Raw genomic sequence first — 129,226 nt, 5'->3', positions numbered from 1 at the left:
GCCTGCTGCTGTGTTACGAGGACCTCAGTGCCTCTGGAGCTGCAGCAAGCATCCTGCCACTGGGAGATCCTAGATGCAAAGCTAGTTGAGGGGGTTCCATTGATAAGCTGGCTCTTCTTTTCCATTTTCCTCTTTCTGCCTACTTCCACCCCCCCCTTCCTATTTCTGAATGCAGTTATGTCTGATAGGCAGAAAGGTAGGCTAAACCCCTGAAAGACCAAATTCAGACCCAGAGCAGAACCAGTTATGTCTGTGACTCAAGTGGAAGATGGCTTTCTTTCTTGCACAAACTGGTCTTCTAATGTGTCAGTGAATGGGACTCGGGAACCCTTTGCAAGCCCTCTCATGGACTATGATGAAGAAGAATTTCTGCGGTATCTCTGGAAGGAATATCTGCATCCCAAGGAATATGAATGGGTACTCATTGTTGGCTATATTATCGTGTTTCTCGTGGCTCTCATAGGAAACATCCTAGGTAAGTAACATTTTGTCTAATTGCTTCTTGATGCAAGTTAGATATTTGCAGGGACTCGTCCAGGCAGTCGCCAGCAGTATAAACATACATGCCCACACATTATCAAACATCCCAGAAGCACAACTCTGGGAATTAAGAACACCATTTCTCTCTCTCTCTCTCTCTCTTTTTTTAGTAATTAAAGATCCATGAAAAATAGCATTTTCATTTATTCAGAAGCTGTTGGTGTGAGAAACACCTGTGTTTTCTTACAGGTGGGCAGTCAAGTTACTGGGTCATTTAATAAGACTTAAATGAATTTTGCACTACATTCACAAGTGTGTGTGTGTGTGTGTGTGTGTGTGTGTGTGTAGGTCGCTCTCTCTGTGTTATAAAGTTTTCACGGTAAGGCTGCAATGAGGCTATCCATCTCTTGGGGGTAAGATGAGCATTAAAATGGAATTAACTTTATCCATATGGGATAGTACAATTCAGGTGCTTCACAATGGAGCATTAGAAAGTGTATTTCTCCAACCAGACTTTGTAGAAATTCAGAAATCAGGAAGGAGTATCTTGAAGTTTACCATCCAGTGGTACATTATGTGGAAACGTTTTATTAATAGTAGCAGCTCTTTTAAGTATATGCATAACATATATTGAAGATAAAAAATAATCTCTTCTACCCAAAGGCATCTGAGTATTAGTATAATTGTAATTATTCCTGTTATTTTTATTGTTATCTGCTAAGCAAGGGTGCCCAGCTCTTCAACTTTCATTCAGTTCTGCATTGGCAAAACTCTTGACTATGAGCCTCTCTTGCAATTCCATTCATATCAGTACAGTTGTGAATAGCTTTTTTTTTCCTGCGGCTCATTCATGCTGTCAAAATTATCAATGGGATTTTGAATAGCCTTATGATGGTCAATACTGAGAATCACAAAAACACTTTTCATGCTCTAATATATATTTGCTTAGATATAAAACAGAAAGAGGGTGAGCAAAATTTAGCCTTGTGGGATAGATGTGATTTTTTTACTGGAATCTGGTGATTGTGAAGTGGCTCAACATATGTTTATAGATAAAAGATGTTTATCTTGACCTGCACATTCTGTGCCAAGAACTTGTCGTTAGTGCCTCAACTGAATGAAGTTCTTAGATCTTTGCCTCCAAAACATTCCTAATTATTCCAAACTTTTTTCATTTCAGTTCTCCCCAGGTTTTTTTTTCTTTTCATTTAGACCACGACTAAATGAACTAGGAAACAGAAATCTTTGGTGAACTTTATGCCCTGCTTGAAACAGGGAATATCTGAGTGTTAAAATGAATACACCTTGCAATGTTCCTTTGACTTTCCCCAGGAAAGAACACAAAAGATGGAGAAAACAAAGGAGAAATACTGGGAATAAGTTGAGAAGACACAGCTTTTGAGGAAAGCAGGAATGGAGGAAAGAATCCAGACACCAGTTACAGCTTAATAATATTGTACATAAAATGGGAGGTTGGTGTGGGGCAAAATAACTTAAATTTAGGAATATAGCTTGAGAAGTGAGAAGAAAAACAGCTTATTTTAGTAATAATTCTGTGCAGTAATTGAGGATAAAAAATGGACCTACGCAGGCACCATTCATTGTGGTACATCTGGTGGAAAGAAGCCAGTGCTTTCAAAAAACAGCTGGCAAAATGTTTCTCTAGGATGAAGAGATTTTATTTGAAAGTTACAAGTGCTTTGAAAACTATATGCAAAAAGGAGATGTCTGTGTTTCAATCATCGTAGCTATTTGTAGGACAAGAACCCCAAGTTTATTTTATTTCATATGGAGCAGCAACATTCAGCACAGTACATAAAATTTACAGAAACAACATATAAAAGGTGTATCAAAATACCAGAACAGTAAATTATTTTAAAAACACAAGAGTACAAGGGAAGAACTGTAATCCAAAGTATTTACCGTAGGAGTGATCCTTTGATCGGTCCTTAACCAATAGGTAAAGGTAAAGGTTCCCCTCCCATATATGTGCTAGTCATTCCTGACTGTAGGGGGTGGTGCACATCTCTGTTTCAAAGCCAAAGAGCCAGCGTCGTCTGAAGCCGTCTCCGTGGTAATGTGGCCAGCATGACTAAACACCAAAGGTATCCAGAACGCTGTTACCTTCCCACCAAAGGTGGTCCCTATTTTTTCTATTTGCATTTTTATATGCTTTCAAGCTGCTAGGTTGGCAGAAGCTGGGACAAGTAACGGGAGCTCACCCCGTTACACGGCACTAGGAATTCGAACCGCTGAACTGCCGACCTTTCGATCGACAAGCTCAGCATTTTAGCCACTGAGCCACTATGTCCTTGGGCTGCGGTGTGGCTCAGGCTGTAAGAAGCCTGTTATTAAAACACAGCTGCCTGCAATTACTGCAGGTTCTAGTCCCACCAGGTCCAAGGTTGACTTAGCCTTCCATCCTTTATAAGGTAGGTAAAATGAGGACCCAGATTGTTGGGGGGGCAATAAGTTGACTTTGTAAATATACAAATAGAATGAGACTATTGCCTTACACACTGTAAGCCGCCCTGAGTCTTCGGAGAAGGGTGGGATATAAATGTAAACAAAAAAAAAATAACCTTAACCTATAGGGAAGACTTAAGAAAAACCATGGATAAAGTAAAAACCAGGAACAATATTCTTCGTAAACTTTCTGACATCAGCTCTGGAGCATGTGCTACAGTTCTTAGAACCCCCAGTTCATAGCCTGCTAAGACCAGTTGAATTGCAAATGCAAACTATCCCACTAGGCTGTTTTGTCTCTGTTCTCCATAGACTTCACATCAAGCAGAAGGGAGAAGTTAGGGTAGTAGCAGGTCTATGTGGCATATATTTATTTATTTATTTATTAATTAGATTTCTAGACCGCCCTTCTCCCGAAGGACTCAGGGCGGTGTACAGCCTTATTAAAACACATAGGTACACAATAAATTTAAAATACATTTAAAATGAAATATTTAACCGGCCAATTTAAAACTAAAAACGGTCAAACGACCGATATAAAACCCTAAACTATAAAATCACCATTAAAAACCCATAACTTAAAAAACTAACCCAGTCCAGCGCAGATAAATAAGTACGTTTTGAGCTCGCGGCGAAAGGTTCGGAGGTCCGGAAGTTGACGAAGTCCTGGGGGGAGCTCGTTCCAGAGGCGGGAGCCCCACAGAAGGCCCTTCCCTGGGTGTCGCCAGACGACACTGTCGCGCCGGCGGCACCCTGAGAGTCCCTCCCTGTGAGAGCCCACGGGTCGGTGAGAGGTATTCGGTAGCAGCAGGCGGTCCCGTAAGTAACCCGGCCCTATGCCATGGGCGCTTTAAAGGCGTTCACCAACACCTTGAAGCGCACCGGAAGGCCACAGGTAGCCAGTGCAGCCTGCGCAGGATAGGTGTCACTCGGGAGCCACGAGGGCTCCCTCTATCACCAGCGCAGCTGCATTCTGGACCAACTGCAGCCTCCGGATGCCCTTCAAGGAGCCCCATGTAGAGAGCATTGCAGTAGTCAGGCGAGGCGTCACAAGGCGTGGTGACTGTGCACAAGGCATCCCGGTCTAGAAAGGCGCAACTGGCGCACCAGGCGAACCTGGTGGAAAGCTCTCCTGGAGGCGGCCGTCAAATGATCTTCAAAAGACAGCCGTGCATCCAGGAGAACGCCCAAATTACGCACCCTTCCATCGGGGCCAATGACTCGCTCCCGACAGTCAGCGCGGACTCAGCTGACTGTGCGGGATGCGGCATCCACAGCCACTCCGTCTTGGAGGATTGAGCTTGAGCCTGTTTCTCCCCATCCAGACCCGTCGGCTTCCAGACACGGGACAGCACTTGATAGCTTCATTGGGGTGGCCGGTGTGGAAAAGTACAGCTGGGTGTCATCAGCGTACAGCTGGTACCTCACACGAAGCCACTGATGATCTCACCCAGCGGCTTCATATAGATGTTGAACAGAAGGCGAGAGAATCGACCCCTGCGGCACCCACAAGTGAGGCGCGCGGGTCGACCTCTGCCCGTCAACACCGTCTGCGACCGGCCGGAGAGAAGGGAGGAGAACCACCGATAAACGGTGCCTCCCACTCCCAACCCCTCCAACCGGCGCAGCAGGATACCATGGTCGATGGTATCAAAAGCCGCTGAGAGGTCTAATAGGACCAGGGCAGAGGAATAACCCCTATCCCTGGCCCTCCAGAGATCATCCACCAACGCGACCAAAGCCGTCTCAGTGCTGTAACCGGGTCGGAAGCCGGACTGGAGCAGGTCCAGATAGACAGTTTCCTCCAGGTGCAGAAACTGATATGCCACCATACTCTCTACAACCTTCGCCGCGGCGGGTTGGAGACCGGACGATAATTACCTAAAACAGCGGGTCAGGAAGGCTTCTTGAGGAGGGCCTCACCACCGCCTCTTTCAAGGCGGCCGGAAAGACTCCCTCCAACAAGGAAGCACTCGTAATCCCCTGGAGCCAGCCTCGTGTCACCTCCTGAGTGGCCAGCACCAGCCAGGAGGGGCACGGGTCCAGTAAACACGTGGTGGCATTCAATCTACCCAGCGACCTGTCCATCTCCTCGGAGTCACAGGGTCAAACTCATCCCACAACATCACCAAGACCGCCCTCAGATACCCCGTCTGAATCGCCACAATTTTGGTCCAGACCGTCCCTAAGCTGAACGATTTTATCGTATAGATAACCGTTAAACTCCTCAGCACGTCCCCGCAACCGGTCATCCCGCTCCCCCTGGTGAAGGAGGGAGCGGGTCACCTGAAACAGGGCAGCTGGGCGGTTATCTGCTGACGCAATGAGGGAGGAGGCGTAGGAACGCCTCGCTTCCCTCAGTGCCACTAGGTAGGTCCTGGTATAGGATCTAACTAGTGTCCGATCAGCCTCTGAACGGCTGGACCTCCAGGAACTCTCTAGGCGTCTTCTCCGGCGTTTCATCCCCCTCAGCTCCTCGGAGAACCAAGGAGCCGGTTGGGATCTGCGCCGGGTCAGAGGCCGCAAAGGCACGACACGGTCTAAAGCCCCAGCCGCAGCCTGTTCCCAGGCTGCAGCTAGTTCCTCTGCCGTGCCGTGAGCCAGACCCTCAGGAAGTGGCCCAAGCTCCGTCCGAAACCTCTCTGGGTCCATCAGGCGCCTGGGACGGTACCACCGTAATGGTTCCGTCTCCCTGCGGTGTTGGGTAGCGGTCAGAAAGTCCAGGCGAAGAAGAGAGTGATCTGACCATGACAAAGGTTCAGTGACTATTTCCTTTAAGTCCAGATCTCTCAACCACTGACCAGAGACAAAAATCAGGTCCAGTGTGCCTCCCCCGATGTGAGTGGTACCTTCCAAAGACTTGGGAAGTAGGACTACTTTGAGTAAGATTATTTGCATCCATCTGGGAAGAAGACAGTCAAACCAAATATATTCCCAGGGTTGGATAGCCATATTTAGTGCCGTCCAGACTTGTCCTATCATTGCTATATTCTATATTGAAATCAGCTGGATGGTTAGTAATTTGTTCACTACATCTGCAGAATTTCGACAAATATCAAAAATGTAATATTGCAAGAGTTTTATTAAAAGCATTATCACACAGATATGGAAGGAGAAATATACCCTAGATTTAAGTGATGAGTTTTGATAGGTATTGTTGATTGTTTTCTGTTTTTATTTCATTCTTATTCTTATTTTGAGAAAGGGACAAAGAACCAGCATAGTTGAAATTAACTACACATTTTCATTTCCTTTCTTAATGATGTGGCTATTTATGTTGAGGTTAGGTTAAATTCTTAATGCTGTTGTACATATGATTTTATTAATTATCTAGACACAATAAAAATAGAACACCACCACCCCGTTCTTTGCCGTACTATTCAGAGATACACTGTTTGACAACATGAAAATTCTAATTTTTGCCATCATAATTGACACATTTTATAGCTTTTCTCCAAGAATTTCAATAATCCTCATCCAGACTGGAGATGTTTACCACAACTGTAGCATGACTTCAATGTTCTGATCAACCCAAAGACTGAAGTGAACAGGGGAAGTTACTTCCAAAATGCAATTTCTTAAGACAAGACCTAATGACCCAGAAATAATTCAGCATCTCTTACACCATTTTTCCTTCTTTGCTTTCAAGTTTTGTAATTCCTAGTACGTCTCCTTCCCTTCTGCAAATACTATTGAATGCTTGTGGCAGGATACAATTTAGTGATGTAATTTACTTGTGAGTTACAAAATCATTTCCATTAAATAGTAGTGTTTCTTGAGTCCAAAGGCGGAATTAAGAAACAATATTTAGCAGGTCTTGAAATGGCACTCCTGTTTATATATGATCTCAAGCCCCCAATGACAAAATAAAACCATACATAACGATCAGGCTCCTATATACTAATCCAGTACCAGATTCAAGTACGCTGCAATCCAACAAGAAAAATGCTGTATCTCTAAATCATAAACTGATTCTATTTTCACTCAGAATCTGTGGATTTCCCTGATAAATTTCTCTTCTACTCAACAGCTAAGCAGAACCATAACTGTTCTTATTTTTAGTAATACGAAAAGGAAACTGAAGGTGAGTTTCTTAAGACTGAGATGTTTAAATTGTTGTAGTTTCTAAAAGAGCAGCTGACCGGTGAGTAGTTATCCATCCCTTTGTGGTCCTTTAAGGGCAGAGTCAAATTCCTCCCCTCTGGCCAGCAGGTTCAGTTTGCTAAGCCTCTTCTTAGGAGCTGCAAAATATCCTTCAAATGGTCATACTGGACCCTGGAGCCTTGTAATGGATGGTAGGGAGAAGTCAAAACATTTTGCAATAGTTTCCCCTCCTTCGGCCAATAAATGGCAGTATCTTGGAGGGCTTTGCAAAACAGGTCAAAGCCTCGCATCTGCCTATGAATGGATTGCAATCCACACTCAGTTCTCAGTCTTGCTTGATAAATTTAAAGTTTATTCCGCAATCTAGTCAAACCTGTTAGTTTTCCAGTTCCTAAGGGTGTTCTTCTTATCCTTTCTGGTAGTAGTCTGAGTTACTGAACAGCTGCCGGGATGTGATTTAATCAGATGAGCAATTTAATCCTGGTTTTAAAACCGAACAGATTTTGCTGGTGTAGGTCAATGCTTGCATAAGAACATTAGAGCAAGGGTCTCTAACCTTGGCAACTTTAAGCCTGGAGGACTTCAACTCCCAGAATTCCCCAGCCAGCTTTTTCTGGGAGTTGAAGTCCTCCAGGCTTAAAGTTGCCAAGGTTGGAGACCCCTGCATTAGAGCATAACTGAGATTCCATCTACCCTCGTTCTTCTGCATTTAATCATGTAGCAATATCCACACACTTTCTAATACGTTCTGGCTCTTTATTTATCTGAATCCTAATGTGTTCTTTAATATATCATCCAAATGATTCTTTCCCCCCCCCTTTTGCCCTTTAAGAAATTACAATCCACTGGCCTTACATCTTCTCATTTTATATAAAGTACAGAGCAAAAAGTCGAAGTAGAGATGATCTGTTAGGCAGCTCCATTGTCTCAAATTCTACTAAAAAAGGATCAAGGCCACTCTGGAACACCTGCTCACCTCTCTCACTGTTTCTGCAGTTCACTCCTTCTCGGTCCTTTGTGGTCAAGGCAATATAAAGAATATGAACCCTCCAGAAATGATTGAATTTCAGTTCCCATTCAATATGCTGGATGTGAATTGTAAACATTGGGGAGGTCCAATAATGTAGGGGAAGAGTGATAGGGCAGGAAGTATAGGAGATTTTTCAGAAAATGTAGGAGTGATTTGGCAGAACTGAAACTTAGAAATCTACAGGCTTTACAATGCAGTAAAAGTAAAGCCACCCTTGGGCCAAGCTCAGTTTCTAGTGACATTGTGGATATATTCATGTGGATAACTGTGTGATAATTAGTAACTGTGGAGAAGTGGTTGGAGAGCTCCTGATTTGAGATACTTTCCCCCCCTATCTAGCCTGTCCTACAGTGCTGAGAATTCCCAGTGATCTCCTGTCTAAACAGTAACCAGATCCAACCCTTTTTGACATCAGCAAAGGTGGGCTATTTCTGCATTCAGATGACACCATTTTCCCTTTAGCTGCTGTCAGAGAGAAATTACATGAAGAAGTTCAGCTAGGGAAAATAAATAAACTTCCCTCCTCATGTTCTATGGAGGGATGGGGAACTATGGCCCTTTTATGACTTGTGGACTTCAACTGTCAGAATTCCTCAACCAGCCATGTTGGCCAGTGGTGGGATTCAACCAGTGTAACAATCGGTTCGATTCGCGCATGCGCACCAAACGGGCGGTCCGCACATGGCGCAGTATATTTGAAAACAGCACCTTCTACTGCAGCTCTGGTGAATAAAACAGCTGAGGTGTGGCAATCTATGCTGCCGCGCCAATCAGCTGGGCTTCAAACAAAGGAAATAAAGGTAGGTATCGCGCATGGGCGGGTGGGCCACCTGATCGTCGGAGTGAACCGGTTCGCTCTCAGTTTATCATCGGAGCTATCGGTATGCCCAAACCGGTCCAAACCGGCAGAATCCCAGCCCTGATGCTGGCTCAGGAGTTCTGGGAGTTGAAGTCTACAAATCATAAAGGGCCATAGTTCCCCATCTCTGCTCTATGGGCTCATTCTGAGCTGAAGGTCTTAGACTTAGTCTTGCCTCAAAATGCAACAGGCTGGATTATATACTAGGTATTTAAAGTCAAATATAACTTCTTTGATCCTAAGAAAAGGAATGCCAAGATAGACATCAGGCAGATTTTCTAGACTTGAATAGAGGGATTGTCTGTTTTGGTGAAAGTTCCTGCTATAAAAGGACCAGTTGAAAAGATGCCACATTTGATTATGATTAACCAAATTCTGAGGCCCTGATGATACCTTACTGAGTGTCACAGGAGTGAGAAGGTGAGAATTCAAAAACATGGTGACACCATAAATCATGTTTCCATGACTACAAACTGGATGAGGGAAAAAGCCAGGGGGTCTGCTGGGTTTCTAAAGAGATGCTACTTTTTGACTTCTGTCTCCCAATATGGCAAAGAAGTGGGAGGTGCTTTTCAGAAGAAAGCAGAACATGTTTCTGGTTGTTGTTCAGAGATACTGTATTTTTCAGACTATAAGACACACCGGTGTATGAGACGCACCAAGATTTCGAAGAGGTAAGTAAGGAAAAAAAGGTTTTTGCCCTCCCTGGCCCCCAGGAGTACTCTGCAAGCCTCCCAAACCCTCTGTGTGCCCCATTTTTCACCTGTTTTTGCAAAAAACAGGGTGCATGAAGGGTTTTGAGGCTCAGATGCTCCTGGGGGCTGAAGAGCAAAACACCCTGTTTTGCCTCCCAGCCCCAGGAGCACTCTGAAGGCCTCCCAAACCCTCTGCGTGCCCTGTTTTTCGCAAAAATAGGATGAGCGGGGCAGGGCTTCAGGAAGCCAAAAATGGCTGTATTCAGTGTAAACATTAATCAACATTTCCACCCTCTTTTAGGGGGGGAAGTGCACTTATACTCCAAAAAAATGCAGAGTAATAAGAAACCTCTGACACTTAGGAAAGAAATACACTACAGTTCACTATGAAATAGATAATTGAAATATTTCTAATTTCTGTCAACCAGAAGTAGGCAATCTTTCTGGGATTGGGAACATAGTTGGAATTCAGAGGGACTTAGAGCAAGTATTTTTCAACCTTGCCAACTTTAAGACATGTGGACTTCAATCCCAGAATTCCTCCAGTCAGCTCGGCTGGCTGGGGAATTCTGGGAGTTGAAGTCCACAGAGCTTAGGGTTGGCAAGGTTGAGAAACACCAACTTAAACACACTAAAATGGCTGCCATGGAAGTCTAGTTATTCAATGTAGAAAATAAAATGGATTTTATGTGAGAGACTATTCATTAAAAGCAACCAGGAAGGTGTGGGAAAACAAGGATCAACCAATAGATGTTCACTAAAAAAATTAGGGCTTTACTGTAGAATAACTAAAATAACATTTTCCCCTTTCCCAGACATTCACTGACATTCTCCATGTATAACACATTAATTTTCCATGGCGATGTATGGAACAAAGTTAGGAAAGTTTAATAAAAAAAGCAGGTTGCTGGGTGTAGAAGAAAGATCTGATGGAATCACTAATCTAAAGAGCTAGAGCATCAAAGCATATGAGACATCAAGAGTGTCATATATGCTTTAACAAGAGTGGCAAACTCTTTTTTCACCATGTATATGTTCACCATTCGAACTACAGTAGACTGTGATGTTTCCCTGTGTCATATATGTATAATGGTTATCTTCTGAGAGTTGAATGCAATAAAATTTCATTTTAATGTATACTGATTAGTGTACATTTAAAGTGACATTAAAGATGCTATGCTATGCTATGCTATGCTATGCTATGCTATGCTATGCTATGCTATGCTATGCTATGCTATTCTACTCCCTGACTGAAATCATAGAGCAAAGCCATTGTTACTCTCTTGAGAACATTACACTGCCCTCCAGCTATCTTCTCCTTTCATAAAGAGCCCTTGGGTCTGCAATGCACCATTATAAACCTGTTTGATTTTTCCTCTCTACTGTCTTTCTTTCCACTGTCTTGAACAAATAGAGTATTGAGGAAGACCGAATCATAGAATCATAGGGCTAGAAGGGACCTTTTGGAGGTTCGACAGTTCTACAGAGGAATTATTGAGTCTGTCATCTGCACCTCTATAACTGTCTGGTTTGGTTTTGCAACCCAACAAGACAGACACAGACTTCAGAGGATAATTAGAACTGCAGAAAAAACAATTGTTACCAACCTGCCTTCCATTGAGGACCTGTATACTGCACGAGTCAAAAAGAGGGCTGTGAAAATATTTGAAGACCCCTCGCATCCAGGACATAAACTGTTTCAACTCCTACCCTCACAACGACGCTATAGAGCACTGCACACCAGAACAACTAGACACAAGAACAGTTTTTTCCCAAACGCCATCACTCTGCTAAACAAATCATTCCCTCAACACTGTCAAACTATTAACTAAGTTTACATTACTATTACTATTAATCTTCTCATCATTCCCATCACCCATCTCCTCCCACTTATGACTGTACGACTGTAACTTGTTTCTGTATCCTTACGATTTATATTGACTGTTTCCTAATATGATTTTGTTGCTTATTTTCTACCCTATGATTATCATTAAGTGTTGTACCTTATGATTTTTGGTGAATGTATCTTTTCTTTTATGTACACTGAGAGCGTATGCACCAAAGACAAATTCCTGGTGTGTCCAATCACACTTAGCCAATAAAAAATTCTATTCTATTCTATTCTTCTAGTCCAACTCTCTTGCCCAAGGAGAGGGATCAAGAAGCCTGAAGGTCTGACAGGAACAATAGTGCCCTTGTTGCAGGAAAGTTAAAGAATTTTTAGCATTTTGCAATAGTTTCTAAATTTGTCAAAACTCCTGCAGAAACATAGTGATGCAAATGCTCCAAAAGGAAATAGGAAAAAATTGGAATTATTTCTGAAAAAGACAAAAGCAAGCTGCTATTTTTAATGTCTCCATTTTTGAAACATTGAAGCATTCAATTTTCTTAAAAGTCATTTCACTCTGAGTCCGGAAGACAATCCTAGTTACAGTCCAACTCACTTATTAGTGAATGTATTTCTTAGGCCAGTTTATGGCCATAAAACAATACTCAGGCTTTCAAGTTCTGAATATATTTTTTCCGTCAAGGTACATGAAAAAGCAGGTTTAGAGCACTTGATTACAATCCTATTTAAATGAGAACTGACCTTGTTGATTGAAAGGTCGGCAGTTCAGCGGTTTGAATCCCTAGTGCCGCATAATGGGGTGAGCGCCCATTACTTGTCCCAGCTTCTGCCAACCTAGCAGTTCAAAAGCACGTAAAAAATGCAAGTAGAAAAATAGGGACCATCTTTGGTGGGAAGGTAACAGCGTTTCGTGCACCTTTGGAGTTGAGTCATGCCAGCCACATGACCACGGAGACGTCTTCGGACAGCACTGGCTCTTCAGCTTTGAATGGAGATGAGCACCGTCCCCTAGAGTCGGGAACGACTAGCACATATGTGCGAGGGGAACCTTTTCCTATACCATGGGTAAGCAAATTTCTTTTAAATGCTAACCCTGATTCAGGTTTTGACAAAGATTCTTCCCACCCAAGAGCTACTGGAATTGAAACAAAACAAAACATGGTTGGTGTCTTAATTTTAAAAATATAAAATCTAGATTTTAACTCACGTTGTAGATAAAGCTCTTAGATTTGTGGATGCTGGTGAGATTATTTTTGACCAGTACTCTATCGTTATTGGAATAGCAACCTATATTATTTTCATTCTTTCCATTCTGTGCTCAAGTCCATTATGTCTCCTTTCTGATGTCATATCTCTGTAAATATTCGATCTGCGCATAGGTTGTCATCCTCCAAATAAGAGATTTAATTATATAGACTAATAGGAATGCAAGTGAAGGCTACCAACTAATGCACATTTATGTTCCTTTATCAAGTGCTGCTAGACTGCAGTGAATAAATAGCTTGAGCTTTGGTGTCTGGTGACTTTTTCACTAGATGGGCTGTCTTGGAAGTATCTTGCTTGTAGCTTAATTGAAACTTCCCCGTTGTAATACCATCTGTTAATTTAATTGCTAAGGTCAATTGCTGGTATTTATGGGAAAAGTTGTTAAAATAGAAGCCCTCTGAATTTATCGTCTTTGAGTTCTGGCAGGTCTTTAGTTTTCTGGGTTCCTTTAAAAGCCACAGTAGTGGTTAGCCAATGTGAAGCATCACATCTGAAGATCCATAGAAAAAGTCAATTCTACTACAGAAATCCAGGGCTGGAGTTCAGCAACAAAAGGGAGAAGAGGACAGGGTCTTCTAGAAAACAGCCTGCTTAGGAAATCTAGATTCTATCATTCAAGTATCAGGAGTTTTTTCATTGTATATATATATATATATATTTTTACATTTATATCCCGCCCTTCTCCGAAGACTCAGGGCGGCTTACAGTGTATAAGGCAATAGTCTCATTCTATTTGTATATTTACAGAGTCAACTTATTGCCCCCCCAACAATCTGGGTCCTCATTTTACCTACCTTATAAAGGATGGAAGGCTGAGTCAACCTTGGGCCGGGCTTGAACCTGCAGTAATTGCAGGCTACTGTGTTCTAATAACAGGCTCCTTACAGCCTGAGCTATTCCGGCTATTTATTTGTATAAATACAAATTATATTTATATTTCACCCCCAAAGGTTTCTTATTTTATTTGTGCTACAACCTGGTAAGGTATATTAGACTGAGAAAAAAAATGAGAATCACCCAATGAATTTCTGGAATCTTAAATTCCCAAGCCCCACCCTATCTGATGCACAATCTTCACTTAGGTGTTGCTATAGGTTGGTTGCACAGTCAGCCAGATGTTTAGACTGGATTTGGCATTTTTATCCAAGTATCAAGTCCTCCCCAAGGACCTGGCATACTATCAAGTCAACTGCAAAAGGCAGCTTTATTTGAAACAGCTTACGTTCTGCTACAAAACGTTTAATATTGTTAAACAACAACAGCTGCCTACCCCACTGCATCAATGTATCATAGCAGAACATAAGCTGTTTCAAGTAAAGCTGCCTTCTGCAATTGAATGCTGGTGATTTTGTCAATGCTGATGGTATTCAAATGATGCTCAGAATATTTGGGGATTGCACACCTAAGGTTCCTATTGCTATTGCTATTAAAATACCAAAAAGGATGAATTGTTTGATGATTATTAGAAGCATAACAATTTTCTCCCTGTCACTCAGATCTAATATTCTGCTAATTTTGTAATGTCATCCCATTGAATATATTCAATTTAGGTTGGAGAATCGGTCAAATACATTAGAGTTGGATGTCTATGAAGATTCTCAGCCATCCAGATCAGAGCTGTCTCAAAGGTGCTTTTTCAAAAGGCAACTGGACTTCGTGTTTCCTTGAAGACGTTTCACTTCTCATCCAAGAAATTTCTTCAGAAAATATTCTTTCAAGAACTGAAGAAGCTTCTTGGCTGAGAAGCAAAATATCTTCAAGAAAAAAACAAAGAAGGCCTAGTTGCCTTTTGAAAAAGCACTTTTAGGATTACAGTTGGATGCAGTTTGAAAGCTTTTGAATAACTCTTGTTCTGACGAACATGCCTGATTCAGTTGTGCTACTTCTAAACAGTGTGAGGTCAAATATGCAGCCTCCAGCTATATCCCAGAACATTGTTTGCAGTAAAACAGATTATTGATTCACTGTCAATATTAATTAGTGAAATTATCAACATTGACCTCTATAGTTACATTCATTCATACGTTATCAATGTATCAGCCAGCCTGTCAGCCATTCCTTCCTTTGTTCATTCAAATGTACTGTATATTCTCTACCAATGTATTGTTTGCAGAGATAGCTATCAAAAACTATTGGGGCTGGCTATTTTTCACTTGAAACAGTTCCTGCAAGCTTAAGTAAGAAAAGGCGTGTACTTATTTACAAGTCCTGCCTACTAATGCAGGAAGGAAATAGACCATGAGAAGATGATAAGAAAGAAAAAGCAGCCCATGAAACATTATTCTAACTCTATTGATACACTTCCAATTATTTTTCCCTCCAATTATTTTAGAATACATTCAATCTCTTTTCGGTTTTTCTCCTTCTCTCCCACAATTATATCTATCACCTTTGCCCTGGCTTTCTCTAAATAATTCAGAACATGGGCATGGTTACAACCCTATGACCAAATAGGGTAGGCTGCAAAAGTATAATTATTGTGTAATTCCCATTCAGCTTCCTATCAGGAATGTATTATTCACTCTCAGTGAATAAGTGTGTGTGTGTGTGTGTGTGTGTGTGTGTGTGTGTGTGTGTGTGCGTGTGTGTGAGATAGAGAGAGAGACAGAGAGACAGAGACAGGCAGACAGACAGACAGACAGACAGAGAAGGAGAGGGAGAAGGAGAGAGGAAAGAGAGAGAGATGAATATGGCTTATTTATATGCTTGTTTACATTGCTTGCATGTCTCCCATTCCCATAGGCTCTAGGTGAGTAATAATTTAAAGAAATAAAATATTTCGAAACCAGTTAATCTCCACGGTATGTCTTCACCACTCCTGTGTGTCTTCTCACAGGGAATGTGTAAAGAGTCTATCCATTAAGACAGCATGGTGCATGCCTCCTGCTCAGCAAACAGATGCGCCACTGGATCGGTCTGCTGTGTATATCTTGATGAAAGTTTGTGCTTGAATAATTATACATAATCTTCAGGAATGTGAACATCTAAGATGAACCTGACTTACAAGTCAACTTTCTTTTCCCCATTGTTCAGCCATTCCCACCAATTAATGATTTCACTCCTTTTGTGTGAGTGAAAATGTACTTCTGGACTGTGGAGAAAGAAAAAGCTAACCTCTCCTACTATGAAATTTTTTATTTATTTATTTATTTGTATCCTGCTTTTATAATTTTTACAAATAACTCAAGACGGCAAATAGATCCAACACACCTTCCTCCTCTTATTGTCCCCAAAAGGTGAGTTGGGCAGTGAGGGAATAACCAGCCTAAAGTCATCCAGTGCTGCTATTATTCAACTGTTAGCAGTGGTTTGTAATGGTTTGGTTAGTAAATGCACACTACATGGACAGACTTCATTATAGGTTCAACTAGGAAATTGTAAGCACGTTAGACCAACTCACTGGAGAATTCCTGGCAGCCAGGCAAATCATCTATCAATGGCACATAGAGATAAACAACACCTACATACCATTCAAAAGAGACAGTCAAAAAGCTTAAAGACTACAACATCTCCTGATCAGCAATCAACAGCCAATTTTGTTGTTAGTTGCGAAGTCGTGTCTGACCCATCGCGATCCCATGGACAATGTTCCTCCAGGGCTTCCTGTCCTCTACCATCCTCTGGAGTCCATTTAAGCTCACGCCTACTGCTTCAGTGACTCCAACCAGCCACCTCATTCTCTGTCATCCGCTTCTTCTTTTGCCCTCAATCTTTCCCAGCATTAGGCTCTTCTCCAATGAGTCCTTCCTTCTCATTAGGTGGCCAAAATATTTGAGTTTCATCTTCAGGATCTGGCCTTCTAAAGAGCAGTCAGGGTTGATCTCCTCTAGGACTGACCGGTTTGATTGCCTTGCAGTCCAAGGGACTTGCAGGTGTGTTCTCCAGCACCATAATTCAAAGGCCTAAATTTTTTGGTGCTCAGCCTTTCTTATGGTCCAACTTCCACAGCCATACATTGCAATTGGGAAAACCATAAGCAGCAATTAACACCAAAATTAATACTAGATCAATAAACAGCATCCCAATCAAGGAACCACCAATTCAAACTAAGAATAAACAACAACCTAATCAAAGAACTCCAAAAGCCATTCCTACCAACACCACCAATATATAAATAGAGAGCAAACTCTTCTAGAATGAATGATGTTGGGTAATGAAACATCTGCAAGAAAGCAACCAAGATCAGAGACCACCAAGGACCCCATACAGTGGTGAAATTCAATTTTTTTTACTACCGGTTCTGTGGGCGTGGCTTGGTGGGCATGACAGGGAAAGGATACTGGAAAATCCCCATTGCCTCCTCACCCCTGGGGGAAGGATATTGCAAAATCTCCTTTCACACCCCACTCTGGGACCAGCCAGAGGTGGTATTTGCCAGTTCTCTGAACTACTCAAAATTTCCACTACCGGTTCTCCAGAACCTGTCAGAACCTGCTGGATTTCACCCCTGACCCCATAGTAGTTGTTCAGCTGGTGATAGACCTAGAACTAATGGCATGTTTTTTTGGAGAGGATGCTTATGCAGAGAATGTATAAAATTCTGTCTTTTAGATAAGATGCATAGTGATATAAGACTGTTCACTTCTGTGTATGGAAATGTATGATCCATATTAAATCATTATTCTAGCCATTGTCTATCTACTGCAGGATGAAGGCCTCTTGTGCATGTTTCCAACCAATGTGGTCCTGAGCTTTCTATTGTCAGCCAGGCCCACAACACTTGCTGATGTCATCGATCCATCTTGTTTTAGGTCTCTCTTGTGGACATTTTTTATCAAGTGGGATTCATTCTGTAATTGCTTTAGTCCACCTATCTTCAGTTCTTCTTGCTATGTGACCAGCCCATTTCCATTTCAATTCTAGTTTCATTTGTTCTCTAATCCAAGTGCAGGTCTTTCTATCATGTCTTGTGATGTCAAGCAAACATTTCAGAGATGACTTTTATAACAGCTGCAACTCTAATTTTCCCATTCCCCATCCAAAGGTGACCACCTCATTCTTTAAAGGGGCCATTTAGTCTACACTCTCCATATATATAAAAGACAAACACAATATTCCATAGTTGGACTCTTGCAGTTGTTTCAGCTGCTATCCTAATATATGTGCCTAACTCAGCTCACCAAAGTTTTTAATTCTCTCCCGCTCTGTTCTTCATAACCGTCACTGATTAGTTATCCTAGCCATGAATAGTTTGCAATTCTGGGGAGAAACAAGAAAAGATCTAATCCTGCTGGATTTACAGCTGATACAATAATGCTCTGAAACAGACCAGCCAGGGTACTGCTGGGTTCCAAGAATGCAGTGAAGCGCTCAATACTTTTTTAAAAGTGAATTCTTATCATTCTCTCTTAGTGAAGCCTATAATAACCACTCTTTCCCAATTCAGCTGGATTTGCACTTGATTTTCCATGAAATTGATTTTCTATGCTTTACTTCAAGCAATTGAATCTCTTTGGAGAGGGTGGCAGGAAGGGACATTCTATTCTATTGGTTGGAGGCTTTGCATGAGCCCTCCCCAGTCTGGTCTATCCCAATCACTTTGCTTTCCTTTTCCCTCCCTCATCCCAGAGAGGATTTCCTGGACAGCCAATTGAGGTTTTTGAAAAACCAAACTGTAGTATGAAGTATGGGTAATTTCATGGGATCATTGTTACTTTAATTGTCTTGTCATTGTCCACCATGGCCCAAATATGGCCCCTCCTCTGTGAACAGAGTTAGGGTTGGATTAGGGATTGGATGAGCATTCGAGAAGATTGTTAAATGTCTTCTGAGTATGAATACAATGAAATGTGTCAAGAGTAAATGGGTTTGATGTGCTTGAATGGATGGATGGAATGGGGTGTCTGTCTGACTGGTTGATTGACTGTTTAATTATATTTCCAAAACTTCTCATGTGAAAGGGAAGGTGTTAATTTCTAAGTTTTTTAAAAAAAGAACAAGTAGAATCAAGTTGCATTTCTTCTTTTGATCCTTAATCTTCTGTTCCTCTATTCAGTGGAGTAATCTTTTTCTTTAAGTCCAATTATGTCCAGTTCTCAGAAACCACTAATGGGTTTCAAATTTTTTTACTACCGGTTCTGTGGGTGTGGCTTGGTGGGCGTGGCGTGGTTTGGTGGGCATGGCAGGGGAAGGATACTGTAAAATCTCCATTCTGATTCTACTCCAGGGGATGGTTACTGCAAAACCATCCATATTTTGCAGAAAATATGACTTCAGTAACAGAGTTGTTAATGCCTGGAATGCACTACCTGACTCTGTGGTCTCATTCCAAAATCCCCAAAGCTTTAACCAAAAACTATCTACCATTGACCTCACACCATTCCTAAGAGGTCTGTAAGGGGCGTGCATAAGAGCACCAGCGTGTCTACCGTTCCTGTCCTAATGTCCCCTCTGATTGTATCCAATTTCATATAGTTATTACATACTTATAATTATATATATGCTTATATATCATATAGTTATTTCATGCTTATGCTTATATATACTGTTGTGACAAATAAAATAAATAAATAAATAAATAAATCCCTATTTCCTCCAGATCAGCTGGGACTTGGGAGGCAGAGAATAGATGGGGGCGGGGCAAGTCAGAATTTTTACTAGCAGTTCTCTGAACTACTCAAAAATTCCACTATCAGTTCTCCAGAACTGGTCAGAACCTGCTGAAACCCACCTCTGGTCTGAACATGTCTTGGCAAAGCTTTTTAAGGTTGAGGGAAAGTGATTGGTTCAAGGTCACCCAGATGGCTTTGTGCCTAGGGAAAGACTAGAATTCACAGACTCCTGCTTTCTAGCTTTAGCCATAATCCCAATTAAATACTTACAAGATGATGATAAATGGACACTTAACTATAAGTAAGACAAATTGGAATTTTACCCTTTATTGCAATATGGGAATTGTCTATGATAAATGGAAATTTCAAAATAATATATGGAGTGAACTATACTCTTGCAGTGTCTACAGGAACAAAGAAGGTGCAACAATCTGGACATCAAATGTCCACTGAACACATACTATGTGCACCATATATAGGCAGTCTTCAATTTTCGATGGCATTTGGGCCTGGAATTTCCATTATTAAATGATAGGGTCCTGAAGTAAGACCGCATCGCTCAGTGATGACCATCCTTGCTGTCCCAGTTGCTTAAATATTGTATTCTCATTAGTAATCTGCAAAGTTTTCAGACATCTTGTCTTCTGACTGTCACCACTGGTGGAACAAGAATAACCCTCGTCAAGCCTTTCAGACCACGCCATCCACACCCATGTACAACCTGGAAGGCACTCAGAATCTACCTGTTTTCCTACCCTCTTTTCAAAGTCTTTGCAGAGACTTGCAAAGTCTCATCTTACCCATGAGGTTATCCACCTTGGAATAGTGAGAGACATACTGGGTGTCACCTCGGGGGGCCACCTCGGGTTCAGAGAGTTGGAGTTTTAATACACAAAGACTTCTCAAATACTTGGGACCTTCTGCACAAGCAAGGCTGATTGAACAGTTGCTTGGAGTAACAGAAACCAAGCACTGCTTCTACTGCACTCCACAGCAGTGCATATTTTGACTACGCACACCCAGATACACAGCTTGGTAGAGCAGGTATTTGGGCACCTGAGGGCAAGTTGGATCTCATCCAGCATTTGTCTCCAGTGATTATGGTGGATTATTGAATATTGCATGACATTTGTGAAGGCCATGAGAATGTCCTGCTGAAGAATTTCTCATTCGCTTTGGCATCTGCCATCCCAGGGGCTAGCAGAAAATTAGAATAGGAGCCTTGCCCTGAAAATCCCTAGATTGAGGATGACAACTAGCAGGAGGTCATTGTTATCCTCGCTTGTCTAGCAGATGTCATTTTGAATCATTTCCCGCATGACCAATATAGCTATGAAGGGGTCTGGTATCTGGTGCTCTGTTTTCAGACACCCACCTGTCCTAGATGCTGAAGGCATCTTCTGGGTGATGTGGACATATTTTGCTCACCCATCTTACAAAATTGTCCAATGGCCCTGCAAATTTGTGGTTGATTACTATTCCCTTTTCCTTTGTAAGAGCCGTGATGGTGCAGTGTTTAGAATGCAGTATTGCAGGCTAATTCTGCCCACCATCAGCAGTTCGATTCTGACCGGCTCAAGACTCACTCAGCCTTCCGTCCTTCTGAGGGCGGTAAAAATGAGGACCCAGATTGTTGAGGACAATGTGCTGACTCTGTGAACTCTTAAGAGAGCGATGTAAAGCACTGTGAAGTGGTATATAAGTCTAAGTACTATCACTATTGAGCATGTTTTTCCTCTTGGAGCATTGCAGGGCAGAAGGAGAAAGTTAGGGAAGATGTCCCCTGTCCCACTCCCCACCTTCCATGGCCCAGTTAAGCAGAGAAGGAGAATCGGTTGATCCACGAAGCAGAAGGGCATATGGACTATATCAAGGGTGAAATCTACTTACTTTTCTTACTGGCTCAGGAGTGCATGTGCAACTTCTGCACATGCGCAAAACCTTCTGAGCATGCGCAAAACTTTCTGCGCATGGGCAGAAGATAAAAAACACATTACTTCCTGGTTAAAACCAGAAAGTAATGACACCCGGGGGACGGGTGGATGGAGCTTCACTCCGTCATCGCTACCAGATCACCGAACTACTGGCTGCAATCGCTACCAGATCGCGCGACCTGGTACGATCCGGTAGCATTTCACCCCTGGACTATATATGAACTATTGCTACTTCCCTCCACCCCTTTTTGTTCCCTTGACAACTTTTCTTTTTTCACTCACAATCCCTTCCATACCCCTGGCTACCTGCCTATAGTCGGAGAAGGGAATTGATGATGAAAGAAATGTTCCTAGAACTGTTGTACAGAAGATGGGGATGCAGGAATTCAGCATCCCCCAAACAGAGGCTTTTGATCCTACCGAACCCTGGATTTTGTGCCCTGCCAAAATCATTGCAGATAAAACTGGCAGATCCTCAGCTGAACCGTTGGCATCATTACAAAGGGAGGCTTTGTGGGAATATTGTTTTATTGTTCTCTTCATTATAGTATTATATGCATACTTTTATTTATACTTTTACTTATATATACTTTTCTCTCTCATGATGGGTTATTGTTTATGTTGATGATTGTATGTACTGTTGTGACAAAAATAAATAAATAAATTTAAAAAATACATCCAAAAGAGTCCCCTGCACTGGCACCAAAGCAGAGAATCCTGCAAGGCGTGTGTGTTATCTGTCAAAAGAAGCAGGCATTAATTTCCCTTGATTACTATCAGTGCTCTGTAGAGATGATCTAGTTTAACTGCTGCTGTCAACTGTGCAATTATGGCTTCATATTGCTCTTTTTATTTATGTAAACAAATGTTGGAAACTCTATTGAGGATAAAAAAGATGAGAAATGTGCCATTTTGATCAGACTTACAATTTTCATAACAAACTGATCCAAAACATGCATATGTTGCTGAAAAAAAATGCAGTTGGAGCCATCTGCATGTAGTGCTGCCAGGATGGGGAAGGGTTATAGATAGCAAGCAAGCAAGCAGATGTTGTCAAAATTTGGCTAGCACCAAGACATAATTGAATTGTGGTGGCGCAGTGGTTAGAATACAGTATCGCAGGCTAATTCTGCTGACTACAAGGGGTTCAATCCTCAACAGCTCAAGGTTGACTTAGCCTTTCATCCTTCTGAAATAGGTAAAATGAGGATCCAGATTGTTGGGGGCAATATGCTGACTTTATAAACCTCTTAGAGAGGGTTCTAAAAGCACTGTGAAGTGGTATATAAGTCTAAGTGCTATTGCTATAATAGACGCCTAATTTCATGACAGGATTTGGTCTGACTAAACTCTGAACAGGAACAGCAGTCTTGTTTTGCAAAATGTGGGAAGTTTTTTTTTCACCGATTACTTCACCTAAAACAAAATGCTATATTTTTCATTTTCTTTTAAAGTGAAAGCGTTACCCCATAAGGCCATGAAGTGCGCAATGATGAGATTCACATAAGATTTCGGTACAACACTCAGAAATTTAAATATAATGTTTTTTATGCCCAGTGTTTGCTACAAGTTTATTGCCTCCTATTGCTTGCTTGTTAGCTTGCTTGCTTATGTGCCATTAAATCAGTGCTGACATGTAGCAGTTATCTAGACAGATCTTTGGGGGGAGGGCAGTGGTGGATTGCTTCCGGTTCACCCCGGATCAGGCGAACAGCTAGCGGCGGTAGTTGGAGGCTCCACCCACCCACCCGGATGTTTCTACACATGCGCAGAAGCTTCTGCGCATGTGCAGAAGCATCACGTGTGCGCACCTATGAGCCGGTAGCGACAGGATTTGAAACCCACTAGTGGGATGTGTGTGTGATCTGTCCAGTGGTTGGATTCAGCCAAATTCGCACCACTTTGGGAGAACCGGTTGTTAATTTTCTGAGCAGTTTGGCAAACTGGTTGTTGGAAGAAATCATTAGAGCAGAGAACTAATGAGAGCAGTTGTTAAATTACTTGAATCCCATCACTGGATCTGTCCCTAGTCTGGCAATTTAGATCTCCCAACAGTAGTGGAGAAACAAACCAAAAAGTCACTTATGCATGAGACAGAAGAGAAACAACAGGGAGAAAACATCTTTTACATGTGCAGTAAACTCATACTGCCACTTATACTGTGTTACCTTGCTAGTATCCAAATAGCAATGCTCACAGGCCACATATTTGGGACATTTTTCTCTATTTGAGGATGTGGGCCTGATTCTAGTGTCACCCTTGAAGTTAGGTTATATTACTTTATGTGTATCTGCAAATGGGACAAAATGTCTGAGAAAACCAGAAGTGTTCTGATTGAAAGCTCATCTTTCTCTATAGGAAAAGTATTCTATATACATTGGGGTTCTAGTTCTATTGCCAAGTATTGACTGACACACGCTGGCAGAAGGAATTCACTGCACTCATTTCACACTTTTTGGTGTGAACAGAGAAAAACCATGGTAAAGCTTCTGTGTTTTTAATTGATTGATGGATTGGATTTATTCTGCATGGTTTAGATTTATTCTGATTTACTCCACCCTTCCAGCAAGAGATTTCAAAGTTTGTCTGGGGAATTCTATTGCAGTTGTTTTCTATTTGACAAAAGCAGAATACAAATTGGGACATAAGGCATTCTTTCATAGCAGCTTATCCAATAAATGCCCAGGGACATTCTTGAAATGAGAACTAGACTGTTAGTGAAATCATAATATTATTAGGTTTTTATTCCACCTTTATTACTTGATAGATAACTCAAGGCAGTGAACGCTCCTTCCTCTTCCTGTTTTTCTTAGAACAACCATGTGAGGTGGGTTGGGCTAAGAAAGAAATTATTATACCAAACTGGCTTTTTTTCCTAAGTAGATGTTTATAGAAATTCTCAATCATCCAGGTCATAGTTGTTTCAACTGGACTGTTTTTTCCTTGATTTTCCTCCCCCTTCCCATCACAACTGATGAAGCTTCTTGGATGAGAAGCGAAATGTCTTCTTTTTCTTCCTCAAGGAAAAGCCAGTCCAGTTGACCTATTGCAAAAGCACCTTTGAGACTATCCTAAGTAGGTTGAATAATAAGTGTTGCGGTCAACTCTGACCTGCAACTTTGATGATTGGCTCAGAAGTAAATTCAGTTCAGTGCAATGGGACTGATTCCATTGTAAGGTTGGGCATCAAGGCAGCTACTACCGTGTTTCCCTGAAAATAAGACCCTGTCTTATATTTTTTTGAACCCTGAAATAAGCGTTTGGCCTTATTGCCATGCGCTCAAAAGCCCAATTGGGCTTATTATCAGGGGATGTCTTATTTTGGGGGAAACAGGGTACCAAAATAACTGCTTCAAGGATAAAGCGCAGCATCACTCCCAAACTTTAAAAAATTGACAGATAGGTCTATTCTTCCATTTTAAAAACAAACTACAGACAGGCATGTTCAATATGAATACAGGCAGTCCTCGACTTACGAACACAATGGAGCCCAAAATTTCTGTTGTTAAGTGAGTCATTTGTGGAATGGGTTTTGCCCCATTTTATGAATTTTCTTGCCACTGTTGTTAAGTGAATCACTGCAGTTGATAAGTTAGTAACCCAGTTATTAAGTGAATCCGGCTTCCCCCATTGACTTTGCTCATCAGAAGCTCACAAAAGGGGATCATGTGACCCCAGGACACAGCGACGGTCATTAATATGAACCAGTTGCCAAGCATCTGAATTTTGATCACATGATTATGGGGAGACTGCAAAGTTCCTAACTGTGAAAAACGGTCGTAAGTCACTTTTTTCAGTGCCGTTGTAACTTTGAACGGTCACTAAATGAATGGTTGTAAGTCAAGGACTACCTGTACCAGGATGTTGAACCGAGGTTTTGATAAGGATATGCTGAGAAGTACATGGCACACGAAATCGCTCACAGTAGCACATTGGGAGAGCTTAGAACAAACATCACTGAAGAAATTGCCTGAGATGGGTGGCAAACAAATTGGAAGGAAGGAAGGAAGGAAGGAAGATCATTCAAAGAGAAGAGTTGGCCTCTACAGAGTGGCCCCTACTTTGAAGGCCTTTTCCTTTTCCTAGGTCAAAGTTGTTACAGTGTCATTCTTTGATGCTTATTGTGATTCTATTGTGGTTTATATTTATTGTCATGGTTATTATGGCTCCTGATCTTTCTCTCCCTCTCATGCTGATTTGGGGTTTTCATGTAGTTTTTTATATTATTTTACTCTTTATAATAACTGTTAACTCTCTACCTAGAAAATTCCTGAGGTGGAGTTCTCCAAACTCATACATAAAGAGAGTGGCATTAAAGTGTGATCAAAGGGGAAACTAGTTTGATACATGAATAAAAGAGTTCAGCTGGGATTGAAACCCATGTTGTAATCTACCTTTATTCACAGAATTTCTCTGGGTGATTGTGGGTCGCTCTCTTCTTTCCTTTGATGTATGGCCCAGTATTATGGTGGTAGAGAAAATGGAAGGAAGGATGCTATGTACACCATCTTGAGCTTCTGAAGGAAACCTGGGCTATAAATCCAAATTAAGAAATAAACAGATTAATACATTAGTGAGCTGAAGTTATTTTTTTTCTAATTTTAATTTGTAGTCTCAGTACTGCATTAAACACTAGTAGACAAGGACAATTAAAAGGCCTTCAGCTCTGTTCACTTAAATTGAAGGGATTCCACTGAACGGACAAAATGCAACTGTGCCTATATAAACCTTCCCAATATGAAGAGTGCTCTCTCTCTCTCTCCCTCTCTTTCTCTTTCTCTCTCCCTCCCTCCCCTCCCTTCCTCTCCCCTCTTTCTCCCTCTCCCTTCCCCCTCTCTCTCCCCCCTCCCCCTCCCTCTCCTTCCCCCTCTCTCCCTCCCTCCTCTCCTTCCCCCTCTCCCTCTCCCCTCTCCTCTCTCTTCTTCTCTCCCTCCCCTCCTCTGTTACCCCCTCCCATCAATCTTTGGGGCATCCTCGGCTCTTACACAATTTTTCCCTATAATTGGTTTGCCCTGCACTATGTAGGAGAGGTTAAACAGTTGAGTTTCCAAGCAGGAGGAAGAAATAGCTTGGTCAGTCAATATTTGTGGACAGTGACAAATGACAACCCTTGCTGAAAATGATGTGTATCCCTCACCAATCCTCCTTCACTATTTTGGTCTGTCTGTCTGTCTGTCTGTCTCCCAATATCTTTTCCCCTTGGGCTGACGTCTTTGCGAAATCAGTTTGTGTTGCAGTGTGGAAAAATCATCACATGAGGACTGTTACCAATTACTTCATAGTCAACCTCTCCTTGGCCGATGTCCTGGTCACCCTCATTTGCCTTCCTGCAACACTGGTGGTGGATATCACCGAGACGTGGTTCCTTGGCAACAGCCTCTGCAAGGTGATCCCTTATTTGCAGGTATTGTTTGCCAGGGTTGTGGTGCACATTGAAAAACAAGCTAAGTTGGGGGTTTGATGCTACCAAACCTATAATTCAGAAGCTAGATTGTGATTAACATATTACTTCACAGCAAAAGAAATTAGACTAAGAGGGGCTTAATTATTTCATGGTCAGAATTATGCCATTTGTAATTGTACATTTGCTATAACATCTAAATAAAGTAGAAACCAAAGCATAAAACTGTACATAGAATAAGCAAAGCAGGAAATTAATTTCTCTCTGAAGCAATCTAGAATACTTGGAAAGAAGCAAAAGGTACTACTAACAATTAAAATGTTAGCTTCGTGAAGACACTACAAGTGTGCGATAGACTGGGCAATGCCATGTTTCCAGGTATCCACAGAATAATTTTATGAAAAGCGGACAGAAAAGTGGCATGAATGAGTGTTCCCATGACCTCTACAGATAACACTAAAATAGTTTTAGGTAGTACATTCAGATGACACTCAAATACAGGTAGTCCTTGACTTACACAGTTTGTTTAGTGGCAGTTCAAAGTTACAACGGCACTGAAAAAAGTGACTTATGATCGTTTTTCACAGTTATGACCTTTGCAGCCTCCCCATGATCATGTGATCAAAACTTAGATGTTTGGCAACTGGCTCATGTTTATGACAGTTGCAATGTCCCAGGGTCATGTGATCATCTTTTTCCAACCTTCTGGTCAGCAAAGTCAAAGAGGAAATCAGATTCACTTAACAACCGCGTCACTAACTTAACAACTGCACTGATGTGGCAAAAAAAAAAGGCATAAAATGGGACAAGACTAACTTAACAAATTTCTCACTTAACAGCAGAAATTCTAGGCTCAGTTGTGGTCATGAGTCAAGGACTCTCTGTATGAATGAATCTCTGTAGTCCAGGGGTGTCAAACTGAAGGGATGCTTCCTTGTGGGACCGCCCTGAAAACAATGAAGGACCAGCCTGTAGTGCCTCTGCCAGCAAAAACAGAGCTCAGGAGGGTCATATGCAGCCCTCCCTTGCTCTGTTTTCAGCCTCAATGGCCTCCTACAGCCCTCTGCCATTGAAAATGGAGATCCCCATTCACTGGCAGAAGGCTTCAGAAGGCTGTTGCAACTGAAAATGGAGCCTTGATGGATGACATTGAGCTGGCCATGCCCATCCTGGCCACGCCCCCTCCCAGCCCATGAGGTCAAATACAATCCTGATGTGGCCCTCAATGAAATCGAGTTTGACACCCCAGCTGTAGTCAGTTCCTGATGGTTTGGTTTTCAAATGAAAATATAGAAGTTGCTATTTGTTCTGTCTCCTTCCCCACTTCGGAGCAACGAGCTGGCCTTCAGCCAGTGGATTCACGGCTCTTATCAGTCCTGGTAGAGAAATCGCAGCTGCCTGCCAAAGTTCAAACAAATGACTCACAGAGTAAGACTTTCAGCTTTCTTTGAAACGGTTCAGCTAATTTTTGCTTCCCGTAGAATAAGACCAGTCCCAAAGCTCCTTATATATCCTGTGGGGTGGGGCTCCTGCCCCACCCTTCCCTTTGATGACGCCACCTCTCTAATCTTCTGAAGCGCAGGTTCAGGGGATTATTATTATTAGCTGGGTCTAAAGGCGTAGCCGGGGGAAGGGAGGAATCAGGGGATGACGGCCTCATTACGTCCTCCGACTAGTCTGGTTCTGGCTCCTGGAGCCGGGCCAAAGGCATCGGTGCTCCCAAGGTAAGCCTTACCGGCCCTTCCCCCTCACTCTCGGAGTCACTTTTGGGCATGGGGCCAGGTTCGGGGGCTGGAGTCACAACACTATTATGTAAGACTTTCTATATGGACGAGAATGATTGAGTGAGGTTCTCCACACAATAGAGACCATACAGTTGAGATTCTTTAGTCACATGGACACTCCTGAATCTATATGACTGCAACAGCATAGAAGCCAAATACAAAGACTTCTGTGACGTCAACAGGAATGCCAACCCTGGAGGCAAAATCTCATTCCTACAGTCCCACCTCACAAGAAACTGAGTTGCCTGCAGACATGTCTGCATAGGACAGCAATGGATGACCTGGTTTCGTAACGTGCACTGCAGAAAAAGTTTCAGTAATGGCTTGTAGTGGAACCTCCCAGGAGTGAAATTCAAAATTTTCCTCTACAGGTTCTGTGGGCATGGTTTGGTCGGTGTGGCTTGGTGGGTGTGGCAGGGAAAGGATATTGTAAAATCTCCATTCCTACCCCACTCCTGGGCCAGCCAGAGGTATTTGCTGGTTCTCCGAACTACTCAAAAATTTCACTACCAGTTCTCCAGAACCTGCTGGATTTCACCCCTGGAACACCTCCCCCCCATAACAAGTTAAATCAAAATTCTCCTTCCAACCACTTCTGAACTTCGTGTTTCATGTGGAGAAGAATGAAACTCTGATTTGGGGTTTTACCAATTAGACTGATAGATCTATATAGAAATGGCATGTTCATATTATTATGAAAAAGTGAAAAGCTGTGATTTGATGTTAATGCCTTATTTTACTGTAACAAAGAGAGTCGGAAGTCAATGCTTCTTTTTCTTAACTTTCCTCACTTCTCTTTCCCATCCCCCCATCACTTTTCTATTTACTTTGTATTTTATAACACTTTATAATTTAATAAAAATGTTGATTGATTTAAAAAAACACCTCCTTCCTCCCTGCACCTAGTATATTGGAAGCACACATATGGATTGTTACTTGCCTGATTTTCTTTTGTGCTGTAAAAAACTCCCCACATCTATCAGGGAGAGAAATTTTAGCCTAACTTTCTCATGATACATCAAAATATGGGAACTGTCTTTTTGTCTGCTTTTTTAAAAATCAGTCCTATTAGCAGTGCAAAGTCATAAAATCCTGCTTTCCTGCAAATAGGACTAGGGTTAAAGAGGTTAGTGGCAACCAAGCTTTTCTGATTGTAACCATGGTGGGAGAGACTATTTCTCTGATTATACTCCTTTTGTCACTCACTGTATCTTATTTTCTGGCCTTTCTCTTCTTCTTCCCTTTGTAGACCGTGTCAGTCTCTGTTTCTGTACTGACCCTTAGCTGCATTGCACTGGATCGATGGTATGCAATTTGTCATCCGCTGATGTTCAAAAGCACAGCCAAGCGGGCCAGGAACAGCATCCTTGTTATCTGGATGGTGTCCTGCCTTATCATGATTCCGCAGGCGATCGTTATGGAGTGTAGCAGCATGTTTCCCGGATTAGCTAACAAGACTGTCTTGTTCACTGTCTGCGATGAGCGTTGGGGAGGTGAGAGCTGGTGGCTTTGAGCTTGGGCTCACTGTGTCAGGAGACAGAAAAAAGATGGCTGGTTGTAATCAAGTGTGTTTCAGAAGACTAATTGACTTTGTTGGTTGGCAGATATTTTTGTACAGTATTTAGCCTTCAGTGCTAAGAGGTGCCTTTCTTTGACTTTAATCTCTAAAGTATTAACTACAATATATCAGCCATGACACTATGGTAATTCAGTCATGTTCTGCCATTCAGGAGAAGAGCTGTTGATCACCTGATGTATAACGACGTGTAGAAGAGCTTTTGTTTACGTGGCCATGGATCTGAGTAGCTAACAGGTTGCCTGAAGTTCAGAAATCAGGAGGATTAATTTGGGGTCCAAAGTCCTCTTTTTATAAGGGCCTCTGGGTCTCCCTGCACCTATTACTGAAGACCGAGAGCCATTTCTGACATTTTGTCTTGGCCAATGATTGATCATTTTAGCATGAAATAGTTTGCTTTAAGCATGCAGAGTCCCTTAACTTCCCTACCAAACCCAATACAGTCAATAGTTTGATTTAGTTCCACTTATTCTATAGCACTCCATACTCAATAAAAATAATTGTACCCTTTACCTTAGAAAATTGTCTGCCACTTCGATCAAAATCAAAATTAGTCCTTCCGTATGTCCTCCAGACTGAATTACTGGCTATACAGATTAACAATGGTAGGAAGAATCCATTCCTTCTCCCTCCCTCCCTCCCTTCCTTCATCCCTCTCCTAACCATCATTATTGCAAAATCTGGAACACCAACTAAGACCAGGGCTTCATTTCTGAAGGACTTCCAAGATTTCCTCCCAATGGTGGGATTCAAATAATTTAACAACAGGTTCTCTGCCCTAATGATTTCTTCCAGCCACCAATTCACCAAACTGCTCAGAAAGTTAACAACCGGTTCTCCCGAAGTGGTGCGAATTTGGCTGAATCTCACCACTGTTTCCTCCCCTGCAGGACCTTCTTTAAGTCACTGAAGTTGCCCACGGAAAACTTTAATAACGATTCTAACAGCAAAACAGCAGCACTGCTTCATTTCAAAGACAGTTCCCGTGACCTTCTGGAAATGCCAGAAGAAGTTTTGGTATGCGAAAAGTACGTGCTGAGCTTCTTTTCCTGGCCAATTATAGGACCTAATATGGACCTTAAAGGCAATCATCATCAGTACTTATTTAAAATAGTTATAAACTGCCCCCTCCCTCACTTCAGGAGGAATGCGGAATTTAACATTTCCACATACTAACACATAAATTAAAACATTACAATACATCGTAAGACAGTGGCTGTACTCAATCCAGTTCTTCAGTGTCCAGGAGAATATAAGGATATTTTAAAAATATATTTTACCTGCACAGTGAATAAGGTTTGCTCTTCCATTTTGTATGAAATTAAGTCCTATTTATGTTCACCTGAACCAGCTCTTGCAGCATATCAAGAAAGGAGAATGTTTGTAGCTCAGGGTTGTTATGACGAGTCCTCGGTGCTCCCTGAGCTCACTTGTTTTCTTGCGGACATGTCGTTACCCAAACTAGGTAACTTCATCAGTGCATTAACAACACTGATGATGTTACCTAGTTAGGGTAATGAAACGTCTGCAAGAAAACAAGCAAATTCAGAGAGCACCAAGGACCCCTCATTTTGGAGCATATAATAGCAAATCAAACGAGACATTATTTATGTGCTGTTTTATTTCCTTTGCAGCTGAATTTTTCCCCAAAATGTATCATACCTGTTTCTTCCTGATAACCTATCTGGCTCCATTGTGTCTTATGGTGTTGGCCTACTTACAGATATTTCAAAAGCTGTGGTGTCAACAGGTGGGTCCTTTTGCTACGAAATCCATTTTTCGGACTTATGCCAGCTAAGCCTTTTAACCTCAAAGGAATTATGTAATTGATTGAAAGGTATAGTGATCTAGATCAGAGGTCTCCAACCTTGGCCACTTTAAGACTTGTGGACTTCAACTCCCAATTCTGGGAGTTGAAGTCCACAAGTCTTAAAGTGACCAAGGCTAGAGACCCCTGATCTAGATTGAAATAAATTATCCTTGGCAATGCAATATTTGCACCATCAGCTATCTAGCAAAAATAAACACTAAGGTAAAGGTAAAGGTTCCCCTCGCACATACGTGCTAGTCGTTGCCGACTGTAGGGGGCGGTGCTCATCTCCGTTACAAAGCCGAAGAGCCAGAGTTGTCCGAAGACGTCTCCGTGGTCATGTGGCCAGCATGACTCAATGCCAAAGGCGCATGGAATGCTGTTACCTTCCCACCAAAGGTGGTCCCTATTTTTTCTACTTGTATTTTTACGTGCTTTCGAAATTGCTAGGTTGGCAGAAGCTGGGACAAGTAACGGGAGCTCACCCCGTTACACGGCAGCACTAGGGATTCGAACCGCTGAGCTGCCGACCTTTCAATCGACAAGCTCAACAATGCCCCTAACCAAGTGTTTATCAATTTAATGTCAAAATTAAAATACTGAGGTGTTATAACATCTTGCTAGGAATAGTTATTTCTCCCCTGTATTTCCATATTTCTTAAATTATGAAGGGATAAGGAAAGAAACTGAAACATTATTTAAAATAAAGTTCTGATGAATATTTCCTAAACAAATTTCCACTGTATTAAATGCATTTTTAAAAATATAATATTAAATAAGAGTCATTGCTACTTTCATTCACGGAAAATACATTATATTTGATTTTTGAATGTAATCACTGAAATGAGCATGCTCTTATTTGTTTGCTGGTTTGCTTGCTTGTTTAAAATACTGATATAGCTGCCCAACTTCCAACTCTGGGCAGCTTCCAAAAGAACTCAAAATATATTTACTATTAGTTATTATTATTAGTTATTCTAATACAGGACTGTCAAACTTGCAGCCTGTGGGCTGGATGTGTCATGCTCTGGCCTTGCCCATGCCCAGTTTAGTGAAGGAGGAAAAAGTCACGATACGTCATGTGATGACACCATGACGACACGAGCTTGACACCCCTGTTCTAATACACTCAGTGACATTTTGATAGCAGATATATCATATTTAACTATTAGGAAAATTAACAATCATTATGTGTTTCCCTCCATCCATGGGGTTACAGCACCTCAAGAAAATCTGTTACAGTGATAGCTTGGCACTCAACTGCTTTGAAACTCATCAAATTTGGTACTCAACATATTTTGATGTGAAAATTTTGTCCCACTACCCATCATTTGCTTGGTACTCAAAGCACAAGCTAGAAATTGATGGTGTCAGCTGCCTTGTAACTCACTACATTATTATTATTTTTATTTAATTTTGTCATAACAGTATACATAAACATTGTCATAAGTAAAAATATATCATGATATATATATATATATATATATATATATATATATATATATATATATATATATATATATATATATATATATATATATATATATATATATATATATATATAAAAGTAAAGAATATATAACAAAAGGGAGAGAGAGAAACAAAGAAAAAAACTAAATAAAAATACCAATAAAAAGAAGAAAGAAAGATTTGGTCCAATGTTTGATCTTATTATTAGCCCTCGAGCGCGTGGAATACTAATGATCAATTTTTTCGTTATAATTATCATCAGCCAATTTCTAGAGAGAGAACAAGCATATCTTATCAACCCAAAATTTTAAATCTGAGGTTATTCTATCTTTCCTATATAGAAGAGCAATCTTTTTTGATGTTTCCCATGTTGAATCTATAGCTCTTCCCATAGAGGTAAATTCCAAATTTGTGATATTTAATTCTAATGTGTATTCACATCCTATAATAAACTTTATAATTTACCCTATAATAAACTTTACCCAATAATAAACTTTATAACAGGGATGTCAAACTCGCGGTGACATGTCGTCACGTGACGTATCGCAACTTCCCTCCCTTCGCTAAACCAGTGGCGGGTGTGGCCAGCGTGTGGTGCATCCAGCCTGTGGGCCGCGATTTTGACACCCTGTTCTAATACACTCAGTGACATTTTGATAGCAGATATATCATATTTAACTATTAGGAAAATTAACAATCATTATGTGTTTCCCTCCATCCATGGGGTTACAGCACCTCAAGAAAATCTGTTACAGTGATAGCTTGGCACTCAACTGCTTTGTAACTCATCAAATTTGGTACTCAACATATTTTGATGTGAAAATTTTGTCCCACTACCCATCATTTGCTTGGTACTCAAAGCACAAGCTAGAAATTGATGGTGTCAGCTGCCTTGTAACTCACTACATTATTATTATTTTTATTTAATTTTGTCATAACAGTATACATAAACATTGTCATAAGTAAAAAAATATCATGATATATATATATATATATATATATATATATATATATATATATATATATATATATAAAAGTAAAGAATATATAACAAAAGGGAGAGAGAGAAACAAAGAAAAAAACTAAATAAAAATACCAATAAAAAGAAGAAAGAAAGATTTGGTCCAATGTTTGATCTTATTATTAGCCCTCGAGCGCGTGGAATACTAATGATCAATTTTTTCGTTATAATTATCATCAGCCAATTTCTAGAGAGAGAACAAGCATATCTTATCAACCCAAAATTTTAAATCTGAGGTTATTCTATCTTTCCTATATAGAAGAGCAATCTTTTTTGATGTTTCCCATGTTGAATCTATAGCTCTTCCCATAGAGGTAAATTCCAAATTTGTGATATTTAATTCTAATGTGTATTCACATCCTATAATAAACTTTATAATTTACCCTATAATAAACTTTACCCAATAATAAACTTTATAACAGGGATGTCAAACTCGCGGTGACATGTCGTCACGTGACGTATCGCAACTTCCCTCCCTTCGCTAAACCAGTGGCGGGTGTGGCCAGCGTGTGGTGCATCCAGCCTGTGGGCCGCGATTTTGACACCCCTGCTTTATAACTATTGTGGAAACAGACTGATCCTAACAAAAAGGATCTAGATTTAGACAACATTGTTTCCCCAAGGATACCTTCTATCTTCATCCTAGGAAGATGATCACGCTAAAGATGGTCACACTCTTTCTGAACATGTAGCTATGCTCATGAGTGGAAATGGATCTACTTTGCAACTTTCGCTGAGTAATCAGTGCAAAATTTCCTTTGGGTCATTAAGATTCCGATTATTGTGTGCTGTCAAGATTCCAGGAACGTCATCCATCGTTCAGAGGAAATGGAGGCCGCTGCAATCCACAGCACAGACGCGGGAACTGGAGCCACCAGTACACTTGAGGATTAGTGTGGTGGCAGCTGAAATCAAGCAGATTAAAACCAGGAGGAAAACAGCCCGGATGCTCATGGTGGTGCTCTTGGTTTTTGCCCTCTGCTATCTCCCCATCAGCATTCTCAACATCTTGAAAAGGTACTTCCATGTACAAAGTCTGGAGATATCAAAAATAAATAGCTTGGGTATCTGTCTGGGGTGTGAAAATGTATTCAACAATAATTGGGTGGCGATGATTTCTATTGAGAGCCCTCCATGTTTACAGGTAGTCCTTGATTTATGACCGCAGCTGGAACTGGAATTTCCATTGCTAAGTGAGTCCCACCCAGTTTTACAATCTTTTTTATTAGTAATTATTTTTTATCCAGTCTGTAGAGATTCTCAGTCATCCGGGTCATGGTTGTCCCAAAGGTGCTTTTTTCAGGAGGTAAGTGGATTTTCTGTTTTTTTCTTTGAAAACATTTTGCTTCTCATCCAGGAAGCTTCTTCAGCTCTGACACGATAGTGGGGAATGCAAGGATTTATATTCCTTGCAGACAGCTGGTAATCCTCACCCTTTTAGAGGGTTGTTAAAGTATTTGGAGGTTTATCTGTGTCCAAATCCCTCTGCTGCAGCTCCCTGTCACCAGTTGGTGCCACAATTGTTCAAGTGTTGGTTTTACAGAATTTTCAAAATTTTGAATATTTTTAATGATTAATGATGACAATGTATTTAGGTATTTACTGATTGATTTAGCTGTGTTGTGCCAGCTTGTTTGGAGAGACGAGCAACTAGATAAATTAGTAAAATGCATCTGGTTCTTGGTACGTGTGGACCTTAGTCCTGTCAAGGCACAACCAATCAACATGACAATAATATATATAAGAGACGATACATAGGGAGAACATCCTTTGCAACTTCATGTTAATATAATTACGACATGACTGCACTCATCTGGAATTCAGAATTTTGATCTATATACCATATAACTATTTTATGTGTTTATCAATACCAGAAATGTGATGCGTTTTCTAACATTTTTTCTTTCTTTTTGTAAGAGTTTTTGGGATGTTTAACAATGTTGAAGATCGAGAAACAGTGTATGCTTGGTTTACTTTCTCCCACTGGCTTGTGTACGCAAATAGTGCAGCAAACCCAATTATTTACAACTTTCTTAGTGGTAAGTTGATTACTTATGCCTTTAAGTAAAAAACAACAGAGCTGAACAGTTAATGTAATTATTGATTTTGCTGTATTTATGGTCTTCTAAAAGAGAAATATGCTTTTGTCTACTGTTGTATAGAGGGAGGAAACAAAGATTTAAAGAAAATACATCATTCAAGCAATCCAATAAACAGATCTAGTATTTGAGTACACATTGCTTATATATATATATATATATATATATATATATATATATATATATATATATATGTTTTCTGAGGTTTTCGCGGGTGTTTGTATGTAGGTCTTTGGTTATTCGGGTTTTCCCCCGCGTAAAATTGGAAGTGTCTTGGCGACGTTTCGACGAAGTCTCATTCGTCATCTTCAGGCTTCAGCTTCGTGCTTCTGGGAGCAAAGAAGCTGAAGCCTGAAGATGACGAATGAGACTTCCTCAAACGTCGCCAAGACACTTCCAATTTTACGCTGAGAAAACCCAAATAACAAAGATCTATATATATATATATATATATATATATATATATATATATGTATACATATATATATATGTATATATATATGTATATATATATACACACACATACATACACACACACACACACACACACACACTTCAATATCAAACAGATTTTTACTTTTAGTTTTCCATCAGTTGCAGTCACACAAAAAACAAACAATGGACAAATTTCAACACAGCAGAAAATCTGCCTAATATTGATTGATTGATTTGATTTGATTTGATTTCTAAAGCTGTCCATCTAAATCAGGGACTCTTGGCAGCTTATAATTCTGAAAATATAGTACAATAAAAACAATTTTAAGAATATAGTATGAGGTGTGTTCTCCTTGATACATAGGAGATAGTTATTTCATTCCTCATTAACTTCTTAACTAATGATCAAGTTCAATAACTTTTTTTATATATCTCTTTTTAAATTTGTTGGTACTTGAACTAAAAAGAAGGAATTGGCCTTCACCAACATGTTCCTCTGCAAAACAATCCCTCCTGCAATCCCTAATGTTAAAAGAGCCCAGTAGTTCTGGATTTAAACTGTGGGAGCTCTGGTTTGAATCCCCCCACTATCAGAGAGCTCATGGGTGATTTTTTTAAAAAAATAGTCTCACTCAGCTCAATCTAGATCACTTTGGGGATATATATATTCACAAAAACCATACTGGAGAAAAATAGAAAAATAAATGCAATCTGATAATAAAGGCTTCTGTACTTCCCATTGCGTACCAAGAATGATTAAATGTTGAAATCTTTTGCCCAGGATGCTTATGACAGGCTGAAAGGGTGATTTCCCTGCTGTTTGCTTTGGTTTGCTTAATACAATCCTATCCTATCCTATCCTATCCTATCCTATCCTATCCTATCCTATCCTATCCTATCCTATTCTATTCTATTCTATTCCATTCCATCCCATCCCATCCCATCCCATTCCATTCTTTGCACCTTTAAGACAGCACAGATGTTCAAGCCCTGAGCTCAGTTTAAAAAGATGGTTTTGCTACATGCTTCATCAATTCTGCACACAGGAACTCAAAATCGGAATCATAACTGGATACATAAATCATCTTAGAATACCTGTCAGCCTTCTCAGGTAGAGCGACAGGAAACATGACCAGATTAGCTAATTATTGTTAGGCTACATTAACAGAATCTTACAAGTCCGAAAATACAAATCTCCTATCATCTCCTTTACAGCCTGACAATCCAGAAAGGAGTCTCTGCTGAGCCTCTTTCTCCACCCATTATGCAGCTTTGGGCTACGCTCCCTCTTATCTGACTGTTTCTTAGGCAGCATCTCTTCTTCCCTGCCTTGCCTCCCAAGGCCATTCCCCATATACCATTACATCACCTGTCGCAAAGCTGCCATCTCGTTGCCTTCTCTGGATTATGCAAATCACATCAGACACTTTGAACGGAAAAGAAACAAATGTAGGAATTGTGTTATGCATGCCCTGTTTGGGAGGACGTGGTCTGGCTGCTTCTTCATGACGGTCTTGGTCTTTGATTCGACAGGAAAATTTCGGGAAGAATTTAAAGCTGCTTTTTCTTGCTGCTGCTTTGGTATTGGCCATCACCAAAATGCCCCACCCAGAGGAAGGACAAGCATGGAGAGCCGGAAGTCCTTGACGACTCAGACCAGCAATTTTGATCAGGCTGCAAAGCTCTCAGAACAAGTTGCCTTGACTGGTATAGTCTCACTGCCCACAAACAGCCCTGGATTTGTTGGGAGCTGATATCGATGGCTACTTTCTGTGATAAATCAATTGTCAATCGATCTGTGGATCCAGTTATCTTTTGGTCCAGGGACCAAAAACCTTGAAAACCGCAAAGTGAAATAACAGATTATAACAAAGATAAAATAGACTAATATACAAAATTGGATGATTTTTTTTAAAAAAAGAAAACAACTTTGTTTGGAAAAGTATGTGATTTTTCCTAGCATATATTATTTAACTTTAAGAAATGATTGTTGGGAGACACATTTGCACTCATTTTCATTGGTATGATCTGCTGATGGGCTTGGTTCCTATCCAAATAATGTTTCATTGTAAGATTTAAATTACAAATAATCAGAAGGTGTTGAACAATGAAATTATTATGAAATAATAAGACAATCAAACGGTATAGAAAGCATGTAGTGTTTTAATGCTTTTATCAGTGGCCATAGGAAGAGTATGTATTTTCCCTGTGTAATGAATGTATTTTGTGTGTATGCATGTAAGTTCTTTTGCTATCTTATTCTTCGACATGTCTTATGCCCCAGCAAGTTGGCTCCCATTCCACTCTGTTCTCAGAGAGTTAAACTGACAAACAGATTAAGAGCTAAATCCTTTATTTTTCTTTCCAACTTTTGCTTACAATTAAAAAAGGTCAGGTCATTTCTTCCATTCTCATTTTATACCAAATTTTTCAGTATGGTCTGATGTCCTGTTGGTTAATGGTGAACTTATTCTTCATGTCTAGAAGCTTGTGTAATCCAAACAGATGGATATGCTGGAAATAACAAGCACAGAAAATGCTACTTCTAAGAGTCATTCACTTTACTTTGGAAAGGGGGTCACTCAGAGCAGAAGAACTTTTGGCATCCTGGCCCAGACAACTGAAAGGACAGAAATGCCTCTTTAAATTGCAATTGGAAATTAATACCCAGTCCAGATTCCTTGTATGCTTTAGCTTCTATTTGCTTAGAATGCTGTCTAAATAAATAATTACTCTAATTGCCTAATACTGTATATTAATATTTCTTTTTTAATTTTTGATGAACATAAAGTCAGTGAATCTAAAGCTTTCAGGAAGGGGGTGGAGAGAATGGGGGGGATAAGTGAGGGAAGGGGAGGAGGAGGGGAGAGAGAGAGAGAGAGAAGTAGATAGATAGATATAGATTACAAATAGCTTACAATAGATATAGATGATAGCTAGCTAGCTAGCTACTACCTAGCTAGAGATAGATAGATAGATAGATAGATAGATTACAAATAGATTGCAATAGATATACATGATAGATAGATAGATAGATAGATAGATAGATAGATAGATAGATAGATAGATAGATAGATAGATAGATAGATAGATAATAGACAGATAATAGATAGAAGATAGAGATAGATGATGGATGTCTATGGGAATTTTCAGTCAGCTAGGTACATAGTTGTCCAAAAGTGTTTTTTTCAAGAGACAACTGGACTTTCCAGTTGGCTTTTGAAAAAGCATTTTCAGGACATAGAGGGTGGGGGGGAGAGAGATTTGTTAGATAACATATATCATTAACACAACAGACTTTCAAAGATCACCTATACTGTTCTACACTAGTAGATTAAACATATTTTTGTTTCTATATTTTTCCTAGCAACATCTATCTCACCACATTCCCAAACACTAGCAATTATAATAAGTTCAGTTTATGGAACTGTTTTGACCTGCTGCCCAAACATCATTTCCTTCACTTCCACTTAATTTATATAATAGCAATTCAATAAAAACGGTTTTTGCTCTTTCCAGAATTCCAACAACTAATCAACTACTGCGCTGAACTGCATTTGTATGCCTTGTTTTCCACCATATTTCACATTTCCTACAGCTTTATAAGTATCAATGTCCTTCCCTGCTCACCTTCTCCAGAGTTTGGACCAACTTTCAATGCCCTTGAACTTTTCCTGCTCATTTACGATTATGAGAATCACTGACTAATAAAATCTAGAGAGCTGTTGCTCCTCTGCTGTTGCAGAATGATGCTTATATGTGCCTTTCCTCCCACGTTTACAGATTTTTCTATGGTTATCAGTCTGGGAGCACAGTACACAACACAGCAAATTTCACATTTGTTTCAGTGATAAATGATGCCCTTGGACTTTTTGCAACAGAGCCAAGAGGATGCCTGCTTTCACCCTAGAGAAGATCTAATTCTCTTTTAATCATCAGAATAAAGTTAGTTTTTCTTCAGGACCATGAAATTTGAGCTTATTTCCCAGCCTCACTAAAGCTCAGTCAACCAGACCACAATGTTGGCTTAGCATGATGTGCAAGCCCAATTGAGGTGATTAGCTTTTGGATCAGTGTGCTGTCTGAACCCAGAAAATTGGGTTCAGTTTCATTTAACCGTATAGCATGTGTTCAGGAGTCATGTGCACCACGGGTGTGATGAATTATAAGGAAATTCAGGCACAGAAGGAAATTCAGGAATCAAACCAAAGGCGAATTGGCTATTTTCCTGGCTTTAATGAAAGAGTAGCTCGTTATTCAGCGAGCATATTTGATCAGCAGTTAACTTTATCGCAGCCTGGACCTCTCCCAACAGGTGTGAAAGAGAGAGAGAGAGAGAGAGGCTGTGCTAGCTCTCCAGCAGCGCAGAGCCGGCAGGTAGGGGGGAGGGCGGACGGGCGTCCCGCCGATTCTGATTGGATCAATCGCAAGCGTTTGCTAAGAGCGGAGCGCTGTCCGACGGAGCGTGGTATTGAAATGACTCCTTGTGTTTAAAGGGAGACTTTAAAGAGAGGATTAAAGGGCAACAGGTAGTTTGCTGTGCTCAGCCTACTTGGAACTTCCTCAGCCATGAACTCCATTCTGTTCGGCGCTGGTAAGTTTGCTTTAGTTCAACAGGAGTCTCTCCCTCTCTCTCTCCCTCTCCCCCTCCCAATCATCCACCTCAATTTATCTCTATCATCTATCTCTGTATTTATTCTCTCTCTCTCTCTTTATCTCTCTCTCTCTCGCTCCCCCCAATCATCCACCTCTATTTATCTCTATCTATCATCTATCTCTGTATTTAGTCTCTCTCTCTCTCTGTCTCTTCACCTACCTACCTACCATCTATCTATGTCATCTAGATGTCAACTATTTCACTTACATTTATCTCTATAATTAGGGTAACTCCCACTTATATTTGCTAGAATTGCAGCCTTGCTTGCCTGCTAAAGGGGTAAAAAGATGGGCAGCCAACACATTTATCAAATAAAAACATAAAAAAATAAATGAATAAAATGCTTGGCAGCATCAAAGATGTGCCCAACATGTGTCTCTATCACTTTCCCAATTGCACCGAAGATAACAATGGGTGATCTATCTATTAGCTCCAAAATAATTTCTTTACTGTCTCTTTCTCTCCATTTTCCACATCACATTTTAACATGATAAAAATAAAAAATGGCCTTAATTATTTTTAAAAAGAGCCAGTTTGTTTTAATGGTTAAAGCACCAGCCTTAGGTATGAAAGCCAGCTGGGTAATCTTGGGCCAGTCACTCTCAGCTCTGGGAAGGACAAACCTGCCAAGAAAACTGCAGGGACTAATCTAGGCAGTTGCCAGGAGTCAACGACGACTTGAAGACACCCAAAATAACTTTTTAAAGGCTAATGTATAAGCTTGTGTGAGCCTTCGAGTAGAACAGGATTTAAAATATAAATATCCAAATTATTCTATTGTTTTTCCCCCCAGGCCTCAAATCCGGTTTCCTTATTGTTGCAATTATTTCCTGTCTACCTATAGTTTTCATTTATGATCTGTATAAGAAAATAAGTAATTAGCTCAAAACTTCTTGCTCACACAATCAGTCAATTTATTTATTTATTTATTTATTTATTTATTCATATTTGTATACCGCCCTATCTCCCGAAGGACTCAGGGTGGTTCACAGGCAAATAAAAACATTTATGTACAAATTAAGATAACCATTAAAAAACTTATTCTAATGCCAAATTATTAAAAAATATAAATATAATATATATAATATATATATAAATATAAATACCCAAACCCAAAGGGCTGAAGGAGCACTTCTCGGAAGATTCTAGAATTTACCATATTTGGACTTACTATGGGTTTTTATGTTGTTGTTGTGTTTTGTTTTGTTTTTGAGAGAGAGAACCCCATGAGTTATATACATTTCAAAAGGATCATGGAAGTACAGTCAAGATGAGAAAGAAAAGCTATTGCAAAGATTGGCTTTTTGTGTTTGTTTTATTCCCCCCCCCCCATTCTTTTAAGAACCTTGTCATTGACTAGATTCAGATCCCCAGATTTTTGTCTCCAGTTAATATCATCTGCATGGAGGTGAAAAGCAGCAAAGAGCTCCTGAGGGAAATTCAGTGAAGGAGGGGCTCTACAGTCATAGTCAACATTTCATGTTGTGTTGGAGATAGAGACCAACACCCATTTCAACTGCAAGCCAGGCAGTGCAGACGCCAACAAAAATGTCAAAGTAAATGTGCCTGCATGAGGAGCTTCCTTGTGCCCAGGGCTACAGCTGCTGTGTAAAGCCTAGCTAATCCTTTAAATGCTTTCTGGCTTTAGACACTTCCCCAGTCATTTGTGCTTCTTGTTCTTAGAGGCTGTCTGATTGGAACAGCTTTCATCTATCCCTGGTAAGGTTAGAAACTGGTGTCGATGAACAAGTGCTAACTTCACACTTCAATACCATCTCCAGAATACTGTTTGATTGGTTGTGATATTTTCCTTTTGGAAGACTGCTTTTTGCTAGAGATGTCACCTATATTTGGTCAGTATATTTCAGTGAGCGTGCTAACCTACTCAAATCTATAAATATCCAGTAGACATGGAAGTGGAAGCCTTGTTTAAACAAATAATTGTTTGCTAAGTAAAACGCTTAAGAGCATGTAAGGCCACAAGAAGAATGATGGCTACTATGGGTAACATTTCTTTTTTGGCCAGTCGTGAAAAAAAGGAAGGAAGAATAGTGAATATAGGCATACAGAATGCATTAATATAAGACTGAAATGATACTTTGTGCCTTAGCTTCCTTTCCCTCCTGGTCAGCTACAGTTTTAAAACATAATTTTAAATAACTCCTGCAAAACTGATTAAGCCATGTCACTCAGCTCATTGTAACCTGCTGGTGAGTGTTACCAAACCCTGATTTAAATAAAAGAAAATAAAAATAAAACACTTTCCCCAACCAATTGTCTCCCAGATATCTTGGACTTTCATTCCTACAATACAATCATTTGTGGTAAGATGGGAGGCAAACAAATTTAATTAATAAATAATTAGTGGACAGTATGGCAATGCCCAGGGATTGGTATCTAGTTGGAAGAGTCTAATACAATATCATATCCCTATTTCATTATGCATTTGGGGAAGCCCTTCAGACAACTGTATGCTTTAAAAAAACATACCAAAACAAATATTAGCAAAATCTATTCAGATTAGATAAATTGGATATATCAGTGTTATCATATAATTTTGTTCTGTAACTTGGACCAGGTTTTGGTTAGAAAATCACATCTGTCGCACTAGCAACAATAGGAAATATATAACCCATGAATGCAATTCAAAAGTCCAAAGATGAACTTCTTGCATTTCCATCTACTCTATTTCTAACCCTGACTCCACACCTAAGGGGGCAAATAGTTCCCTAATGCAGATAGTTCACTGCTGCAGCTGCAGCTGCAGCTTCTTTAAAGGTAGATGATGGCCCTTACTTAATGATTTGCAAATGGGCATTTGCATTGTTACTCAAGAATCTCTTTGAAAATGGGTTTTCTTTAAATCAGATATGCACAGTACTGAGCTGTAAATGAAAGGGTGTCCTAGGAAAATTTCCCATAATTGTATTTTCCCTAGGCTTTTTTTATTGGGATTTCTATCAGTTTAATGCATCTTTGATAATAATCCACGAGGACAGCATCAACCTGGGAAAGTCCCAATAACTGTGCCGGAAACCAAGCACAAGAGATGTTAACTAAAATCAAAAGCAGGATGGAAAACAAGTTGCTAAATGTGGGAGTGAGTTCAGTATCTTTAAGACAATAATGAGCATTTAATCTCCAATCCATGGGGATATCTGGAATAGAGAAGATGGATGGAGATAGAGATAGAGATGGAGATGGAGATAGAGAAATAGAGGATGAGAGAGATAATGAGAGATAGATAAAAGAAAGAAAGAAAGAAAGAAAGAAAGAAAGAAAGAAAGAAAGAAAGAAGCAAGAGAGAGAGATGAGAGAGATAATGAGAGACAAATGGAAAGGAAGGCAGGAAGGAAGGAAGGAAGGAAGGAAGGAAGGAAGGAAGAAAGGAAGGAAGGAAGGAAGGAAGAAAGAAAGAAAGAAAGAAAGAAAGAAAGAAGCAAGCAAGAGAGAGAGATGAGAGAGATAATGAGAGACAAATGGAAAGAAAGGAAGAAAGGGAGGAAGAAAGGAAGGAAGGAAGGAAAGAAAGAAAGAAAGAAAGAAGAGAGAGGGAGGTGGGGAAACAGACAGACAGGAGAGAGAGATACAGTTTTTTCTCCCTCTCATCTATTCCATTCTGTGCATATCAATTTAACTGCAGTTCTTCCCATTCCCAGTCAACATGTCCCTATTTGTGTTAGTTAAGGATGGTGAAAATTATAAACTATTCCTTTGGGAAAGGCACTGACTGGGCCCAGGAGGTCAGTGGCCCCACATATTATATCTCTGTTTTATGTTATATCAGGAGCCTCTGATATTTTTTTAATTTGGTGTTGTCTTGTGCCTTTTTAAAAAAAGTTTTTTATTAATAATTCAAGTTTTAAAAACAAAAACAGTGGACATTGCTCAACAGCTCTGGTTTACATATATCCTACTTCATTACATGTCAAGTATACAATGTGTTACTTCCTAAACAGCTATACACATATCCAATATAAACCTATATTTCACTAACAAAATCAATATACATTGACATATGCATTTCCAGATATTCGCTACCCCTTCTTTTTGGCATTCTTCCTCTTGTCTAACCAATCATAAAATTTGCTCCAGACTTCATAATACACTGATTCACTTTTATCTTTGAGTTCTAAGGTGAGTCTATCCATCTCTGCACAGTTATTTTACATATTACTTCTTCTTCTGAGTATATTTCTTTACACTTCCATTTTTGAGCAAAGGCTAATCTTGCAGCGGTTAGTATATGTAGTGTTAAATAGGTTACAGTTTTATTATATTTACTGTCTATCATTCCCAGTAAGAAAAATTCTGGCTTAACTTCTATTTTGTCTATCCTGTCTGGAACCCACACCTCATTTTGGACATTAATACAATTGAGCGTGTCCAGAAATATTGCACAAGAAGAGTTCTCCACTCCTCTGATCACAACAAAATACCTTATGCCACCAGACTTGAAATCCTGGGTTTAGAAAATTTAGAACTCTGTCGCCTTTGACATGACCTGAGTATAACTCATAAAATCATCTGCTACAATGTCCTTCCTGTTGAAGACTACTTCAACTTCAATCACAACAATACACGAGCACACAATAGATTTAAACTTAATGTGAACTGCTCCCATCTTGATTGTAGAAAATATGACTTCAATTACAGAGTTGTTAATGCCTGGAATGCACTACCTGACTCTGTGGTCTCTTCCCAAAATCCCCAAAGCTTTAACCAAAGAATATCTACTATTGACCTCACCCCATTCCTATGAGGTCTGTAAGGGGCGTGCATAAGAGCACCAGCGTGCCTACTGTTCCTATCCTAATGTTCCCTTTGACTGTATCCAATTCGTATGGTTATTTCATGCTTATACTTATATATACTGTTGTGTTTGACAAATAAATAAATAAATAAAAATAAAAAATTTTGATCATTAAAATCTCTTCTAGCCAGCTCTTTATTTGCTGCCAAAAGCTTTTGGTTTTGGGCACTCCCACCACAAATCCGCCTCACACTTCCAATAAATTGGAGAATGTTTTTTGCTAATTCTTGCCAATCTTGTGGGTGGGAAGTGCCACCTGTAAAACATTTTAAACAGGTTTTTCTTTATATGAGGCCGGCAGTGTAATTTTAATATTTTTTCCCCACAGACTCTGCCAATTATCAAAATCGATACTATACCCAAAACATTTTCTCCAGGTTATCATAGTCTCCATTACTTGTTCTTCAAGCATGTCTTGTTCTAATAAGTAATGGTACAAATTTTTTATGGCCTTTCCCTCCATACTTAGTAAAATTTTATCCAATTCTGATGATTCTAATTTTATACCCCACTCTTTTTTGTCCTTCAGAAATTTAGATTGTATTTGTAGGTATGCCCACCACTCTAATTCGATTCCTTCTTCCTTTAAACTATTCCTTGATTTCAATTCCCCTTTCACGTTTAATAGTTCTTTATATGTAACAAGCCCCTCCTGCTTTAAGAAGATTTGGGTGTGGGCATTTCTACTATCGATATCCAATTAAGTACCTCTGTGTAATTGCTTCTTTTGGTCTTGGTTATTTTTGTAACCTTGGTTACAAGGTTATTTTTTTTCCCTTATTCATATGTTTTGTAAGTCGCCCACAGTTATCTGGTGAAGATAAGTGGCCATGTACATTTGATTGATAAATAAATGAATATATCAGAATAAACAGCTAACATACTGAATAAGTGCAAATGAACTACCCTTTAATAAATAGTGTATTAATAAAATTAATTATTTTATTAATTATTAATTATAAAATTAATAAAGTTTATATTGCCTGATTTGCAGTGCTGGTTCTGTATTCCCTGAATGCATGTACCTACCAGGCACAGATGTCAAAGTGTCAACAATTGAAAGAGGGATGTGTGGCTGCAGGAAATGGATGTGAAAGTGTCTGGAATTTACTTGAAGAAGTTTGTTACATTTCAGGTAACTTGTACAAAGCCATATATTGCAGAAAGAGTATTTCATATGACATCTGTAAACTTTTAGAAATACATCAAACCTCCATTGGATTGTTTTCATCTTTTCCCATTTTCCCACAAAGATGGGGTATGAGTAGGGCATCACATGAGTAGGGCATCACCTTCCGCCGCGAACTTAAAACCTACTTATTTCATCTAGCTGGACTCGCTTAAATTTTATATTATTAAATTGATTTATGGGTTTTAAATTTTTTAGTAAATTTTAGGGGGAATATTTTTATCTATAAGTAGCCAAATTAAATAGGTTTTTAAGGGTTGTTTTTAGTTTTGTATTGTTGTTTTCTTTCTGTATTTTATTTGTGGCTGTACACCGCCCTGAGTCCTTTGGGAGAAGGGCGGTCTATAAATAAAATTATTATTATTATTATTATTATTATTATTATTATTATTATTATTATTATTATTATTATTATTATTATTATTATTATTATTATTATTATTGTATTCCCAGTCACTGCAACAAAAAGGGTAGCTTGTATACTTACCTTATTTTTTTCACAGTCCTGTTTCCATTGACATATATGGGAAGCTCTTATAGATGGAGAATTGCACTCTTAAGTCACATCATAATTCTTGCATAATCATTCAGTTGTTGGGTTCTTAATGAACTGAGCTTAATCTGATATCACCAAGAATAAAATCAAGCTCAGAAACATTAAAAACCCTCCCAAATTCAATTCTGGATACGTTCTCCAGCCTTGTATACACATTTGACCACTGGGGTGTTTATTATCATATAGGCTTGTTTAGAGTCATAGCCTCAGCATTGTAAGCTGCCCAGAGTCATTCCGGATAGTGAGATGAGCAGCATGTAAATTTATTTAGTAATAAAGAAGTGTGTGTGTGTGTGTGTGTGTGTGTGTGTGTGTGTGTAGATCAGGGGTCAGCAACCCGTGGCTCTGGAGCTGCATGTGCCTCTTTCATCCATCCGCTGTGGCTTCCTGTCGCCAGTCAGCTCCACAATTGATAGGACTTTCAGTTAGGACAGGTAGAGAAAAAGGACGCTGCGTTAGGAGGAGACTCTGTGGTGGGGGAACCGGACTTCTGGAATTCAGCTCCAGAATTGAATGGGGGGGGGCTTCCAGTTAGGACCTTTATGGCTCTTTGAGTGTTTAAGGTTGCTGACCCCTGGTATAGATTGTACTGTACTGTAAGTATTGTAAGCTGCTCAGAGTTACTCTGTGGTAGATGGGTGGCCAATATATTTAATAAACTAATAAATATGTGTGTGTACAAAGAGTGGCCAGTAAATTTAATAAACAACTAAATAAACATGTATATATACACATATACATACACATTTATTTCTTTGTTAAATTTATTGGCCGCCCATCTTACCATAGGATAACTCTGGACAGCTTACAATCATAAATCTATACACATACTTACTTATATGCATACAAACATATTTCTATGTTATATGTATATATATATATGACTTAGGAAATTAGGGAATTAGTCATAGTGCCCATTTAGAGAAACTTGCATTTCTAAATGGCAATAGCATTGACTATACAGAAAAAAGAAACTAATTAATACTGCTCTTAACAAACCCCATGAGGGGAAAAAATCCTCTAGTTCAAATTATAACTGATAGTATCCCAGGCATTTGGTTTTTTTTAGTAAAAAAAAAAAGTTGAATCAATCAGTAGTGATTCCCTCATCATGTACTATGTTTAGATCAAAAATTGAAGGGAAAAACTTTTCCACCCAAAAGTGCCAATACTTCCACTATTCTGTAGTAATGGAAACAGTGAGGTAAAGTCGGATTTGGGCAAGATTATATCTCTGGCATTTTAGCTGAGCAACTGAGTCAATTTTGACCAAGCCTCATGATACCTGTAAAAGAAAGGTACACCATTTAACACAACTCCTAACCAGCTGAAGAGTAGATTGAAGTCTTGTTATTTTGCTAATTAAATGTTGAATACCATCCAATGTGCTGCTTCTGAACTGTGATCTCTCTGTCTCTGAGCAACCGAAAAATGTTGCACAACACTAACACACACCCCCCCCTTGGATGGACTTCTACAGATTTTTGTCTTGATTAATAAAACTTGATAAAAACTATGGTAGGTTAATTGTTTACATCTTTCAGGGATAGTTCATGTCATGAGAAGATTTTTAATGGCAGGGCACACACACACACATACACGCATTGATTTTCATCCAAAATTTTAAATAGTAAAAGAATCTTGAAAATTGTAGAAGTTTTTTTTGCTTTGTTTACATTTATATCCCGCCCTTCTCTGAAGACTCAGGGCAGCTTACAGTGTGTAAGGCAATAGTCTCATTCTATTTGTATATTTACAAAGTCAACTTATTGCCCCCACCAACAATCTGGGTCCTCATTTTACCTACCTTATAAAGGATGGAAGGCTGAGTCAACCTTGGACCTGGTGGGACTAGAACCTGCAGTAATTGCAAGCAGCTGTGTTTTAATAACAGGCTTCTTACAGCCTGAGCCACACCGCGGCCCTAAAAGTAAAATGTTAACTCTTGAGTGTGTGACAGGTTTTTCTTAGAAAAATGAAGTGCTGATTTTTCACTTTTTAAAAAAAATTAACAATATTGTATTTTTGAAATCTAGGCAACAGCTGTGCAATAACAGATTCTACCAACTGTAATAAAATAACTCAGTTTTTAGTTGACCAGTTCCCAGAATTTAAAGACTGCATCTGCATAAAAGATAACTGCAGCATCAGAATGTGGTTGGGGGAAAAATGTTCCGGTGATAAAGGTAACCGTTGGCTTTTTGTTATCAGATAAAATAGTAACACTGTATAATGGTTTTGTGCTAGGGAAAAAAAAAACATGTCTCACTTTAAGGAGCTCATCAATTAAAACCGTGTTGGCGAACCTATGGCACACGTGTTCGTGTGTTCACCTGTTCTCTTGTAATTTTAGTATGACAATAAAAAGGCTTTCGGAGTGTGTGTGAGGCCCTTGTGAGGAATAAAGGACAGGCAATAGACAGCTGAGGTGTTGGTGAAATAGTATCATCTAATGGTACTCAGGAGTTGTGCCTTCTCTGTCCTGATGCCTATTTTTTGGAACAGCATTTCCCTGAAGAGATTGCAAAGGAGATTATAAAACAATAAGATTTATGATCTTCTTTATCATCCTTTTTTGCCTTGCCTTTCTTTTTCTATTTTCTTTCTTACTTATTCACCCTTGTTCCTTATTTTATTTTTCTTTTTGAGTATTTGTATTGGTTTGAACTTGTTAAAAATTTCTTCAATAACTGTTATATTTAAAAAAGAGAGAGAAAGAGAAAGAGCAGCACTTCTCCTGTCGGCCTTCCAGAAAGCCTTAAAAACTGGTGATTCCTCTAGGTGTTGGATGATTGGATGAGCCCGTTTTGGAAATGGTTTTAAGATGGGAACAGTCTGGCATATGACCTTGATTGTGTTATCTAACTGCCTTTCTCTGTTTTTATTTTGTTTCTTTAAAACCTATGTTAACTGGCCAGACTCCCACTTTGCAAGTGGGATAGTCATATAAACTGCAAACCAAACAAGCAGACAACTTTTGGCTCCAGGGTCCAACCGAAATGAAAGGCCTATGATTGCAATTTCCTGAATCCTTATCTAGCTCCTGTTACCAAATCTGGCAACAACACTTTCTACCATTGTCTTATTTTTAAGTCGGGAACACTCCAAAAGGTGGCATAGGGCATCCTTGCATGTCTTTCCAACTCTGGAGGAAATATCTAAAAGTCTTCTGGCCCAGCCTACCTACATGATACGCTCTCACCAGTGGTGGGTTTCAAAATTTTTTTACTATTGGTTCTGTGGATGTGGCTTGGTGGGCATGGCAGGGGAAAGATACTGTAAAATCTCCATTCCCTCCCCACTCCAGGGGAAGGTTACTGCAAAATCCCCATTTCCTCTCAATCATCTGGGACTCGGGAGGCAGAGAATAGATGGGGGGCAGGCCCAGTCAGAATTTTTATTACCGGTTCTCTGAACTACTCAAAATTCCTGCTACCGGTTCTCCAGAACTGGTCAGAACCTGCTGAAACCCACCTCTGCCTTTCACCTCCCTTCCATCATTGTGCCACCTGCTGTCACCCAAACAGATGCAACCCCCATTATTAAAAGATTGCCTCCTCCTGTCCTAAGAACTTCCTCCTCCTCCTCCATTGTCCCTGATGCAGCATCACAGGAATGCTCTGTCAGTGCTGCCATCCTGCTTCGCCCCATCGATATGCAGATGTCAAAACTGCCATGCACACCAGGGGAGAGGGAGCTAATAAGGGGTGGGGGTGGGGAACAAGAAACAGGAAGATAAGAAACCGTAACCAAATGCCTGCCCGAGACATGAGCTAATCAACCCCAAGGTCACAACCAAGGGAATGGAATGCAGACCATCACCGAGCCCGCCAAAACCTTGGGACTTTTACCAAAACAATTGGTTTAAATCTAATTGGACACCTGGGAGATAACTGGGTAGGGAGGACCTGGGAATGGGGAAAGTAACTAGGCAGCTTTTTCACTCAAACCTCAGATCTGGTTTTTTCTATCCTGTAATCACTTGGCTTTAGTAAAGTTATTCCTTTCACTACAAGTGCAGCCGAAGGCTCTTTCTTTCTAAACCACTGAGTTGGGACAGATCTGACATCATCCCTGACAGTCTGACACTTTTTTTTTTTGCAGAAACAGCTAACAAAAAAGAAAGAAAGAAAGAAACTCAGCCAATTAAGGCTGAAATACACTCAGTCCCAAGAGCCTCACGTGGCCATGATAGTTCTTGGATGGAATTGTCCCCAGAGACTTTCAAAACTGTTGCTAGTCTGTAGAGCTGAGCATCCTTCCTAAATGATTCCAAAGAATGGCTTGGTGCTCAGAGCAGTCACTTCTCTGCCATCCATTAAAGGATACTTTTTTAAAAAATTATTATTCTTAGTCTGTGTGAGCCTGGGGGAAAAAAAACCATTGCTTTAAAAAATATACACATTGAAGTTAAGCCATCTGGAAAACAAAATGGTTAATTGTTGCATCAAGGATGAGTAATTGTGACAGTGGTGGGCTTCAACCGGTGTTTCATTTTGCGCATGCGCTTTGAATTTTAGAATAGCTGAGGCACGGCAATCCGCTCTGCCGCGCCTATCAGCTGCTAAAAATGAATGAATATAGGTAGGTATAGCACAGAGGCGGGTGGGAGGGCCTAATTGACAGTCGCAGTGAACTGGTTCACTATCAACTCACTATCGCCACTACCGGATCGCCTGAACCGGGGAGAACCGGTAGCAACCCACCACTGAATTGCGAGAATAAAGCGTATTGAGAGTTAATTAAATGAAAAGGAAAAGAACCCGAAATGAACTCTCTCTCTTCACAGGGAACTTAGAATCTTCCTCCAGCACAGATATTCAATTCACACCTCCGGATCAGATAAAATCTCCAGGGATGGTCCACTCAAACCAACTTGGAAATGACTGCTTGGTTGCCAAGGACCTCTGTCGAAGAGACCACACCTGTTTTACACAATACAAAACATTCCAGAGAGTGTGCAGAGCCGAGGTAGCAAAATGCAGCCTAGAAATGGTGGTAGAGCAGTGCTTTGCCGCGTGGAAGTTGCTCAAGAAAACAGTGATGGGCAGTTGTACGTGTTCACAGCCTGTGCAAAAAAGATGCGTTAGAATATGGAAAAATATATTTAACAACACATGCTTGCAGTCCACCCGGGAATATCAAGATTCTGCCAGTGGGAAGCAAACCTATGCAGTTGAGGAAACTCAAAGCCACAATCCAGGTAAATGCTTTATCGTTTAGACAACAGCCACTTATAAGGAAGTTCCAGACTTGAATCTCTCTCTTGCATTGTCTTTTCTCTACTCCCTACACAACACTTACAGTTTCACTGTCTCTTAGATTATTATGCACTGCACTCTGTCTTACATTTCTGGTGGCTGTACCATCAGTTTAAGACAAATGATGACAAATGGCTTGAGAGTCAAGAAGGCTTAACCTGAAGGCAACTGATGTATAGTAAACCATGGTTCAGACAACGACGAGTTAGTGGCTTTCAATACTCTCCAAATTTTCACAGGTCACAACATTCAGAATCTGTGATAATCATATCCTAGCTGGTAGGGCAAAAAGGAGAAATCATTGCTAAAGCTTTAATTCATAGTGAAATCAGACACATTTCTTTTAATATCCCCTAGTTGCTCTTAGAGAGGCTCTGGAGGCTGGGGACAGCAAAAAAGTCACTTCCTGTCCAACCGGAACTGGCAAACGGGCAGTTTCTGGCCTCTCAAGGGTCCTTTGGGGGGGAGAAAGGCCATTTTCGCCCTCCCCAGACTCATAGAGAGGCTCTGGAGCCTGGTGAGAGAGAAAAACGGGCCTTCCCCAACCCACAGGCCCTCCGGAGGCAGGAAGCAGCCTGTTTTCCTACTTCTAGTGGGCCCAGAAGGCCCGAAAATCAGGCTGGAGCTGAGCTCGTGTGCCCACTGATATGGCTACGTGTGCCATAGGTTTGCCATCACAGCCCTAGCAGAAAAGCAAGTTTGGGCAATAACATATTATAGTATAGCACAGAAGGGTTCTGGCTGGGAAGTAAAAGGGATAGAAACCTCATGTAACCTGATTATTCTATTAAAATCATATTAAAATTACCTCCCATGTTGTTAAAACATATTCCAAAAGGGATAATATGTAATAAAAATGATAGTCAAAGGAAGCAGAACTGCCAAACTGGAAATGGACAAAATGACACTTGGTAATGGATTTATTTGTCTTTTTTCTTTCCAAACTCACATGGACATCAAAAGAAGGTACCCAGGGAACCGACTGAATGTTGCTTGCAAGTAGATATTTGTAACCTTGGGTTGTAGAAATGATTTAAAGTTGTAAAAGTTTGAGCGGCTAGGGGAAACTAACTTTCTTTAGATTATTTTCCAGGTTTTGTTTTTAATTCCATGCAGCACTAGAATCAGCAACCATGCAGCAGAAACTTGTTTCTACTTGTTGACAGCGGTTACTACCCTACTTAGATATCCCGTCAAAACAGAATTTCTACTGTATACAGATAGTCCTTGACTTAAAACCCTTCGTTTAATGACTGTTTGAAATTACAACAACAATGAAAAAAGTGACTTATGACCAATTTTCACACTTATGAAAATCTAGATATTAGAATAGAAGGGGCTAAACCGAGATCTATTTGAAAGGAGTTCTAAAAATTTGGAGCCAAGCCAATGCTGAAAAGGCTGTTTGCATAATCATAATAATGCATTTCATTAGTGTAAAAGAGGACTCAAGAAAAGAATTGTTTCAATATCTTTCATTAGCTTTATTTGGTTGAATTTATGGTACAGGTAGTCCTTGACTTATGACCATTCATTTACTGACCATCCAAAGTTACGATGCTGCTGAAAAAAGTTCAGTCCTCACACTTATATCCAATTCTGCATTTATGAAATTGTAGCACCCCATGGTCATGTGGTCACAATTTGGGCAATTCACTTCATGACCACAGCGATTCAACAATTAATGATCATTGTAAAAATGGTCATCAATTTGGGCACAACTCAACTTACAATCATATCACCTCATGATAGAAATTTTGGCCCTAATTCTGGTCACAAGTCAAGGACTACCGGAAGCGATGTTCCCCTGTCATCCACTTGGAACCTGCATCATGCAACCCATCGATTTTGAACACCTGTATTTCTTTTCTTGCAGATCACATGAAAGCAAAATCAGAGTGGAAGTTATCAGCACTTTCAAACTATGGTAAAAATCAATACCGATATTTCTTCTGGGACCCACATAGGTTGAATTGGCCTAAATCTATGTAGCTTTGCACATCACAGTCCTAGGGGGGAAAAAACATACATTGTCTCAAAAATGCATCTATCTTCATTCTCATTCAGTTCATATTTTTGTGCGCTAATATAGCCAGAGGCTAAACACATCACACAAAGCTTTCTCCCATAGGTCTCTTCCTTGACATTGATAAGTCCTCCTTAAGTTATCTCACCAGATGAGAAACAGAGAAATGGGATTTCTCTATTGTAATACCCTACTTAACTCTCCAGAAAGACTAACTTATGTTTCATGTCACTGACCATGATAACACGGATGGCTAACAACAGACAGCTGTAGGAAGAAGCTGCGCTGAATCAAAAGCCTCTCTGCTTTGGTGTTCTACTTCTACCTATGCAAATTGAATGCCTGTGGAAAGGTCTCAAGCAGTTGTACAAATGTAATATCCACACCACGTTGCCCCTAGTGCTAATAGAACCAAGGATTTAGGTCAGAGGTCTCCAAACTTGACAGCTTTAAGACTTGTGGAGTTCAACCCCCACCCCACCCCCGAATTCTCCAGCCAGAATTGAGTTGAAGTCCCCAGGTCTTAAAGTTGCCAAGTTTGGAGACCCCCCTGACTTAGGGCATTGCTGGTCAGAATGGCTTTGGGAGATAGGGGAAAAGAGTCCCGAGAGAGCCTTAAGTTGCCTATCACAGGTATGAGCAGTTCAAAAGACAGTTAATGATGAGACCCGAAGGCTCACTAGATCAGGGGTCTCCAACCCTGGCAACTTTAAGCCTGGTGGACTTCAACTTCTAGAATCCCCCAGCCAGCTTTGCTGGCTGGGGGATTTTAGGAGTTGAAGTCCACCAGGCTTAAAGTTGCCAAGGTTGGAGACCCCTGCACTAGATCATTCTTGACATTCAGATCTTGTAATTGTATTTTGCTTTGCTCTTTCCTTAGAGTACAAGCAGCCGCCATCCTGCTTCCAAGCAAACATGGAATGTGTGAATGATGAAGTCTGCAACAAGCAGCTGTCATTATATCTCCAAGTGTGCCAAATAAACGGAAGCTCCTGTGATATAAATCGATGCCGGGCAGCCCTACACGCCTTCTATACAGATATGCCTTTTCAGGTGGCTCAGATGCTGACCTTTTGCGACTGTATGCAGTCCGACGACAACTGCCATCAAGCCAGACAATTCCTCCACAGCCATCCATGTGCCATCAAAATGGTCCCAACGCCTAGCTGTATTCATGTAATGCAACTGTGTCGGGAAAACAAGCTTTGCTGGTATGCACTTTTGCTTGCATGCAGGAGTGGGCTTAACATGAAAATACATAAATGGGCTGAGTCTATCTATTTAGATGACAGTGTCTTAAGTTTTCAAAAACAAAAGTATTCTATGGTACAGAATAAGCTAAGGCTTATATAATAATAACATTATCATTTCCCTGTGATTTAAGTCTTCCTTTTAATCTTCTCTAATTTATGAGCATTGGCAGGACATATTAGATAAGCAAATTTTAATTGCTCATCAATATGAATCATATACATATAGTCTTAAGTGGCGGTCCAGGATACCCTTTCTCCATGCATTCTTTTAATAAAGATGTTGCTTCCCCCTCCAAATATTCTTTCAGGCCATTTAAAACAGGTAGTCCTCCACTTTTAACCATTTGTTTAGCAACTGTTTGAAATTACAATGGCAATAAAAAAATTAATTTACAACTGGTCCTCCCCCAACTGTTGCAGCATCCCAACAGTTACGTGATTGAACTTCGGTGTGGGGGGGGCTTGGCAATTGGTAGGTACTTATGATAGTTGCAGCATTTTACAGTGACATGATTACTGTTTCCAGTCAGCTTCCAACAAGCCAAGCCAATCAGAAAAGCCGGATTTGCTGAAGGACCCACATGATCACAATTTCAGTGATTAGCTTAAAAATCATGGCAAAAAGATTATAAAATCAGGTGCAACTCACTTAATAACCATCTTGCTTAGCAACAGAAATTCTGGACCCAATCATGTTTGTAAGTCAGGGATAACTATAATCCTTTCCAGCCCAGGTACAGTACATTGATGTTGTGTCTTGTCCGCTCTCACCGCAGCCGGGGTCTGCTTATCTGCTCCCGAACACGGAGGAATGTATGCCTCCCGGCCCCAGTTCTGGCTCCATGCCCAGACAAGCTGCAGAGGAGGGGGCACCTCCCGGTCCCAGCCCTGGCTCCATGCCCAAGCAGGCTGCAGAGGAGGGAGCATCCCCCGGCCCCAGCCCTGGCTCCATGCCCAGGCAAACGGAGCAGCTAGACCCCTCCCCCTCCTCCACAGCATGTGAGCCTGAGGAAAGTTTACTTCCAACAACAGCTGATTGGAGTGACCCTCGCATCAGAAGATTGGATAGGCGGAGGCAACAGAAGGAAGGGAGGGCCTTAATGAGTGCTGAGTCATGGAGCCTATATAAGGGATCTGCTTTCTGGCAGTCTCTGAGTCAGGCAAAGTCGAACTTATCTTGCTGAAGTCACTTACTGGTCTCCTGCCTGCTCTGAGGACTTTGCTAGGACTTTGGGCAGAGCTGCAGAGGCAAGCCTGATTCGGATTTCCCTGACCCGGCCGTCAGCGGAGGAGTGGGACACGACAATTGATAACCCATTGCTTAACATAAGCAATGGGTCTCCAATCAATTGGTGAAATTATAAGTAAAATGCAGTATTTTGAATAGGCCCTCCTTCACATTCCTCATTTTAGTTCTCATAAGAGATTCCCGATCTGCTTTCTTTCCATCCTCTCTCATTTGACCCATGTTGGATTGTTGCACAACACAATCAAAAGGAACCCTGGGGCTCTATATATCTCTATATTTATGCGCCCCTTACTCTGCCTTGTGTTTCCGTAGGAGCAAATATGAGACGTTTATGTCGAAGTGTGTAAAGCACATCAGCCAAGCCTGCCTTGAGGAAAACTCCTGCCTCAAGACTTGGAACATCATTGATCCAATTTGTTCAGAGAGTGTTGACTGCAGAGCGGCTTATGTGGACCTGTGGGGATCCGTCCTTCGAGTCAAGTGTACCTGTGAGGCCGCATCACAAGCTGAGCAGTCTGTGTGCCAGTGGTTCCATCGTATGCTCCATGGCAAGGTTTGCTTACGTAAGTCAATCTGGTCGAGCCTTGACGTTGTCTACTTTAAGCTCAGAAGTCAGCACCATCGGCTTCAGATGCTAAGCTTGGAGACCAAGTAGGGCCAAGCCAGATTAGTCCGTGGATGAGAGACTCCTAAGAAATAGCAAGCTCTTTGTTACACCAGGTAATGAAAAGCATCTCCCAAAGAAACCAACTGAAAATTATCTCTCTACTATTGCTTAGTATATCACATGTAGCTGCTCGTGAAGTCACCAGAGCTGGAAACGATTCTACTTTTGCTTTTAACTTGATGCAATCATTCAGCATCTTCCTGGGTCTTCCTTGTAGGGGATGATAGATGGAGAAATAGAATGAATAGGCACCAAAGAGAAAGTTAGTGGTCGCCTCCATTTTTGACTCTAGTCCTACTCCACAGTTGTTTCAGCTCTGTTGTCTAAAGCCATATCACCCAGGGGTGAAATTCAGCCGGTTCTATCCGGCTTGGGCAAACTGGTAGTGGAGGCTATGGGAGGCTCCGCCCACCAGTGCAGACGTCATGACATCGCTTTTTTGCGACATTTTAAGCCTCTGCATATGCACAGGCTTTGCACATGCGCGGATGATGGCACGTGTGATCAAAGTGAGTGTGCGCACAGTGCGCTCACATTTGCAAACTGGTAGGGAAGGGAATTTCACCCCTGATATCACCCCTCAAACATGACATCTGGGGGAATATCCCTCAGGACAAACAATGTCCATGTTTGAAGCACACAGACACTTGTTTCACACAGAATCAGGGTTCCCGCTAACAGATTTCAGTTTCAGCATTTAAGATCAGTGCTGGAGAAACTTACAGATGTGGTCTATTTGTAAAATCAAGCAACCTTAGAGCCATGGGTCTTGGTCCTAATTGCCTGCTTGTAATACTTGTACTCACAAACATTTCAAATACTACATATATTAGGGACAGAACCATACTTTACTATGAGGGCACCTTTGTGTAGGGAAACAGTGCGAAGATATACTTGGGTGAAGGGTCTCACTTGATTTCTAAGTGACTACCCATCAAAATGTAAAAACAAAATGCTATCCAATTTATTTTAAAAACAAATTTAATTGAAATTACATGATGCTCGTTAAACAGATTTAACTGGTTCCCATGCGTAAAACCATTACAATTTACCATTTGGAGGGACACTGGGAATTGCCCTCAAAAATTTGAGAGGGTCATATCAAAAAAGTTGTGCAAAGAAACCATCTGAACAAGCACTGTAGCTTAAAAAAAAAAGGGGGGGTGTTTGGAGATCTGGAGAGTTGCATTTGAATTGGGGTTTATACAACTCAATAGGATGAGAACCAGAATTCAAGTATGACAAAATCAGAATCTTAATCAAGTGGATAAGGTTCAAGAAGGAAGGATTTAGAAGGAGTGCTATTGACATAGGTAACGGTACCACTAAATGATGACATTTGCAACAGCCATCAAGTAACATGTCATTAACAATTTTTATTTCCTTTAGCACAGCATAAGACCTGCACAAATCATTTCTTGCTTGGAACTGTAAATAACCAATTGATAGGGAGCGACAGCTAAAGCTCTCTCTACAGCTTTGTGTCTGTGCTGCATTATGTAATGTCATCTCTATTATTTTTAACAGTATTATTTTTTTAAAATAATATGTACTCATTACTGTAATAAGCCCTAGTGACTTCCAAGGAAGTTTAGAAATGTTTTAGAAGTTATAACTGAGAAGCCTGGTTAAATCCATTCCAATGGAATTGTAAACAATCTTTCTCCCATCTAATAAAGTAAAGGTATTCAGACAAAATATTCTTACTTTATTTTTGTACTGTACCTAGATTTCTTTTATCTAAAACAATTACAGCTAGAATCTCTTTCTACTTCTCTCATTTCCTTGAGACATAATAGTTAACAAACTGTGCCTGAGGGTTATTTTTGGTCAAAGCATCTATATACGGGTAATCAAAGGAAGTGATATCATGTTTGGGGAGATAAAAGTAAACATGAGGTTTGCTAAAATAAAATAAAAAAATTAAAAATCCCCTTCATTTATTTTTTTTTCGGTGGGGGGGGGGGAAAGAAAGAGGTTTCTTAAAACAACTCCAGGAGATTTTGGGATGCAGAGCAGAGAGGAGGATGAACAATGAGATAGATGAGAGGGAGTGGAATGGAGAATCCTGAAAGAGCACAGCCAGCGATCAGGCTGGCTGGCAGGCCTCCAACAGGAAAACACGCCACGAGGCCATGTTAGGATGTCCTGTTTACTTGCTTTCACACCTTCTTGTTTTCATATTCTCTCCTGTTTAAAAAGGCCAGATATCAGGTGGAGACACTGACCTTTACTCATCGCAGATAGAACTCCCTGGAAAAATACTTCCTGTAACTGGTGAACAGTCTTTGTTTTACGGTAAGCTGGGCTTTCAAAAAGAAAGAAAACCACCACTCCTGCCATGGACCCTGGAGGATCCCTCCTGCATCAGGAGGTGCGGGATGACCCGTTGCAGGGCCGTGCCGAGGAGTTTAGTGGTTATCTATACGACAAAATCGTTCAGCTCCGGGACGGCTTGGACCGAAAATGGGATGATCCAGGTGGGAGGGCGGAGTCACGTCTTGTGGAGGTTATTTGGGATGAGTTTGATCCTGTGACTCTCGAGGACGTGGACAGGTTGCTGGGGAGGCTGCATACTACGACATGTTTACTGGACCCGTGCCCTTCCTGGTTGGTTCTGGCCTCCAGGGAAGTGACACGAGGCTGGCTCCAGGGGATTACCAACGCTTCTTTGTTGGAGGGAGTTTTCCCTGCTGCCTTGAAGGAGGCAGTGGTGAGACCCCTCCTCAAGAAGCCCTCCCTGGACCCAGCTATTTTAGGTAATTACCGTCCGGTCTCCAACCTTCGCTTCACTGCGAAGGTTGTAGAGAGTGCTGTGGCACGGCAGCTACCCCAGTACCTGGATGAAGCCGTCTATCTAGACCCGTTCCAGTCCGGTTTCCGACCCGGATACAGCACGGAGACAGCTTTGGTCGTGTTGGTGGATGATCTCTGGAGGGCCAGAGACAGGGGTTATTCCTCTGCCCTGGTCCTATTAGACCTCTCAGCGGCTTTCGATACCATCGACCATGGTATCCAGCTGCACCGGTTGGAGGGATTGGGAGTGGGAGGCACCGTTTATCGGTGGTTCTCCTCCTATCTCTCTGACCAGTCGCAGACGGTGTTGACGGGGGCAGAGGTCGACCGCGAGACACCTCACTTGTGGGTGCCGCAGGGGTCGATTCTCTCACCCCTCCTGTTCAACATCTATATGAAGCCGTTGGGTGAGATCATCAGTGGCTTTGGGGTGAGATATCAACTGTACGCTGATGATACTCAGCTGTCTTTTCCACCCCGGGCCACCCCAACGAAGCTGTCAAAGTGTTGTCCCGGTGTTTGGAAGCTGTACGGGTCTGGATGGGGAGGAACAGGCTCAAGCTCAATCCCTCCAAGACAGAGTGGCTGTGGATGCCGGCACCCCGATACAGTCAGCTGCAGCTGCAGCTGACTGTTGGGGGCGAGTTATTGGCCCCAAAGGAGGGAGTGCGCAACTTGGGTGTTCTCCTGGATGCACGGCTGTCGTTTGAAGATCATTTGGCGGCCGTCTCCAGGAGAGCCTTTCACCAGGTTCGCCTGGTTCGCCAGTTGCGCCCCTTCCTTGATTGGGATGCCCTATGCACAGTCACTCACGCTCTTGTTACCTCCCGCCTGGATTATTGCAATGCTCTCTACATGGGGCTCCCCTTGAGATGCACTCGGAGGCTTCAGTTGGTCCAGAATGCAGCTGCGCGGGTGATAGAGGGAGTCACACGTAGCTCCCATGTGACACCTCTCCTGCGCAGACTGCACTGGCTTCCTGTTGCCTTTCGGGTGCATTTCAAGGTTTTGGTAACCACCTTTAAAGCGCTCCATGGCTTGGGACCTGGGTACTTACGGGACCGCCTTCTGTTACCTCATGCCTCCCACCGACCCGTGCGCTCCCACAGAGGGCCTTCCCAGGGTGCCCTCCGCCAGACAATTGGGGCGGGCGCCCCCCAGAGGAAGATCCTTCTCTGTGGGGGCCCCCACTCTTTGGAACGAACTCCCCCCTGGTTTACGCCAAATACCTGACCTTCGGACTTTTCGCCGCGAACTGAAAACATATCTGTTTGTTCGTGCGGGGCTTTCTTAAATTGTTTAGTTCTGACTTTTAAATTTCTCTTTGGTTTTAATTGGGTTTTTTTAGATTCTTAATTATTTTAAATTCGGCCATATTGTATAATAAGTTTTTTAACTGTATTTTAACTGTATATTGTTTTGCTTTTTATTCTGGCTGTACACCGCCCTGAGTCCTTCGGGAGAAGGGCGGTTTATAAATCTAATAAATAATAATAATAATAATAATAATAATAATAATAATAATAATAATAATAATAATAATAATAATAATAATTACAAAGCCTGAGGTCTGCAGAGGGAAGAGCACAGGTGATGCTGGAGGGGGGAGGGCAGGAGGCTGCTGAAACCAGCCCTTTTCTGGTCCTTGTTTCTATCAGGAAGGAGAGGAGGATTAGGCCACTGTTCAAGAGCATGTAAATGGCTTCAGTTTAAATGGAGAATGGAATCATTTGCCTAATTTTTCCCTATAGATACCCTTCTCCAAATGCTGGTGTTTGATCTGGGACTCTTAATCTGGCATGTGCTGATATATAGCCCCATGCATTACTATTGTTGGGATTATTTCGTTACATTTATGTGCTGCCCGATTCCCAGCAATTCAGGGAGGATGGCAGACAGCCATGGTACTTTATAGCCGTGTGTGTGTGTGGGGGGGGGGGGGAGGAATAGGGAGAGACACTTATTTTTCTGAAATTTGCAAGGAAATAGTATATACTCCTGGCTGATCCATGCAATTAAATTTGCAATTTAAATATTGCTTTAGCTTGGATGCACTTTAACTTTTAATTGTTTCCCTACTTTAATTCTAGATGACACAATCATTACTATTCTATACATCTGCTGCATCGTTCTTATCCTGGGAATAATCCTTCTGGCTTTGTTAAAGACCAGGTAATTTCTGCAAAAGGCAGGCTCCGTGTATTGCATTCTCCAGGTTAGGGAAGAGACTCAACCGCCTGTTTCCCTCAGCATACATTCCTTCCCCGATCTCTAGTCATTTTTATCTATTGTTTTCCAAGAAGATGGTGACATCTTGATGGGAGCTGGTGGAAGAAACAGAGAACTACTTAGAACAGGGGTGTCCAAACTTGGTCCCTTTAAGACTTTTGGACTTCAACTCCCAGAGTTCCTCAGCCAGCTTTGCTGGCTGAGGGACTCTGGGAGTTGAAGTCCAAAAGTCTTAAAGGGACCAAGTTTGGACACCCCTGACTTAGAATAAGTGTATGTAAAGTTAAATAATCAAAATAAACAACTAGTTTTCCATACATGGAACTCACAGGTCTATGTCTAGCCTGCCTAACTTTGTTGTTTTAAATTTAATTTTAAGTTTTAAATGAATTGCAAAGCCTCTAATTATCTCTTTGGATCAAATATGGGCTGAATGCAAATTAGCATTCAGGTGGCTGAATAGGGTGGCTGCAATCCACTGCATTGTTAGGAAGTATTACTTCCTTCAAAAGACAAAGTTGGGGGTGATAGAGAACTTCCTGGGGTACTTCTGGTAGGGCTCTCACTGGCTCGGGTGATGGGCCTGTTCAAATGCCAGCAGCCATTTTTTTAAAGGAATCATAACATGGCCTCCAAAATATCTCCACCAGCCCTGGCTTACCATAGGGAAGGTGATCTGTTGCCCCCTAAATAATTTGGACTACAGATCCTATTATCCAGGCTAGCATTGGCGATACTCATAGAATATGGGCATTCTACAGGCCATCCAGTGGCAATACTCTCAGAATATGGACTATTCTGCAGAATGGCCGAGATACAGCACCTTATCATCCTGACATATCAGATAAAATGCATTATAGCTACTATTCATGCCAATAGACCATAAATAATAATAATATATAAGAACATTTACAAGTCCATTTTCTCTGAAACAGAGGCACATTTAAGCTAATGTTAAGCACTGTTTAATCCTATTTATTTCAATGAAAGAAGATAGGCTTAATTCCCTTTTAAGAATCAATGAGACTTAAAGGGCTTGATGGTGACTAGATCCTGCCCAAAGTTTACCCAGCTATTGATTTTAGCCAAGCAGAATGAAGTGTTCAGGCTACCTGGTCTGTTAATGCAACACCTGTTTGTTTGTTTTCAGAGCCTGCACAGCTGTTTATCTGCCAAAGAGAGTTTCTTCCCAGGTGCATTTATCGGAGACGCTCCCAAGACCTTTTATCAGGAACAATCCAACAATTCTGGATCATCCGCTGGGCCAAAAGTGCTCATTCTGACTCCTGTAGTAAACCGGCCATTTTATTGTGTGAAATCTCTTTGGAGAAACAAAACAAACAAACAAACAAAATATAAACCGGGAAGGGCAGAGTCCATAACCATGATCAACCACTTTGGCAAACATTGGGCAATCTATAACATATATCTGGAGATCTTTTTTTTTTCTCCTTTGACTGCCTAGGGTAATTGTTTTAGAATTAAGCCACAGGGACACAAAATTATATTATGAATTATATGGTTTTATGAGAAAGATTGTTTTATTTTCTATGGAGATATTGCAAACATTACCCTGAAGAGTTTATAAGATAAATAATCTAGGAGCCAGACCAGGGGTGAAATGCTGCGGGTTTGGACCGGATTGGCTGATCCGGTAGCAATGGCAGTGGGTAATTCAGAGAACCAGTAGCAAAAATCCCTGCACCCCCCCATGCCCAGCTGAGCCACGCGATTGTCAGAGCCCTTTTTTTTAACTTTTAAAAGAATTTTTTTAACAACCTTTTCAGCCGATGCTTTTAAAGGGTTAAAACAAGGCTCTGACGATGATGTCAGAGGCTTTTTTTTTTTTACTTTTAAAAGCATTTTTTAAAAGCTAAAAAAGCTGACGCCTGCTAGGCAAAAAATGGGGGGGTGGGGGTTTGGGAGAGAGAGAGAGAAGGAAGGAAGGAAGGAAGGAAGGAAGGAAGGAAGGAAGGAAGGAAGGAAGGAAGGAAGGAAGAGAAAGGAAAAAAGAAAAGAAAAGAAAGAAAGAAAAAGAGAGAGAGAGAGGGAAGAAGGAAAAAGAAGAGGAAGGAAGGACTACAAACCTAACACTAGACCAGCTTCAGAGGATAATCCAGGGCTGGAAGGGATCTGGAGGTCAACTAATCCAACCCTGCTCCAGCAGGACATTGTTAGTGAATTTTTGTCTTTTGATCCCCCAGTCATATAGCCACGCCCACCCAGTCACATGACCCCCACACCAAGCCACGCCCACAGAACCAGTAGGAAAGAAATTTAAATTTCACTACTGAGCCAAACTGAAATCTGAAAGATACACCTAAAGATGGTAAAAGGGCACATTTAGCAAATCGGTCCATTTTTCTGATTGCACCCAAATTGATTTGTAGAAATCATAGCAAAATGAGCCAGTAATTGATTATTTTTCCTGCTTGCTTACTTGTTTGTTTCTTATTTGATTGCTCTTAATGTACACATAGAATTCTATATGTCACCTTTAGGTCAACGGCAGCAAACAATTCTCAGTGTGCATTTGTTCAGGCGTTTTCAGCTTTTTTGACTAAAACAAATAGTCAAAACTTTAAGAGACTGTTGTGTATGAAGTTAGTACTAGTGCCATCAAAGGTTTGAAGGATCAGATTACTATATACAGGTAGTCCTCATTTAATGTCCACTTACTAAGTGATTTTTTTGAAATTACACAATTTTGTTGAACAAGATGTACTTACAATCCCTCATTGTTTTGGCTGTAACAGTATCACCACAATCACGATTGTGATTTGCGTGCTTGGCAACCAGCTTGCAATTACAATGACATAGCATCTATGGACACATGACTGCCACTGGCTACCTTCACTGTCAATATCAGAAGCTGGAGTAAGACAAAACCTATACACTTCCAAAGATGGATTTTTCCTTTCATTTTATCAGACGTTTTCTGACCTTACACAGTATGAGACTTAAATTTGGCTTCAAATCCTAAGGGGCCTTACACAAATTTCCCCTGTGGTAGAACCTATCCTACCAGCCACGATAACCACGGAGAACCATTTCAAGACATAGTATACGCTCTGGGGGTTGTAATGCTCGGTTCTTGACAGCTGCAGGTGAAGATAATGTCTCTCTTAAAACCTGTTAGATGTCTGTAAAACCTGATCATATAGTAACATTGTTCCTCTTAATCCAACAAAGAGGAATGGTGAGCAGCTCTTACTTACTGGTAAAGCAAGTGAAGAGCCAATCTCCACTGGTGCGGAACTGATTGTAGTGAGGAACTTAAGCACTACAATTGCTTCCATGGGCCATTCATATATGGAAGTGAGTCGGCCTAAGCCCTTTGTGTAACTTGGTCTTCAAGTGTGAAAATCAGATCCTCATTATCCTCCCTTTCACCTCCAGTACAACTAGCTATATCCATGCTGACATATATAATTTGTTGTAATTTCTGAAAACTCATGCAGAGAAGAAATCTGACTCCAGAGTTACTTAAGATAAACTCATTTTTGGTGAGTTGTTGCTCATAATAGCTGATTGGAAGTGTTGATTAACAAAAGAGCAATTAGTGGTAAATATATTCTCTTCAAGTAGATTATTATAGACCAATAACATCAACTCTGAATGGAAAGTGCATTCAATAATTATTGATGTCTTCCATCCAGGTTGATTACTTGTAATTGATATATTTTGGAGCATACCTTGTATTTTTTCATATCTAAAATACAGACTATATCTTGGTGAAAATAATGAATAGATGCACAGGAAGTCCTTGACTTACAACCACAATGGAGTTCAACATATATGTTGCTAAATGAGACATTTGTTAAGTGAGTTTTGCCCCATTTTACAACCTTTCTTGCCACAGTTGTTAAGTGAATCACTGCAGTTGTTAGGTTAGCAACACGGTTGTTAAGAAAATCTGGCTTCCCTATTGACTTTGCTCATCAGGTCACAAAAGGTGATCACACGACCCCGGGACACTGCAACCGTCATATATATGAGTCAATTGCCAAGTGTCAGAATTTTGTTCACATGACTATGGGGATGCTGCAATGGTCATAAGTGTAAAAAACAGTCATAGGTCCTTTTTTTGGGTGGTGGTGTAATTTCAAACGGTCACTAAATGAACTGTTGTAAGTCAAGGGCTATCTGTATTTAGTGAAATGATCCACAATAGTGAAATGTTTACATGGTCTTTCTTTATAGCCAATAATTACATCCTCCACTGATCTTTCTTCCCAATTCTCACTGGGAATTTTTCCAGGAAACTGGAAAAAGTAGGCAATTTTTTCCTCTTTACAAAGCAGTGTATGAGGCAGACATAACTTCCGATATGAAAGAGACAGATTCGGAAAAAAAAAGTGTTGAGAAGATATTTTTTGTATAATTTGTTGTTCACGGCACTTTATAAAATACTGGCCTTTTTCCGGTTCACAAGGACCAAAATGCTTTCTGTATCTGAACTGATGAGGGTAGAGAAATGCACAAGTGATTAAACAGCTTCTTCTGTGTAACCTACAGTAATTAGCATGCTCAATTGCATTCAATTCATTTGTGATACCATCACCTAAGAAAATCCAATATAAGGAACATGATCTGAACATTTCCACTTTTGGCTTTTTAAAAAAGGGACATTTTCTTGATCCATCACTCTAGATAGCATGGAGATGCTCCCGTTACTTGTCCCAGCTTCTGCCAACCTAGCAGTTTGAAAGCATGTAAAAAATGCAAGTAGAAAAATAGGGACCATCTTTGGTGGGAAGGTAACAGTGTTCCATGCGCCTTTGATGTTGAGTCATCCCGGCCACATGACCACGGAGACGTCTTCGGACAGCGCTGGCTCTTCGGCTTTGAAAATTGGAATCTAATTTTAAAAACAAATATTGCAAGGGCATTTTTTCTGCTGTAACTGAAGTAGTTACTTGTCAGAAGATGGGGCATAATTTCTACTGGGATTGGCAGGGACAAAAGATTTTATTTTTGTTCCCAGTCCATGGTTCTAATCCAAATTTGGCCAGCCATTTATATGGCTGAGGAGTATATACACAGAAGAATGCACAAATGTTACCACCTCTCTTTCAAATGGAGTTGTGGGAGAGAGTGATTAATACTGCCACTGTAGAGCCACAACTTTTCAGGAAGTTTGCACAGTGAAGTAAAATTTGCTCCCCTAAACATCCTCACTGAAAAAAAAACCCCAACAACACAGCAGCAGTATTAAATGTCATTTGCTCAAAAATGAGAGATTAAAGTTGATTACAATGGCTGTAATGTATGTCACAACTATAGGAGGATACCACAAATTTGGATAATGTGGCAGGCTGCCATTTCCCACAAAACTCTTGGAACAAGATAAAGTCCTTCATATTTTTAACAGATGTCAGGCATAGTAAAACACTGCAAAAACGCTACTCATAGCAAATCCAGTTTTGGCTCTCGGTTCAGAGCATAATGACTTGGGAAACAGAGAGAGGTAATCTGCAGAAATAAACTATACAACAGGCCACACACAACGATGGACCTCATAAATTGCTGCAAATATCTATGAGACACTAAAAGCTTGATTAAGAGCTAACAATGTACTTACTGTCTTTAAAATTCTGCAGCCCATTGTATCCAAGACGATTAAAAGGATCAGCTATAAGTGAAGCAATTAAATCCCCTAATCCAGACCTTATTACCCACCAGACCAAATGCAATTTGTCCATTATTCTCTTTTTTGCAATCCAAGATTTTGTTTACATCGGGTTTTTTTTACTCTCAGAGTTAATCTTTACCTCAGTGGCTGTGCTCAAATTCTAATGCACATTTTCAAAATAGGAGACTGACCATATTGTGCCCCTTGTCATGGCATTTTGGCATAGTGTGAGGGTTTCTTACAGACCGAGAGTTGCAGTTGATCACGTAACAGAAGTTAAAAGAGTTTTGAACTGAGACAGATTATTTTATTGATTTTATATTTTGCATATACTTTTTCAGACTTTTATAAATATATCATCTAGTATATGGACAAATATTTTCAGAAGCATACACGTATACATTTTAAGCAAATATATAAAAATAAAAATGGGAGGAAATTGAATAAAGTCCTAAGGCATTTTACAAGAGTCACCAATACATTATGACATATATTTTCCTGAATTAAACAGGGATGGCTACCTCCTATGACTTCTTACTACCATTAGCCAAGCTGGTTTGAGGCTGATAATGTTCAACACATTTGCACCATCCTATATTGCTTACACATAGTTTGGAGTCTGATCTGCATATTGATTTATTATGTACCATCAAATGGATCCTTGGTGTGGATCCTTGGTGATTTTCTCCATGAAGATCTGTCCTTAACTTGGTCTTTCAGAGGTGCCTCCATCACCACTAGAGCGGAGTCCATCCAATCTTGCTGCTAGTGAGCCTCTTCTCTTCCCTTCCACCATTCCCAGCATCAGAGCCTTCTCTAGAGAGCTAGGTCAAACATTATGTGTTTGAAGTAGGATAATTTGAGCCTGGTCATTTATGCTTGGAATGAGAACTCAAGGGGTTGATTTGTCCGATGATTCATCTCTAGCATCAAAAGCATCAATATTTTTTTTCTATCCTGCCTCTTCAATGTCCAACTTCCAATGTCACATGGAAAACCATTGGCTCGCACCTCCGATCTTGGTAGTACAGACACATCATAGCATATAAACATTTTTTCCAAGGCATTTATGGCTGCTCTACCCAGTGCTAGATTGTGGCATATTTCTTGATTGTTCGTTCCTTCATTATTTATGTGCAGAACTCATAGCAAGATAAGCTCAGTTCAAATTCAGTAGCATTACTTTACGTAACACTATGCTTGCTCAGTTTAGATTGTCTCAAACTTATTTTTTGATTCACGTAGCAAGCCTACTTCATTTATAAGCAAAAGTATATACTCTTGTTGGTACAGAGTATCACGATAGGGGAACATTTATATTCTAAAAGCATCACATCAAAAGTTGACTATGATCTGATAAAGAGAGGCCATGGTAAGTTGCAATAGGTACCATCCAAGGACCCCAAGGGAAAAAATCATTTAGCAATTCAAGTGAAGGCTCTCTACCTTGCTCTTTTAATTCATTACTGCTACTGGCCTCATATCCACTGTAGTGCTACTGTTCCCTTCAGATGATTTTTTTTTAAAAAAATTTTTTTGCAATATGCTTGTTTTCTGCAACTATAAACAGGAAAAGCCTACTGGTGGATAAATATTTAACTTTTTAAGAATGCCACCATTTCTTTTCCAGCTCAATCACTGAACAAAGCTTGAGCAACTTTAGAACTGGTTTTCTTGTTCAAAGCTCTGCAGATGAAGTTGCCAGCTTCCATAACTTTGTAAAGATCCACACCCTGAAATTGAGGAAGAGAGAGGAGAAAGAAATATTTTTAATATGTTTATTCATATGTACCCACTCAAGATGTTCAGCAGGAGAGGAAAATAGGAGCATGCTTTGTGATAATCCTAAATTCTTCATCAAACATCCATATGCTGAAAACTTTCTCCCAGTCTGCTTATCTGACTTATCTATACTTTAGTGGCTGGCAGCATTCTAATACACAATGTCCCCAATGCTTTTTAACAACCACATCACATACCTTTGGATTACAATACTTCACAGAATTTGATATGGGTCTCTGAAGTTGGTTCACAACTTGCAGTTACGTTATCTGAAGGGACCTGAATCATCCAAACTTCAGAGTGATCGTCCTTTTAAATTATTATTACTTTTGTGCCTTCAAACTTGTGTTAACTCAGGGCAACTGTCTGGATTACTCCCTGCATTTTTTTTAACAAGATTTTGGAAGTAGTTTGCCTTGTCTTTTTCCTATGGCTATATGAAGCCGCTGGGTGAGATCATCAGTGGCTTTGGGGTGAGATACCAACTGTATGCTGATGATACCCAGCTGTACTTTTCCACCCCGGGCCACCCCAGCAAAGCTGTCGAAGTGCTGTCCTGGTGTTTGGAAGCCATACGGGTCTGGATGGGGAGGAACAGGCTCAAACTTAATCCCTCCAAGATGGAGTGGCTGTGGATGCCGGCACCTCGGTACAGCCAGCTGCAGATGCGGCTGTCTATCGGGGGCGATTTGTTGCCCCCGATGGAGAAGGTACGCAACTTGGGCATGCTCCTGGATGGTCGGTTGTCCTTTGAAGATCATTTGGCGACCGTCTCCAGGAGAGCTTTTCATCAGGTTCGCCTGATCCGCCAGTTGCGTCCCTTCCTGGACCGGGATGCCCTATGCACGGTCACTCATGCTCTCGTTACCTCTCGTCTGGACTACTGCAATGCTCTCTACATGGGCTCCCCTTGAAGAGCACCCGGAGACTCCAGCTAGTCCAGAATGCGGCTGCGCGGGTTATTGAGGGAGCGGTTCGGAGCTCCCACGTAACACCTATCCTGCGCAGACTGCACTGGCTACCTGTTGTTTTCCGGGTGCGCTTCAAGGTATTGGTTATCACCTTTAAAGCGCTCCATGGCTTAGGACCGGGCTACTTACGGGACCGCCTACTGCCGGCCTCTATCTCCCAGCGTCCGGTGCGTTCCCACAGAGAGGGACTCCTTAGGGTGCCGTCAGCCAAACAATGTCGACTGGCGGCCCCCAGGGGGAGGGCCTTCTCTGTGGGGGTTCCTACCCTGTGGAACGAGCTTCCCCTCGGGCTTCGACAACTACCTGACCTTAGGACCTTTCGCCGCAAACTTAAAACCTATTTATTTCATATGGCTGGACTGGCCTGATTCTTACATTTTTAAATTTTAATTGTGGATTTTAAATTGTTGTAATTTGTATGGGTGTAATGTTATTTTAAATTTCTGGCATATTTGAATCAGTTTTTTAAGGGTTGTTTTAATTATGGTGTATATTTCTGTTTTGTATTTTACTTGCCTGTTCACCGCCCTGAGTCCTTCGGGAGAAGGGCGGTATACAAATTAAAACATTATTATTATTATTATGGCTGAAAGAGTGACTGGTCCAAAGTTACTCAGCTGGCCTTTTGTTCTAAGGTGGGACTAGAACTCACAGACTCCCAGTTTCTAGCCTGGTGCATTGACCACTACACCAAACTGGCTCTCCAATCTGATAACTAGAAGAAGAGAAATATAATCATATTACACTTATGCCCTGGAAACAATAATGTTAACAGTTTGGGCCTCAGTATAATTCAAAAATTTGCCTCAGACCTTTACTCTTTGCTTGCAATCAGAACATCTGAAGGTCCTAGTCCTTCAGGGCCTTGCGTATACCATGACAACTGGTGCTTGATTTAAAATGCAATAGGGTCACTTGGTGGTGGCACCCTAAATGTGAAACTGTCAATATATGTTCAGCTGACATTAACCTTGTAATTGGTGCCAGATATGGCTTCTTTTATTTTCCATTATAGGTTAGTGTTTGCTTATGGTCCATTTTCCCCCCAATTTGGCTAATTGCATTTATACTTTTAAATTATGGTATTTCAAAGTTTTGCTTTTGATGTGTATATATGTATGTGTGTGTGCTTTAATATTACTTTTTGTAAACCATTCTGCAAAGTCATTTACCTATCAAATGAAAATCCATCGTTCTATGAAATTAAAGAATGAACAATTTAATTAAGGCCATTAGGAATAAGTCAATCTCCTCTTCTTTGTGATAGCCCTTCAAGTACTGGAAGACAGATACGTCGTATGTCCTCTTCAACAGACTAGATACACTTAGTTTCCTCAACTGTTTGTCATACAATTTAGTGTCCAGACCCTTTATGGTCTTTGTTGCCTTTCTCTGCACATTTTCCAGCATCTCAACATTGTTATTGATGAGTTAATTGCTCAATCAGTCAAATCAATCAATCAAACAATCAAGATAATGGGAAAAACTTAGCAAAACCTAGGAACCAACCAAGAAAGAAGTGGGCTTTGAAAGAGAGAAGAGGAAAGCCCATACTGCCCTTCTTCAGAGTCATGGAGGAGAGCATCTGGTCTCCAAAGAGTAAGAAATATGCCACAACTTGAAGCGGGCTTGCAGAAGTAAAAGAAATTAAGTTGTCTATATTGTGGACTGATCTCAAATCTTATCTCTTTTGTTTTACCTACAAGGGGCTGTTCATCCATGTGTTTTTGCACCTCGAAGTTCACCTGTGAATTACAACCTACAGAATGCAAGACATTTCGTGGACTTACATTTCATTTATTTGTTACTGTATTGTTTTTGCAAATAACTCAAGGTGGCAAACATATCCAACACATTTCCCCCTTCTCTTTTCCACACACCAATAACTCTGTGATGTGAGCTGGACTGAGAGACAGTGACTGGTCCAAAGTCATCCAGCCGGCTTTCATGACTAAGGTGGGATTTGAACTCATGGTCTTCTGCTTTCTAGACTAGACTAAACTAGCTCCTTTTTCCTTTTCTTTCTCTCTCATTGTCATTGTTCCATTAGCCTTAGTCCTTAGCCTTAACCTGCATATCAAACAACTGGTACTTTCTTCTGAAATTCTCTGTCTCATTCTGACAGGGGATTTAGCCTTTCATCCATCCTGATCACCCAGCTTAACTATAAGGGAAGGAGAGGGAGAAAGAGGGGGATCCCCAGGGCCCCTCCTGAGAGACTGGCTTCAAGAGGAAATGTCTTTATGAAGAATCAGTGGAGGCAGTGACCAGACTGATCCCTCCAAAGACTGAAGAAGGAATCTTTGGGACTCAATTGTGCTAGAGTGTAAGCACATGTTCTCATATAGACACACACACACACTTATTTATTTTATTTTATTTATTTTTATCCCTTTATTATTTTTATAACTAACTCAAGGTGACGAATGTATCCAATACTTCCTTTCCCCCCTGTTTGCCCCACAAGCAGTGGTGGGATTCAAGTAATTTAACAACTGGTTCTCTGCCCTAATGATTTCTTCCAACAACCAGTTTGCCAAACTGCTCAGAAAGTTAACAACCAGTTCTCCCAAAGAGGTGCGAACTGGCTGAATCCCATCACTGCCCACAACAATAACCTTGTGAAGTGGGGAGAGGGACAGGGAGAGAGACTGCCCCAAAGTCATCCAGTCAATTTTCATGGCTAAGGCAGGACTAGAACTCACCGTGTCCTGTTTTCTCGCCTGGTGCCTTTACCACTAGACAAAAAGTCTAGTTTTGTCTAAAGTCTTTTGACAAAAGTCGGTTTCTATTTTAGCTTAAGATGGAGGAAATTGAAAGAATCCTGCTACAAGAGAAATGAGCTAGTCAGGGAATCTAAAAGTAGCATCAGATTCAAACTGAAATCCCATACAACTTCTACTTGGAAGTAAATTTATTGAATGTAAACTAGGAAGAAATCTGATGAGCAGAGACTTCTACAAAAATACCATGTTTCCCCGAAAATAAAGAGTCTGTCATATTTTTTTGAACCCTGAAATAAGCGCTTGGCCTTATTGCTATGCGTTCAAAAGCCTAATTGGACTTATTATCAGGGGATGTCTTATTTTGGGGAAAACAGTATAGTACTGTTTTGGGATTCTAATATTGTCTGATACATATTATCCTCAAAAAAAATGTTTCAGCACCTTAAATCTAATCTTCACTTGCCAGATGTTCATTGAGCTGACCTTTGCAAAAATTATACACAGCCATGTGTAGATGCTGGGTCTGAGCTTTCCCAAAGTAAACTGACAGTTTGATCTAATCATTGTGAACCTTGTGTTCTAAACGAGGAATTAACTGTGACTTCAAAGTTCTCAGCTCATCTGAAAGTACAACTGCTTTTAAAAGAGGAAAAAGATCCATTGTGTTCTTTAGCAGCAACCCAAGAAAGAACATGGAAATGGAAATAATGTAAACATGGGGCAATGTTTAATTCTAGTAAATGGTATGTGCTATCAATAATTTGATAAGAAAATAAACTCCAAAGTCTAGAATTCAAGTAATAGTGAGGGTTAAAACTGTTTTAAAAAGAGTTTTATAATTGCCTGAGATGCATTCCTAGTGAAAATTAGTTAGACATTTATACAAAATCACATATGTATAAGTAAGATTAGGAGAAAAATTATGGAAACCTTTTGTAACACAGATATATCTGTTCTGTGGAAAAGTCAGTTTCCCCTGACAGATTGCTGTCCTAGAATGCATTGGTGGGCACTGATTGATTCATTTATCAAATCTGTATAGCCTTTTAAAACAAGGTGTACAAGAATGTAACACATTATATTGTTTGAGATCAATATAACAGGCATGACATACATGCTATTTCAATGACCCCCCCCCATTTTTAGCAATTATGCAGAATCCGATAAATATATGAGAATTAGCTTACTGTACTGATCCCCATGCCATTAAGCATGTATATCACATCTTCTGTGGCTACATTTCCAGTGGCACCTTTCGCATATGGGCAACCTCCTAAGCCCGAAACAGAGGAATCCACAACATGAACTCCCATCTAGAAAACAATAATGGTAATGATAGATATTCCATCAGAGAGATAGTCCTCAATTGAAAATTGAGGGGCCGGATAGCTCAGGCTGGTAAGGCCTGTTATTAAGAACACAAAGCCTGCAATTACTGCAGGTTCAAGCCCGGCCCAAGGTTGACTCAGCCTTCCATCCTTTATAAGGTAGGTAAAATGAGGACCCAGATTGTTGGGGGGGCAATAAGTTGACTTTGTAAAAATATACAAATAGAATGAGACTATTGCCTTATACACTGTAAGCCGCCCTGAGTCTTCGGAGAAGGGCGGGGTATAAATGTAAACAAACAAAAAAATGCTCACTAGGGCATTCTGCGTACACAAATGGTTGAAGCTAAAAGCTATTGGACTAAAATTAAGACATGGATAGAAGAAATGACACAACAGCATATTGATTTAAAACCGGAGCTGTTCCTATTGGGTATCTTCCCAGAAAAAAATAGTAAAGAAAATATCTATTTGATTATACATATAATAATAGCTGCAAGGATTGTTTTTACGCAAAATTGGAAAGCAGAGAAAATACCTTCAGAAGAAGTAGTAATTAAAAATTTGTTAGACTGTGCAGAAATGAATAGAGTAATTTTGATAATTAAAGAAAGAGATGATTCAGAATATTTTAAGATATGGGTTCAACTTTACCATTGACTGGAAAAGAGATATAGATAAACAAATTAATAGTTATGTAAGAGAATGGTATAATTAGAATATTGTATTTTTGGAGAAATGTAATAGATTAAGCGAGAATGAAGACAGAAGAAACAACAAAAAGACAAAGATACAGAGAAAACACTGAGATGTCACATGGAAGGAATGACTGATGTATTAAGTGTGTGTTTGTGTATAAAAATTTTTTTAAAAAATGGTTGAGAGCATTTTCTGCAATCTACATCTTCAATAATCCAGAGGCCATTTTACGCTTATGCTATTGTACTTCAACCTTGACTGCGCATGGCTTATTTTAGACAAACATTCAACACAGCTGCCACACTGGGCATTCAATACGTCTTTAAAACATTCTCAATAAAACATTCTATTTCTTTACAAATTGATTCCCCCAATCAGCATGGACCGATCAGACAATAGTTTGAGACCCTCTATTGCAAAACGGGAATTTCAAGTCTCACAAGTGGAGAATGTGACATTGTTCATATTTCCAAAATTTAAGGATTCATCACTATACAGGTAGCCTTCGACTTACAAGAGTTCATTTAGTCACTGTTCAAAGTTACTATGGCACTGAAAAAAAGTGACTAATGACTATTTTTCAGACTTACAACCATTGCAGCATCCCCATGATCACGTGATCAAAATTTAGATGCTTAGCAATTGGCTCCTTTTTATGATGTTTGCAGTGTCCTGAGGTCAGGTGATCACTTTTTGCAACCTTCTGACAAGCAAAGACAATATGGAAGCCGGATTCACTTAGCATCTTTGTAACTAACTTAACAACTGCAGTCATTCACTTAAGAACGGTGGCAAGATGGGTCATAAAGTGGGACAAAATTCACTTAGCAACAGAAATTTTGGGCTCAATTGTGATTGTAAGTTGAGGACTACTGTAGTCTGGATTCAAGCCACAGACAAAAGATAGGTGTGGTAGGTTTGATCTTCCATCCATTTTTCAAGTATTTGTGGAACAGGTCACCCCCAATCAGTTGCAACCTTTGGCATGTCTCCTCTATTACAATTAAGGGAAATGGATTTCTTGGCACACATAATGGCGGCTTGTTCCTTGTGTTTAAATTGCTGCACAGTCCAGTTATGTTATTTCTAAAATGCAGTCATAGCAACTGGAAACTTTTTATTGGGAACTCATCACTATTGTCAAATAATCCTAATCTGACATAGGAACTAGGAACTAGGAACTTAAAAGTACTAAAATGGGTATCTCTAAGATTACAATTAATTTCCTCCTCAAGTTCAAATATAACACAGCCAATGTTTTTATGAGTGCTGTTCATATTTAATATGATAAATAAATAATAATAATAATAATAATAATAATAATAAAAGCAAACAATAACAATTTAATAGTTAAATTAAGAGGAAAAGTTATTAAAATGCACAAAATTAAATTACATATTATAGAACCAGTTCCACAATAAGTACCCAATTAAAAGTGACTTCAATTTGTCACAAAATAAACACTTTGAAGAATCCAGGTGACATTACCTGCTTCTACTTTACAATCCGTATTTCAAATGTGTTTTCCCATGAGATATAAGGAGCTGTTTGAAATATATAACCCTAAATAATCTATCATTACACAGAATAAACTGCACCAATCTATTGATACCAAGCTTACCAAGAAACTTGATTGCTGAATAATATGCTAAATAATATTGTGTTTTGTAATACTTTCAGCTGTTTTGCATTCAATGATGTGTATTATCAGCTAGACAAACTTTGGATCTGCAGCTTCAGAAGATTAAATTTTTTGTAGATTTTACTGACCATTGTCACTGAAGATTTCACCATTGACCATTAATTGTCTGGGTTTTTGTCCCTTGGTAGATTGAGGTTCTTCCCTTCAACCTATTCTCTGTAGGAAGAATTGAGTATTTTATGCTTCCTTCTCAATTTTACCATGACAAGGACAGAAAGCTCTAAAATGGAACCACGTATACCAATGTATAATTTCCTTAATAAACTTTACTTATACTTTTGAACCATAAACACATCTCTCGAAGTACTCTAAGAGTACTGTCTCCAAAGATTCTACTGACACGGGCCTGTTCTGCTAAACACAAATTCCACAAGTAAATAGAAGGATGCCAGCAAGGGTTAAAATAAATTATCCATTCAGTCTGAAAATACAGACAGGCAACGCTGACATTAGGCAGTGCTTATCTACAAAAGTAACTAGTGTATACTGGTGCTGCTAGCCCAGTGCACAGGATTTTGGCTAATCAGGGGCTTTAGATAAACATCTTTGAGTCCACTGGAATAAAAGCAGTAGCTAATAGAATAAATACTTGCCTTGAATTGTGTTTTTATTTATACAATGAAAAAAAACAAATTGTGTATTTAACAAGAGATTTAATATTAAAAAGTTTAATGTAAAAGATTTGACAGGAAGTTTGTCAAAGTGCACTGGGACAAATCGAGCATCTCTTCTTAAAGCACTGAAGCAGCCACATTCTCCAAAATATTCAGTGTCACTATTTTGAAGATTTTTTCCTGTTGTCTCTAGACACAGTCACATTTTTTTGATATTGGTGGCAATTCCAGTGGATGGAATTTCTGTGCATACATATTAATATGCTGACAGGACATAGTTGTGTTGATGGTTGAGCATTAAACCAACTTTGCAAAGTAGCCCTACTGAATACCCAGAGCTCAGGAAGAAATGATTCTGAATCAGACACCATCCAACAAATTACTTTAGGGGACTGTATTTGCACCCACTTTGTAATTTAATGTTAATTTAATGCATGATGGATGACATGAAATTAAGAGTATAGTAATTATTTTTTAAAGTGAAAAGTATTCTTTTGCTAAACACTTGGTGGCACTGTTGCCTTAAACTGGGCTTTCTTTCTTTCTTTTTTTTTTTTGCTTGATAAATTTTGATAACAGGAAGATTATGTTTAAGATTTTGATTTCACTTATTTTTAAACTAAAAGTTAAGACACAATAAAAGGTGGTTTTTTTTCATTTTTTTAAAAATAACAATTTGCAGTATGTGACATATTTTTATCTGCCCAAACGTACCCTGAAGCAAAACAAGGATAATTTCTTACAGGTTTAATAAATCAATCTTTAAAAAATACATCATTACCAAATGGAATCTATTTTACTGATCCCATGATGAGAACAAAATTGGCAAAGTAGCTTTTGTTAAGTTCGGGCAATGAAGAGGCAGGAGACCAGTGAGTGACAACAGCTCTTTAGTTTATTGTGACCCCAGCAACAAACGGCAAAAACCCCTCTTTAAATACTCTTTTGGTTGAGGCTTCAACCAATCAGCAACGTGCAATTTTCCCGCCCAAAATTCCCTCTCAAAGTTCAAAATACATTACACTCCTTCCCTCCCAAAACACTTTGTACCTCTATTTACATAATATTTGCATGCTATTTCTCTACGTAGTCACGCAGGTAGACAGGGCATCTCCTAACTCTTTCAGACCTGCGCAGTTCATTCTCTGGGAGAGAGTCAAGCTGGTCGGAGGGACTGTTTGTTCCTCCCAGCTCCTCCTCTAGGCCGTCCGGCCCTGGATTATTGGCTGAGTCGTTCCTGTTGCCTTTAGGAGGAACCGGTTGGCGTCGCTGGACTTCATTGGAATCAGATAAGTCCTCCGCTCGCCTCGGGTTTGAGTCAGCTGCAGATTCAAACAATTGGTAGTCAGGGCCTGGTTGTTTGGTTTCTAGTTTGTTTGGTATACGTTTTTTTAACTGGTCTATGTGGCGTTTCCATACCCGGCCGTCCTCCATGTCTACTACGTATGATTTGGGTCTGGTTATGCCCAGAATTTCCCCCTTTAACCATGTTGGGCCCTTGCTATAGTTGTGTGCCCATACTGGGTCAACCACTGTCATTTCCCTGGTTTTTTCTTGAATACCCTTGTACCCGTCTGGGGTATAAGTTGGGTTTAGTCGGTCTAGTGGGCACCTGAGTTTCCTGCCCATTAAGAGTTCTGCTGGGCTGCGGCCAGTTGTTACACAAGGGGTCCTATGTTGGACGGCCAGGAAAGTGTCTATTTTCGTTTGTCAGTCGCCTGGACTTATCCTAGATAGCGCTTCCTTGGTGCTCCGAACGAAACGTTCTGCAAGTCCGTTCGTCGCCGGGTGGAAAGGCACCGAGAGGACATGTCTGATGCCCTCTCCCGCTAAATACCCCTCAAACTGGTTTGCTGTGAATTGCGGGCCGTTGTCAGAGACTAGGGTGTCGGGCAGGCCGTGTGTCACGAATAGATGCCTTAGGACTGTGATTACTGCTTTGGCCGTTGTGCTTTTCATGAGGATGATTTCTAACCATTTTGAGTAGGCATCTACTACAATTAAAAAGGTCTGCCCATGGAACGGCCCCGCAAAATCTATGTGAATCCTGGACCATGGCCCCTGGGGTTTCTCCCACTCTCTAATTGGGGCTGTAGGGGGTAGTGACCTCGACTCTTGGCAGGATTGGCATTTCCCTACCCTGTCGCTGATGTCCTTATCCATTAAGGGCCACCATACATAACTCCTCGCTAAACTCTTCATCCTCACAATCCCTGGGTGGCCCACATGCAACAGTTCCAACACATTTTCGCGTAATTTTTCTGGGATAACTACCCTATCCCCCCATAACAGACACCCCCCTTGAACCAACAGCTCTGATCATTTTTTCGCAAAGTCTTTGAAACGCTCGCCCAGCGCAGCGGGCCAACCCCTTTGCACCCAACCGATTACAGTCCGTATTGTAATGTCCCTGTAAGATGCCCAAGCCACCTGCTTGGATGTGACTGGGCCAGAGTCCAAAGAGTCAATTAGCAAGACGGGTGTCCCCGGGGTGGGGTCTTCAATTGTCTCTGGTAAAGGGCATCTGCTCAGAGCGTCCGCATGCCCTAAGTCTTTTCCTGGGCGGTGGAGCAATTTGTAGGAGTATGCCGCTAGGAAAATAGTCCATCGGGTCAGCCTGGGAGAAAGTGCCACGGGTGTTGGGCGGTCACCCGCTAAGAGTCCTAGAAGGGGTCTGTGGTCCGTGACTATCTCGAAATCTCGCCCGAACAAGTATTCGTGAAATTTCTTAACCCCGGAGACTATGGCCAATGCTTCCCTATCTAGCTGGCTGTAGTTCCTTTCCGCAGAGGACATCGTCCGGGAATAATGCGCTATAGGGGCTTCTGTTCCATTCGGTAACCTATGGCTGAGTACCGCCTCCACCCCATATGGTGAAGCATCGCAAACTAGCACTAGTGGCAACGTGCCATTGTACTGGATGAGGAGGCTATCGCTGGACAAAAGGTTTTTTACCCCCTCAAATGCCCTAGCCTCTTCTCTCCCCCAGGACCACACAGCTTTCTTTGCTAGCAACTTATGTAGCGGTTCGGCTACTGTTGCTTTATTCTTCAAGAATACCGCATAGAAATTAACAAGCCCCAAGAATGCCTGTAATTCTGTTTTATTTTTGGGGGCTGGGGCCTTTCTAATTGCCTGTACCTTGCTCTCTGTGGGGTGGATCCCTTCCCTGTCTATTCGGTATCCTAGGAATTCTACAGATTTCACCCCAATGTGGCATTTGTTGAGCTTAACTTTAAGCCCAGCTGACCTAAAAATGCCCAACACCTTCCTTAGTTTTACCCCAAGTTCCTCTAAGTTTTCAGCTGATACCAATACATCGTCGAAGTATGGTACCACTCCTGGTAGGCCCTGTAATAATCGCTCCATTAGGTTCTGGAAGAGCCCTGGGGCCACGCTAACTCCGAACTGGAGTCGCGTACATTTGAAAGCCCCGCGGTGCGTGACAATTGTCTGCGCCTCCGCTGTGCTGGTATCTACAGGTAGCTGCTGGTAGGCTTGGGCCAAATCGAATTTGGCGAAGACCTGCCCTTGCCCTAATGAGTGCAACAAATGTTGCACCACTGGAACGGGGTATGCACTTTTCTGCAATGCTTTGTTAAGCGTTGCTTTGTAGTCAGCGCAAATCCGGACCGATCCGTCCGGTTTGACTGGGGTTACTATGGGTGTCTCCCATTTTGCATGATCGACGGGGACTAGTATTCCCTGGCTTACTAGCTTGTCTAATTCTCGGTCAATTTTGGGCTTTAGGGTGAATGGAACCCTCCTAGCCTTTAACCGGATGGGGGCGACTTGGGGGTCAAGGTTGAAAGAAATAGGGGTCCCCACGTACTTGCCCAGGCAATCCTTGAAAACATCCTCGAACTCCTTCAGTAGTTCGTCTCTGAGGATGACGTCGCTCCTGTAGACCCCGGTCACTCCCATGCCCAAAGCTCGGAAACAGTCCAGCCCTAGCAAGCTCGGTAGAGTTCCGTTTACTATGGTGATTGGCAGGGTCTTTTTGAATTGTCCATATTTGACTTGGACGGATGTGACTCCTCGAACAGGGATCCGATTCCCTTGGTAGTCCTGCACTCTCAGCTTCTGGGTTTGTAGCTGACGTTTTGCGATGGCTGGCAAGTCTCTCACGATGGTGTCCCAGGACATAATTGTGATTGACGACCCAGTGTCTACTTCCATTGGGCACTGCACCCCTTCAATGTAGACTTGGGTAAATATTTTCTTCTCTAGTCATGTCGATGCGTGGCCCACTCTCACAGTGGTCTGGTTTAACTTCGCGCCCTTTTTAAATGGACCAATCCCGGGCCGCTTCGCTGCTCCCACGCTCTGATTGGTTGGTTTCAATTTTTGGCGGGAAGGCTGGGGGGCTCGGCAGGCCCGAGCTATGTGTCCTTTTTTTTCACACCGCCGACAAACCGCGTCCTTGAATCTGCAGTTTTGCCGTTGGTGTTGCCTCCCACAACTCACACATTCGTCCCAGTCACCCCTCTCCAGCCTCCCGGTGTGGAACACCTCATCCTCTTCCTCATCTTCCGATTCGGCCTGGACTTCCTCACTGTGGACCGGTGTAGTCTTTGTCCCAGCACCCTGCGCGTTTGGCTTTTGCAAGGTCTCCGCCGCCTTGGTGGACATCTCATGAGCTCTGGCTTCGTCCAGGGCTATCGCTAAAGTCAGGTTGCTTTTAGACAGCAGCCGCCTTTGTAGTCTGATGTCCCTGACCCCACAAATGAGTTGTTCGAGTAGGGAATCCTCCAAATCTCTGTACTCACAGTGGTTTGCGGCTTTCCTCAAGGTGGCCATGTACACACTTATTGATTCGCCCTCTCGCTGTACCCGTTGCCTCAACTCGAACCGTTGGACGAACTTTGAGGGTACCGGTGCGTAGTGCGCTCGAAGTGTTGTTTGTAGTGTCTGCCACGGTACCGATTGTACCGCCGTTGGCTCTGAGAGTGACTCCGCCGTATCGAAGACCTCTGGACCGCAGTGGCTCAGGAAGTATGCTCGCTTCCGATTATCCGAGACTCCCTGTAGTTCGTTTGCTTTGAGGAAACACTCAAAACGAGCCATGTACGACCCCCATTTCTCCTTTGCTGGGTCAAATGGCGCTGGCGGCGTGTAGCTGGACATCGCTATTTTCCGCCTTCGAGAACTGGCTGGGTTTGCGAATTCCTGGTTCCGTCAGCTCTTTTCACGATCTCACTGCCTCAACATCCCATCCTCGTCGCCAATGTTAAGTTCGGGCAATGAAGAGGCAGGAGACCAGTGAGTGACAACAGCTCTTTAGTTTATTGTGACCCCAGCAAACACAAACGGCAAAAACCCCTCTTTAAATACTCTTTTGGTTGAGGCTTCAACCAATCAGCAACGTGCAATTTTCCCGCCCAAAATTCCCTCTCAAAGTTCAAATACATTACAGCTTTCTCATAATCTTGGCATTCCTTTATTAATCTTTAGCTGGCTCATACAAACAAGTTTTAAAGGCCCAGCATTCTCAACCAAGGTCCCAATATGGCAGCTATACCCCAGGCTCTTAACAGTACAGAACTTTCTTTCCTTAAAGCCCAAAATATATTTTCTCCTGTAAAATTATATCTGTGTTCAGAAAAAAAATCCTGAAAATGAATGTGGGGTGGTTGTGGTGAGGTTGGGCGCAAGCTAGAATTGTTGGTATCTCATTGCTGCCATCCTCTGGCCCTCTTAATTTGTGCAGCCAACATATGGTATCTACTGCTGAAGATCAAAAACTGTGAACTTCAAGATTACAATTTTAAGGACAGTTTTCATTCTTTGTTTATTAGGTTTTTGTGAAGCTCCTGACTCACATCCATTTGGGCAAGGTTGCCTTTGAAACTCACAAATTTGCTGAATGTATTGAATCAAGGCTGTCCAACTTTGGCTGACTAGGGAATTCTGACAGTTGATATCCACAAGACTTAAAGTTGCCAAGCTTGGCCACCCCTGCAGTAAATGTTCTGCTGTTTTCAGGATTATTTTTTCTAATAATGAAATCTTGACCATAGAAAAATATTCTGGCAAAGACTACTGGTCACTCCATTTTGGACTATGTTTTGGATAATATAACCAATAGTTTAGCTTCAAAATATTCAATTAGTTCATAGGTTTGATCTTTTTTCCTGAGTCACATAAGTGCATAGAATATAGGCTAAGAATACCATTCATTCAGCAAACTGTGAAATTGATCTGCATGTACAATATGCTCTGCATACATTTGGGAGAAGATATACCTGTTCTTGGTTTAGCAATTTTCTACTCATGAAAACAATTAGCTGATCTAGAAAAAAAAAATTAACCAGGGCCAAATCTGATTGGATGGTGAATTAGCAGGAAATTCCCCAGACCAGCCAGGCTGAGAATTAAGAAAAATAGGCATTATTGTCACTTCTGAACTGTTTTCATAGAATTCTATTTGAAGAAAATCTTATTTAAATCAGACAACTTTTTTTCAAGTCCCCAACTTTTGCATCCTATCTCATTCTGTTCCAGCGAGTTATCAACCCTTCAGAATAGTTTTGGGCAAGGAGAATGAAGAATCAGGGGAAAAAACTAAAAATTAAATACATTAAACAGTTCATCAAGCTAGATATGAACCATCTAGATCAGTGGGTCCCAACCTTTTGGGACACCAGGGACCGGTTCCATAGAGAAAGATTTTTTCGTGGATCAGAGGGAGCGTGGTTTTGCATGCTGCCTGCGTCCTTCAGATGGGGCTTCGCTTGTTTGCGTGGTCTGGTTACTGGAATGCCGCAGACCGATGCCAGTCCATGGACTGGGCATTGGGGACCCCTGATCTAGATCTGTCCAGAACTAAAGAAAGGCAGGATAGGTTACTATTTATATTTACAGACAGGGACCATACAGTTATTTGTTTAGTGACTGTTTGAAGTTACAATAGCATTGATTTACAACTGGTCCTTACACTGATGACCATCACAGCACCTCCATGGTTATATGATCAATATTCAGGCACTTGGCAACAGGCATGTATTTACGACAGTTGCCGCATTCCGGGATCATGTGGTCATTGTTTCCAACCTTCCCAGCCAGCTTCTGATGAGCAAAGTCAAGGGGGAGAAGCCGGATCTGCTTAACAACTGCGGGAGTCACTTAACAACCGTAGTGCTTCGTTTTAAAAAGGTTGTGAAATCAGGCCTGACTCAATTAATAACCTCCTTGCTTAGCAATGGAAATTCTGGACCCAACTTGTGGGGTCATAAGTTCAGGATTACTTATAGTTGCAATGCAATGGTCTGCTTTGCAGATCTGTCCAAAACTAGGTCCCACTCAGTTCAGTAAACAGATAAAAGAACTGCAGTCTCCATCACTTCACGCTGGTGAAGGAGCTCTACTGTTCTGCAAACAGTATTAACTGAGCTTTGTAAAACAGATCAGTAAAGCTGTGAGGGTAGAAGCTCCCTATTACTTCTGCCATTTAGCCCATCAGAAGAGTAACACAAGTGACCGATCCTATTATTTAGGATCATTTTTCTTTTTGGTACCATTAATCTATTTACAGCTAGACTCAAGAGACCTGCTATTTATCATTATAAAATATAAAGCCAAATGTCCCCCACTCCTCTTTTATTTTTTTCAGGAGCGCCACAGATTAACAGGTTAGAATGTTTTCCACATGTCTTGTTTTACTGTCAGGAGGATATTAAAGCCGTTTTCCAGCTTCCGTAGTTCAACCAGATGTCCACCGATCCCATGGCGAGAGCAAAATTGGCAAAGTAGCCTTCTCCTGACCCCGTCATTGTTTTATCAAGGATCACTTTAAAGGTATAAAGGGCCATTTCTTGCTGAGATGTGTAATGTTTTTCAGCCCTTTCCCCTGCAATTATCCCAAAATGCTGACTTGGTTGAACTACTGATAGGCAGTAGTATTTTTTAGGATGCCTCTCACACTGAGCTGTAATTGCTGTTTGTGTTGGCCCCAGAAAGGTACCAAGTTTTGTTTCCAGTGTACATTTCCGGACTCTGGTTTCAGTAATATCAGCATCGGATATGGTCCTGGGCACATGTTTTGTTGTGTAAACGTTTGACGGTAATTTTCTCTGTCAATCTCTACCAGCTAGCCTCTAATTATCAAAGACTTCAGATGGACAATTTCAAAAGTATTTTCTAGGACTCCACCAATTACTTTCCTTTCGCTGACTTTTTTTTTTACCTCAGCAAGTCAGCCTGCCAAATGCGTCTAAACCAGAATTCGGTCTTTGGATTAACTTTAGATCATTTTTGCTAGTGCGCCTGAGGTGGGATGGTGGTAGTTTGCAGCGACTCCATATTCTTCTGCCCTGCACTAAACCGGCCTTCCTTCACCTGACAGCTTCCAGATGTGCTGGGATTACCAGTCACAGTATCCCCAGCCAAAATGGCTATGAGCCATATTGCTGGGAGTTCTGGAAGGGGAGAGTCCCAAAACATCTGGAGAACTCTAGGCTGGGTGGGAACTGCACTAAATTATTGACACATGAGAGTGAGATGGGTTTTTGTTATATTCCCTCTTTTAAATGATATTTTTCTTTCGCTCTTGTACCATACTTTGTAATACAGTTTACTATTATTCCATCAGTACACAAATATTGTGTCTGAAACCACAAGTTAAAACCCATTTTTTTTCTTTCGAGCTATAGCATCTGTTTTCCTGCTTTTGAGTATATTTCAAAACCCCAATTATTTCAATGGGAAACGTAAAATATACTTTTTTTTACCATTTAAAAACACAGCTAGTTCATAAAAATGTTGCTTCATATTTACTGGACTCCCCAAAGAATGTTTTTAAAAAATTGGATATTTGTTTTTTGTACTGGCGTGATAAGAAATGAGGGGTTTTAGGTTTGTATAATTTGGTTTGATCTAGCCATACCTTCCTCTTGGTTTCAAGTCACACCTTAAATGGGAAAGAATGAAATAGTAAAGATGTTAAAACTTATCTCTTAAAATATGAAATTAGTTTTTCATGAAACGAAGTGGATATTGCTGTTTAGTATGATAACACAGAAGCTCACACTAAAGCAACTGAATAAAGGCAACTTGAATTGGATTGCAAGGAAATAACATTTCTTTATTATGGCAGCAATGGTTCAATAGAATAAGCTACTTAAGCCCAGGGAAGATGTGAATCTCTTCCTCTTGGGGTTTGTAAGGGAATGGAAAGGATGAGAAAGTCAGACTTTATAACAAGTACAGAATATTGTCAAAGCTTAAACATGCTATACATGTCTGGGAGATTTAATTCATTAAGAATATAAGCCTAAACCTTCTCCATTTAGTTCAATTTTTTTTCAAGGCCATTCAAGGATTTCTTGAAGACTATTCAAGGGCTTACCTTTCCCATCCTCTCCTTCTTCTCTATGAATATAAACTCACCCCCAAATAACATTTTTGTATTATCTCCTCCCAACTGCATTGTTCAAACATTGTCTACTTTCAACAAGGGAAAGGGAGCTAGAATAATGTCATTCCTCCAGCTCCTTTCTATCTCAAGTTCCCCTGGCTATTTTATCCTTGATGCAAACTTAATAAATGATCACCCTGTCTAGTCCTATTTAGAAATTTGTGGAAGGAAGGAAGGAAGGAAGGAAGGAAGGAAGGAAGGAAGGAAGGAAGGAAGGAAGGAAGGAAGGAAGGAAGGGAAGGAGGAAGAGGAGGAGGAGGAGGAGGAGGAGGAGGGAGGTGGAGGAAAAAGAAAAGCTGTTCCTGCCTCTTAATACCTCCCCTCCTTATTATGTGGAGGAGTGAGCTTGGGGAGGGGGGGTGTTGGCTTGAAAGTGACTAGAATTCTCTATGGCAGTGGTTCTCAAGCTTAGGAGTTTTAAGAAGTGTGGACTTCAACTTCCAAAATTTGGAGCTGGGGAATTTTGGGAGTTGTTCATACTTCTTAAAAATCTCAAGCTTGAGAAACACTGCTCTATGGGATTGGCAACTCTGCTGATCACTTACCACCAAACAGAGAGTGCTACTTGTCTTTAAGCACCTACAAGCAGAATTTGGTGCCAACTCTCCTCTTTAACTAAATTTCCTGGCTTACCCAAGGAATTTAGAGGAAGAGTAACATACCCGATCCCATTCTCATTATGCATGGCTAAATGCTCTGTTCAGAGGAACTTGAATAACTTTCTTAGAATAGAAAGTAGACAGGAAATAGGCTCTCTATAGCCAGGCTTGCTCTGTTATCCTGTTATAACTTTTGCTGGTAGAGTCTAACTATGCCTTGCTAAATATAATAAATAAGGAAGTCACTTGAAAATGAAGAGAGAGAGGGAAAAAAACTCCCTTGAATCTATTTCATTTAGGGATTCCCATTACATTGAGAATTGATCCTTGGTCAATCCCTTGTTGCTGTTTTTCTCGTCTAGAAACGATGGAGCTTATTATCACACATATAGTGTGCTTCCACTATGAAGGCATTCCCTCTCTATTTGAAATTGGAACATTAAAAATGTATTTTACAAAGTCAACGGGACATACTTATTAGGAAAAACACTACAGCAGCACCACTAGAGACATCATTACAGCTGAATGAAGAAGCAGGATTGCAAACCACACCTGCAGAGATGCACCCACACAACCCTAAGGGAGGAAGAATCTTAGAAGACATTTCATAATTGGGCCTTAATTTAACAAACCATTAATTCAGTTGAAACCCACTTGGCCAATAGAGTGCTGAGAGCTACCAATGAATGTTACCGCATAATTCCAAGTTTCTTTACTATTTATGAAGTGCAAAATGATTTTTCAAAACCAGACCCCCAAGATGGGAAAAATCAAACGATGATTCCTTCAGCTAATGGAAAGCAGGCAATGATAGATGGATTTTGGCTGACTACGAGGAGCTGAAAAATTCAGAGTTACATATTTAATTAGAGAAGCTGAAATGGAAATGACTGCCAGTAGAAAGCAATTTACCAAAGCCCAAAGGAAACTCTGAGTATAAGAGCTGTATAAAATGGTGAGCCCAAAGTCACCTCTAATATCATCCTTTTTTTCTTCAATGAAGATGAGGCTTCTGGATTTCCACCTCTAAATGGTACATAGTTCTTATACCTAGTTGACATGGTAACTCCCCTGCGTGTTTGACAGATGCTTGAAGAATGTTACATTCCAAAACACAAAAACGGTAGGGAAAAATTACTGAGGTTTTGAACCAGCGCCAGCTCTCTTCTTTTTCTCAAACCAAGCACTCGAAATAAGGTTGTACACGCAGAATGATCCAAAACTGCTGCCAAGTTTCTGCAGTTGCAAAGTATTGTGCTAAACTTAAGCTTCTTGTCAACACTTGGTTTAACTCCCTACATCCATTCCAAACCCCACCCCCGCTTTTGAGCTCCAGATTTATTGTCAAATGCCAAGGCCAAGAAAACCTACTCAGCCGTCCTACTCTGGTTGTCAGTCCAATCCACACCAAACTTACGACCCTCCAGATACTGCTCAACTACAACTCTCAGCACTTCTTGCTGTTGCTCATGGGTCTTGTGCTCAGCGGCCTCTGGAGGTATTGCGGTTGTCCACTATTGGCTTAAGGAAGTGGTTTAAAAACAATTTAAATAAGCTACATAAACTAATCTTTGCCTACTGATTGGTTAATCATACCACATTAAGCTTTAGATTGTCAGGGTTCCTTGATGCATCACAAATTTCATTGAGAGAATGAGCGGGGAAGGGGGGGGAAAGGAAGGGAGAGGGACAGAGAAGATTGGTACTCTCTGAGCTTGGTTGTTTTCTTGCAGACATTTCATTACCAAACTAGGTAACATCATCAGTGCTAACAGTGATTACATTGGCTACTTTAGAGTAATGAAATGTCTGGAAGAAAACAATCAGAATATCAAGGACCCCTCATTATTATGTGCCTATTTATACAAAGAACGCTGTAGGAACTTAATCAGTCATAAGACTTGCCATAAGAGTTCTTTATGTGGTTTTAATATATCAATTAGGCTAAGGCTTCAGGCCAGCATTCAAGTTTCACAGGTATTCCTTTTTGTCAGGAACATCATGTGAATACAATTTTCTAGCAAAAAAAAGTAACACTTCATGCAGATTGCCTCACTGAGGTCTATTCAGAGAAAATAGAACAACTACCTGTACCCAATAGGATTAAAAATTTATATGAGGCAAGAATTAACAGGAAAACCAGACTAGCCCCTTAAATATTTCTTACAGGACTTTTAAAGCAGGAGTATGTTAACTGTTCAGATTCAGGTATAGACTTCATGAATGAATGAATGACATCTGAAATGTTGTAAGTTCCCATGCCTGAACACTGAAATCTTATGAGATATAATAATTCCAAAACATTTCAACTCTTAATCTTTTAATTGCAGAATTACAGTATATATAAGATGTTGCATTTGTTTTGGTCCCTATAAATACTACATCACTGGCCATTGCCTGCAAACACATTCATCTATTACTAATAAATATTTTAAACCCTTTTTAAAGTGTCATGTTTTTGTTTCACATGTTCTTTTCCTAACTATCCCTCATAGTTAGTGTCACTAAGAAAACATAAACTAGAATCAGTAAGAGAAGCTCACAATTTATTTCTTCTTACAGCATCAAGTTAAGAACATTAACAGGTTCTTTTTCAGAAACATTACTTGGAATGAATTCAATTTGCTGGACTGAACAACCCATATGTATTTATAAAATAAGCCGTTACACATACTGCTTTTCGGGGGGGGGGGTTCTTTGCTTCCTGAAGTATATATTGCTCTTGTTAATAATGGATATCCAAAAATATCTGATCTGTATTGTTAATCCCACTATTTCTTTTTTTCTTTCAGTTTAATAGTGGAAAACTGGAAATCTCATCTTGAGTTTCCATAGTTTTATAAGAAACATGTTAAAGAAGTAGAATCAGCAGATCAAAACTTTGACTACCTTCTTGGTACGATTTCCAAACAGGAAGCTGCTTTCTATTTTCCATTTGCATTTCTTTCCAATATTGTACAACATTTCTGTTTGTACTACCATTAAAACTTCTAAAAGAAAACAGACAGCAACAAAAAGAAAAGAAAAGAAAAGAAACAGCTCCATCAATATTTTCCCTTTTCCTGATGTTTTTTCTATTACATTTTTTCACAAATTGTAAAATTTGGAAGTCGTATTGTTGTTTTTTGTCACTGGTCACAGCCAAGATAGCGTATCAGTTACACTGACATTCAGTAAATGTCACTGCGTTGGCCTTGAAAAAGACCCTGAAGTTATGTTCCTCAGCATTCTCCTTCAGTTTCACCAAAGGTGAAACCATGCATTACTTACAATTTAAAAATGTTATTTCATGTGCTTTTGATCCCACCAATGTTCTACAGTACATTTTCCTTTTCCTCACCATATGTGTTGCCATAGGAGATTCTTTCTCTCACCACTTAGCCCACAATATAGAAGGCAAGCAAGCATGGCCACTTTAAAAAGCAATCCCTTTTTGGGAGGGATCCCTTATTCAGTGGTTTAGATATTACCGAGAGCCAGCCAAGAGTTACTGGATTTTGAAGAGCACCCATATTAATTTCATAAATAAATGGCCAGCAATCTATTTTTGCTAGAGCTGCTAGAAGAAGACACTCAGAAAGTTTTCCATAGAAGCAACAGAGGGAGAGGATGAAAAAGGACATGCTTCCTTCCAAGATGCGATGGGCATGATACATGGAGCATGTAATGCAGGGGTAAAATGCTCCTGGATCGGACTGGATTGCGCGATCCGGTAGCGATTGTGGCCGGTAGTTTGGCAATCTGGTAGCGATGGCAGAACAAAGCTCCACCCACCCACCTGGGTGTCATTACTAAGTAATGTGTTTTTTACCTTCTGCATATGTGCAGGTTTTGCGCATGCGCAGAAGGTATGCGTGCGCATTTGATGCACATGCGTGTGTGAGTGAAGTGATTGCACTTCTGAACCGGTAAGGAAGGTAAGTAGATTTCATCCCTGATGTAATGCCACAAATCCCCCCCTTAATATGCCTTTTGATTAAAAATTTCAAGACAACTCAGAAATTTCTCTGCATTTTCTTTTTAAAAAATTGTCTTTCAAATCTAATGTTTTAATTAACTCATCCATGTATGTGTTCCCAAGACCTAAAATAATGTATGGGTGCCCAATATCATATATACCATGTTTCCCCTAAAAGAAGACCCTGTCATATATTTTTTGAACCCCGAAATAAGCACTTGGCCTTATTTTCGGGGAGGTCTTATTATTTTGAAGTGTGTAGAGTGAGACGGGGATCCTCTTACTATCTTACCTGATTTCCAGCTCTGTCTCCCTAACCCTAACCAGAGGAAATGGCGGGGACCAGCTGTGCATGCGGTTAAATATTTTCGGGGAGGTCTTATTTTGGGGAAAACACGGTTATATTGCTGCTTGAAAAGATTGCCAATTCCAGAAATCAGGTCCAACAAGACAAATGAAAACTGAGTGCTTCTATTAGAACAGAAAAAGTAATGGAGACGCAGCTACTCTACTATGCTGTAGGGCACAACATTTATAGAAAAAAATTAGAAGGTCAACAGAAAACCGCTCAGTTTTAATATGAAACAGTATCTATTTTTGTAGTTAAGTTAATCAGAAATTTCATTTATAAACTTCTGAACATCTTCCTAATTTGTTTCTTCTGATAAATTAAGCAGATGCATTGTCTTCAGAGATCTGAGAGTAATTTAGAAGTCAGTGAGCTGATGATGATTGAAGATGGTGATGATGATTAAAAAGAGCTTTAGGAAATACACCAGGGGAAAAGTCACTTAATCTTTTCCTGTCCTGTATTTTGTTGTTGCTATTATTGTTGTTACAAAAAAGAAAAGAAAACTGCCCTCCTTGATTTTTTCAGAATGGTTTTCTCTAATGTCCTTTATCTTATTTTTATTCTGTTTAAACTCTTGCACTTCTAACTGATTTATATTCATATCATAAAAACATATACACAGACACAAAATTATACACAGGTGATAAAAATCCTTTAAGTGCTGTTTCCTTCTTGGAGATCTGTGTTACAGTTTTATGTTCTCGTGAGGATTTGGATGATGTAAATAGAATCATCAGCCCTGGCTTCCACCACCCAATTTATAACAACATTTATCTTTCTGTCAGATTTACTTGCTTCATATTCGTATTCATCTTCATCTTCATGAATATATGAATATCTCTCTCTCTCCCTCCCTCCCTCTCTTTGTGTGTTTATATATTTGTGTGTGTGTGTGTGTGTGTGTTTATACATTTGTGTGTGTGTGTGTGTGTGTGTATACTAATCCAAAGAAAGGGGGAAAAAGAGAAAAAAGAAAGAAAGAAAAAGACAATAGTACAAAAAGAAAAGATAGAAAGAAATAAAAAAAACCTTCCAATTTCCTTTGCAGCAAATACAAGTATGATTACAAAATTATCTCTTACTCTATGCTTACAAAAAAGCTCTATTTTTTCCATTACCTAATCTTTTCTAATCATCAAAACCACAAATCAAAAGTCCATTTTCTATTTCATGCAGAACGTCTACAAAGGGATCCCAGTCAGCAATAAATACATATATTGTCTCTAATCAAAGAAGTCATTTTAGCCATCTCTACAAGTCCCATCATCTTTACCAACCATATCTCATTACAGTTAGTATCAAACATTTCCACTTTGGGGCATATAATAATCTCACTGCAATTATCCTATATAAAACCAAAGTTCCATGACTTTTCCTTGAAGACTATTTAAAATGCTTACCTCAATTTTACTCCTTCCTGCAGTAATGGGGTCTGCAGGAAACCTGAATCTATAGAGCACATAATTTCTCTCTGCTGTTAATGAAGTATATATTCAGAAATCAAGATTTCTAAACTGCTAGGTCGCAAGTGAAAGACAATTAGCAGGCCACATGATAATCTTGCCTCTTCAGCCCTCATCCCATGCCCTTGGAATAGCATCAAATCAATCCCAGAACTGAGCAGCTCAGCACATAGCTGCATTTCTTTCCCCCTTCTTTTCTCCAACCTGTATAAGCATATGAATGAAGGAGGGTTCTGGAAGTTACCTGCATAGCTGTAAGAATATTGGCTAAGGCCTGGCCGTAGGTGTCATGGCAATGCACTGCCACAGCGGACAATGGAACTTCCATCATAACAGATTCCAGCATTCTCTTCATACTGCCAGGGGTCCCCACTCCAATGGTATCTCCCAAAGAGACCTCATAGCATCCCATACTATATAGCCTTTTGGAGACCTGATTAGGGAGAAATAGAGTTCTTTCAAATACAAGTGAGAGATAACAAGGGAAATATCAACGATCTACTTTAATGTTACAAATTCACATGTGCCAAAGTAGAATTTCTGAGGTATTAGGAACCCATTCATTTTTCGCTTCAACTGGATCATTTCTATCTCCTTTCCAAGGTTTATGGAGCATCTAAACCTGATGGCTTAAAATTTTGGGAATTTTAATCACAACGGGTCTGGAAGGCACTGGGTCAGGAAAACAGAACTAAGTTGCCAAATCAGTTCTTTGCACTTACATATGCAAGTCACATTGCCACCCGGTAGGCCTTTTAAATCGAGATTTGACCAAACAATCAGACATTCTGCTAGGTTTTAGTCTGCCTAAACCAATTAAGATTGGGGAATATACTGTAATCTGATATTACAGTATACTGTCTGTTTAACAAATGAAAACCAAAGCAGATCCCTGTTCCATATTCAGGTAGTCCTCAAATTACAATCACAATTGAGCCTGGAATTTTGGTCGTAAGTCATTGTAGTCATAAGTTGAGTCACCACCAGACCAAGCTCATTTTTATGACAGAGGTTAAGTAAAATACCATGGGCGTAAGGCAAAATCCAAACTCAGATTATCCAAAGGATAGGTTTTGTTGGAAAGTGACAAAAAGCATCGCAAAACACAATTGCATGACCATGGGACACTGCAACTGGTCATAAATACGAACCAGCTGCCATGCCCAAATTGTGACCTCATGACCACCCAGGTGGTGCAACAGACTAACTTGGAGGAGAGGATTGTAGGTAACTTTAATTGAGTTCATCATAACTTCAACAAGGTTGTGAGTCAAGGATTATCAATATCTAGCTGAGTTGTATTTTCAGTCCTGTTTCCGATTTAAAAAGGATTCAGAGTTTACATCCCTTCCCTCTTTTTGAGGAGAGGCGGAAATAAACTCATATAAAAAATGTAGAGCATGAGGGACCACTTTTCTCAGGATGAGGCTTTTCTTTGTTTGGGGTGGCAGGTCAAAGGTGGTTGTCCAAGAAACAGAATAGTGATGAATCAGTGACGGGCGCTTTGCTGTTCCGCCATTCCTATTCCAGAGATAAACATTTACACACACATTCTTTTTCACATGGGTGGTTCTTAGACTTAAAAACTTATTTTCATTGCTTCTGCAGTCCATCTACTCCTCAGAAAAGGCAGATTGTATAAATTCTATCAGCTTTAATACTAAATCTTGGCTTGAGCAGAAGTGTTCATGACATGTTCAGGAAGGCGCCTTTATTGCATCGAATGAAGAAAATCCCCACCATATGTTTTACTTTCTGGCTTACTAAGACACAGTGGGAGCTAATGCTTCTATTGTTATCGGAACTGACAGTTATTCTTGCTTCTGAAAATATACACACATAGTATATTTGATGGCAGCTAATAGCTATGGCTCATGCTTCAGTATTTGAATTGAAGATGGAGGCTACTTATTGTCTAATACAGGTAATAGACAAGATATAGTTAAATTATATAGCTGAAATGTAATTTTTTTTTACCTTTAGTGAGAAGAACTGACTGACACCGATTTAAAGATTAGAAGTACTTCCCAGGGTACTTGGCAGTTCCGTTTCAGAGTGCATTATATATAAATAAATATATGTCAAGCATATTCCTGAATTCTGAATTTTAATTATCACAATGAAATGAATTATGCATGCAGCTACGGTATCTCTATGAATTTGGAAGAATAAGGAGTTGCAGAGGAATATTTAATATACACATATTCTAGTTTGGTTTTAATTTAGAAGAAATAATCTTACTTCAGCAACTTTAGCTGGAGGGATAGTTCCTTCATAAGGGCATCCCAATGCGCACGACACATACCTAAACAAGAAAAAGAGGTACACTGTTATGTATAATTCTCACAAGCAAGCATCATGTTTTAAATCTGGTACATATAATTAGTGTAAAGGTAGACAAATTTAGTCTGCAAAGTCAGACTAAAATACTGATAAAACTGAATGCAACCTATCAGCCACCTAGTCACAAGTAATATGCCATAAGCCTAAATGCAAGTATAAATCCAATGTTCTTGTCACATTTATTTTTAACTACTGTAAATGGATTTATATTTACAATTTGACTTCTACTGTCTTATTCAAACCAGCATATTATCTGTACTGAGATCACAAAATAAAACATTGCAATGTTGGGAATGATGATTCTATGCACGATTCAAGAAGTGATATGCCAACGCAAGGCACCTTCCCTTCAAAGGATGAAAGGCTCATACTGTGGACCTCAATCAGGATATTGTTAAAGCAGCCACCCAACTCAGAATACTTACATATTATATAAATGGGAACCACATGCAGGCCTGCCATAATCTGCCCCATCCTTAAACAGAATCCTGACAATAACCTATTTTGATGCAAAATTCATTGTTACAGAATAAAGAACTCTCAATTTATTTTGAATTACAGAACTGTCTTTCACGCAAAAAAAAAATTGTCCCTTCTAACCTTTTCCCCAGTATATACTGTGTCGGAGTATGAATGTTCATGGACTGGAATAGATCGGCCAATGGGGGCTGAATGGAGACATGGTTACAAGGTCAGCCAATGAATAGGCATAGCAACTGGGTCAGCCAATGGGGCTGTTTTTGGAAACAAACTTAAGCAGGAAGTCTGGGCATGGCTTAGCTGTGCTTAGCTCCTGGGTCTCTGCTGAGAATTGAAACCGAAACTAGTCTGCTGTACTCTGCTTGTGTTTTGCTTGTAACTGCTAGGTTGGAAGAATCAGCTATTGGTATTGTACATTTATCTGCATGTGTTATATTGTATATAAAGAGAAGTTAATGAATCCTGCTGAATCAGTTACTCTGTGTGTGATTTCTGGATGTTTGATTTTTGCAACGAACTCTGACATACTGGGAGGGAGGACGACTAATAAAACACTGCTGATTTATCTGAAGGTCCTAGGTCATCTTCTGTCCATCCTTATTGTAGCAAATAAAATATATATTTCAATCTGCTTCTAGGAGCTTACATCAGCTAACCAGCAGCTATCTTCTCTGACTCCCTAGCCAGAGGCTCACTGCCCATTTTGCTGCTTTCAGGCCTATAGTTAAAATTTTACAAGCCGCCTCAATCTTTCCAGCTGCCATTACAATACTAGCTATGCTCACTGAAGGCATATCTGACACTTGGCTTTCCTCCACACTTCTTGCAGCTACACACACTATATTCTCCAACTCTACTTGTCCATTCTCCATTCTCATTTTTGTTCATCAGATAGCTTGCAGTCCCAACCCAAGTGTATATAAGTCAATTTTAAGTTTTTGTGGGCAAATATATAGCACTCTTCTGTATTTTCAAAGACTATTTTTGATGCCTCAGTGAGACGAGTGAGAGACAGAGACAGAGACAGAGAGCACAGCCAAATGCAGAGAAATCCCTGAGAATCTAGTCTGAGACACAGATGCTGCTGCTTCCTGTTTATTATTATACTGTATATTTGAATATAATTTACACTGTTCATTGTAGAAGCATTTATTTTCATTGGGAGTTCATGTCTGAAGAACAGATACGCACCCTAAAAGCAAATTCTTAACATTGCAATTGATATTTCCTTAGCGAATGTTATATTATAAAAACCACCAAATAATTGCTGCCAGAACACTAGGAAATAAAGGGAGGTTGTAATAATAACCTGAAAATGTCTTCTAATTAAAGCAAAGCTTTAAAAAGGAATAAGATTTTGGATAGTTTCAACTGTGTTCTAAAATTGCTTGCCGCAAGGTACTGTACTAGATGATGCAATACATACTGTATTTTGAGTAGATTTTTGTAATTTATTCAACAAATGTCCATAATAATAGGAGTCTTTACATCAAAACTTAAATAAAACTATCGCTGCCCTTCCTCAATACCATTCCCAATATTATAAAATATATAAAAATAATTGTAGATCTATTTTCTGATTTCAAACTTCAAAAAACATGGACAATATTATGGCCATTTATAGCAACAAATTACTTAATATGAAAAATTATACTGCTGGTGAATGTATTCAAATAATTTTCATTTCCTTTAAGCAGATATGACATTTTATATTTTCATTACATTGCATGCTTTTCCTGCCATACTGAACTTTACAAACGAAGCAAAACATTTAATTTTGCTGCATGGAAGTAAACTCAATCACTTGTGCTATCCACAAATGGACTGCTCTTTTAATTATAAATAGAGACACATTTGTGGAATCACAGTTTGCTTACTTGGGATTTTATTTGCTTTTTTTTTAAAGTTAAAAGATAGTTTCAGGTTTCAGATTGATGTTAAAAGCGAGTTCCAGATCTGTTATGAACTCCCACCTTTCTCAAAATTAAGAGATGGAAAACCTCACTATATAAAATTCATAGTATTATGAGTATCTCATAAAACTAGAGTCTGGAGTCACCTATTGAACAGAAAGGTTGAAGACTGAGAGAAAGAGTGGTGTCACCCTGTTAATTTTTGCTACACATAAAGGATGTAGTGTTGGCTGCTATCTTGGATATCTTAAAAGAGTGTTCAAACTAATTTATGACATATCAGGTTATTGTTTTATCATGGAGGTAAATCGCATCTTAACAAATATTTTCAATAAAAATAACAGGAAGATTCTATTCTGTTCACAATCTACTTGTGCATTTCCCATTGGTATCTGTTTAGCTCCCAAAGAAAAATGTTGAATAGGACCTGGGTCTGACCAAACACTGTTCACATTCAAGGAACTATGGGGTTATTTCAATAGTCTTGTAAAGCAAGATCCAAAAAAATAAACACTGTGCTTTACAATCCTTACTCCAATTTCATCTCACCGTACATTGAATGACTCAGATCATACATAGAGACAGCATGATTTGCCAGACCACACAGTTAGTGTCTTGGCTAGCAGGTAATTAAAATTGTCTAAATGTGACATGTTATTCACCTGCTGTACTGCCCCTAGTTTAATTACAATATATTTACTTAAGTTTTTCTTTCATTGATTGCATTCACATTTCCTATCAGGAGAGTGTCTGCGATTATATATACTTTTATATCGGGAAGGCGCTGGGGTAGCTTTGAATTCTTTTAAAAGACAATAACTTTCGGTGCAGTTTGTATTACCAGATCACCAGGAAGACTTTAATACGATTGAGCACACAAAATATATTAAAAATATTTTGGTGGCTGGATTTTTAGCACATTTCTTTGAACGGTGACCTTATAGGATGCTCTAAAGTAGTAGGAAAAGTGCTGCTGGACTGGGTGTTAGCATTCATGCATTTGTCTGATAATATGTCTTCCTTTATCTCTGTAACATAAATATCTGTAAAATCCATTCACTAGGCCAGCTTCTTTGAGCATTGACACTATATTATTCAGGAATTTTATTCACTCTGTTATCCATGATAGGCAACTTCCTTTATGATACAATTCAAAATTTACTAATTAAGATAACACTGTTTGCAGCAGTTGGGAAAATCATGTTGATCAACACTGTATACTTCTAATCAGTTCTGCTGGAACTGAGAATTATAGTAAAGGGTCAACTGTATATAAACTTTGATTAATAATTGTATGCACTGTTGCCTTCTGCTGGCAATTGTGCCACAAGTCTTGAGAGGGGAGAAAATACGTTCTCTATATTTTCCCCTCCAAGGTTGTCTCTGGATATGTTTATGTACAGAGGTCACTTTCACCAGAAAGTCTTCAAAGCTTTCATGTTGAGCCTTCACAATGTAGTGGTAACTTTGCAAATCCAGGTGGGATTTTGTTTCTGAACAAAATATTTTCAGAATGATTTGCAAAGCCCCTCCATCCAGGGCTTAGCTTCACTCTATCTAGCAGCAGCAATTCAAAGCCTTAATAATTACAGGTTGTTCACAAGAACCACTTCTTTTTCGCATTTTGAAACTTCAGCTAATTAATTTCATACAATAGACAATATATGTAAATATGGAGATTGGATGTATGAGTAATTAATAAAGGTATTTACTTATCTTTTTTAAAAAAATAGTAAGCATATGACACATTTCAATAAACAGTTCAAGCCTTTCATATGTCAGTTGATAAACATGAACATATATCAACGCCGGATGACCTTGGACCAAAGCCGGTCCAGCTGTAGCAATGGAACTTAAGAAACCTCTCTAAAGCTTTCAAGGAGATTTTTTCCCTATTACATTTACCCACTGATGTTGATCTATTCTTGCAATATAAACACTAATTTGACAGGAAAAATAGGATATAACGCTTGAAACTCTTAACATGATTTCTGAAAGGTCCAAACTTGCCAAAATGCCTAAAGTTATACCAAAGTTGATGGTATCAAAAGCCATTAAGTAGCCTAGAAAAACCATCAGGTCATCACACCCAGTGGTGGGCTTCAAAATTTTTAGCAAGGGGTTCTCTGTCTGGTTGCTGGGTGGGCGTGGCCATGGTGGGTATTGCCTAGTCGGCCTCCTGCACCATGGTGGGGGGGGCTTTTTGCCCTCCCTGGGCTCCGGAGGCTTTGTTCGAGCCTCCGGGAGGGCGAAAACAGCGTCCCCAGGCTCTGGAGGGCCTTCCCGAACTTCCGGTAGGCCCATTTTTTGTCCTCCCTGAGCCTCTGCATGTGCCCTGCACTTACCTGCATCCAAAACGGGCCATGTGGGGACTCCTGGGAGGGGTAGGATGGGGTGGGCGGGGCCAGCCAGGAGTGGGATTTCGGAGTTTTCCAAACAACACGGAATCTTAGCTAGAGGTTCTCCCAAACCCCAGTGAACCCCCAGAAGCCCACCTCTGCTCACACAACATCTAGTTTCTATATTCCAGCCTAGGTCACGCATCAACATGTCAAAATAGTCTCAGGATTATATCCCAACCAAAAACCCAGGAGAAATTTAAACGTAAGACAGTTGCATCCAAATCCACTGGGGCCACATCTTTTTTGAGCCTTTACACTCTTTACTCTTTTTGAACTCCTACCCAAGAATGTTTGAGACTGCCTTGCAGTTACAAGGATCTTCCAGGTCAAGAGACCTGTCCAATAAGGACCCTATGACTACATTCACCTTGATGAATGCATTCATCACTCCCTTAACCATGGAGTCTGCCCCATCCAAGCCAAACTAATCTTTAGTAAGGACAAGGTATTTGGACAAGACAGTGGTGGTCCTCATCTCCACATATACTACATGCTAAAACTCCATGTGAACAGGACTAGCAGTAACCTCTCTATCCTGCTGTAACATTGGAGTCCAAATCAAGACAAATTGCACCAGCTTTTTCTGCAAATAATGATTAAAATTGTTCACAGCAAGTCTCTGTCCCTGCTGTGATGTCTAGACAGAGAAAATGCTACATGGAACAGAAAAACCCCAAAGGTACTTTTTCCAAAATGTAACTGGCCTTTCTTTGTTTTTCCTTGAAGACGTTTCTCTTCTTATTCAAGAAGCGTCTTTAGTTCCCACAGCTGAAGATGTTTCTTGGATGAGGAGCGGAACAGCTTCAAGGAAGAACAAAGGAAGTCCAGTTGCTTTTTGGAAAAAGCATCTTTGGGACAATCAGGATCTGGATGACTGAGAATCTCCATAGACATAGAACAGAGATGCATTGTTGGCTATTCTTTGCAGGTACAAATGCAAGAAAATAAGTAAACACTCATTGTTGCATTCATTATCAAGGAAAGGATTTCAAATAGAGGGTAAATTGAACTGCACTCCTTATTTAATTCAATCCATCCGCAGCGTTCCTCCACAGTTCACTACCAATCACCTTAATTGCTACAAATTTAACAAAAGACTGCTGGGAAGAAAAAAAAACTTTGGAAATATCCTGATATTCGGAGAGTGCCAGAAATGGATCTTAAGAAAATGTTGGAGATCTTCAAATACATTGAATACATTGAAAAACTGCACAAGAGAAGCTATCCAACCTATGCACGGATTGATATGTAAATTGAGATTTACAAGAATGTTAGTATTGCTGTAATTCTCCTTAAGCGAAACTCTAGGTATTTAATCAATCTGAAGTGAAACACCTACAGCTTTATCACAGAAACGGAACAACTAAGACTCGATCTTAAAATAAGTCTTATGTTGAATGTCCGACAGAATAGACTAGGGTTCACTTCTGAGAAAACAACCAAAAATCGTGCTGCAAATTAGAAATCTATCTCAATTTCTTTAGTCAGTGTGAAAATATAGCAAAGAAATGATCACATTAATAAAATTAAATGTAAATGCTGTACCTTGATGAACGTATCTTTTCTTTTATGTACACTGAGAGCATATGCACCAAGACAAATTCCTTGTGTGTCCAATCACACTTGGCCAATAAAATTCTATTCTATTCTATTCTAATAAAATTAATAATTATTACCCTCGCACTGGGATGTCCGTATTTCTTGCAGATTTAATTACAGCCTCAAATCTGTCCAGGCTTTCTTCTATAGTACAATTGATATTTATTTTATTGAAAGTCTCAGATGCTGCACCAAACACTGACACTTCAGTTGCTCCAGCAGCTATCTACAAAAGCAAACAAACAGGAAGGGGAAAAAAACATCATTTTTCTTAAGTAAATAGGAACTATGCAATTATAGTATATGCATTATTTTAACAGTAGTTCCTGACTACTGTAGCAAGAATCTAGGTATAATTAATCAAATTTACATGAAGTCATTCCAAGAGAAAATTAGTTCCAGTTAAGTATCTTAAGATCTAGATAGTCATTACTACTATAGGAACTGCTGCTAACTAAAACTTTCTCAGTGGTGTCCAATATCAGGCCCCACTTACTGGAGCAAGGATTCAAGTCTAAAGGATAAAAGATGAGGCATTATGTTACGTTATTATTTCTTAATCTTTGTTCCAGTCTATCAGCTTTTATTCTGAAAGGTATGTGGAGATACAGAGTGAACTGAAACTCATTCACAAATTTGGAAAAGACAGAGTAGTGCAATTTCTGTCACTTGGGGCGGTGGTGGTCACCCATGTGTATATCAAAAGGGGGAGGCGTCAGGAAGCTTAAGAGATATAATGTAGATCCTGATCATCAGCACCCATTTACCCCCATACTGAAGAAAATAATGGTTGTACCCATTTAAATTTGATGATAGAAGATTGCATATTTAGCACTCTTTGGATAAGCCATAATGTAGTTTGTTTATTTTGACTCAATAGCTTGATTGAATACAGGAAGTCCTCAATATACAACCATTAATTTACTGACTGTTCAAAGATGCAACAACACTGCAAAAAGTGTCTTATGACCATTTTTCACACTTACGACCATTGCACCATCCCCAAGGTCATGTGATCAAAATTTGGACCCCCGGCAACTGGCATGTATTTATGATGGTTGCAGTTTCCCGGGGTTCTGACAAGCAAAGTCAATGGGGGAGCCCAATTCACTTAACAATCGCATTGCTAACTTAACAACTGCAGTGATTCACTTAACAACTGCTGCAAAAAAAGTTGTAAAATGGGGCAAAACCCATTTAAATAAAGTTTTGCTTAGCAATGGAAATTTTGGGCTCAACAGTGGTCGTAAGTCAAGGACTACCTATATATAGTGCAGTTTATAAACCATGCCATAGAAGTTAATGGGGACTAGAGGTCATTATAATTATTTTATTCAGCCATTGGGAGATGGTCCTCTTGACTGCAATTTCTCAGTTTGGGAAAGGAAAGGACATTCCAACTATTTTCCCAACAGCATCACAAGCAAGGCAGCAGCAGTATCATATTGTTCCATGCTGGAACAATACTTCATGCCACTTCTGCCAGCCTCCTCAGCAGAGACATGATGATTCTACTGAGAAGAGATTCCTTTAACGTTTCGTACATGTGCAGTCTGCACACTGCAGCAAGCAGGAGCTGTGGATAAGCGCCCAATTTGGCACAAGTCATACATTTCAAGGAATCTAAATCCTGATTAATGGATTCTGGATTTAACTTCAAGAATGGAAGCTTCCTGTAATTTTATTATTTCTAATTATACAATACTTTGAATGCTTTGGAAGGATTTTTTGCCCCTAATTTCTATCAAAAAGAGTGTTCTTTTTTATATTTACCATAGCAAAAACACTAGTGTATTTGTTAACTATTATCCTGACTTTATCTTGGGGCTGAAAGAAGATAACTGGCCCAGAGTTTCCCAACAGGCATCTGTGGATGAAGGTAGATTCAAACTTACATCTCCCCAGTCTGTACCATGCTATTTTCATTCTATACATACATACATATATATATATATACACACATACATACATACACACACATTTATTACATACATACAGCAGAATGGAAACCATGAAGATTAGGAGTAAGGACTGGATAACGGACTCCAGGATATCGTTTTATTCCTTTCATTACTTCTGTATGATCTGCCATCTTAAAAAAAAAATCATTTCACAAGGTTATATTATAGTACCTGATGCCTACATCAAGGCATTAATAAAGAAACACAAATAACACAACCCACTTACAAACACCAAATAAGCAAGATAAAACTGAGAATGTATGCCAGAGAATAGTCGGTATAATTAACATTTGAGCCGTGGTGGCACAGTGGTTAGAATGCAGTACTGTAGGGCTAACTCACTGCTCACTTCAGGAGTTTGATCCCGAGCAGCTCAAGGTTGACTCAGCCTTTCATCCTTCCAAGTCGGTAAAATGAGGACCCCGATTGTTGGGGGCAATATGCTGACTCTCTAAACACCTCAGAGAGGGCTGTAAAGCACTGTAAAGCGGTATGTAATTCTAAGTGCTATTGCTATTGCTAACATTTGTTCTCTTTCTCGATATATTGCATGGTTGTTACGTGGCAGTAGGTGTAAGAGTATCTCTTTTAGTATGCCACAAGTAACTGTGCTGTGGGTAAGATATTGAACTGAGATTTGGGATGGGGGGTTTGAGTCCTTGCTCAACATGAAGCTGCTTGTTGCCCTGGAGCCCAAATAATTGACCATATTTTTGTTGTGATGGTAAAAGGAAGTAAGACTCATATGTTTACCCTCTTGAGGTTGCAGAGGAAAGACAAGCTATTTGTGCAATCATAACAAAGCTTTAAACCCTAAATTAAATAAAGAATGTCTCTCATACCACCTAGGATAAGGCAAATCTTTAAAATGAAATGTACTTTATTTAATGAAATACGAAACCAACGAGACAGTATTTGTGCTTTTGAATATTATGAGACCCCTGGAAATATGGTTAAAAGGCTAAATGTAAAGTACAATTCAAGCACCATGAACCTTAATAGTTTTGAATAGATTTTCTACAGCAAATTTTATTGCTGATAATTTTTCTTGAGAGTAAAATCTTATTTTAACATTAATGTTTCTGCAATCCATGTACAAAATACAATAGGATACTTAAGCCATAAGCATTCCAGCGGCACCCGTTTATCATTCTTGGCAATTTCAATTATAGGTGTGGGATTCTGTTTTACATGGCATATTGCTACTGCAAATCCTTTACTTCTGCTGGCTGTTTTAACTAAAAAAAATCAACGCCAAAGAAAACATTTGTAAAGAAGTGGTAAAAGTTCAAAAATACCTTTAAGAAAGAAAAGATGGAAAAGTAACTAGCTATAATTTTATGATCTAAGAAAAGGCTGATCTAAGGGGGATACAATTAAGATTATGCTTCACTGGCAAGCAATGTGGCCTTAGTATGTAAACAAATTTAATGTAAACATCACACTGTTATATTATACATGCAGCATTGAAATAGAAATAAAATGAGATTGTTTTCCATCCCTTATATATGGCCAACCTAGACCAAATTTGCTACTGAAGGAGCCTCACTGGGGGGGAAAAAGAAATTAAGAAAACATTTGTAAAAACTAAGGAAGTGAAAAGAGTAGTTTATGGTGGCCTTAAATATTCCTTGAAGGAAAGTAAGTATCAGAATAGTATATTACACTATAAAATGACAATAAGAAAAGACCAAAATGATTTTTTTAAAGAAATGGGATGCCTATTAGTATAGGCAATTTAAACAGATTGTGTTAATGCTAACATGAAATATAGATAGATAGATAGATAGATAGATAGATAGATAGATAGATAGATAGATAGATAGATAGATAGATAAAAACAAATTAATACACACTAAGATTCAAACGTAAAAAGAAAAAGAAACAAAAGAAAAACTACACAAAGAAAAGAAGAAAAAAGCTAGAATGCCTGCACTTATGTGTTTCTTATCAAATAGCAGCCTTGGATGAAGACAATTTTCATCAGGATGACAACATGCAACAAAAACTCACATACACCCCTTTTTCTCTTAAGATACTGTCTGGAAAAAACATTAGAGAGACATTTTATTCAGATTATGCTGCCCTGTTATAATGTATAATTTGGCCCTAAATTAAAGAGAGCCATTCCATGAAGTAATGCCTCATATTTGCTTTAAGGTCAATTTATAAGATCACATGAAAATTCCCTTTAGATTAAGTTACCGCCCACAACCAGATGTGCCACCTGAAGCTGTTTGAATGTCATTACATTGTGGTGGTGATGTGGATGTCCTGGTCACATTCTATTGACAATTAACCCTGACCTCAGCACATAGAGGATTTTAAAGTAGTTTTCTATAGTTGCAATGAATACCCATGTGCAGTTATCTTATATTCAGCCTCCCAACAAAAGAAGCACAAAATATTGCAATGTATCACTGTGCATTTTTCTCTAACCTTTCAGAAATCAACAGCAACATGTTGGCTACAGGATTAACTCTGCATCATCTAGCATTAAAAAGGAAATATCAAATGGAAATATTTTTTGCGAAGATTAATTTTTACTTTCTTTCTATTACCATATTTATCCAGAAACAGTAGTAACTCTTTATAGAAATTATGCCTCCAATATAGTTTGACCTCTCTAATAAATATATCTATCTGGATTATGAACAAGTAATGTGCCCAAGCCATTAGAGTTTGCCTAGGGGCAAAGAAATTGTCATTGGTAAACCAACCAGGATTTAGCAAATATCAACTCTAAAAACTATAGAAAAACAAGACGGGGGAAATGAGAAGCAATACAGGAAAGCTAAATAGAGAACTAATGGCCCAGAAAGAGAGTGTGGAGAAATTTCATGGTGCAAGAAACACGGGCAATGTTGAGTAGTGATGAGTAATGCTCAGGACCATCAGTTCATTTACCTACCTGAGGTACCCATTTTGAAGAAACAAAACTTGTCACTTCTATGACAGACAAGCCAGTTTGGGAAAGTTGGTTGATTAACTCAATTTTCACATCTGTAGGAAGTATAGCCTGCGAATTGGAAGAAATATCATTTCTATACAGCACAATGCCATGTGTTAAAAACATCTCAGATCCACACAAAAAACTATTTATAATGCCATAAAACAAAATGTAAAAATCACTAGTGATGTTTTAGGTTATTGGGCCCAGATGCTCTTTTCTTAGTCAAAAGGAAACTAACACACATCCCCAGGAAATAAGTTGTAATACGCACTACTGTTGGCTCTTCCTCAGAGTCTGCAATATCTGTTTAATACAAGTGACACAGTCAGATGGAATAAAGACTATGGATAGCACATGTTTGGGAATACAGAACATATTTTTTCTGACTATTAAAGTAACTGGCATTGCCCCAACCAGATCAAAGCAGAAAGTAAGGCTCTGTCCCCAAGAGCTTACAGTTTAAAGCCTCTGAGACTAAGAGAAAGACAAGGATGGAAATGTAATGCATTTATGATAGAAGAACATGAGAAAATCATTTAGTCACAAAGTAAGACAAAAGTCAGAAAGATATTGTCACTATTTCCATTGTCATGGAAATAGCAACCTTCCCTTCTACCAATGGACTTTTAACATTCCATCCCTTGCTAAGTAACTTCCCTCTTCCTGCCTTCTCAAATGTATTCCAGAAATGTTACATGGAGTGGCTATGGAAGAAAAAGCAGCACTTCTTTAATTTATATAAGGCGAGACTGATGATAACTTAGTGATATTCCAAATATACACACCGGTTTATCTGCTTGTACTTGTGGTAAAATATCACTGAAACACTGCAAGATATGTAGATACAACTACTGATAGATAGAATAGAATTCTTTATTGGCCAAGTGTGATTGGACACACAAGGAATTTGTCTTGGTGCATATGCTCTCGGTGTACATGATAACTTCATGGGCACATGTAAGATTTATTTACTTATTTATTTACATTAGATTTTTATCTCCCTTAATGTATTGCTTTATAAGTGAATAAAGGTGGCAAATATATCTCTGTCCTCCTCCTATTTTCACCACAACTACAATCCTGTGAAGTGGTTTGGGCTGAGACAGCGTGACTGGCCAAAATCACCCAGCCAGCTTTCATGCCTAAGGCAGGACTAGAATTCACAGTCTCCAGGTTTCTAGGTCAGCACCTTAATCATTATACCAAACTGGCTCTCCTGTTCATCAAACTTCCAAGATTCTTCCAACAAAACAGAAGCAGTTTGCATTGCCTTCTTCTAGGATGTTTTTCCGCTTCTCAGTCCATCTACAAGGTTTATCATCTTCCATGCTAGTATCAACCAGGTCCAACCCTACTTAGCTTTTTGTGATCAGCTCATGTTGACCAAGTGCTTCTGCTTAGTTATGTAAACATCACCAATTGCCCTACGACTTTTGTCACATCTGCATCACTTGAGGTAGCTTCCATCCCAAGGCTATGCTTTTCGTATGTAAACATTGCATGAGCTGCAAAGCACAGGTCTTTCTCACTTAATGAGGAACTTTTTTTCTTACAAATTAATAACCAAATGGGGAAAGCCCGTAGGCTGGGCATCAGCTAAGCGACAAACATTCACACTGAAGCTATATGGAATGTCACCAAAGAGAAATGGCTTCCATATGGACTGAGGCTTGTAAAGGCATTTTGTGGGGTTTAATACAATATTAATTACATATTAATACAATATGTCAGAGTCCTTTTCTTAATATAAAGTTGCTATTGTATATTGTACTACTAAGTGATTTCATTCTGATGCTATTAAAAAAAAATAACCATTTCAATGAGATGAAACAGTCTCATTGCTTTTCTTTTTGCTATAGTCATATTTTGTTGATATTTTAAAGAGGAAAGCTTTTGAAGTATGATTGCAGCAGCTAGGATATTACTACAGTAAGAAGTACTAAGAAAATGCTTACACCAAGTTATTAATTAATTAATTAATCAATCTTAAATTTTAAAACATCACAAAGAGGGGGATCAAGATCTAAACTCTGGTGTCTTTTATATATTGTTGTAAACTTTTAATGGCATTATCAACTATCTGGGCTTAATTAATACAGTATTGTCTTCCTCAAAGGCTCGCTATCCCCATTGTTAACATACCTTTTCATTCTGTAATCCATCTCTTGGACCAACTTCCACTATTTTAACAAACTCAGGAAATCCACTTGTAAGCAATTCCTGAAACATAATATGAAAGATTTGTTAGCACGTAAAAGATTATAGTTTAATCTACACCAAGGCTCCCTCCTTAGGGCTTTGCCTACAGCTTGTTTTCATACTAGAAACAGGTTCAGGAATGTGAAAGGGGGAACAATGAAAATTATCTTAAAGAATCTTTGCAGAATGTCTTTTCATCATTGTGGAAATGTTTCCTTGCAGATTAGTATCACACAGCCAGGATTCTAAAACACGATAGCCTTTTTCAACAAACCATGAAGCCTACCTCTGCTCTTAGGAGAAAATAAGAAGAGGATCAATTTGATCACAGCCAGTTCCTCCTAACGTAACGTTTACATTTTCAAGAAACTGATTTTCATCTAGTTTGGGAATAATTTATATTAACAACTAGCAACATTTGCATAAAATCTGTATTCCAGATGCTAATCCTGTGATCAAAGGAGAGTAAAAATGAAATATGGTTATGGAAATGTAATATTCCTTGGAAGGCAATTTGTAAAGAAGATTTTCGCTTACTGACACTTTCCTAAACAAAGATTTCCAACAAATTAGTTACCAATCAAGGCATTAGATCAGATCCATATTTTATACAACTATGTAAGTGTGTGCATATACATATGTATGCACCATAGACATATGGTAATGACTGATAGCACTGAATGAGATAAAGCTAGACTTTTAGAACCAGCTTTTGTATTTCTGAGCAATATTTTTTGTCGTTAATTGGTATTAAAAAAATCTGAGGGTGATTTCATACACTTACATTCTTTCACATCCCAACAAAAATCAGCATGAAATTGTGCTGGCATCAATTAGTGGCTTGGCATTAAAAAAGAACCTTAGTTATTGACAAAATAAATAAATGCTAAGATGTTCCAAAGTATATTTGCTCCTCCCTTTGGTAGACAAAATCTAATTATGGCAAGTTCACAAATGGAGATCGTATAACCCTGGGATGCTGCAACCGTCATAAATACATGCTGGATACCAAGCGACTGACTTTTGAAGGAAAGGGGAACCAATTCTTTTACCCTTCATCTCTGTTAACACCGTAAGAAGAACATAGGAAATATCTGACTACAGGCACCATCTGGCCTTCAAAAGTTTTATGGGATCTGGGTGGGCCTACACTTCCTGAGTATATATAAGTCCATTTCAATGCAAAGGCAAAGCTCTCTTTGGCTACATAAAGGTAAAGAGTAAAGGTTTCTCTGTTCAGTCGTGTCCGATTCTAGGGGGCGGTGCTCATCTTCGCTTCTTAGCTGAGGGAGCCAGCATTGTCCAAAGACCTTTCGGTGGTCAAATATGTAGCATCAAATATGTACTATCTCCTCCAATTTAGAAAACACTTCATTATTATTAATAAAAGACCTCTTTGCAGAGAAGTTTTTCAAGACCATGAGATGTTGGATCTTACAAGACAAATGGCACATCTGTGATACAAATGTCTCTGTGAGAAATGGGGGTAACATCTCAGGCCTACTCAGAATGTAGTCATAATTTACCATCATGCGTCAAATCTGTGAATGATCACAGGCTATATGACAGCACTCACCCACTAGCATGCGTGGGGAAGTAAACATCACTACCATATTATTGTATATTGTATTACAAGTTATCTTTTGTGGAAAATCTTAATGTGCTGTTTCAACTGCCCACACGTGGCTATCAGATGGCTTGGTTGTTTTTCATTGCCATTTAGGTAATAACATTTCTTTTTTCTCTCATACCAGACCAAACTTCATTGTAGTAAAAATAGCTTATTTTCTTACCCTTCACATCAGTTGTATAGAAAAGATAGCTAAAAATTAGAATACAAAAGATTAAACCTCCCCACATCCGGTGATCATGAAAATGATTGGGCCTCTTGCATTTATGTTTAAATTAAAGAAAGGCAGAAGGAGACCTGATCCTACATGTTTAATTTAATGAAGGGGTGGGCAATTATGACAATTTTATGACCTGTGGACTTCAATTCCCAGAATTCCTGAACCCGTGTAATCTGTACCTTGACTTTGTGATAAATATCTGGTGTTGAACTTAGTAAAGATGGGCTTATGGGGATCCTTCAGAGCTCTTTATCCATTTCAGCGTAATCACCATGGTTATAATAGCAGCCATTTAAAGTTAGTTCTATAGCTCTGATGAAACTGTGGTAAAGAGATTTCTCAACTGAAGCATCTTCCAAATGTATTGAAAATTCCGAATTTATAATTCGCAAAATTCCCAGGCAGTCTATGATGCATTTTGTAAATTGTATCATCCCAATACAAAATGCAAGGGATAGTGTAATGCTTAGCACAAGAACAGGAAATAAGAAAGGAATTCAGAAAAAGAAATCAAATTTCAGTTAACTAACATGTTACATAGTTCTATTTATTGGTACATACGAACCATTTACACCAGAGTTGGCAACTTTTTTCAGCAAGGGATCACACGATCATGCTGATATTAATTTATTTATTTTCCTTCAGGGGAGATATGGAAACATTACAAGATGAAGATTAAAGATTTTTGTTATTTATTTTAGCAAATTGCCATCCCTAACAAATACGTCCCTAACTAACAGTGGCTTTAATATAAACAGCTTAATTTGAAGCTACTCCAGGGGCCTTGCAACCTCTGATTCACACTGATTCAGACTTCACATTTTAATTTAACCCAGAAATTTAAATTTCATGAACTGGCAGCATGGGATAGTGAAATTTTAAGTGGAAAAAGATTTACTATATTGATGTATACATACTGTAATGGCGAAAGATCAACAGGGACTGTCAATCGTCACAGAAAATGACAGATCGTATAAAACAAAAGGATAAGTTTTAAATTGGGAGTTACAGGTCAGTGAAGGCCTTAGATAAGACTGGAAGTGTTGTCTAAGGGATATTTAATTAATAAAAGCTGGGTATATTTGCACAGCATTAAAACAGAATATCTATAAAGAGGCACAATTTTCTCAGTCAGCAGAGAGAGTATAGCCAACTTTGGAATTAAATGGAAAACAAAAGGGGTCAGATATGGCCATACAATTATTGAAACATAAAAATCAACACCTTGGGAATTAAAATTCACTTTTTGGGAGTCTGAATCAAATTTAGCAGCATTTCTACCTGCCCTAAGAATGATTTGTCAGGTCAATTTGAAAATTTGGTGGGGAAGAGGGAATTCTTAGTTCGGTATTTGAAATAGCCAAATCAGTAGTTCTTATTAGTAAAGTTAAGCATCAAATATTATCCCAAGAATTATTTCAGTACTTGTCAACATAGTTCTATTTACTGGACTATTAACTTCAAGGATCAGAAAGAAATGGAGAAATATATGTTACCATTTAAAAACACTGAGAAAAAATATGCGAAGGAGGGATATTCAAAAATTCATTTTGCCCACAGTTTTCTCAGAGTCAAAAAAAGGTCTTGTTTCTACTGTTATGCCTGTCTATTTGTAAATAAACAAATGTCACAAAAATACTATTAATCTCCAGGGCTTTGTCTTCCAAAGGAAACTAATTTCTGATGTACTGTTTCCAGCATTTCTTAGCATTTAGGAAAAAAATGGAGCTTATTCTATAGAACAGCAAGAGTCAATTGATATAGTAGTTAAGGCACAATGTTAGAAAAAAAAAAAGCTTTAAATTCTAGTCCTGCCTTAGGAAGAAAAAAAAGCCATTGGCTGATTTGGGGTAGTCATTCTCTCTTAGTCCTAGAAAGAAGACAAGGTCAAACCACTTTTAAAAATCTTGCCAAGAAAACTTCATGGGCTTGCCCATATAGTTTTCAGGAGTCAACACTGACTTGAAGACTTAAAAAATGTAACAGTTCCTGAAACATTAAAATAGCAGGGATTTATTTATTTATATCCTGCCTTATTATTATTTCATGAGCCGCGTGGCGTAGTGGTTAGAATGCACTACTTGTAGGCAGTTATGCTGATTGCCAGGGGTTCAATCCTCACCAGTTCAAAGTTGACTCAACCTTCCATCCTTCTCAGTAAAGTGACCCAGATTGTTAGGGGAAATAGACTGACTCTGTAAACTGCTTAGAGAGGGCTGTAAAGCAGTGTGAAGTGGTATATAAGTCTATGTGCTATTGCTATCTACAAATAATTCAAGACAGCAAACATACCCACCTTTCTCCTCCTCCTTTTAAACTTTCAATTATATTTATAGCATGCATTTACCTTTAAAAAGTTCAAAGGAGCAAGATTTAAAAACATCAACAAGCCAACCCTAGTGTAAAATTTATTCTGTGCACCCAGGTCCCTTACAGTTAAAACTAAAAAGTAAAGGTATTTTTTAAAAACTGACAACAAAACCTTACAAATGTTAAGTGTTCCTTCAGTATATTAACATGTTTTCCTAAATTTGATCCAACAAAAATGCCTGGTTATTAAAAATAATGAAAAGTTATTAAATCTGATATTAGCTCTGTGAAGTGGTAAGTACTATGGGTAAATTGTATGGAATATCAGCAAGAAAGGAGTTTACATAAAAAGCTAAGAGCCTGGAGCATTTTCCATTTATCAGGTGTTGGCAAAAAAAAAACAGAAAACTGAATGTAAAATTTTCTCTCCTCAAAAATGCCTCCTTCCAAACAGAAAGCACCACTGGATTCTCATCCTTCTCAGATGCCACACAATTCGAACAAGAGAGAAAATATGTTGTCTGCCAAATATGTTAATCGAAATATTTAATTTCTGCTCCTCTCTCTCAATTTATAAAGTGATTAAAACATGGGTTTATAATAGAAAATGCTGCTAACCTTTAATCATGGAATTACAGCCTTCTTAAATTTACATCAGCTGTAAGCAAATCAGCTACATACAAAGAAGGAGAGAGGGGAAGCACTGCTAATAATTTCCCCTTCTCCTGGAACTAGAATTCAGAAACATTAGAAGACATCTTAGCTTTCTCTATATTCAGGAAATGCCACCCAGTTTGCTGTTCAGCTCATAAACCAATGCAGCAATCTACTGTAATACCAGGAGAAAGCCCAGTATTCCTGCAGATGGCACATATCCATTGCATAAGTAACCAGAACCCCACCTGTTTGAAGTTGTATGGCATTATAGATCTCAAGAGTCTCTTTTAGCTTAGTTTCATCATAATCGCGTTACATAAGAACAATAGACGTTTTCATTCCCAAGACTGATACTGCAATTCAGTTTTGGCTTGAATCAACCTCAGCACATGGCAACGGAAAGGTTGCACTTGCATGATTACCCCTAGAAAATACATGACTGACTGCAACATTTAAGTTCACTTGCCTAAGGAGAAAAAACTACCCTGGATAACTCAGCCCCAAGAGGCACTTCTTTAAATACAATGCTGACCAGTGAATCAGCAAATAACCCCACATGTGTGAATTAGCCCTTAGTAGATTCAGCCCCATACTGAGTCAATTGCATACTAGTTCACAACAATAGCATTATAAAGAACAGGGATAGGATAGGATAGGATAGGATAGGATAGGATAGGATAGGATAGGATAGGATAGGATAGGATAGGATAGGATAGGATGTAAAATAGAATATTCTTTATTGGGCAAATATAATTGGACATTCAAGGAATAAATAAATTAATGTTTCAACATTCCTTACAGAATGGTTTATCAACCATATCTTAATCATGAGAGGTAGTTTGGAAACTGCCCTATTCCATGCCAAAATTCCAACAGACTTATTTCACACACTGTACTGGTTCTCTAGGGTACCAGGTAGTGGTCTTTCTTAGGCATGCTTGAAGATGCATTGCAGAGATATATCCTCTTCCCTACCTCATGCGTGGGGTTAAAAGACGTGCAGGCTAAAGTTATAAGAAATCAGATAAACAGCTCCAAAAGAACTTCATATTTCAAGTTCAAAGGAACTGCCATAAATAACCGAGACTGCTTACAAAGAGACAATATTATGCAATAAGGCAAAACAGCAAACAAAGCTGTGTAGTCAGTGTCTCCTGAGTGAATATCCATATCCCCAAATTTAACTTTTTTTGTTTTGCTTATCAAACTGCTTTTTAAAAAGGGCTTTGTTTCCTTAATAGTGGAGAGTCCATATAGACCATTTTCAATGCAATTCCTACCGAACATGTATAAATTGTGCTACACTCTCAAACAACTACAATGATCCCAAGGATAGTGGTTTCCAACATAAGACTTTTTTTTATAATAGTGTGGAGAAATATCTTTTCTTAACAGGAATTCCCTGAAAGAGTAATCCAATTGTAATTAATTCTCCCTAGATAAGTAAAATCAAATCAAATTTTATTTTGATCAAAGAGCAAAATTTACACATACATAGCCTAAATGATATAACTTAGCATAAATTAATACCAAACCTAGAATTATAAAATAAATTACCTAAACTCATAATAAAAATACTTTTTTTCTTCATTAATTTTCTACCACACTGCTCAACATTTAGATACACACTATGTGTATCTTGGCTCAAAATCAATACCATTGTAGATCTAGTCAATGTAAACCCCAAATGGACCTAGGTTGGCTCAAAAACCTGATTGTGACATATCAGGAGAACCTGAGACAACAACAACAACAACAAAAACTCAGGGTGAGAAACAAGATTGTATAATCTTAGGAGGCTCCAGTGACATCACCCTCCTGCTGGGTGCTCAAACAGAGCACTCCGTGTTAGAAGATTGTAAAAGTCAGTGAAACAGAAAATAAATCACTGTTCACTGAGCTTAGCATAATCTCTGGGTGAAAGAGATTATCAAAATTGTGGAAGAGTGGCAGGTCTGACAGGGGGTTTGCTCTCAAGAGCGAACTTTCCTGGATTTATGACCCCACCGAATTCCACTCCTTCCAACTTCAGCACGCCCCTGTTTTTATCAGGGAAAAGGAGAGGAATGTCGCTTCTGCTCTAGAGAACTTATTAAATTGATTGATATTCCAAGCAGACGGGAATTTCACAAGCGTTCAATCTTTGATGCAGAATCAGCATGGCAAGTACCGACTCCCTTTTTGAAATTTGAAACCTTTCTTTGTCTTTGATTAATTGACTTTTAAAATGGCGTCTAAAAGTGAAAGTAAAAAATTTTTAGTACGATGAAGCAGCGTTACTTGTGGATTGTTACAAACGGAGTTTTTTTATACTGAAAGGAAGGAAGGAGAGTTATTAACTTTGAATTCCTGATTCTTTTGAAGACAGAATGGCAGCTAAACCTTTAAAGCCTTCTGGAAGAAGGGGCTCTGAACCAAGTCTTGAGGAAATATTGAAAGAACAATTAAAACTTTCTGAAGATAGGCAAAAAGAGATGATGGAGAATTTTAATGCAAAAATAAGAGAAGATATTCTTATGGCAGTTCAAGGACTGAGTAAAAAAATTGAAGGATTGGAAGTGGAAATGCAACAGATCTCTCAGTCAAATAAGTATTTAGAAGACGAAATGAAAGGTGTTCAGAAAAAAGTGGATCAAAATGAAGATCAGGTTGTGATATTACAATATAAACTTATGGAAGGAGCTCTTAGAATTCGTGGTATCGAGAAGAGCGTGGAGAAGACTTAAGAAAAATTATATCAGAAGCATTGGCTGAATTTATTGAAGCGGACCCCCAAGAGGTAGCTTACCAAATTGATAAAATATATAGAGTTAATTCTTGGATTGCAAGACAGAGAAAGCTTCCTCGGGACATTGTGGTTTATTTTGTGAAAAGGACTATGAGAAATCAAATTCTGCAAGTTTCATATCAGACAACTTTAAAAATTGGAGAACAGGAGTTGAAGGTGTTGAAAGAGATTCCTTCAAAGATGTTAAGAGACAGGAAGGAATTTGCTTTTTTTACACAAGAACTTAAAAAACATCAGATTCAATTCAGATGGGAGGTGCCAGTTGGACTGACACTATTCTATCAAGGAAGGAGATATAGAATTGACACGGTTTTAAAGGCAAAGGATTTTCTTTCTACAGTTTTGAAAGTCGAAATAGAAGTGATAGAAAAACTTCAAGAGACTCAAGAAGGCGTGGTGACCCAAGAGCCTTTATTGCTGCCAGTATTAGAGGAACCACAAGAGCAAAGGGTGACAAGAGGAGCCCTTAAGCGTAAAGAAGAGCAACAGTCTCAAAGTAAAAGTCAGGATCCCATTATGGAAGCTGTGGGAGGAGCTAGACGGAAGATACCGGAGGAGGAGCTTCCGTTGTCTGCTTCAAAGCTTCAGGAGGCCAGTAATGGCAAATAGAATCTTGTCATGGAATGTTAATGGCTTGAATTCAGCTCAGAAAAGAAGGAAAATATTTCACTACTTGAAACAATTTAAAAATGATGTGATTTGTTTGCAAGAGACACATATAAAATTATCAGACCAAAAATATTTAATTAATTCAAAATTGGGTAACCATTTTGTTGCATCAGCTTTGGAAAAGAAGCATGGAATTGTTGTATATATCAGGAAGGATATACCAGCTAAGCTAATTGAGGCAGATATTCAAGGAAGATTTATTGCTATTGAACTGGTGATAGATGCAAAAAAGACTTTGTTGATAGGTATTTATGCACCTAATCAGCAACAAGAAAAGTTTTACAAAATGTTACATGAGAGGTTGACCCTCTGGGATTATAGTTCGTTTATTTTATTAGGAGACTGGAATGGAGTAATTGATACAAGAAGGGATAAGAGAACCTCCTCCAAGAAGATACCTATACATGCAAAATTACCAAAATCCTTTTTTGAAATGATGGAAGACTTTGAGTTTAGAGATATATGGAGGTTACGGAATCCAGATGAGAGAGATTTTACTTTTTTTTCTGATAGGCATCAATCTTTTTCACGCATTGATTTTATTTTAATTTCTAATGACTTGCTTTCTAGGGTGAAGAAAACGAAGATATTTCCGAGGTGACCATAGCCCAGTATGGATGGAATTATTACAAGGGAAAAAAGGTGGTAGAACATGGAGGTTGAATGAAAATCTGTTTAGATATGAGGATAATGTAACTTATTGTAAGAAACAGTTAAAAGAATTCTTTGATTTTAATATGTACAAAGGGACACCTATAGGAACTGTGTGGGAAGCGAGCAAAGCGTTTATTAGAGGGATATTGATTTATTTGGACAACAGGCAAAGGAATAATAAACAAAGGCAGCGTAGATATTTGGAAGAAGAAATTCAAAGGAAGCAACAGTTATTAATTCAAAACCCACAAGATCATAAACTTAAAGAGGCTATAAAAATATTACAGAGTCAATTTAATATGTTAATGGCAGACCAGGTGGCAACGAATATACAATATGCTAAACATAATACCTTTTGTAATGCAAATAAACCTGGGAGATGGTTGGCATATAATTTAAGGAAGAAACAGAAAGCACGTGTTATACAAAAATAGAATATAAAGGTAAAGAGATATACCAACAGGATAAAATTAAAAGGCATTCTCAGAATTTTATACTGCACTATATGCAAAAGACAAAATATTGGATAGGGACATTTATGATTATTTGAAAGATTATAAGGTGAATATTCTAACATTAGAACAGAGGAGGAGCTGAACCGGCCGATAGCTACTGGAGAAATAGTGGAGGCAATTAAACAATTAAAATGGGAAAACCCTGGTACAGATGGTCTTACAGCAACTTATTATAAAAAACACAGGATGAAATATTAGGCCCACTTAAAGAATTATTTAATCAGATACAATTAGGGTGGAATACCCCGTCATGGAAAACATCTTTTATTTCACTGATACCGAAGAGGAGCAAGACTGCTCTAAACCTGGTAACTATAGGCCGATTTCACTTTTAAATAATGATTATAAGATTTTGTAAAAATAATAGCAAATAGATTAATGTTAGTTTTACAACAAAGAATTCATACTGATCAATCTGGTTTTATAAAAGGGAGGCAGATGAGGAATAATGTTAGACAGATTATTAATATATTGGAATATTTGGAAAGAAGAATACTTCAGCGGCACTTATTTTTTTGGATGCAGAGAAAGCCTTTGATCGATTGCATTGGGATTTTTTATTTAAATTAATAGAGAAAATGCAATTTGGAGACTGTTTTATTAGAATAATTAAAGCGATTTATGGAGAGCAAACAGCACAGATTATAGTAAATGGTAGTTTGACAGAAGTTATTAAGATTGCGAAAGGAACAAGACAGGGATGTCCCTTATCACCATTATTGTTTGTTTTGACTCTGGAACCATTATTAGATAAAATACGAGAATTAATGAAAATAGAGGAATTAAGATTAGACAATATGAGTACAAAGTTAGAGCTTTTGCAGATGATGTAGTGGTTACGTTAACGAATCCTATAAATTCAAGTAGATTTTTGTTGGAAGTAATTGATAAATATGGAAAGGTATCAGGATTTAAAATAAATCAGAATAAAACAAAAGTGATAATTAAAAATATGTCTATACAACAGAAACAAAAACTAGAGGAAATGACAGGATTTGAGGTAGTAAAAAAGGTTAAATATTTAGGGGTCTATATTAGCTCATCGAACAAGAAACTTTATAAGAATAATTATGACTTGCTATGGCAAAAAGTTCAGAATGATATGAGTGGCTGGAAGAAATTGCAGTTATCCCTATTGGGAAGGATTGCGGCTATTAAAATGAATGTGTTACCTAGATTTTTGTTTCTGTTCCAGATGATACCTATAATTAAAAAGGATAAAAATTTGGAAGATTGGCAGAGTGGGATTAATAAATTTATATGGCAGGGTAAAAAGGCGAGGGTTAAAATGAAAATAATACAGGATTCACGGGAAAGAGGTGGTTTAAGAATGCCTAACTTTAAACGAAGCAGTAACCCTTTCAGTAATAAGTGACTGGTTTAACTTAACAGAGGAAAGAATTTTGAATATAGAAGGTTATGACTTGTTATATGGATGGCATGCGTACTTATTTTATGGAAAAAAAGTGGATAGGGCTTTTAAGAATCATGTGTTGAGAAGTGCTCTTTTGCGGGTCTGGAATAAATATTCCTATAAATTAGATTACAAGATTCCTATATGGGCGAGCCCTAGACATGCAATAGAGAATATAAATATAGAACAGAAACAGGAAATGATTACATATAAAGAACTTTTGTATGCTGAAGGAGGTAGATTGCAATTAAAATCATTACAGGTATTAAATGAAGAAGGGAGGAATTATACTTGGTTTCAATATGGGCAAATAAGTGCTAGATGGAAAGAAGATCAAAAATTGGTATAATGCAAAGGAGGAAAATTTAATAAAGCAAATTAGAAATCAGACCCAGGAGCATATAAAGAGATTGTATAATGTGTTGCTTGAAATAGATTCGGAAAAGGATTTGGTAAAGGATTGTATGATAAAATGGGCACAGAATATTCAGGAACCAATAATGTTGGAAACATGGGAGAAAATTTGGGTTAGAAATGTTAAGTTTACACAAGCACAGAATTTAAGGAAAATTTTTATAAGATGTTTTATAGATGGCATTTAGATCCCAAAAAATTATCATGTATGTATCCTAATATCCAAGCGAAATGTTGGAGGTGTGATTGTGATGATGCTACATATTTTCATATTTGGTGGACTTGCAAGAAAATTAAGGTCTTTTGGATAAGAATTTGGTGGATTATTCAAAATGTACTGAAGAAGAAGATAAAGTTCCTGCCACAATTTTTCCTTTTGGGAATTATAATGGATTGTACAGGGATTGAGACTAAATTGATTTTGAACTTAATAACAGCAGCAAGACTGTTGATTGGACAATACTGGAAGAAGAAGAGATACCTACAATAGAAGAATGGATATTGAAAGTTATTAATTTGGCTGAGATAGCTAAAATCTCAGCGTTTTTAAAAGACAATACGCAGGAAAGATATTTAATTGAATGGAAAAATGGATTGATTATCTACAAAACAGATATCAGATTAAGAAATATCAGATTGCCTTTGAATAATTAGAAAGTTATTTTATGTAATGGGGAGGGGGTTGGGAGACGAAAAGCTTTGGATGTGGTTATTTGGATTGGACTTTACCTTGTGATTGACCCGGGAAGCCGGGGGGTGGGGGAGGGAGGGGGGTGTTTTGTTTTTTTTTTGGGAGGGAGGGGGAAAAAAGGGGGAAAAATGTTTTTGTTTTTTAAAAACTCTTTCAATAAAAAAAAAAAAAAAGATTGTATAATCTTCCTAGATAAACCTGTGGCAAACTAAAAAAGAGAAACAACCAATGAGAAACAGTCCAACTAGAAAGATTCAGCAGTAACATCAAACAGAAAAATAGGCAAATGTATACGCTAAAGAAATTGAGGGAATACCATGTAAAATGAAATGGCAGAAAGTTTAAAACAGTGTAAAAGCAAACTGCACAGACAGCAACTAGCGAGCCTGTGAATAAGAACATGACGGAAAATATATGCATCAAAATACTCAAAAGATCTAAGACTTTTAGTAACCTAAAATTAAAACCATACTTTTTGGGAAATCTTATCCTAATGAACAGATTGCCAGCAGTAATAATGGTTTCTAAAATCCATTAGAGCAAAACACTTCCGAAATAATAGAACACTCCAAGGGATATTTACGGATCTAAATACTACTTAATTTGGAAAATTAAAATAATAAAGCCTTCCAAGACTGAAACTCATCAGGAATGTGTACATAAGAGGAAGCAGATTTTCCTCTGATGTTCAGGATTTATCTCTTATTCACCTCCTCATATACCAGGAAAAAACTTCAAAGTCCAAAGGGTGTTTTCACACACTGTATTTTTAGATACATTTAAAAGTGCATGTCTAAATATTTAAGTAGTGAACATGATGGAGATGTATTTTATGTGGGGACGATGAATCAGACAGTAAGAGTCAGAACTGGCTTCAGGCCACATTATACATTTAGTGGCAATCCTAAATTATTTTTTTTAAAAAATGTACATAATCAACTCTATGCATTTATCTGTATAAGCAACCTGAAAGCTGCAGAGATGGGCTTTTCATTCTGAAAAGAGAAGAAAAAAACATTTTCCCATTCTAATCCACTTGTATGAAATGCATATGGAAAAGTAAAAGGGAAATTATGAACAAATGCTTTCATTTTGTTTTCTATTTTTCTTTCCTCATAGGAAATAGAGAAAGTGAGGTTTGAAATTAATTCCTAGAATCTTTCTAGGTCAAGCCAAAATAGTTCAGCAAACACCCAAACATTTCTTTTCACCAAATTACCCTGATAGAAATCCATTATAGTATTTATTCATGCTATCTTTAATTCTGAAAGAAGCATATAACCAGGATAACTTGCTTAACCATGTTCTGTTTACCCAAGGGGTCAACCTTCAAATTCAGTACTTTAACAATGTCATTTACAGAGTCCTCTATCATACTAAGAATAACTATACAAGTCTAGTTTATATGATTAGGCTTTTTTTCCATGCTATACTTTATACAAGTGGAAACCAGGCATGAATATAAGGGTTACTGGAATACTGAGTCAAACTTGTTTTCGTAGTCAATGAAAGCATTGTGCCTTTCAATGACTTGCTGAACAACCTGGATATGATTCATTGTGCTGTAACCACTTCTGAAGCATGTCTGCTTCTTCAGCTATACATCATTTAATATTCTCAATATTCTTTTTGCTATTATCTTGGTGAAAACCTTGTAGATGGCTGAAAGGCTTATTGGGTGTTAGTTCTTTAAATCATCTTGGGCCCCTTTCTTGTGTATAAGAATGACTTCAGCATTTTTCCATGCATCAGGTATTTTTTCTTCTCTGAGATATCTCGAGTATAGTTTTGCTAGTATCTTGTGTAAACTGTGAGCACCATCTTACATAAACTTACTCCAATGAATATATGAAAAAACAATGGTGACAATTTGCCTTAATTATCAAACTGGAAATCAATGAGGTGTACGACAAGGGGACACAATATCATCTATTTTTTTCTCAACCTGAACTAGACTGGGCAAAAGATGGAGTAAAAATCAGTGGTGCCAATTTATATCACTTAGGATTTGCAGAAGATGTTGTTCTCTTCTCACAAGACCCACAAGAGTTACAAAGACATATACAAGAATTGCACAAAACAGGAGAACCATTTGGTTTTTTTAAAAAAACAACTGTAAAAGAGCCAGGTTCTGTTTAAAAAATTCACTAAAGAAGATTTTTTCATATCTAGAGAAGAACTAGATGTAGTAGACCACTACATATACCTTGGCCAACAGATCTCAATGGAAGGTGATACAAAAAAGGAAATTGAACGGTGTGTTAAATGTGATTGGCAGGCATTCCGTAAGCATAGCATAATTTTCAAGAATATCCTGCCCCATGACTGAAGAGAAAATTTTCAATCAGTACGTGCTACCTGCTCTAGCATATGCTGGTGAAACAGGGACACTAACTTCACAATCGATACAAAAGCTATGAGTGGCACAAAGAGCCATGGAAAGGTAAAATGCTTGGCATCACAAGACAAGATAGAAAGACCTGCACATGGATTAGAGAAGAAACGAAAGTATACAATATCATCGAGAGTGAACAAATTGAAATGGAAATGGACCAGTCACATAGCAAGAACTGATGACAGGTACACCAAGGCAGTCACGGAATGGATCCCACTTGATTAAAAGTGTCCACGAAAGACATCTAACACAAGATGAATCAACGACATCAGCAAGTATTATGGGCCCAATTGGCAAAAGTAATCTCAGAACCTTATAGGTGGGAAACATGCAGATAAGGCTTTCATCATGCAGTGGATAGACAATGGCTAAAATAATGATGATGATGATGATGATATACATATTTTAATCATTGAAAAAAAACAGATTGCTTAAAAAAACCCAGTAACTTAGATTTACAGATGACAGTATGTCTTCAGCAGTTTTTATTCAGTATATCTTCAGGATTGAGATGACATATTCATCTGTATGAGCATTAAATTAATCCCTACATTAAAGAATTTAAATGAGCTTTATGAACTGGTTTCAAGCAGTAGCATTACTATATTTGATTCCTCCAGCATAGGAGATATCAATAACTGAATTCCTAATATTAGAACTATGGTTATTTTTTATTTATATTTGAATACCTCTGAGTTTATTTTATTTAATTCAATTTTGAGGCTACCTCCTCACATTCAACTCCTAACATTCCTCACTCCTAACATTCTATTTTGCTCAGCTTCATAATGTCCAAATATTTATGTTACTTTAGCACCTAATATTATGTATCTTCATAAATCATATCTTTATCCTGTAAAAGTTGCTAAATGAACAGATGAGAAATGACCAGGAATGGAATAAGAGTTGGAGTTCTTTCTCTCTGAATATGACAGCAAGAAACCATAATGATACACAAATCAAATTCTTCTAAATGCTGTTTCTTCTTTTTGGCCACTTGCTTCTACTGAGTCATGATGGAAACTGAGACAAAGTACTACAAATGAGTGATTGAAAGGAGATAGGTGGGTGTTTTTGCTGGCTCATAATCTCATGAAGGAAAACACTGTGGATAGCAGGGTCCAAGTGAGGAACACTTCAGAAGCAGATGAACTACAATTCCCAGCAACCTCTCAAGACATCTCAAGGCCTTCAAGCTCCTGTCTCCTACTCTAGGTTTTCTCCACCACCAAGAGGAAAAAAAGTGATATTGAGTTCAGTGCTTCCTACACTTCCTACCCACCATGTGCCTCTCTGAATGCTGCAATTCAACTAATGGAGCAGCTGCTCCAGCAATCTGTCCACTTCCTCTTAAAAGGCATATAGGGATACTTTCTCACTGCTCCTTAGAACAATTGCTCCATCCAGGTACTCTCTAGTACCTGGGGATAGCAGAATTCAAAGCCAGCTTAGTAAATAAAAATAAAATAAAATAAAATAAATATAAATAAAATAAAAAATAAAACTGAACTGGATTGAATTGAATATTTTATTGGCCAAGTGTGATTGGACACACAAGGAATTTGTCTTTGGTACAGAAGCAGTCTATTTTCAAGGCGATGATAATGATGATGATAACACATTTTTAAATGTTCAGTTGACTGAGTTTCATGTTTCATGAATAAAAGAGATAATTTTTTTTTTTGTATTACATTTATATCCCGCCCTTCTCCGAAGACTCAGGGCGGCTTACAGTGTAATAATAATATACTTGGTTGATACCTAGGATGCTGGCGGCAACCTGTAGCAACCATTAGCACCAGACAATGTTATTTGTGATGCATTTTTTAATTTTCAGTTGACTGAGTTTCATGTTTAAAGAATAAAGTAAATAATAATAATAATAATAATAATAATAATGATGATGATGATGATGATGATGATGATGATGATAATAATAATAATAATAATAATAATAATAATAATAATAATAATGGGGGAAATAAAGAAAATAATAAAAGGAATAACTAATACTATAGCCGAATTCTATGGGTGTATTCTATACACACACACTACAAGAATTGCAAGAATTAGGTGTTCAGCAAAATGATGGCACAAAGGAAAAAACTACAACTATGTCTAGTTGTAAAATAAAATAAAATAAACAAAATAATAAAATAAAATAAAAATAATTTTAAGCACCCCAGTACCCTGAAGCATATCAGGGCTATCTTAGCAGAAAATAACAGAGGACTGGCAGAATTGGCCCTGAGCTGCCTTCTGAGGCAAGGATGCCCAGAAAAGCCCTGGGTACCTGAAGACCACCCCAACCTTCTCAGGGACCCTCTGACTACCCTCCCTGCCTGTGTGGCAGCTGCTCAGCCAGAAGCCCCGAGTGCCCTCCCTCCTCCACTTTCCCTGCGTGGGGCTGGAGCTGCGGCCCCGAACGGCCTTCTTTCCTCCACCCGGGTACCTGCCCAGGCTGTTGCAGAACAGTCGGCTGCTGGGCAGCTTCGCCGATCCCCAGCTGCTCCTTGAGGAGGTGGGGGTAGCTAAGGCAATGCTTCAGCGCCGGCGGGACGTTGCCCATGGCGCCCGTCTCCCCTCAAGAGCCGGCAAGCCGCCACCCACCACCACCACCTCCCGTCCGCAAGGTCACCGCCACCCGCGGCTTTTGCGCCCAGCCATCTGCAAAGCCGCTCGCCGGAACCCAATGCCTGGCCGAGCGTGGGCGCAGCATCCGCCTCGCCCGGCCGAGGGAATCCCGGGCGATTCTGATTGGCTGAGAGGGATGCCGGGAGTTCGCGGGGCCAGCATCCTTTGGGTCGCCGGAGAAGGAGGAGGAGGTCGGATCGGGGCGCTGAAGCTGTTTCGGAGACGGGGTCCCTGGCTTGTGGCCGTTTCCAGATCACTATTTCGATCTTTCGCCCGGCTCGAAGAGCTGCTTCTGCCGCAGAAAGGTGGAAGGTTGAAACTGGGTTAGTCGACGGGCTCCTTATCCTTATCCAGCAGGTGGCGGTTTTCAGGCGCTGCTTTTGCACCATTAAAAATTGGGGCAGAAGGTCCCAAAGAAGGCAGGCAAGCAGAGGAAGAAGAATTTCGAAAAGTTCATTAATACTTAACGTGATCAGCTGGGCATAATCGCAGGCAGACAAGCAGGGGACAGGATAGAGAAGAAGAAATACCATAGAGCATGGCAAGAGTTCACATGAATCAGAGTTGAAGGTGGGCGCTTTGAGATCCAAGACACTTTCAGACTTTGAGGCTTTGAGATATGATAGATATACAAAGGACCACCCTTGGAAAAAATATAGGGCACGAAAAGGACAAATGAAGAACCAATATAAATAGTTGTAATATAAATACAATTACAAGCCTGTAAACTTGAGGCCCAGTTGAAACATCACTCTTGGATACAGCTCCTTCATTGACTTTTTAGGTTGGAAGTTGCTAGGCTAGGTCTATGCACTATTCCCATCCACAGTTTCTGAAGGATCTTTTCCCAAATGTTTATCAATGAATTTTGTGTGCAAAGGAAATAGGGGCTCTGTTCCTTGATTGAGAGGGCAGCTGAATGAGGAACGGGATGCTTGCTTATAACCATAAGCAAGATGATCAAAACTGATGAATTTTTAGGCAGCGTGTAATTAAATTGTAACCAGAAAAAAAGAGTGCATTGTTTGACAGCATAAAATAGTGTGGAACAATCAGAAAAGAATGAACTAAGATACTTAGATGGCAAAATTGGCAAAAAGTTAATGTGTTTACCAAGCACGGATCGAAGCTTCATCTAGTTAGTCTCAGCCAACAAAAGTGTTTTTGACAAGCATGAAGCTAACACAATCCAGACTACATAAGAGAAAACATTGGGTCTTAACCAACAGCATAAGAGCTATCACCATCACATCAATTTTAACTGGAGAAAAAAATGTAAATAATTTATCATATCCTGTATCAAGTTGCTCTACATTGACGGGAACTAGAAGACAGTGCTTCAGTGTGTAAATCAGCAAATCATATCAGTAAATTGTTGCCTTTTGGTGACCGAGGGCTAAAACTGACAAATTTTGACTCTGTGCCAGAGAGACACCAGGTTTTCAAATCCGACTTTTCCAAAAGATCACAAGTAACCCTTTCTGATGTTGAAATTAATTGCACTCACTTTAAAACTTTTTAAAGCATCTACCAGATGGTTCCCTTATATTGGAAAATTGCTTTCTGCAAGACTTGCTACCGTCTGCCATAAGGATCTCTACACATTAATCAAGAA

At 39.4% G+C, this 129,226-nt stretch overlaps 2 protein-coding genes across 2 annotated transcripts; one reads left to right on the top strand and one right to left on the bottom strand.

The window, feature by feature from the left end:
* The first annotated feature begins 246 nt into the window (after positions 1-246).
* On the top strand, positions 247-38,584 carry HCRTR2 (hypocretin receptor 2). Its single transcript, XM_058176770.1, has 7 exons — positions 247-475; positions 26,460-26,638; positions 29,669-29,912; positions 31,630-31,745; positions 35,093-35,313; positions 36,214-36,335; positions 38,364-38,584. The coding sequence occupies exons 1-7, from the start codon at positions 247-249 to the stop codon at positions 38,582-38,584; spliced, it is 1,332 nt and encodes a 443-aa protein (XP_058032753.1).
* Positions 38,585-69,462: 30,878 nt separating this feature from the next.
* HMGCLL1 (3-hydroxymethyl-3-methylglutaryl-CoA lyase like 1) lies at positions 69,463-127,649 on the bottom strand. Its single transcript, XM_058164263.1, has 9 exons — positions 127,430-127,649; positions 110,564-110,641; positions 108,380-108,487; positions 105,504-105,599; positions 103,585-103,733; positions 97,012-97,075; positions 95,015-95,203; positions 75,828-75,953; positions 69,463-70,894 (listed from the first exon to the last, which is right to left on the bottom strand). Exons 1-9 carry the CDS (start codon positions 127,544-127,546, stop codon positions 70,793-70,795), a joined length of 1,029 nt encoding a protein of 342 aa, XP_058020246.1. The 5' UTR covers positions 127,547-127,649; the 3' UTR covers positions 69,463-70,792.
* Between the last annotated feature and the right edge of the window lie 1,577 nt (positions 127,650-129,226).

The sequence above is a fragment of the Ahaetulla prasina genome, chromosome 1 (genome assembly GCF_028640845.1).
Source record: "Ahaetulla prasina isolate Xishuangbanna chromosome 1, ASM2864084v1, whole genome shotgun sequence".
NCBI classification, from domain to species: domain Eukaryota; kingdom Metazoa; phylum Chordata; class Lepidosauria; order Squamata; family Colubridae; genus Ahaetulla; species Ahaetulla prasina.
The sequence above is the reverse complement of the archived record's forward strand: the minus strand, read 5'-3'. Positions and strand labels throughout refer to the sequence as shown.

Excerpts from the sequence above, each read along its gene's own strand:
- HCRTR2 (XM_058176770.1), top strand. The coding sequence starts at position 247 with ATGTCTGTGACTCAAGTGGAAGATGGCTTTCTTTCTTGCACAAACTGG. Across the intron at positions 476-26,459 it reads TCTCATAGGAAACATCCTAG|TTTGTGTTGCAGTGTGGAAA; the intron begins GTAAGTAACATT and ends TTGCGAAATCAG. Across the intron at positions 36,336-38,363 it reads TATTTACAACTTTCTTAGTG|GAAAATTTCGGGAAGAATTT; the intron begins GTAAGTTGATTA and ends TTGATTCGACAG.
- HMGCLL1 (XM_058164263.1), bottom strand. The coding sequence starts at position 127,546 with ATGGGCAACGTCCCGCCGGCGCTGAAGCATTGCCTTAGCTACCCCCAC. Across the intron at positions 97,076-103,584 it reads ACGGACATCCCAGTGCGAGG|GTATGTGTCGTGCGCATTGG; the intron begins GTAATAATTATT and ends TTTCTTGTTTAG. Across the intron at positions 75,954-95,014 it reads ATATTCTTACAGCTATGCAG|ATGGGAGTTCATGTTGTGGA; the intron begins GTAACTTCCAGA and ends ATTGTTTTCTAG.